Source organism: Schistocerca gregaria, chromosome 6, assembly GCF_023897955.1.
Source record: "Schistocerca gregaria isolate iqSchGreg1 chromosome 6, iqSchGreg1.2, whole genome shotgun sequence".
Taxonomy (NCBI): domain Eukaryota; kingdom Metazoa; phylum Arthropoda; class Insecta; order Orthoptera; family Acrididae; genus Schistocerca; species Schistocerca gregaria.
Window position 1 is genome coordinate 256,897,505 of NC_064925.1, and position 144,179 is coordinate 257,041,683.

A 144,179-nucleotide genomic window follows, 5' to 3' on the forward strand; every position below is an offset into this window, starting at 1 on the left:
TAATACGAGCACTTCGTTCTTGGTCTTTTACTCTCATTATTCCCTCTTAATACTGGCACGTGTTGTATATTTCCATTTCTTCCTCTAGCTTACCCCTGTTTTCCTCAGAATATCAAAAATCTTGCACCGTTTTATATTGCTGAAAGCTTCACCCAGGCTGACAATTTCTATGAACGTGTCTCGATTTTCCTGCAGGCTTCCTGCCATCATCAGATTCAATGTGCTATATTGTGATTTCCTAAAGAAAAACTGATCGTCATCTAACTCATCCATAGATGCGTTCAAAGTTCTCTTTCCGCCTATCCTCACTCTCCTCTGCATCTAGCAGTCCTAATTCCATGGCATTCTAATGTTTTCCATTCTTGCTTTTAATTTCACCAAAGGTTGTTTCGACTTTTCTGTGTGCTGAGTCTTCCTGACAGTCATTTTTTCACATTTCTGCCTTAGCTTCAGTGCATTTCCAACTTATATCATTCGTAAGAGACTTGGTTTTCTGTATTACTGAAACTCCCTGAAAATTTTTGTACTTCCTTCTTCTTTCGTCGACCAAGTGAAGTAATTATTTTGTACCCATTGTTTCTACGCAGCTTCCTTTCTACTGCATAGGTTTCTGTTTCCGACTTCTGTGACTCCCCTTTGTCTTCGACTACATACTAAGCCATAGATTATCGCAATATGTACAGCCTCAAAAACTTCAGACGAATCTCTTCGTTCCTTAGTACTTCTGTAAACCACTTCTTTGCACGTTGACTGTTCTTGAGTACACTTCTAAACATCAGCCTGTTATTCATCGTTACTAAATTGTTATCTAAGTCTATATGAAGTCTTGGGTAAGCTTTAAAATCCAAAACCTTATTTTGGAATCTCTACCTGACCATGATGTAATCCAACCGAAATCTTCGCACACATCCTCGACTTTTCCAAGTATACCTTTTCCTTTTGTGATTCTCGACGGGAGTATTCGCTATTAGTAACTGATTCATTGCAGAACTCAATTAGTCTTCCCGCTTTCTCATTCCTGCTGCCGAGCCCATATTCTCTCCTACTCCTACAACCGCATTCCATTCCCCCGTGTGTATTACATTTTCGTCTCCCTTTACACATAGAATTACCCGTTCAATATCCTCATTTACTTTGCCTACCTCTTCATCATCTGCTTGCAATGTGGGCATATACCTGAAACACTGTTGCCGGTGTTTCTTTGTTGATAGTCACTCAAGTCCTGCCCTACCTTATTCATAACGAATCCTACTCCCTTTACGCCACTAGATTAGATTAGATTAGATTACATTACATTAATACTTGTTCCATAGATCATGAATACGACACTTCGTAATGATTTGGGACGTGTCAGGTTAATAAAAGATGTCTGTACAAGATATTGCATTACACAAAATATTGCATGACACTAATGTTTAAGCTAGTTTTTTTTCATCCCTTAATTTATATCTAAAAATTCAGCCAGTGAGTAGAAGGAGTTGTCATCTAGAAATTCTTTTAATTTGTTTTAAAATGTTGATTGACTATCTGCCAGGATTTTGACGCTGTTTGGTAGGTGACCAAAGACTTTTGTGGCAGCATAATTTACCCCTTTCTGTGCCAAAGTCAGCTGCAGCTGATATTACCATTTCGTCATCTCTTCTTTCCATTTCACTTCACTGACCCGCACTATATTGATCTTCATCACTAGTGACTTCACCATTAGAATTTGTCTTTTCAGTTTCTCGGCTTCCCTAGGACGTTCAAGTTTCTGACATTTCATGACCCAACTCGTAGAACGTTATTCTTTAGTTGTTTATTCAGTTCTCCTTCTTATAGTCACCTAACCCTTGGCAGTCACCTCCAGGAAATCCGAATGGAGGACTAGTCCGGATAGTTTTACCAGCGGAGGGAACATCACAATAGTCTTCAATTACAGATCACATGTCATGTGGATACACATTATGTGTTTGTAATGCAGTTGATTCCACTGCCTTCTCCATTCTCGTGTCGTAAATCATAGCTGATTCTTCCGCCTATTACAGCCAATCTCACACCAAGGCCAAGAAACTACTCTGAACCTCTGCCCTGTCTTCCGACGCCTGTCATGGCCGATGTCAGAATGAGGGTGACTTATGATGTGGGAAGCCTTCGTTCGCCCTTGCTGAAGTCTTCGAATTGTGGAGACATAGAGTGACGTCCGTTGCCTGTAGCAAGCAACTCTGGAATATCTTGAAAGAAAAGTTATAATTGCAAGGCTTGAATGATGCTAAGTGTCGTCGTAGCGTGCATGGAAACAACGATCACATGTGTCCCAGTAGGGTCCAGCAAAATCCAAACGCAAACGGTGCCAAGGCACTTGAGGCTATCTGGTGTCCCGGACAAGACAACAAAGCAATCAAGCATTCATCAGCTCTATTTGCGAGTCTATGCCAAACCATGCACAATATTGGCGAGCTAGTCGTTCGGTGTGAACATTCTCCGCTGACACTGATGAAGCAAAGTAAGAACATATCTGGAGAACCTTTGGAATCACCATACGCAGTTGTTCAAATTCAATGCGTAGCAACAGCACTTCTCGTAGCACAGAAACACGCAAAGTGCAAAGTGCGGGCTAACAGTTTGTTCCAAAGTGCGAGCCCAGCCAGTTCGGACGTAGCGCAATAGAGTCTACAAGGCCACATTTGCTGGTGTGGCCTGGGCGATGTTCCGGTGATTTAATGGAAACAGATCCAGCGCGTCTGAATCCTGTGCGGCAACAAGATGCTTCTGATGCGTTGAAATCTTCATCCGGTCCCAAGGGAGGACGCGAAAGTATGCGTAAAAATGCTTGGTTATGGGCTTGTTCATTATATCTTATTAGTAGTGCGATGAGAGCCCAACCTTGTAGTTTCTGCTCAGTGAGTAGCAAATGAGTTTGGCCGGGTTTAAAAGTGAATGCGAAGACTTCTGCTCGGTGGCCAAGTAAAGCTTTCTTCCATACAACGTAGTTGAAATTTAGTTACTCTATAAATAATAGCCAGAGCCCACTTCTCCGTTTACAAACAGTTGCTCTGAGCTTTCTCGAGAAATTTGGAGGCGAAGGTCAGCAGACCAATTCTGTATGGCAGTGGAGCACCAATGCCTTACGAAGAGGCATTCAACTCCATACCTAGGAATTACAGTTAGGAGGAACTTAAATTGGAAAGAACACATAGGAAATGTTATGTGGAAGGCGACCCAAAGACTTCCTTTTGTTGGCAGAAATGGCAACACGTACACTATGACTGCCTACACTACGCTTGTCCGTCCTCTTTTTGAGTGCTGCTGCGGGGTGTGGGGTCCTTACCAGCTAGGGTTAACAGAGTACAACGAAGAAGTTCAGAGAATAACAGAACGTTTTGTGTTTTCGAGAAATAGGTGAGAGTGTCAGGGACTTGACACAGGATACCCTAACTAAAAGAAAGGCATTTCAGGTTGTGGAGAGAACTTCTCACGAAATTTTAATCTACAGGGTGGTCCATTGATCGTAACTGGGCCAAATATCTAACGAAGTAAGGGTCAAGCGAAAAAACTACAAAGAATGAAACTTGTCTAGCTTGGAGGGGGAAACCAGATGGTGCTATGGTTGTCCCGCTAGATGGCGCTGCCATATGTCAAACGGATATTAACTGTGTTTTTTTTTAAATAGGAGCATCATTTTTTTACATATTCGTGTAGTACGTAAAGAAATACGAATGTTTTAGTTGGACCACTTTTTTCGCTTTGTGACAGATGATGCTGTAATAGTCACAAACATATGGCTCACAATTTTAGACCTAGAATTGGTAACAGTTAGGTTTTTTAAATTGAAATACAGAGCGTAGGTACGTTTGAACATTTTATTTTGGTTGTCCCAATGTGATACATGTACCTTTGTGAACTTAGCAGTTCTGAGAACGCATGTTGTTACAGCGTGATTACCTGTACATACTACATTACTGCAATAAATACTCAAAATGATGTCCGCCAACCTCAATGCATTTGGCAATACGTGTAACGACATTCCTCTCAACAGCGAGTGGTCCACCATCCGTAATGTTCGCACATTGATTGATAATGCGCTGACGCATGTTGTCAGGCGTTGTCGGTGGACGATAGGAAATATCCTTCAACTTTCCCCACAGAAAGAAATCTGGGGATGTCAGATCCGGTGAACATGCGGGCCATGGTATGATGCTTTGACGACCAATCCACCTGTCATGAATTATGCTATACAATACTGCTTCAACCGCACGCGAGTTATGTGCCGGACATCCATCATGTTGGAAGTACATCGCCAGTTTGTCATGCAGTGAAACATCTTACAGTAACACCGGTAGAACATTACGTAGGAAATCAGCAACCATTGCACCACTTAGATTGCCATCGATAAAAATGGGGCCAATTATCCTTCCTCCCATAACGCCGCACCATATATTACCCGGCCAATGTCGCTAATGTTCCACTTGTCGCAGCCATCGTGGATGTTCGGTGGCTCAAAAGTGCTTATTATACCGGTTTACGTTACCGCTGGTGGTGAATGACGCTTCGTCGCTAAATAGAACACGTGCAAGAAATCTGTTATCGTTCCGTAATTTCTATTGTGCCCAGTGGCAGAACTGTACACGACGTTCAAAGTCGTCCCCATGGAATCCCTAGTGCATGGCGGATGCGGATTAGCCGCGACAACGGCTATAACACCTACTTGGGCATCATCATTTGTTACAGGTCGTGGCTGGCGCTTCACATTGGGCTGAAAACTTCCTGTTTCGTTAAATAACGTAACTATCTGGTGAACGGTGCGGACGCTTGGATGATGTCGTCCAGGATACCGAGCAGCATACATAGCACACGTCCGTTGGGCATTTTGATCGCAATAGCCATACATCAACACGATATCGACCTTTTCCGCAGTTGGTAAACGGTCCATTTTAACACGGGTAATGTATCACGAAGCAAATACCGTCTATACTGGAGGAATGCTACGTTATATCACGTACTTATACGTTTGTGACTATTACAGCGCCATCTACCACAAAGCGAAAAAAGTGGTGCAACAAAAACATTCATATTTCTTTACGTACTACACGAATATGTAACAAAAATGGAGGTTCCTATTTAAACAAACGCAGTTGACGTGTAGCAGCGCCATCTAGCGGGCCAACCATAGCGCCATATGGTCTCCCACTTCAGGCTAGACGAGTTTCGTTCTTTGTAGTTTTTTCATTTGAAGTTTATTTCGTGAGATATTTGTCTCGGTCACTATCCATGGACCATCCTATATATAAAATATTTTGTTCACGCCGGTCTACATAGGGAGAAACGATCATCATAAAATTAGGGAAACCAGAGCTCGTACGGAAGATGAAAGAGTTCGTTTCCTCTGCGCACCTTTCGACCTTTCGAGAATGGAATAGTAGAAAATTATTGTGAAGGTGCCTCGATGAACCCTATGACAAGTACTAACGTGTGATTTGCAGAGTATCCATGTAGCTGTAGTTGTAGAAGAAGCATCCACCGGCAGGATGACCGGTTTGGGAGGATCAACATGAACTAGCTAACGATCGTTTACAAAAGAGTCTTTGACTAGTTCAAAAGCATTGTCACATTCCTATGTACTTTATTGCGGCAAAAGCTGTTCAACTGTGACGCGTTTGCAATGTGGCGCATGTAATAAGTCAGCATTCGTCGCACTGGCTGTAAGCTACTAATATCCTCGGTGGTCTGACTTAACGAATGACCTGCAAGTGCGACTGCGTCGGATAAACACCGTGGAAACTAATCACGTGCCCCAAATACTCCATCTCAGTTTGAAAGAACAGACGTCTCTGTTACATTTAAGGCCCGCATCTGATAACCCTTGCAACAAGGTGAGCAAATTAACAAGGTTTCTTCTTCTTCCGTATCCGGATGCACCAATTATATCTTCCCTTCCCAGTAATTAGCAACGTAGTTCTTCGGAAAGTGTTTTGTCATCTTGGTTTTGGTCGTCCGGTGTTTGCAGGATTGGCCGACCAGGGGACGCCCGATTGCTTGTTGTTCGAGTGGTAAACGCAATCTTCGTAGAGGCTCCTGCAAGTGTCCCCACCAAGGTGATCGTCTGCTACCCGACCTGCTACCACTATTTCAACTAAATTAATACAAGAAGGCACAGATGCAGTTAATTTTTCCAAATAGCGCTGGAAAATTGCTTGTGTGAATGGTTTACCAAAGAACAAATGAAGAAATTAGACGATTCCTCGTGTGTATTATTAACTTCTCAACTAAAGGGATCTGGAGGTATGCATCAGGTAAATCTTTTGGAAGTAACGACCATTTTCCAAATGCTCCGTAAGTTTATTAGGTCGAGGGAAAGGATCAAATGTATTGGGGGTTCACTGTGACTTTAAAGTTTGCACAAGTACACTATTAGCCCAAAGGCATCTTGACGACTACTAGCAGAGGGGCCCTCTAACTGGCCGCAATTTGTGCAATAACGCCACTGTCCTGCCACCTTGAATGTTCTTGTTCAGCCTGATCACGGAGCACGTGTTGTGCAGTATGAGCCTTGAAAAATCAAAGCTGTACATCGTCTTCCATAGTCACAAGCGTAAAAAGAATTAGAATCTATACCTTATCCATCACCAAATAAGTTTCTGAATTCAGCACACAACCGAGGAACGCCGTCCTTTGAATCAAAAACTAACAACACGTTGTCCACCACCCATAACCAAAACTAATCAGACAAACCAAGGCCAGATACATTTGCACTGTTCTGCGAACACAGAATGTGAAATGTCAAAGCCTTTTGAAATTTTTTATATACAGCAATAAGGCTGCAAGAAGAGAGCACTGGAATGTCTTGTCTGTTATAAGCTGTGAACGTAGTGTGAAGTTTCTGCGTCTCGGGCTTGCCAAGAATGTAAGTATTGAGACTGAGCAAAGAAACTGAGGCACCCGTATCTAACTGCAACTAAACGTTTGGCCTCCTATCACAAGATCCACAAGGAGTTCGTTAGAGTGGCGTTGCAGCGAAGAATAGGCCACTGATTTCTTGAATTGCGAACTACCACACGTCTGTTCTATACTAGAAACTGTTTGGTTCAGAATGCACAACATGCAGCGCAAAGTTTGATATCCGCGGGCGTATGTTAACTCACGTCGGTACCCTGCTGGCGTGTCTGTTTACGTAGCTGGGCTACGGTGAGGCCGAGGCGGCCGCAGTGCGGTCTGTTTACGCGACCACGCAGTGCTATTGTTAGGCGCTACAGCACAAATGTTGACCGACTGGGAGGAACTGTCTACTGCAGTATCACAAGAGTGTTGATAGTCAATAATGTGCAAAACTTCCTGCAAGGTAAGATCGGAATTCCTGGTTAATGGCGTCACATATACTGAAATCACTTTAAAACTCGTACTTGCCGCTCTCACACATAAACTTGTGACTAGTAAACTTTTATTTTATTGGGAAGGAGCGCTTGGTCCCCGGCACGAATCCTTCCCGGCGGACTTGCGTCAACGTCGATGAGCCGTCCAGTCTGTGGATAGCTTTTAGGCGGTTTTTCATCTGCCTCGGCGAATGCGGGTGGTTTCCCTTATTCCGCCTCAGCTAGACTATGTCCGCGATTGCTGCGCATACATGTTCTCCACGTACGCCTACGCCACCATTACTCTAACACGCAAGCATAGGGGTTACACTCGTCTGGTGTGAGACGCCAAAAAAATAAAAAATACAAAAAAAAAATAGTTCAACTGGCTCTGAGCACTATGGGACTCAACTTCTGAGGTCATCAGTCCCCTAGAACTCAGAACTACTTAAACCTAACTAACCTAAGGATATCACACACATCCATGCCCGAGGCAGGATTCGAACCTGCGACCGTAGCGATAGCGTGGTTCCAGACTGCAGCGACTAGTACCGCTCTGTCACACCGGCCGGCGGTGTGAGACATTCCTTTGGAGGGTCTACCGGGAAGGGGAAGGGGGGGGGGGGTGATCCGCACAATAACCCTGAAAGAGTGGTTCGGTGTGCGGTGGCGGAGGGGTGAAGTGGACTGCGGTAGTCGTCGTGGCGTTGTGGATCACTGCAGCTACGGTGGGGACGGAGCCTCTCGGTCGTTTCTAGTAACGTTTATTGTAATGGCCGGCTTGATAATACAAACTTTTACACTTCACTATTGCCGGTTTCGGCTACTGCCGTCTTCAGAACTGTTACAAATAAAAACAGGGTGAAAACAACTAAGCTCAGCGTGCTGACGCAAAATAGATGAAAGGCCTGGTTCTACATAAAGAAGATAAAATGTGTTCACAATATTAGCAGCCATCTATACCAGTCATACATACCATAAAATTTTCTGATGTAGTAACAACGTCAAACTAAACGTGCAGATGTATAGTAAGTACTGGTGATGATCAGAAAGCGTCTCATATTTATACAACAAAACTGTGGCCACCAGAGGGCACTATAGCTAGGGTACATGATTCATCAACATCGCAAAAATAATGGTTAAAATGTGGTAGCCGTAGTCATTATTTAAAATTACTTCACGTGACAAAACCAGTGTCTACAATACAACACGTACTGACATACCATAAATGGAATTAGATCTGTACTAAAAATCCATATATGAAGTGCAAATATTAGTAAAGTGACTCACCTAGCGTGGCAAATTAAAACATACTACTGTGTACTAAAAACAGTACAGAAACTTTAAGAATAAAATAACATCAATAAAACCAAATCGTGCAGCTTGAGAAAACATTCACCGTAACTTTATGTCTTCAATTCATAAATTTTGTCAAGAATTAGTTAAAACTGACCCTTAAAACAAAAATGCGCATTATGAAAGATACAATGAAATTAGAGTTTAATAAATTCTATATGGAGATGGGGATTATTATTAAATATGTTAATGTCAGCATTAATTATCATTCTGCAGGAGCAGTAGGCGTTAAACGCAAAAGTGAAATGTTATGCAAAAGGACTGATATCAGGGAAGGATTCAAGAATAAAGAAAAATACAGTTTCGAAGCACTCGGAATTCAGTTGCTTTTCGGCACGTTGCTCTCGCCATTACGCTTCTCATATGTTTTCAAAGGTTTTAATAACGTGGTGGACAATGAACAGATAAAGATCGCAATGAGACATAGAAAACCCCCAATTTACAGACGATGTTCAATGTAAGAGTAGATGAAAAGCTGGAAAGCAAACATCAATTTACGGGCAGTGTGGTGAATCTCATGATCATAAAAAATGATGGATAATGAATTGGATCTTCTGAATGAGAGTTTAGATTTTAGTATTACTCGGAATTTAGCCCAGGTATAATTAAGAATACTATTCCAGAAGTAAAAGTTGTTTGTGACGTGGATAAACTCAATAAATTTGATCAAATGGACATAGAAGTTAAAACTAACAAACGTATATCCAACGTAGGTCACTACGAACGTAATAATGCAAAGTACTTAGAAGCACTTAAAAGCCTAAATAAAAATAACAAATTGAATGGGCTTTAGTTACATGGACTGCCAAAGGAAATTAGGATGTTGTAATTTAGATAGACACTACATCCAAAAAAGTAAAATTTCTTGCTGATAATAACATAGTAGAAGTCAAGAGAAATCCTGTGAACAAATGTCAGTCAGATATAAGATTTGATTCCATATGAGAAAGAAAAACGTAGTTTATAAATTAAGAACCCGTCCATTCCTGCGCTTCGTTCGCAAATTAAATTACACAAGAAGGGAGAACCGATTGGGCCGGTTATAAGCAACGTGTCATGTCCCAATTACAAAGTGAACCGGGAATGAAACAAAAAAACTGAAAGCAGCGTACCCTTATAGGAAGACAATAAATGTCAAGAATAGTTACGAATTTGGAATGATGTTAATGCTGGCTAATCCCAGTTGGAGCGACATTGGCTTCATTTGATATTCTCAACCTGTGTCCCAACGTCTCAGTAAACGATACTTCGGAGATAAGGAACAACTCGCTAAGATACTAGTCAAGGCGAAATAGTATAACTCTTGAAAATTTCAGAACTTATGTTACTTAATTATTTTAAGTTTAACGATATTTTTTTAATCAAGAGGATGGACTCGCAAAGGACAACAGTTTGGTTCTTTTGCTAAGATTTTTGTACATGAATAGAAAATAAGTTTCTCAACAAAATCCTCACATCTTCGAGAAAGTTCTCTATTACAGACGTTATGTAGATCTCATACTACTTTACAAAGGTGATGAAAGTGAAATACGCGGGGTAGCAGAAAGAATGCATGGGATGCTCGAACAAATTAAGGTCACAGTGGGATTATAAGATCGGTAATAGGTTAACTAAAAGGCATTTAACGCATTAGATTACCATATTTACGGAAATGACAGTTACGGACACGATCATACATGTGAAATCCTGTCGCCCTAAGAAGCGTAAATGTATGTACTTCAGAGCAATGATCAACAGGATGCAGAAACTACCACTCACCCTTAATGATGAGGTGGAAGAATTAAACGTGGTCAGACAATCAGCCGAGGCAAATGGATAGAAAGACCGTGATGTATTGAACCTTTATAATAAACTAGAGTCAATACTATGTGACAAGGAGACAACAGAACCACAGTGCACGAAGTTTTTTACTATGTTTTACAGTCTTGCATTCTCCGACAGAATGACAGAGGCCTTCAGAACAACGAAAGTAAATACTGGGTTTCAAACGAAAGCTACAATTGGTTTTAGGCCAGGATACAAAGGTGGAAACAACAGCAAGAAATGTTGGAATCATGTATCTATGTGATCAGCGGTCAAGACTATGACAAGTTTTATACCGGTTAGACAGGGAGAATTTTCAAGAGTCGTGTTAGGGAGGATAGGTGTAACCGGAATAAGGGCGCTTTCGGTACTCAGGTGGACGGAGAAAAACATTCGGCAGGCAAGGTAGAGAATAATATGAAAGTGTTGCATTGCGCGTCAAAAAGCCAGTTACTGGACGTACTTGAGGAACTGGAGATTTATATACACAGGACACGGCAACCGGAGTTACTGTTGAACGAACAGAATTAGTTCAACCTGTATGCTTACTTTGGTGCACTCAGAAACCTGCTAGTTCGAGCAATGGCGAGAGCACCAGCGGCTTGGCGTGCGGTTGTGTGCCGGCTGTCAGCGACGGAGAGACTAGGCCTCATTACGGAAATTCCCCGGCAGGAAAAGGAGGACATCATACAGAGAGGCCACGAGCGGCGGCCATTGACAACTCCGCTCCGGATGTATTATCGACTATGGGTTTCTTATTTTCTGATTAATAGTCACTGCTTCGTTAATTGCCTTACACTTGGTGTTACGGTAATTGTTTTGTCATGCAGCAAGGTTTCGTTTTATAGATGTGATTTTATTCTTAAACATTTTATACTGGTTTTTACACAATTGTATATATTACTTTGCCAGACTAGGAGCTTCACATTATTAGTATTTGCCCTTATTTATGTGGATCTTAGTTATGGATCTAATTACACGTATAGTATGCCAGTACATGTTTTGTTGTTAGATGCTCGTTTTGCCATGTGCAGTAATTTTAATTAAAGACTACGCATACCCGATTTTAACGATTACATTTCCGATATTGGTTAGTCATGTACCCTAGCTATCTTTGACTCTGACTCTCTGACCTAGCTAGCCCTCTGCTGGCCACTGTTCTTTTGTATAAAACCACACGCATTGTGATCATCGCCAGCACGTGCTGTGTACCTACATGTTCAGTTGGCTTTGATATTTATTACATCAGAATATTTTATTGCTGGTATGAATGGCTGATAATCATCACTTTTGATCTTTCTTATGTAGCACCATGATTATTACAGCATTTGAACTAACTATGGTCTGCTAAGGATGTGGCCTTATTGAATATGCTGAAGCATTATATAACCTGCGAGTAAGATAAAAGAAACAGTGATTGCAGTCTTTCTTGATTGTTCGGACGGCACACCGTTCAAACAGTTACAGCAGAGTAACTGAATCAGAACTCACGTAGACAATTGGATCAGTCACTACAACAGCTGCACCGCAGAGAAGATAATTCACAAATATCACATATGCAGAACAAAAGCGATCAGGTATTTGTGACCTCTCCGCTTTACAATTGCAGTTGCCGCTGCCCTGACGAAACTGAACGCAGTTGGTTTCATCCTGTTTTTTTTTTTTTGCAAAAGATCTGAAAATAGCATTAGCGGAAACCGGTAATAGAACTATGGAAGTTTATGTGATCAAGACGGATCTGCAAAATAAAGTGCCAAAATATGATCACGGACGCATTTTCATGTCTTATTGATAATAAACCCTTTTAAGTCTGTCACCAGTGTTTATATGTCAGTCCTGACTGCTTTTTTAGTCTGAAAATTACCCTCTCGCGTCTTAGTCTCATATGTTATTCTGAACTGCTCCCATCGACAAGTCTCATTCTTGTCCGATACAATCGAACAATTTTCAAACTATGTAATGGTAGAAAAATCTCGTTTTCGACCAAAACGTGACGTTCTGGCACCAATGTCCTCGACTGTAGGCGAGCCAAAGAAAATGTCCCTGAGAGAAGGACCGCATTTCGAGCTGAAATTTGTCACAAGATCTACTCAAGATTCATATTACGTCTGCCAGTGCGTATGCTGAGTTCTCGGCCTCGGCCGCAAGTGTTTGTCTTTAATTGCAGACTGGTGGGACGACGATCTTCCCTAATTAACTGTCTGGGACACTCTCTCTGGTAGGGGCATTGAGCATGCATGAGCCACAAGAATCGGTGCTCGATAACATGTGGCTAATAGCTTTGCAGTGCTGGGTCTCTGTGATTTAGACAGCCAAGCTATTCCGCCTCTCTTGCCACCAATGGTTGCCCTTCGTGCCGAAAGCGTAATATCTTATCACATGATATCAGAATCATTGAAATGAGTTTCTATTGGATTCATGCTTAATGCTCTTTCGCTCAAAGATATCCCGACTTGCCTACGTGAGTTCTGATTCGGTTACTCTGCTGTAACTGTTTGAACTCTGTGCCGGGTGAACACTCTAGGAAGACTGCAATAACTGTTATCTTACTCGCAGGTTATATAACGCTTCAGCATATTCAATAAGGCCGCATCCTAACCACCTTCATGTGCGTTCATCTAATAGAAGCCAATAGTCTGTTCTCTGGTTTAAATATACTACTACTACTTCGTCAGTTTAACGTAGTTTTTATGTTACTTATAACTTGCTATTTTTCGGACTTCAAATATCGTTGGGTAAGAGATCGGAGACTGTGACATAATTCCTATTTCCTGAGCTAAAGGTAGTTTTCCAGAAGTCTTTATAATCTCTTCCTGTGCAGTACCGTTAGTTTTATAGACTGATTTCGTCAGGACAGTGGCAACTGCAATTCTAAAGCTTTGGGGTCACAAATACCTGATCGCTTCTGTTCTTCATAAGTGATACTTGTGAATTATGTAATCTGCTGTGCAGCTTTTGTACTGCCTGATGCAGTGACGGTACACGTGCATTTCTAGGGATGAAATCGATGAATCTGTTTCGCTCAATGGCTTGTCATAACCACTCTCAATTTGGTGTGTCATATCACTGAACCTTTGCATGGCCAAATTTTGGCAGTGGTTTCGCTATTACAGGTCGCGTCCCAAGGCATGTGTATCCAACTCCGCACAGCGTAAAGTACGAGTATTTAAAGTTAAAATGAATTCTGTCCACTAAAACTAGGCTCTCCAGTATTCCTATATAACGTTTATTTCAATGTCCAAGGTTTATGATCAGTTGACAAAAGCCTTACGAGGCTACCATTTGTGTACAAGAGATAAAATTCTGAAGTACTTTCTTCGCCCTCGATGGAGGGCCAGTTTTTCCCGGAAATAATCCAGTTTACAGAAAAGCTTACTGTGGATAATTCTTGGCGCTATTTCGCTTCTCACAGGAACAGTGCTGCCAGTCGCCACAGGTTTCTCCTGAGTGTGCTTGACGGTGAAATTTGCTTCTCTGACCATACATCCAAGACGAGCCTCTTATGGGCAGTTCCTTGGCCCGAGAAAGTTCGTTGCTTCCCTCTAAAATTACGGACTGTACAATTGAATCACTGATTGCAGAAACAGCATTATTTCATGCATGTTGATTTTGAGAAAAACGTAAATATAAGTGTTTTTTACAGCTCTATTTTACTTTGAACGGCCTAGTTTCTGGTGATGTCCAGACACTATTTTCAATGATGTAATGATTAGATTATATAATGATGTAAATATGCGAAGTTCCTGGACATATGCTGTTTATGAAATCAACTGGTGGCCAGAAATATACGTCTTTGTTATTCAGCAGTTTATTTGTAAATTTATTGTGTTCAGTACAAATATTGTTATTATTAGGCTACATAACAGTTTCTGAAGATTAGCTATATTATTTGTCATTACCAAAATTCTTAATTTATGTGTACATAACAGATTGTGAACAACTACTTTTAACTACAAATTACAATCAGGTAAATAGGAAATTTTGTGAAATATTGCTTGCACCCATGTCTATTTTTCACTGTCAGGCCCTCTGATGTCTCCTGAAGGCCATTTGTAGAGAGCTCTGTAAAAGAATAGGTGCTCTTTAGGGATATACGGCTCCAATTTCTTGAGTTCAGCTATTTTCTTCTCACGTAGTGATACACATTATTCGTATGCTGCAGCCGTCGGTAGAGTTACTGTTGTTTTTTAAATCAAGCATAAACGAAAAGTGTGCATCACCAGGCTTCCAATGTGTGGTTTTGCAATGACGTTCCCACTACACTCACTGTTGTATTCAAATCCCATGAATTCTGAAACGGTGAAGGATTCTTTCTCATTCCTTGTGAGCACTCTGCTCTTCATTGTTTCCAAAGACAAGGCATTGCGTTTATAAAATTTAGGCCACCATTGTTTGAAAGCCAGTGGAAACTCTGTTGAAACAACTTTAACCTGGTATTTGTTAAAGGTACTTGCCGCAAAAATAAGTTCTACAATCTGCATGATGCTATAAATCCTATCGGCAGTTCGAGTTTTCCTCTTAATCACTGCAAAGTCCCTGTCACAGGTAAGAATGAATGGCCTCTGACCGGGAAATAATGATAAATTCTGAGTAAACGCTGATATGCTGCAACTGCCATGAGGAACCTGACCATAGTATTATTCTTATTCTTCCCTGGGAAGCCATCTGAAAATATATGCAGGTATTTTATGTTTGGTGGCAACTAGTTTCGTATGTAATCCAGCAGAAACGTGCAGACTTCAATGGCACCCTTCTATCCTACACCTTCGTGATAAATGTAGAATGTTGCATATCTTGTCTTCAGGTTGTGGATATTGAATGCATTAACACTGAGTTGCTGAAGGTAGAAAACTTCATGAACTGGAATGCTAGAAAGGGACAGATTTTGCATAAAATCTATGGCAATACCTGCAACATCCTCGTCTTCTTGACACAATACTTGTACTTTACGAATACGAGCAGAAAACTTTGCAGCCCTCCGTTCATGAACCATCATTTCTGCAGCGGCAAACGTCTTAGCCTTTTCATTCAGTGTTTTGTTTCGTAATTTATTTTATAGTGCTTCACAAGTACCAGATGTGTCAACTTCTGGTCTACCAAATGTAAGTGAAAAACGTTCTTTGAATATTTTAAAATAAAATTCGTACTAAATATTACTTGCTTGGGAATGTCGTAATCTGAACTGCTCATGCATGATTTTGACAATAAGTTGACTTTTTAAATAACGATGTTCTCTTGTGCCATAGTGAGTAATTTTTGGGGGATAGGAATTTATGTGATCTGTTATCAAACTTATCTATGCACCACCGATTTGATTTCCCAATGCGTTTTTACCATTCTGGTCACTAGGCGACTTTCCACAAGCAAGCAGATTGCTTATCCCCCTTAACCTTTGGTTTGTGACACCATGGATACTTAAGAAAGCTTACTTGCATACCTCTGATCGTCCAGTGCTGGAATTAATAAAATACTGAAAATTGTTGCATCTTGGTTTGCAGTTGCCTCGTTCTGAAAATATTACCTACAGCAATCAGCCCTTGGAGATAAGAGTCTTGTGCGACCTTTGATGTCATGTTGTAGAAAAGTGAAAATACTTCATTTCTTTCCTCTTCAGGAATTCTTCCAAAGCAGTTTCTACAACATCTACCAAATTACACAGATATATCAGTCACGCAATAAATCATTAGTTGACTATTTTACTGACGTATAGCCTCCCGTATTAGTACATTACTTACTTGCAGTCCACACCAATGCTTTTCTTTGAAACTAACTTTCCACTGTAGTTTTTGTACTCTAAACCTTTAATTCGCGACCTTTTTATGATTTCCCGCCAATACTCAACATTACTTACACCTTTTTCCTCTTTCTGCTTTCACCACCATCATGTACATCCATATCTTCCCTGTTTAACATTGCTGTGCTTCACAAAGAAAAGCCGTGTGAATACAGAGATGATATTACACAACAGGATAGCCAACGTTGGCTACAGAAATAGCACTAGTCATGTGTTCTTTCTCCTCTCACTCATAACGTCGGGATTTTGTTTGTACCATCAAGAATGATGGACAAATGTTGTTTCTGCATTCATTCGATAGAGGGGGCGCCATAACATGGAAATCAGCTCTAAACATAATGTAACCAAAAAGTGGACAAGTGTTGTTTCTGCAATCAGCAATTCAATTAAAGTTAACGCTCCTGACACCAGAGACGGTTTGGTCGGTTCTGGTAAACGGAGAGAGACTGCTGGAAAGGTGAACCGACTTAATGAATAGTAATGATGCTTTTTGGACGGCTTCAATGGGGAATTTCTGCTGCTTTCCCCTATCTTTATTTAGAAAAGTCAACATATTCGCTTCTCATATTGGCAGCAGCATTCGATCTCCCCTCTTTGGAACTGCGGCGAGTTAAGAGAAAAAATGGATTGCATGGGTTTCGCTTCCAAGCACTCGTCTGCTGCTGTCGCCCTCTCGCTGCACTTGAAGACTGTATTGTCGCTCAGGCAAAAACATTGTTCATCTTCTGAACATTCACATTCCAGGCGATCAATTCCAAAAAAGAACATGTCCATGTTAAGTGAAATAGAGATAAGCGAAAAAACCGAACTAGGTTACTTCATGTTGAAATTAGAAATATATAAACAATTAATTAAACGCAGAAAATTATTTCAAACAAATGTATCCTCCTTCTTTAAAATACATTGTCATTTTTCATAAAATGGCGAATGTTTAATGGAAATGTTGACTTTTGCAAAATACAAGAGGACTTGATTCGTTTTGGAACCAGCAAACAAGGATATAATGTTTTGGAGCGGATGAAATACGAAGGTTTCAGGAAATCTCGAAATATTAATAAGAAAACTGAGACGCAGTCACATTATCAATATAATTATAAAGTAGTGGTGTGAAGAAATTAATTGTCATTTACATTATACATGTTGTATAATCATTTGCATTTTAATGCACAAAAAATAGAAACTGCGTCTCTGAGTAAAATTAGGAAATGGTTAAAATTTAAGGTACTCAAATGAAATATTTTGCATTATGGGAGCATATAGTTCACAAATGTGTTCGACCTTGTGATTCTCAGTGTGGTATACTTTGTGCTACTGATGTGGCTCCATTAAACACAAACATTGTCTACCGCTGAAATTAACTTAAAGGTAACGATTTATACGGCACAAAACATTACTTCATAGAACGGGATGAAGCGGCATCTTTGTCAGTTATTGTTATCATCACTTTTCCTCCATTTGTTGTTGTCTTCAACTAAACTAGCGAGACTCCAGCAGTTTTTGGAAAAGTTGACCTCTGGATTAGTGTCCCACTCATTGCCAAAGTGCTTATTTACCAGGCTCAAAACACCTTTGATTTTCGAAAATTTAGGTGCAAGAGATAAAGGTTGTGGTTCAGTAACCGTATGTTTGACGATACTGTCTTTCCTGAAAACATTCCTTGGCACTGCAAGATCTGTAAGGTAGCTTGTTTCACCTTGGATTATTGTTACTTTTCTTCTCCGGATAGCATTTCTGTGGAGGCAAATGTGAAGTGCCAGGTTTCATTACAACAAACACTACATTTTTACAATTACAGAGTCCATCCAGATCGATGACAGTTCCAATTTCCTCAAATATATGTAAGTAGTCTTGTGTTGGAATTACTTTTCGTCGTCGAATATCTTTCTCGAAACGACCAAGAACTCGATCTGGTAGTAGATATGAGATGCTAGGCACTGGAGAAATCACCATTACTGTTGTAATTTGATTGGTTCTTCAGTTGCACACGCACCATGATTTTGTTTTGACACCCGCTTCGATCGGAAAAAAGGCGTATGGTGTACACCATTTGAGGGAACAATGTATTTCATAATTTATGACACTCAGAAAAATCTGTTTCATTGGAACTTTTGAAACCCTCATTTTCTGTGCACCAATACATTTACATTTTCCTTAGACTGCTTTGTCTACGAAGTTCCTTTCGCAAAGTGAGAAGATAACATATAAAGTTAAAGGCTGTAACATGTTACCTAATCCGGTGGTTTGGATATAAGAGATTCTTCTTACAGTCAAAAGAGATACTTATTTCTAGTTCATTCGGAATTTTCTGCAGTTTAAAAAATGCCTACGTACGCAGTTTATGATAAACAACTTCACTGCGGAACGTACCGTTTAATGCAACATTCCCTAGTATTTTGGTTCTTTAAATGCGTTCTTGCAACTCAGTACATTTTGAGCGTTTGCCTAAGAACTGTATTTGACTCTCACTCCAAGATTTTGTGCTGTTTTGTACATCCTCCACAACTTTTTAATAGACAGTTCACTTGGCAAGTATTGGATCTTTGAATAATCACGGCAGTAATGTGACTCAGTCGCTGTCAAAGACTGAATGAATTTCTTTAAGTAATCTCTTTTTTTCACATAGAGTTTTGAACGGGTATCGCCCTCTGTTTTTCCTTGCGGTAATAGCCCTGCCCTTAATCGATCTTTACGAAGAGTTTGAAAACTAAATTTCAAAATTCCCAAAAGAGAAACAAACATATTTTTCACACACTTCCAATAATTCTCTATTTCCAGAAATGAATTGATGTATGTAGTAAGTTAATGTGACAACTGTGCTTTTATTTATTTCACTCATTCTTGGCCTTCTACAGTGTGGACATTCTTGCGTCGCCTACAGAAGAACAAATGAATATCTTACATTTAGACCCAAACGTCACTGGTGATACCTTGCATTCCAAGATCATTGCATTTACAGCCAAACCATTGAGCGCGGTTACAATTTTGTTTCTTTGGAACAGACCTCAATGAGTCTCTGAAATACTGAAAAAAATTATGTGTAATTTTTGACTATTGAATGGGATTGACGATATGTACTTATAGGTTAAGAACTCAAAGAGCAGCAACGATAATAAGATTCGGTCAAGGTTAATACATATAATCATGAAGATCCCTGATTTAATTCGGAAAATCGGTGATTAGGAATACGTCACAGGTAATCTTTGATGGAATAAAATAATAAATGTTTCAGAATCGTTCTTGCCTTGCTCGTTTTTCATGAGCTTTCAGTCATGTGGAGACATCTCGATTCCTTTCCATATTGCGTCCTAATTTCGTGGCAGTAGTAATACTTCGATGAACTATAACACTGACTCTTACCATTTTGCTCAGCATTTTTACTATTACTGTGCCCAATAATGTTGCATGTTGTCAATTGGGCAAAACCCACTGCAGAAGTACGTAGTTGTTCATGTGCTTGAATTATTTGGTGATTGTTTGCAGATAATAATGTTTGTTATGCGTTTATAAATAACATAAACATACCGCAGAATAATGGTAAATGGAAGCAGCTCCTTTTCAGTCTTATCAGAGTTATAAAAAGTGATGAATCATTTAGCTGTGTGTAATACGACTGTGTGTGAGTATTTTTTTAATACAGTATAGCAAACCTAAACGATAAACATTTCATTTAGAAACTTTCAAATTCACGTTGGACATACAAAGTTTCGGAACTCAAGAGACAGTGGACATACAAACTTCTGGAACAGAATGAATATTTCAATGCTTAGTATCCATGGGACGTAGAAAATTACTGACATAACTCTTCCACCATACTACAATGACTGCTACAAAGGTTCTGGAATGTGTGGTATCTCGATTTGAATTGACGACCTCATTTAATTAATTTGGTTTTGCATCTTGAATTTTCCTCAATACGAAATAATGATCTCATTTATCTTGCTTTTACGACCTTATTCAGTTTCGATTCCCGTTGTCTTCCAGTTAAATGCGAGTACCACGGAGTTTAGAGTGACTTCATTTTAATGACATTTTCGTGGATTGCTAATTAGATAAGACATCAGCAGTAAAATTTTGTAGTGTCTGGACCAGGACTCGAAACTGGATTTCCCTCTTAACGCGAGCGATCACCTTAACAACTTTTTGTTGTTGATCACATTGTGTTTGTAATTGATCGTTGTATTTGTTCGATGCGGACGTCCTACGACACTTATTCATCATTGATCCATTATCTCAGTTTTTTTTAATTACATAGGTCACCTAACCCTGTTACCGAACACGCTGAGTTACCGTGCCGGCAAAGCCACGACTTCGGCTATTTTTTCATGCTTCCTGGACTGACCTAGACCTCCGTATGCCACCTCGTGTCTACGTCCTGCACTCATTCACTTGCTGTGGATTCCGCACAGGGAGATACTGTTTTATTAATCTCGCGGGATAGCTAGGTTTATACCAGGGGCGTTCAATAAATAGCACTACACATTTCTTTGTGAAAGCAGGTTCGTTTTATTTTGGATTGCAATACACCATATTATTTCCCACGTTTATGGGTAAAACTCTCTGCTTTTAAAGGTAATCTCCGTTCAGTGCGACGGCTTTACGCCACCTTACAAGGAGGGCCTGAGTGTCCAAGTGGTATCGCTCTTCTAGTCGACGTCAGTCAACGTCTTGCTTCATCATCCACAGACTCGGCCAGATAGATGGAAGTCGAAAAGGTGCGAGATCCTGTATGTAGAGTGGATAAGGAAGAACAGTTCACGGAAGTTTTATGAGGTCTAGCGTTGTCATGGTGAGGGAAAGCACAATACACCTCGGAGTGGACTGTTGCACCGTGACGGAGGACATTAAACAGAATGTCCCCTTCAGTCTCAAAGTAGACAGTCGTCTTGAATCTACCAGCTGAGGATGCGGCTCTGAACTGTTTCTTCGGAGGAGAGGTGACATGTCGCCACTTCATGGATTGCCACTGTTTTTCCGCTTGGAAATGATGAAGCGATGTTTCGTCCCCTGTGACTGCGTTTGACGAGATATTGTCACGATCGACTTCGTAACGCGGAAGCAATTCCGCACAAATGATCCAGGTATATCTGAAGGACATCGCAAATTACATCGTAAAATGCGGACTCACCAAAATGGTATCATTTTACTTAAGTTTTTTACGATTCCCTCAGTACCAATCATTGCCATTTGTTTACTTTATTAGATCAAATAACAGTTTCCTGCTCGCAGTGTGACATTTTGAGACAGATAACGTCCTACAAATTCCATATGATTAGGCAACCCTTGAATAATAAATATAGCCAGCTGCAGTTCTAGGACGTTTGCTTCATCGTGACGAGTTTCCGTTGTGTGCAGTAGTCAAGCACTAGTTTTAAAGATATAAGAGATGGATCTTGGGAACGGGACTGCCAAAGTGATGATGACCATGAGAAAAAGACTGAGTAATCAAACGAATGATAACGTTCTACGGGTCGGGCCGTGGAATATCTCAAGTTAGAACGGGGTAGGGAAGCTAGAAAATTTGAAAGAGGAATACTAAGTCTCAATTTAGAATAAAGAGGATCACTAAATTGTAAAGGAGGGAAGACCAGGATATCTTATCGGATGGGTATAGGATAATATCAACAGCAGCAGGCAATGGTGTTACGGAAGTAGGGTTCTTTATGAATAGTAAGGTAAGGCAGAGAGTTTTACTGTTTACTGTTCAGTGTTAGGGTTATTCCCATCAGAATCGACAGCAAACCAACAACGACAATGATAGTTACACATGCCAACGTCGGAAGTAGGAGATGAAGATGTAGAGTAAATACATTGGCATTAGAATATTAAAACCGGACTCGGTATGTAAGGCGAGATGAAAATCTAATAGTCAAGAAGAACTGGAATGAGGTAGTAGGGAAGAAGTTGATGACAGGGTTGCGGGAGAGAGGAGAAAGACTATGTTTTCCAATAAATTTCAGCTGCTAATACCAAATACTCTATTCAAGAATTACAAGAGGAGGAGATATACACTACTGGCCATTAAAATTGCTACATCAAGAAGAAATGCAGATGATAAACGGGTATTCATTCGACAAATATATTATACTATAACTGACATGTGATTACATTTTCACGCAATTTGGGTCGATAGATCCTGAGAAATCAGTACCCAGAACCACCATCTCTGGCCGTAGTAACGGCCTTGATATGCCTAGGCATTGAGTCAAAGCTTGGATGGCGTGTACAGGTGCCGCTGCCCATGCAGCTTCAACACGATACCACAGTACATCAAGAGTAGGGACTGGCGTATTATGACGAGCCAGTTGCTCGGCCACCATTGACCAGACGTTTTCAATTGGTGAGAGATCTGTGGAACGTGCTGGTCAGGGCAGCAGTCGAACATTTTCTGTATCCAGAAAGGCCCGTACAGGACCTGCAACATGCGGTCGTGCATTATCCTGCTGCAACGTAGGGTTTCGCAGGGATCGAGTGAATGATAGAGCCACGGGTCGTAACACATCTGAAATGTAACGTCCACTGTTCAAAGTGCCATCAATGCGAACAAGAGGTGACCGAGACGTGTAACCAATGGCACCCTATACCATCACGCCGGGTGATACGCCAGTATGGCGATGACGAATACGCGCTTCAAACGTGCGTTCATCGCGATGTCGCCAAACACGGATGCGACCATCGTGATGGTGTAAACAGAACCAGGCTTCATCCGAAAAAATCACGTTTTGCCATTCGTGCACCCAGGTTCGTCGTTGAGTACATCATCGCAGGCGTTCCTGTCTGTAATGCAGCGTGAAGGGTAGCCGCAGCCATCGTCTCCGAGCAGATAGTGCATGCTGCTGCAAACGTCGTCGAACTGTTCGTTCAGATGGTTGTTGTGTTGAAAACGTCCCCCTCTGTTGACTCGGGGATCGAGACTTAGCTGCACGTTCCGTTACAGCCATGCGGATAAGATGCCTATCATCTCGACTGCTAGTGATACGAGGCCGTTGGGATCCAGCACGGCTTTCCGTATTAACCTCCTGAACCCACCGATTCCACATTCAGCTAACAGTTATTGGATCTCGACCAACGCGAGCAGCAATGTCGCGATACGATAAACCGCAATCGTGACAGGCTGCAAACCGACCTTTATCAAAGTCGGAAACGTGATGGTACGCATTTCTCCTCCTTACACGAGTCATCGCAACAACGTTTCACTAGGCAACGCCGGTCAACTGCTGTTTGTGTATGAGAAATCAATTGGCAACTTTCCTCATGTCAGAATGTTTTATGTGTCGCCACCGGTGCGTGAATGCTTTTAAAAGCTAGTCATTTGCATATCACAGCATCTTCTTTGGTCTCAGATTCTCTTCTAGCTTACATATCGCAGGCAGCGCGTGAGCAATACATGGAAATTACATCAGCTGGAGTGCGCTAGAAACAAATTCTTTAATTATGGACCTCTTACAAAGTGGGATATGAAAGTACAAAGGAATGAAGAGGTACGCATGAAGTTCTCTGAGTCTATAAAATTGGTGAACATTATTAAAAATGACAAACTGTAGGGACGGATTCCTGATTGAAAATAAAGGGAAAATGGTTCTGTGAACATGTGTTCGGAAATGGATCGTTGCTATGGTAGAGGGCGATGAACGAAATTTCATCTGTCAACGTATCGTGTGTTCCTTGTGTGTTGCAGGCTGTGTGATTGACACAGTGTACGGTAAGAAGCAGAATGGCTCTGTATTCATGTCAGGAAGAAGTCGAGATGAGCTTTATGAATGGCCAAGCAGATGGAAAAGTCGTAAAGCAGCACGGTCCTCCACATGTGATTTACAAACCATTCATCGACTCCCTGCATATTCGTCTGTTCGAGAAAACCCATGAACACAGAAACGCCCAAAAATGGCTTGAAATATTATGTGATGCGGTTAGTGTCTGTCAGGGTACTAGATTGGTACAGCTGTGCTGCCTGTCGACCGTTTCCATCTCCTTGGGCATATGCAAATACTATCTCGGCTTCTTCCCGCTATGAATAACGGATCATTACGCTACCTACAGTACGTTGCGTCAATCACATAAACTTTAACATACAAGAAACACACAGCACGTGGTCAGAGGAACTTTCATTCGTCAGCGCCCTCTAACGTGGCCACGATGCATTTCCAGTCACATGTTCGTAGAACCGTTTCTCCTTCATTTTCAGTCAGGTGTCCACCCATGCAGTTCGTCGCCTTTATTAATGTTCACCGTGTATACTGCGGTAAGTAATATCTCAGTAGACAGTTCAATTGAGGAGGAATTGACATCTCCAGATGGTACAGTGACAGAACGTGGAAAGAAAGAGAGGTACGAAGTAGGTAACTAAGAAGAAACAGTAGGTAACAGAAACACTTCTGATAATCGATGAAAGAAGGAACTGAAAAAATGTTCAGGAAAATTCAGGATCCCAGATAAGGATAGAAATAAAATGGAAATGCATGGAAAGTAAAGGCGAAATGGCTACATGATAAATCTGGGGAAATCTAAAAATCAATGCTTGTCGAAAGGACTGACTGTCACATAGAAAACAGTCTTCGATGAAATGAAAAGCAAAGGTAGTAACACTAAGGGTGCAATGGGAAATCCACTGTTAAATGCAGAGGAGAGAGTAGAAAGGTAGAAAGATTACATTGAAGGCGTCTACATGGGTGAAGACTTGTCTTATATGATAGAAGAAGAAAATGTAGAAAAGATGCAGAATGCAGCATTAGAATCAGAATGGAAAACAGCTTTGAAAGCCTTAACATCGAATAAGGCAGAAGTCGTACGTAACAGAATTTCTAGACTCATTGGGGAAAGTGGCTACGAAACTTACATTCACGTTGTTGTGTAGAATGAGACTAGCAATACGTGATCAGACTTTCGGAAAAACATCATCCACAGAATTCCGAAGATTGTAACGGCTAACAAATGCGAGAATTATCGCATAATCAGCTTAACCGCACAGACATTTAATTTTCTGACAAAAATAATATACAGAAGAATGAAGAGGAAAGCTGAAGATGTGGTAGATGAGGTTCATTCGGGCTTTAGGAAAGGAAAAGGCACCAGATTGGCAGTTCTGGCGGTGCTGATGATAATGGAAGAAAGACTAAATAAATACACATTTATTGGATTTGTCGACCTGGACAAAGTGGTTGACAATGTCATATGGAGCGAGATGTTCGAAATCAATAGGTGTAAGCCGTTTGAAAAGATGGGTAATACGCAGTATGTACAAGAGCCAATAGGGAAAAATAAGGGTGCAAAATCGAGAACGAAGGGCCCGTATTAAGATGAGTTTAAGACAGGAATGCAGTCTTCTGCGCCTATTGGCTTGTTCATCGAAGAGGGAGTAACAAAAATAAAATAAAAGTTCAAGAGTGGAATTAAAATTTGCGGTGAAAGAATATGAATGATGAGATTCGTTGACGTTGAACATGAATAATGGTTACAGGATAAGATGAGTCGAATGAATATTCTAATGTGTACAGAATAATGATTGACAGTAAATCGATGAAAGACTAAAGTAATGAGAAATATCAGAAGTGGGATCACCGAGAAACTGAACATATGGATAGGTGATCATAAAGTAGGTGAAGGTAAGAAATCTTGCTATCTACGCATCAAAATAACCCATGGCGGACGGAGCAAGGAGGACACAGAAACCACACTTGCGCTGGCAAAAAGGGCATTCCTGGCCAAGAAAAGTCTACTAGTAAGTAAAATGTGCCTTAATGTGAGGAAGATAATTATGAAAGTGTACTTTCGGAGAACAGCACTATATGGTAGAAAAACGCGGATTGTGGGAAGGCATAAAAGAAGAGAGTCGAAGATTTTTAAATGTGGTGCTATAGAAGAATCTTAGTTGGACTTAGAAGGTTAGGAATGAGGAAGTTCTTTGGAAAATAGGCCCGAAAAGTAATATATTGGAATCAGTGGCAAGAGGAAGGGACGGGATGGTAGGACATCCGCTAAGACATCACAGAATGACTTCAGTGGCACTAGAGGGAGCTGTAGTAGAAGACCAGAATTGGAGCAGATCCAGCAAACAATAGAGGACGTAGGTTGAAAGTAGTACTCTGAGATGAAGTGGTTAGCACATGAGAGGAATTCGTGGCGGGTTTCATCAAACCAGTCAGAAGACTAATGACTCAAGAAAAGAAAAACCGAGTTGTATACGGAAAAAACTCATGTGACGCCCACCGCATCGGCACGCAGCGCACCTTGAGTTATTTTGGATGTACTGCGATCGCCGGATATCGGCTGCAAAGAACAGGGGGCAGACAGGAGTACATTTAAATGTATCCATGTGGAATGTGCAGATGATTCTACTCTGACACAGTAACACTGTAACAGAAACGCATTTTTAGGCTTTTGCTTCGATTGAGAAATCCGTACCTTTAGAATTGTAACTGAGAAGATGTAGAATTATCGTGGAATATGATGCTGCAATGCAAGATGAAAATCATCTGGTTTCGAAACATTAGACAGGGAGTTTTCGTAGAGCTGTTGGGAATACGTATTTGGGAACTCCATGGTAAAGAGAGGAATGCATCTTATCGGTATTAACTTAGACAAGAACAAAGTAACTAGTCTAATAAAAGATGAGACTCTTCATTTTGGAATCGGTGTTTGTATTTCGCAGCAAATATCTTATATTTCACTTCAATAAAAATTTACGAGGTGTTTGATGCCAGTTTACATTTGTTATTAACATCTAATTTCCTTTGACAGATTCTCTGACGACTGATAATCCGCCGTACTGATTAATATCAACGAAAATCTTTTTCGAAAACAAATATTAAACTAGCGAACTGAGAATTATTCGATAATAAATGTGTGAACACACGAAGCATGTGTAATGCAACTTAACAGGCAAACTTACGTACTATTTGCAGTGAACTCGATTACAGAAGACTAATCCACCCATTTGCATATCGTACGTCATTTCACGGTTCATCTTACGTCACTGCATTTTAAAATCAATAGTACAGAATCCAGCCAGGCTGCTGACTCGTGACGTTCGCGGCTGGTTGAGCATGTGGTCGAGAATTATCGCCTCCGACTACACAGGCTGTTCCTTGCCTGGAAGCCCACCAAAGTAATATCGTGTGTCGTAATGTCGATGAACATCTAATTTAATTTCAAAACAAACTTCAACTCGCCCATGGGCTAAGCCTAAAGAATGAATTCCAGCACTGCGTCACTGAGTGATTCCAGAGGCAACAGTTTGTTTTCTTAATACACATAGTGAAAGACAGCACTCAGTCCACCTTCCACGTGATTTTGTCATTTTATTAAGTTGTGCAGAGTGTCTTTTCTCTGCTCTGTTTCTCAGATTTTGTCTCATGTCAGTGGTAAGGTCACTCTCGGAATCGACCTGATTGACCTCTATTCTAATCTTTATTGCAGCTGATATTCAGTATCCCATGTAGCTACATCCGTCTTCCCTAAACATGGATGATTGATTAATTAAATGAGTAAGGGTGTAATTGCAACCAAATGCACACTGTTAAACTCAGGAGGGCTTCCTTAGTTTTGCCACATTGCAGAGCCTGCAAACGGCCGTCTCCGATGCTAGCTTGCGGCAACAGTTTGGGAAGGCTTCCGGTTGCTAGTTCTTTCTTAACCCGGAACCTCGCTATTAGTTACTTTAGACCTATGCGCAAGGAAAATCGTTGTTCAATCTCTGGACACTGATTCGGTGAAAAATTCTGATCAATGGATCCAGGCGTTGTCTCTGTTATCTCCTGGCGGGAGGAGACACCTGGCATCACTGTAAATTTCGCTTTGTCGGTTAGTCAGTTCACTACCCCAAGTTTTGTTCTCTCTCGGTCCACGGAATTGCGATATACTGAATTTTGTTGAAAGTCGACGTTAGACGGTTTGGTGCGTACGTCGTGCCACTGCTATTTGCGCTTGCAATATGATTTTAGGTAGAAGCTAGTGTTTTAGTGTTAGAGAGTTTCTACAATCGTTAATTCCTTTGTCAGAAGCATTTTTACGGGGATCTCGCGAGTGATAATTTGCTTGTCTTAACTAGTTTCAGTTAGGGCCGACTTTGTTCCTTATCCTGTCACGATTCACTTCGTGCACTGTGATCCCGCTTTAATTTCGTGGTTTCGTTCCGTTGTGGATCTCAAGGCAATTTTCACAATTCGTACAGCGCAATAGATGCTTAATGTGGCTTTCCGTCATCTATGTGTGCCTGAATTTTCGTAGCAATTGAATATTTGCGTGACAGTTCATGTAGCAATCTTCTCTTAAACGGACAGTAACTAAGATACTGTGCAAGTAAACATAGTGATAGAATTTTGCACGTATTCAGTGTTAACTGAATTTGAGTAACTTTTTCTCCATTTTATGTCTAGCTGTAACTTGGATTCAACTTAGTAAGCTAAGATACTCCCTGAAGTGCATTCCAGCACAGCATCCAATATTATTGAGCTCATTAACTCCAACTGTCGTCTATTGAAAATGCATCAAAAGGCACATGTTTAAATTTGATAATCATATCGACCTTCATGAAGTCTGAAAAATATCCCATTGCACACTTTACAGCAAAACGTAGGGTCAAATTCAATTAATGTTTTGCTTGACTTCATCGGGATTGGCATTCAGTGGGAATTAGGTGACGATAATCATTATTTATGTGAAAAATCAATGCAGAAACGAAACAAGTTATAAATTGTTTCATCAAGATTCATCCTACTTCAGAAGACTGTGCCTTCAACACTCATGAAGATAGTAAACTGAATTTTATCTTACGAGTGGGACTACAAAGTTATTGTTATGAAAACATATTCCCTATTATATATGGTTAGATTTTTCACGCATACTTGGGTGTCCCTTACTTTTCAACTTCAAAATTATTGTGAGTAACCCACTAGTACTGTTTAAATGACGCTGGAACATGTGTGTCCATTATTTTGTAGCGATCATAGCACTCAGCGTGATATTTGACATTGTTCACAGATGTCATGCTGACGTCACCTCAGCTGGTTAGTACGTACATCTACACTGCATTCAGCTATTTATTTGTTATCGAGCTTGTTGCATTATGTTTTGAGAGAAAGGAGGACTTGTCACAAGCTGATAAGAGCTATACAGCTTAGTTAACAATAATTTAGTAACCTACATTCAGAAGGGAGAAAAAAAAGAAACGCTAGAAAGTGTCAAGCTCCGTTTGCTTGCCGTGAAGTTTATAAATAATTTGGACAATTCATTTGATATCGCACGTGCCAATGTTCTACAAAAGACTAAGTTGGGTAAACACGCGATGATTTTACTTCTACAGAGAGAGCTAACCGTAAAGGCAGTTTTGTAAGAGTAGGCTGAGTGCTTTAGGATACAGAAGTAAGCACGAGTGCAAAGAATATTGGAAAAATGCCAGAGAAACTAAGTTGTACCTTATCTACCCCTACATCTACTGCCACACTTCCTTCTTTTTCATCTACAATCTCAGATATAGCAATTTCAAGTTCAAGTGAAGTTGACGTTGGTGATGGTGAGTTACTAGAACTTACGTCTCATGGTAGTTCATTAGAGTATGCTGCAAGGCAAAGAACTACAGATTTTCTTACTTAAAAATTAACGACTGCTTTGTATTCATGACAGAGAAGTGCAAGAAATTCTGTACACATTTTTCAGGCAACAAAGGAGGGACTTCGTCACAATACTGAAGAGCTCTGTGTTAATAAATCATCTCCTGATATCGGCAAGCAGAAGAAGAGACGAGAACGGTCAGAAACCATAAAGCACCTTCAATGAACGATTTCTCACAGTTCTTACTGTTGAATGGGATGGTAAACTGTTACAGCATCACTGTTACGTTTGATTTCAGTGAACAGCACATTGGCTTTGCAAAGTTATAGGATGACTTTGGTGAAGTGCAAGTGAAAGGAGATTGGAATGCATTACACAAATTGGACAGAGAGTTGTTGTATTCACCATGTCATTTTCACATATGTGAACCTATTTTTAAAAAGGTGTACTTGAATGTAAAATATATGGTGTAAGAAGCGGTCCTGTCGTACCAGGTTTTAAACATTTTAGAGAAAACTGGAAAAGTGTCAAACGACATTAATTTGCACACTGTCAAAAAGAGTGTGTATTTGTTTGCATGAGTCAAAAAGTAAGACGTTAATTATCCATGAAAACGAATTAGATAAAGCAAGAGTGAGAAGTAATTATCGTTGACTCATACAACTCTGAGTAATAGTTTTTGAAAGAAACTTAGAAAAAAACGGATGGAGCAATGCATCAAGGAAGATGCATAGCAAGAGCAATTTATTGCTTAAAATATTTTTGATAAGGTCACAGCTTTAACTAATAATTGGAAATAAAAGTGCATTGCAAGATGTATCTCTTTTTATTGTAAATTTTTATCTCAACCCGTGTCTCAGGTGCAGTGGTGCTGTAAAAGTCCTAATTTTAATCTCTTGTTTCTTAAAAGATCTGAAATCGTATGCAAAGTTTGAATCCACGATTTCAAAAGCAGCTGTAAGGAAATTTAGTGATCATTTGTGGTATTTATCAGAACAGTTCTCTCTCCTATTGCACTTTGATAATAAAGAAGAAGTGCAAAGAAAAATCAAAATGGAATTAAATTTGAACACAGTTAATCTAACACAGTCAATCTACAACTACAAAAGTCATACATTCCTTTTGTGGAGAACTGAATGGATTACTATATAATAAGTGTAATTATTCTGATTATCATTTGTAATTGGTTTTAATTCAGAAATTTACATAGCTTTATTTAGTATCACCTTCATTTCAGAGAAAAGATTAGCTGACTTCGTATAAACCAAAAGGATAGATATGGCCTCTTGTTTGAATATTGCGATCTGTACATCGATTAGGTAGCTCTGCGTGGTTGAAAAAAATTACATTTCTGGAATATTTTACAATAGTGCACAAAACCGGATATCCAAAAGATGAGTAAGCCAGCGAATGAGACGGAATCTTACATATAGCTGCTAGGTAAACCTTTACTTTGCCTGTGTAAGTCAGCCTCCAAGCTTAGCTTCTATGTCCATCCTCGTAAAGTCCAATTATCCTTTCGAATCCACCTGTTCAAATCGAACATAACACTCACTGACTACAGACATACAAGGTATTGCACGTAGCAGTACCTCGTGAGGGAGGAGCAGTCGTGGCCGGAATTTTATATCGTTCTCTTAAAGGGCGGAAAAGATATCATTGCACTAATAGTTCCACAGTTTGTGAAACATGCCTCCCAGATATGTACGAGAAGGCGACAATTGTTATCATTATTATATTATTTCATGTAGATTAAATTCACAGCTTCCAATCTTATTGCTGTTTATGCAGTTGTTTGGAGCAGGATATGAGGTAGCTACATATATAAACTTCCAATCCCGCTTGCCGCCCCTTCCCCCCCCCCCCCTACCCCACCCCCTCCCCGCTGCAAAACAACAAAGGAAAAAGATAGTGCTATCGTCATATATCGCCGGCGCGCATGACGACGTGGGCACGCTCAAACTGTGATGGATGTTATGGAGTTGAATAAGTGAGTATGGCAGATGGTACCGTCCAACACCCGTTCCGACGTTTGTCTTGCGTATTTCCAGAAACATCCGTGAAAATCCGAAAGTATGAAGCATACCCACAGCCACAGGATTCCAGTACTGGTGCTAATAACAACTACGGTGACGTGAATGATGGAACGATGTCACTGAAGGATATTGGAAAGGGATGCAGCGGCTTCTGCTGAGACAGCTCCTTCATAGGTGGACACGGGTAGACCGACATGGATGTTGCAGTTCCTTTTGAGGCATGCGACTGGACCGCTACCGTAGCCAGTCGCTCGTACAGGCTGTGGACTAGTTTCTGACAGTGGCTCTGGAAAATGAAGATCTACAGCAGGATCAGTATATTCACACGAGGATGACTTTTTACGTCAGCGCTGTAGCGTGTGCCGCTTTTGCCCTGAATTGAACAGTTTGCTCGGCCGGTCACCTCAACTAGAATTTCTGACTCCCAGATGTGATTATCTGTGGCACTTTGTCACTCTTGTGAAATTTCATCGTTCAGTGTGCCTTCGAAATAGTGTTCTGAGTATGTTGTAATATTCCATTAACGTGAAATAACTAGGGCTATGCATTCAGTCTGCTAGGTATCTGCTTCCAACTAGAATTGTACGATAAGTACTAATAAATAACAATAGCGCAATTCCTCTCTGCGCAGCTTAAAGTTTTGGCTTCTGAGCCTGGAATGTTCTCAAAAAGCGCAAGCCTACGCCGTTCGACTGATGAGAGAAACGAGTCATTAGTGTGCGGAATCCTGTTTTGTCGATAGAATATGTGAAGTTACAAAGACGATAACTTATCTGAAACGATGACTTCATGCAATTCGCCGTATCGTTACAGCACAGTGGTACGTAGGCGATATTCTGCGTCTCGTTCTGTTGCTTTTCATGGTAAGCCATCCTGGGGTTGAATTTCAGCAAGACAATGCCCTTCGGGACAGGACGATAGTATCTAATGCTTGTCTTCGTGCTTACCAAACCCTGTCTTGGCCAGCAAAGTCGCCGGGTCGTAAGCATTTGGAACATTGTGGGCAGATCCCTCCTACCAGCTAGGGCTTCTGACGATCTAACGCACGAATTGGATAGAGTTTGGCACGATATCACTCAAGAGAATATCCAACAATTCTAGCAATCAATGCCAAGCCAAATACCTACATCCATAAGAGCCAGACGTAGAGCTACGTATTACACACTTTTTAATAATAATTTATCTGAGCCGTTTTAGAAGCTTTCGATTATAAATGCTTTGTTTTGCTAACCTTGTGCTATGAAACTGTGCAAATTCATTATGAAGAAGCGTCGATTGCCAGTATTACTTATTTACTAGGATCGAAGTTTGAATAAGCTAGGAATCGTCCAATTTGGGAAATGATTGTCTGTAATCGGTAGTCCACTTGAAAGGAACGCTAATATGCCTTAAGTGATACAATGGTGGCACTATTTGTGCTGCGTTTGCGATAAATCTCGCATAATAACTCATACACCCAAGGACTGCTAATAATTCCTGATTATTTATTGGTCATTTTCGGGTCACCTCTTTATGTTTGGTAGTGCGATGTGTGCCCTGAACATCTCTGTCATGTCCGGAATATTTCCATGTCGATCAAAGATCCTTATAGCAGACTGCATTATTTATCATGGATTGGACAGTACCTGTAAAGTGATTACAAATTACTGAGATGTTACTAGTATTAGGTCCCTGTGGTATCTACGGAATTCGGTGCCTCAGTACCCGTCAGCACTTCATCAACATATTTTATCATCCCATTTGGCCACGTCAACGAGGACCATTCTGAGAATCATAGTGTGTCAGCACTTCCTTATCATTCAAGGAATCGCACCAAGTGTGCTTGTTACATTTGGGTTACATCAGCTTCATTGCATCTCGCAACACGCCAAGGCCTTGTGGGGAGAGGGGAGGGCCTGATTCCAACCCCAGTGTCCCATCACCCCCGTCCTATCTTTCCAAGAATCTTTCGAAGGATGCTTGTTTCATTTTCATGATATTAGCTTCATTACCCCCTATCTCCCTTAATCCCGCCTTTCACATGTTCCCGTACGCCAGCCAATGACGTTCGGTTTTCATATGTATTGTCAGTATGAAGCGTAGCCCGTCCGTAGCGCCCCTGTTCGGTATTACATTACATGAAACTTCAGCTGAGCAAATGTTCGTAATGAGTCCAGTACACGTGAGTCATCATGTGGTGTTCAGCATGAAGCACAATGCTGGCGTAGTTTACATCAGATCAGCAGATCCTTACCGCCATGGCGATGTTATGAATCCAGACGTTCCACTCCCCGCACCTCATGCACCCGCACCCCACACCACCGCATCTCACCCAAGCTCATCAACATCATCGTCAGTGGTTTGGAAATAAAATGATCGCTACTGCTTTCTACCAGTTCTCTATTGTATCTCAGTGCTTGGATATTTGTTATGAAAACAAATTAACTTATGATTTCCTAAAAGTGTTCGAACAATCTGACGATGTCATACACGCTTCACGTATGTGTAATGCAGGCATTTCATTTGCAACACACACAAACACACACACACACACACACACACATACACACACACACACACACGTACACACACGCTCCAGGTATCACATCTATGTCCCTAATTGCTTAGTCCTTGCGTTACTTTTGTTTTTTGTCGTCATTCTTATGACTGGTTTGATGCTGCCCGCCACGAATCCCTCTCCTGGGCTAACCTCTTCATCTCAGAGTGTAAATGGCTCTGAGCACTTATGGGACTTAACATCTGAGGTCATCAGTCCCCTAGACTTAGAACTGCTTAAACCTAACTAATCTAAGGACATGACACACAACAATGCACGAGACAGGATTCGAACCTGCCACCATAGCGATCGCGCGGTTCCAGACTGAAGTGCCTAGAACCGCTCGGCCTCTCCGGCCGGTGATCTCAGAGTAGCACTTGCAATCTACGTCCTCAGTTATTTGCTGGCTGTATTACAATCTCTGTCTTCCTCTACCACTCCATCTAGTACTATGGGAGTCATTCCCTCATGTCTTAACAGATCCTACCCCTTCTCCTTATCAGTGTTTTCCACAAATTCTTTTCCTCTCCGATTCTGCGCAGAACCTCATCACTCCTTATCTTATCACTCCACCTAATTTTCGTCATTAGTCTGTAGCATCATATCTCAGATGCTTCGATTTTCTTCTTTTCTTGTTTTCCTAAATTCCATGTTTCACTACCATAGAATGCTGTACTCATACATTCTCTGAAATTTCATTCTCAAATTAAGGCCAATATTTGACTTTGGTAGACTTCTCTTGGTCAGGAATGCCATTTTTGCTATTGATAGTCAGCGTTTGATGTCCTCCTTGCTCTATCCGTCATTGGTTATTTTACTGCCTAGGTAGCAGAATTCCATAACTTCATCTACTTCGTGACCATTCGTCCTGATGTTAAATTTCTCGCTGTTCTCATTTCTACTACGTCTCATTACCTTCGTCTTTCTTCTATTTAGTGTCAATCCATACTCTGTACTCATTAGACTGTTCTTTCCGTTCAGCAGTTTGTGTAGTTCTTCTTCGCTTTCACTCAGGATAGCAATGTCATCAGCGAATCGTATCATTGATATCCTTTCACCTTGAATTTAAATTCAACCGCTGAATGTTTCCTTTATTTCCATAATTGTTTCCTCGATGTACAGATTGAACATTAGGGGAGAAAGGCTGCATCCTTGTCTTACACTTTTTTTAATACGAGCACTTCGTTCTTGGTTGTTGTACATACTGTATACGACCCGTCTCTGCCTATAGTTTACCCCTCCTTTTTTCAGAATTTTGAACATCTTGCACCATATTATATTGTCGAACGCTTTTTCCAGGTCAATAAACCCTCCGAAAGTGTCTTGATTTTCCTTTAGTCCTGCTTCCTTTCTTAACTACTACGTCAGAATTGCCTCTCTCGTGCCTTCACCTTTCCTAAAGTCAAACTGAGCATCATTTGGCGCATCCTCAATTTTCTTTTCCTTTCTTCTGTGTATTATTCTCGTAAGCAACTTTTTGGATGCAAGAGCTGTTAAGCTGATTGTGCGGTAATCGTCGCACTTGTCAGCTCTTGCCGTCTTCGGGTTTGTGTGGATGATGCTTTTCCGAAAGTCAGATGGTATGTCGCCAGACTCATAGAATCTACACACCAACGTTAATAGTCGTTTTGTTGCCACTTCAACCCCAATCATTTTAGAAATTCTGCCTATTTCATATTAAATCCTCCAAAGCCCTTAAATTCTGATTCTAATAATGGATACCCTACCTCTTCTAAATCTACTCCTGTTTCTTCTTCTATCGCATCAGACAAATCTTACCCCTCATAGAGGCTTCCATTGTATTTTTTCCAACTGTCCGCTCTCTCCTCTGCATTTGAGAGGAATTCCCGTTGCACTCAGAATGTTATCACCCTTGCTTTTAATGTCACCGAAGATTGTTTTGACTTTCCTGTATGCTGAGTCTGTCCGGACAACTATTTCTCTTTCGATGTCTTCACGTTTCGTCTTTGCTCCCCTGCAATTTCTATTTATTTCATTCCTCAGCATCTTGTATTTCTGTGTTACTGAGTTTCCCGGAATATTTTTGTACTTCTTCCTTTCATCGATCAATTGAAATATTTCTTCTGCTATCCGTGGTTTCTTCGCACTTACCATCTTTGTACAAAAGTTTTCTTTCCGAACTTCTGTGATGGCCCTATTTTCATATGTCCATTCCTCTTCAGCTGTACTGACTTCTGAGCTATTTCTTACAGCTGTATCTATAGCCTTAGAGAACTTCAACCATATCTCGTCATTGCTTACTACTTCCGTATGCAACTTCTTTGCGTATTGATTCTTCCTGACTAAGATCTTAAACTTCAGCTTATTCTTCGTTACTACTATAGAGTGATCTGAGTCTGTCTCTACTCCTAGGTACACCGTAAAATCCAGTATCTGATTTCGGAACTTCTGTCTGACCATGATGTAATCCAACTGAAATCTTCCCGTATCAACCGGTCTTTTCCAAGTGTACCTCCTCCTCTTGCGATTCTTGAACAGAGTATTCGCTATTACAAACAGAAATTTGTTACAGAACTCAATTACTCTTTTTGCTCTCTCATTCCTTGTCCCAAGTCCATATTCTCCTGTAACCTTTTCTTCTGCTCATTCCCCTACAATTGCATTCCAGTGTACAATGACCATTACTTTTTCATATCCCATTATATACTGTATTACCCTTCCAATATCCTCATGCACTTTCTCTGTCTCTGAATTTTCAGCTTGCGACTTTGGCATGTATACCTGGACTACCGTTGTCGATGTTCGTTTGCTATCGATTCTGATGAGAACAACCTTATCACGGAAATGTTCACAGTAGCACACTCTCTGCTCCATCTTACTTTTCATAACGAATCCTACTCCTAATACACAATTTTCTGCTGTTGCTGATATTACCATGTACTCATCTGACCAGATATCCTTGTCTTATTTCCACTTCACTTCAGTGACCCATACTAATCTAGATTGAGCCTTTGCGTTTCACTTTTCAGATTTTCTAGTCTCCCTACCACGTTCAGGCTTCAGACATTCCAAGCCCCGACTCGTAGAACGTTACCTTTCCTTTGATAATTCAATCTTTTTCTCAAGGTAACCTTCCCCTTGGCAGTCCGCTCCCGGTGATCCGAATGGGGGACTATTCTAGAATCTTTTGCCAGTAGAGAGATCATCATGATATTTCTTCAATACAGGCCCCACGTCCTGTGGATACACCTTACGTGTCTTTAATGCAGTGGTTTTCATTTCCTTCTGCATTCTCATGCCGTTGATCATTTCTGATTCCTCCGCCTTTACGGGCAGTTTCCCACCCCCAGGATAAGAGAGGCCCCTGAACCTCTGTCCGCTAGTCCTCCCCCTTTGACAAGGTTGTTGGCAGAGTGATGGGTGACTTCTTATGCCGGAAGTGTTCGGCCACCAATGCTGAATCTTGTTATTACAAATTATATTTGCCCGACGTACCTAACCAATCTGACGGCGTTACACGTGTGCTTTGCACACCAGAATAATATAAGATCAACCTCTATAAGTAATACCTGTGATATTTGTTAACTATATGCTGTTGTTCTCCAGTCGAGGGCTCTTACTCTGTAGCGAGAAGCAGAGTAAGATATACTGACAGTATGAAACAATGACATTATAGCATAGCTCGCAAAAAGTATTAGTCTTGTGGCACCAAAATCCTTAATCTAGCAGTATCAGCAGTTTGGTAGGACTTTATATACAGAAAAAGTAGTAAACAGGCTGTAAATGGTTACATTGTAATTGTATTTTCTGTATGTATTTCGAGAAATATGCTCTACATTCTAGCATAGGACTTGAGTATTTGCTATAACGTCAACTTAATTTTACATTACGCATAAAATACATCAAAACGATCTGACGGTATCTCATACAAATCGGTGGCAACGTTCATATATAGTTTAGTACTTAAAGGACCTACAATATTTATCAACCAAGCGCTGCTCGTCTCCATTCAAGACCTCTGCACTCTAGAGGGAAACAGTAGCATAGTCTGACATTACCATGGAATGATATCATACAGGTATGAAAGAAGCCATTATATACATTAAATTACTTAGATCACCGTAAACAGGAGATTTGTTTAGGAATATTTGACAGGGTAAAGAAGGCAAAAATCAATTATTCTTGTACAAAATCACATATACGTTAAACATAGAAAACACTCCTTTCTTTATTTGTGCAGAATGTAGTTGTAACGTATGAGCGTGGTATGGCATGGAAGCAGTAATATCGAAACACTTTTGGGGCATTCTGCAAAGAAGACAGTCACACTGCTGGTGCCACCTCGTGCAACTAACTTTAGTTACTTGTCAGAACTCTGCTTGCAGTTCGCATGCATCGGCATTCAACACCACAGCTTTCAGAATACAAATAGATTGCAATAGAATCCTACAGCTTCGAATAGAGTGAAGCATGTATGGGGCCCTGTTAAGACTCCACAAGTTTATTCATTTACAGTATGAGTTACCCAAGTTCATAACTGTGAGACACAGTGTCAAGGCAAACCTACCGTTCCTCCTACCTCCGAATATTGGAGATCACTTCTCAGAGTAAAAAATGGAAACCCGATGGGTAATAAAATAGAGACAAATCGAGAAATGTTATTAGCATATACTATCACAGGGGACGGCCTCCCACGTGAGATGCTACGCTTAAAGAAAATTGTCTTAAATATCTACATCTACATCCATACTCCGCAAGCCACCTGACGGTGTGTGGCGGAAGGTACCCTGTGTATCTCTATCGGTTCTCCCCTCTATTCCAGTCTCGTATTGCTCGTGGAAAGAAGGACTGTCGGTATGCTTCTGTGTGGGCTCTAATCTCTCTGACTCTATCCTCATGGTCTCTTCGCGAGATATACGTAGGAGGGAGCAATATACTGCTTCACTCTTCGGCGAGGGTGTGTTCTCGAAACTTTAACAAAAGGACGTACCGAGCTACTGAGCGTCTCTCCTGCAGAGTCTTCCACTGGAGTTTATCTATCATCTCCGTAACGCTTTCGCCATTACTAAATGATCCTGTAACGAACCGCGCTGTTCTCCGTTGGATCTTCTCTATCTCTTCTATCAACCCTATCTGGTGAGGATCCCACACTGCTGAGCAGTATTCGAGCAGTGGGCGAACAAGCGCGTTTGAAAAAGGACTCCCTACTTTTAAGAATAAATTCAATGAGGAAATTAATGAAAAATTACATCAGTGAGTTCTTATTATGAAAGAGAATTCCTTCAAGTTTAGTTTAATGTTAGTGGATGTCAGCGTGTGATCCATTTGTTTCTTGGAACATGTCGAGACGATATTCCACTTCTCGCCACGTATTCACCAACATTTCAGGTGTAACTGTCCCAACTGCCGTGAAGATTCTTCCCCGTAAATGGATCAACCATCAGACTCTCATCTTTTCACTGTACACAACTTTTTTATGTGGCCCCAAGAGAAAGAAATCAAATGGGGTTAAGTCTGGGTTTAGTGGTGGCCAAGGCATTGGGCCAGAACTGCTTATCCACCTCCCTGGAAAGCGAGTGTCAAGAGCCGCAGGCACATGGTTACTGTAATGAGGTGGGGCGCTATCTAGGTGGAAAAACACAGTCCCCTTATCCGCCTCAATATCGTCCATTTGCGGAAAGACGTACTCAGTCAACATGTCACAGTAAACACCCCGTTTATTGTTTCTTATACAAAAATGAAAAGACCAACCACGCGATCTTCCATCAAACCAGACGAGACATTAACTTTGAGAGTGTCACATTGATGCTGAATAACTTCATGGGGATGCTCTGCCCCCAAAATTGTCATCATCATCAATTTTGTGTAGCCATGCCTTTCGATTTCATCAGTAGATTTTATTTCATGAAACAGTTGCAATTTGTAGGCAAACAAGCTATGTCTTTTACGTACATCATCATACACAGGACAATTAGGCACTCCTAATTGTGAACTACGTCTGCCCCATGACTTCTTAGGGCTCCGAACACACTAAACACGTATCTGTTCAACAACATCTTCAGAAGTTCTCGGTCTACCTGGTAATTTTGCTTTTAAATACTATCAGATTCCTTGAAAGACTTTAGCCAGTGACAGATAGTTTTCACTGTAGGTGGTTCACCACCATACTGACGTCTAAAATTACGTTGCGCTGTTATAGCTGAATCTGTTTCCACATCCTAAATAACACACTGGGCTTTCTGTTGCGGAGTACACATTGCTGCTAAGTTGCTCTGCACTGCACGCACGCCTGGATTGAACTGGTGCAGATGACCGTTATGTCCGAGTTGTTCTAGGTGCTTCCGTCCGGAACCACGCTGCTGCTACGGTCGCAGGTTCGAATCCTCCCTCGGGCGTGAAAGGGTGTAATATCCTTAGGTTAGTTAGGTTTAAGTAATTCTAAGTCTAAGGGTCTGATGACCTCAGATGTTAAGTCCCATAGTGCTCAGAGCCATTTGAACCATTTGAACCAGTACTGGTGCCATCTCAAGGTCAAACAGATGAGCCAATTGCAGGGGAGCTTAACTTGGGGAGTTGATGAATCAAATACGGCAAACTAGAATAGTGGTTGTCACTTTGTACAGATTCTAGGATACATTAAAACTAGGAAGTAGGAAGTCTGGAAATTCTTAACATAACTGTAACTGTCGTCTCCTAGTGATTATTCCAGGCTAATCAAATTACATCATGCCTTTAATAGAGAACCCTAAGAAAGTAGGTGACAGAATTGTTGAAGTACGTTCCATTGTTAATAACAGAAATAAAAATTATATTAATAATGGAAACTATCCCGTGTGGGGTTGTTGGTACCCCCATCGGGCGCCTCCCCGGGTGGCGGATAGGGGAAAGCATCCTAGATATAGGTGGTACTGGGGAAATGAAATACTCAGGGCGGACCAAAAACCAATAAACCCAGCGGTGCCTGTTCAGCATCTGGCGGCCAGTGGTCAGCGTCTGTTCCTCTAGTTGAGGCGGCTGCACAAAATCTTCTCGAACTCAAATATCGAGTCATATACCTGGGGTCTCAACACAGATCACCACAAAAACTAAAATTCAACTTGAACGCATGATGGAAAAGACGACCACAGAGTCACTACCCCAGGCACCAGTCGATAGACTGGATTCACCTGATCATCGGATTGTGGGGGATCAGGGACACCATGTGGAGAAGAATCGGAGCTTCTCAGAAACTCCTCACACTCTCAAAACCAAAAGTAAAAATTTTATTGGTAAAATTAATGTGAACACCTTTACTAAAACAGGCAACTTACCAACGCAATGGGAAAATTTAACCTGAAAATCACTGCACTGCAAGAGACAAGATTCACATATGAAGGGCACTATAACACAGAGAATTACAGGATCTACAAGGGCAAACCTGCCATAAAAGTAAGAGACAAACTACCACTTTTCGGAACAGGATTCGCCGTACACACTTCCGTACTCGACTCAGTTATTGACTTCACGTCTCCCAATGAAAGAGTCTCCCTGTTATCAGTAAAATCAGCTAATAAAGCATACACTCTGATCAATGTGCACGCCCCCACAAATCACCACAATAAAATCTACCCTGAAACAGTGGACAATTTCTGGGAAACATTAGAAGAAACAACAAATAAAGTACCTAGGCATCATGTGAAAATCTTAGTAGGCGTTTTTAACGCACAACTAGGGAAGGGAAAAAAATTCTGAGAGACCACTGGACCCCTCACCAAACACAAACGTACCAACAAGAATGGTGAAAAACTAATCGAATTCTGCAGAAACTTTGGACTTAAAATAATGAGCACCCAGTTTCAAAAACCTGCACATAAATTAACCACATGGAGATCACCCAGTCTTAGACATGGTAAATACTAAATAGACCATGTCGCAATTTCCAAAGAAAACATAAAAGAAATTCAAAGCATTAGAACCCGCAAAGGTGTCTTTGAATCAGATCATTATCTTCTCCAAATAAAAACAAAATTCCAACCTAACAGAATGCTAAAACGGCCACCCAAAAGTACCAAACCAGATCCGGAATATCTGCAACTCAACAAGGAAAAAATCATCATGAAAATTAATCAAGAAAAATCAACAGACTGGAAGAAAATTCAGGAAGCCCTCAAATTAGGACAACCCCCTCGTAACAGGAAACATCGCTGGTGGAATGCAATCTGTGATGAGGCAGTCGACATCCGAATAACTGCATGTAAAAAATTTAGCAGTCACAAAACTGAAGAAAACTGGGAGAACTTTCTTAAAACCCAAAAACAGACCTAAACAATAATTAGAAAAGAAAAAGGAGATATGACAACAACAGACTCTCTGAAATCCAGCAGGATTTCATCAAAAATAATACAACAAATTTTTATAATACCTTCAGAGAAAACGTACAGGGATACCAAGCGCCTGGCTTGTGCTTCAAGAAACCCGATGGCTCTTTGGTAACCATACGAAAAATAACTGCAAAATCTTAGCTCAATATTTCAGTTCCCTCCTCAACTGCGGACCACCCCAAGAAAAACTTGTCTTCCCTTCTGCAATATCCACATACCCAGACTCACATGCCCCGGATCTTGAAGAAATGATGGAGATAGTCAAGCAGCTGAAAAATAACAAAGCACCAGGAGAAGATGGGATCATTGCTGATTTCTGGAAACTAAACGATCCTATACTTATGCAGAAATTACACCATATAATGTCAGAGATATGGATAACGGAGCAGATACCAGAGGACTGGAAATGCGCTCTAATTCACCCGCTACACAAAAAGGGCGACAAGACAGACGTGAACAATGACAGAGGAATTTCCCTGCTCCGGGTCGCTTACAAAATCCTTTCCAAAGCGCTTTTAAACAGGATAGAATCCCAAGCAGATACACTAATTGGTGAATACCAGCCGGATTCAGAAAAGGACGCTCATGTGCGGAACAGATCTGGTGCTTAAAGACAATATTACAAATGAGGAAATGCAGAAACACAGTAGTTACATTCATCGACTTCAGGAAACCATATGATTCAAATGGTTCAAATGGCTCTGAGCACTATGGGACTTAACATCTATGGTCATCAGCCCCCTAGAACTTAGAACTACTTAAACATAACTCACCTAAGGACATAAGATAACACCCAGCCATCACGAGGCAGAGAAAATCCCTGACCCAGCCGGGAATCGAACCCGGGAACCCGGGCGTGGGAAGCGAGCATATGATTCAGTGGACCGTGGAACCCTGTTTAAAATCATGGAAGAATTTGTAATCAACCGAAAGACACGAAAAATCACAGAACAGACACTTACAGGAACAACGGCCAAAGTGAAATTCATGGGCGAAGTATCAGAACCTTTCGAAATCAAATCTGGAGTCCGACAGGGGGACGGACTATCCCCAATCCTTTTCAATGTTGTTCTAGAAAAGATAATCAGGGAATGGGAACCTCACGTAAAGGGTATCCAAATTGGTATGAAGAAAGAGAACCGAATTGAAGTCAAGTGCCTTGCTTTCGCTGACGATATTGCAATTATCACCAATAACAGAACACAAGCGATTCACGCAGTGGAAAAACTACATGAAATTTCACAAAAAACAGAACTACAGATATCTTATGAAAAAACCCAATATATGGAAAGGCAGCCAGAAAATAAATCCCCTTTAATAACAAAACATGGTAAAATTGCACAAGTCTACCATTTTAAATACCTCGATGAAACTGTACAGTCCTCAGGATTAAACCGAATTGCCAATGAACAAAGAATCACCAAGCTCCAGAAGGCCTACAAGCTAACATGGACGCATTACAACAAGAAGTGCATTTTGACAGACGCAAAATTAAGGTACTATACAACAGTGATTCTTCCAGAAGCAATCTACGCAGCTGAAACAATGGTGATTGATGGTCATTCAAAAAGTAAGGAAATAGAAAAGCAGGAAAGAAAAATTCTCAGGAAGATTTACGGTCCAATCAACAAAAATGGCACTTGGATGAAGAGACCACAAAACGAACTCTATAGAATGATCTACATAGAAACAGATGAAATCAGAAAGCGCCGAGCCAAATTTTATAAACACATCTACAGGATGGAAGACTCCAGAACAGCAAAAAATTATTTAATATTATAACAAGGAGTAAATGTGGCACAGAATGGCTGCAAGAAATCCAGAGGGATTTACAGCAGATCAACATAAAAAATCTCGAAGATCGCACCGAGTGGCGGCATAAAATCACAAGTGTGAAGTTTGGGGAATGAACATCGTGTCAGCCTGGTAAAAAATGGACAGAGGAACGGAAGAAGGAGCATTCTGAGAGGTTGAGGAGGTTTTGGGAAGCTAAGAAGAAAAACATCCGAAGATGAAATTATGAATTTAAGTTCAATCGCTCTCCTAAAGGGGAACAATCGTTATAATAATAATAATAATAATAATGGAAACTATATGTAACCCACCCCTGCGATATCTGATTTTGAAGCGACTAGACGCGATGCGGATGGCAACATGCTCAGCACAGTATCAAATCGCCTCACTCACATAAACACACACGCACACAAACACACTCAGAGGTAACACGCACACACGCTTGGCGGTCAATGGCATACTTACAGCTCTGATAGATTTCGGCCTCTCGCAGTGTGTTCGTAACAGCAGGGGAAGTAGCAGTCAGAACGAGCTGCTTTGACGTACTCCAGTTCTCCTCACATAGTTGCTAATAAGAAAATAATACTAAATTAATTATAATTTTATACATGACACTATTCAAAGACGAATCGACTCCCTACCAACATTAGCAAATGTTCTGATATAAAAGAACGTCAATTACAGGTCAGATGACGAATAGAGACCTGTCACTTAACTGAACTATATTTATTTCGTCACACAGAAAAACGTAATTAGCAGTATTTTGCTAGTTATCCATGGTCACTTTTATTGCCTGGGAATAGCCTCAAATAATGAAACAGCCCATATTATTGTGTCACCACATCATGCAAAACAAAGCACAAAGCAATGCAACAACCCTCAGACGTAATACGTGCACTTATGTCGCAGTGTGTTCATACTGGTCTGATAGTGCACAGCACTTCTGTGCTTCGGAAGCCAGCCTACGACGTGTGAAGAATGTACTTTGTTAACTACTGCCATTCCCCATCTTCCCCATTCCAGTTGTGAACGTTTCAGGGCTACACAGAAAGTAATGCACAGCATCTTTTTCTCAGACGAAAACAACACTACGAATGCGAAACGTTACGTATGTATTATTTGAAGTCTCCTGAGTGGGCATACCAAGTTCCCGTCACCTCCGGCAGATAGCGTAGCTGCAGGACAGTTTCAGAATGGTGTCTGTAGGTGATGTACGTTACAAGCAACGTGCCGTCATTGAATTTCCTCGCTGCAGAAAAAGAAACAGTGTGGAATATCCACGAACGCTGTTGCAAAGTCTATGGTGAATCTGCTGTCGACAGAAGTACAGTTAGGCGCACGGAGGGTGAGGTCATCAGAAGGCGCTTCGGCAGAGCACCACGATTTGCAAACGGTCGGAGAGACCATCCACAGCTGTCACACTTGACATGTTGAGCGAGCTGATGCAGTCATTCGCCATTAAAGGGTGCCGTTCGTGCAGGACATTTTGAGGACTTCGTGACGGTAATTGGTAGACCATGTCCTGAATTCCGTTGATATGTAAAGGGAAGAAAGAATATAAAGAACGAGAAGGGAAGGAAGAAAATGAAAAAAAGGGGAAGGTGGAACAGAGATAGAGTGAAATAAGGCACTTATCTAGAGTGAAGTAAGGTACGTTTAAGTAAAGAAATTAATACAAGTAGAAGCTGTAATTGACGAATACATTTATCCAAAGAGACGATATGTGGTGGAAATGCAGCATTCTGATTTGGTCAGTGTTTGTTAACTGAATTCGTACATTATGAAGAATGGGGTTTCAGTAGCAAGCACAAGAATTCTCTGGATAGTTAACCTGGAAGAGGGAGGAGGTGAAGGAATGACACAAGTTATCCACAGACGAGATAAAGAGCTGATCGATGTGGCAAAACAACGAGATGAGAAGTCGCCAAGTAAAAGACAGCAACCAGTAAGCGAAAGAGGTCGATAAAGTAGGCCCGTGTGCAGCTAAAAGACTATCACGTAAGAGAATATGTTAAGGAGAAAGAATTTTACAGTTTTTTTTAGTTTACACCGTATGTCAGAGTTATGCACCAATAGGACAATGCGCAGGCTGGTTTCTGGATACTGTAGTGCAAAGAAGAAGAAGGAGCCATCCGATTGATTGGCTTTCCTTCCGAAACTGACGCTCTTCTAATAAATGAGACCTAATTACTGGAACCCTTGCACCCTTCTACCCTTTTGCAAAACCTGAGGTAGAGCACGATAAAGAACATCACAAAAGCGTACACTAACTATGATTCTGGTCAGTAACGAGATATTTCACTATCACAGGTTGTATTGAAAATGACCACTGCCACCGGAAATATAGGCTTCCAATAAGGTATGGAATGACTGGTGCACACACACTAGCATTTCAGCGGAAATGTTCGAGAAGGCAACAGTAATATGCCATCGCATATCGTCGAGTATAGCTGGTATGTCTTTGTAGACAGCGTCTTTCGGCTTTCCCTACAGAAAATGTCTACAGGCGTCTGATCCAGAAAATGGACTTGTGAAGGTATGGGTCCTCCCCAATTCAACGTTACGAAAATAATGAGGGCTGAACAGACATTATGTAGGTACTACACGTTTCATCTAGTCTGTAGAGGAACGTATTTCAGTGTCCGTGGAAGGTCTCTTAGGAGGCTGCCATACTTGTGCATGCTCAGTGTTACATGTGTTAATATCGGTCCTGTGAGTTGATGGTTCACTATCCCGCACTACTCGTTTACATTCCATGGACGCTGACGTTCCATCTGACGAACGTAAAGGGAATTTTCTACGATCAATAATGCATGTTTCGACGATTTACCTGTGCACGCTTAGTAAGTACAGCTTCATCACTAAAAATGATGCAGGATGTATCTAGAATATCTTGTCTTAATGCCCATGTTCAAAAGTTAACACGATTCTCATAATCGTTTCCATTCAGTTTTTGGTAGAGAGAGATATGCTGCAGAATGTGTAGGACACTTGCCTGACTCATGCACCTCTGCATGCGATGCGCTGGAGTGCACGTGTGCATCAATTGCATCAGCTGCAAGAACGTCATTTGCTTCGTACTGTTACAATGTCCAGGTGTTACATTATCACATTCACGTAACTGATTGAACAGATTGATAAGCAACTACCGAGATCGTTTACGTCTTTTGGGATATCTTGCTTCCTACACCGCGCAAGTTCGAACAGCATTCTTCTTACAGACTACATACACCGTGAGCATGTTGGCCTTCTTTTCCTTTGGTAAATCCAATCGTCCACACCTGACCTACTGCTTGGATTTCACGCACTAACTGAGTGGGAAGTCACAATGCATTCAAGGAACACAAATGCACGCTCCAAGCAAACCTAACAATATCGTGCCTAGCAACTACACAGCTCTAATGGTATAAACAAGCGTTGGTGTGAAAATATTTCAACTCTGAAACGACTAGTACTAGAATCCTGCTACATACACCAATGGCAATCTAATTAACCCTGAGCTCAGTGTGTTTATGCCAATAAGCATTGTTCCATTTAAAAAGTGTATCTTTCACCAAGAATACCCTTTCTAAGTATTATTAGAATCTGTCCTTTTGCTAACAGTGCTAGCCCCTAACTGCCAACCCATTCTATGATACCTGCACATCAATAACACTTTGCATATCCCCAATATCTGTGATGTGTGCTTTAGGTGACTTACCCTGCATATAGGCTCCTATCCCAAGCAGCACCTTTGTACCCATACAGGGCATATATTCCACACATATCCTCCTCTCTCCCCTCTCTCTGGTCATCTCCACCTCCCCTTCCCCTCTGCCTCCTCCTCACTTTTCTCCATGTCCATCTTCATCTGCCCCCTCTCACCTTGCTGTCAAAGCGAAAGTGCTCCCACTTCCTCTCTCTCTGTCCATTTCCTCTTGCCCCACGTCTCCTTGTCGATATCCTCCTGTCTCTATATCTCTGGATCTCACTGCAGCCCCATCTACCGAACCTCCATTTGTCCTGTCATTCCCCTCCTCTTCAACTCCTCTTTCGACATATCTTTGTACATCTCCTCCCAATCCCTCTCTCCTTGTCGATCTTCTCCTACTCCACTCTCTCTGTCCATAAGTTCCTCCCACTCTCTGTCCTTCCCTCCCTGTCGGCATTTCTCCATCTCCTCCAGGCCTCCTCTCCCTCTCCTTCTTCTACTGTTCTCCCTATTCACATCCTCCTCCTACTCCTCCTACTCCTCCTCCTCCTCCCTTACCTCCTCTTCTTCCTCCACTCCACCTCTCTATCTTCATCCTCTTCTGCCCATGTTCACCATTTTCCACCCCCTCTCTCTCTCATCCATTGCCTCCTGTATCCATTGCATCCTTCGTACATTTGTGCTGACCTGCACATGTAGCTCCTGCAAAAGAGATCTGTAAAGCAGGCCGATTTTACCGACACTAATCATGTAGGGAAGCCGCACATCATCTGTGCAAATAGTGGAATTTTGTAGGCCTAACCAAATCGATGCCGATGTTCATGAAATGTGCTGTTTATGTTCGAAATTGGATTGAATACGATCAAGAGCTTTGGGAGGCGACGCTGGATGGATAATCACACGCCAGCCGGAGTGGCCGAGTGCTTCTAGACGCTTCAGTCTGGAGCTGCGCGACCGCTACGGTCGCAGATTCTTATCGTGGCTCGTGCATGGATGTGTGTGATGTCCTTAGGTTAGTTAGGTTTAACTAGTTCTAAGTTGTAGTGGACTGATGACCTCAGATGTTAAGTCCCATAGTGCTCAGAGCCATATGAACCTTTTTTTTTTGGATAAACACACACTATTTTATGTATGCACTTGTGTCCAAAATAAAGAAATTAATGGAAATTTTGCAATGTCGCATTTATTTTGCTCCAAAACACTATAAACAGTGATAGTAAAAAAGAAAAATATCAAGAATACAGAACGTAAGCAACTGCAACATGCATATGAGTAGACAAAAATGTTCTTACATTTTTCCCATTTAACGGATTTGCACACACATTCCGAGAACTAGTTAATGTGCTCAGTATGGGGTGTGACTACATCTGGCAGCAGTACAGGCCTAACAATGATGGAGCATAATGTAAATGATGTCATCAATCTCATTTTGAGACAATAACGCCCATTCTTCCTGTAGAACTGCTCACGTCCCAGAAATGCTCTATGGGATTCAAATCGGGAGAGTGAGCATGTCACACCACGTGTGCTATAACTTCCGTTTCCAAGAAAACATCAATAACCCATGGTGTATGAGGTCGAGCATTATCGTACATCAATATGACACGTGAGCCCACAGCCCTACGCAACAACTGTGCGACTGATCAGGTGGTATGTTAATGATACCACTCTAGACGCGTAAGAGGTAGACATACAGCATGTCTCTTAAAATAAAGGCCATTCTGTTGAAGCGTCCCGCATATAGTTGGCCATTGTACAACATGTCTAGTGGATGCTGCGAGCTGGCATGCCAGGTTTCGTGTAGTACTAAATCATTAATGTCGTGCTTTTACAGCCAAATAACGGTCCTCTCTTCTGAAGTCTCGTGTGGTCAGCCCATGTCCTAGTCTCCAGGATACAGCTATAGTCTCTATAAACTGTTGGCACATCCAAGAAACAACATAACGATAGTTATTAAGTCATCGGTCGAAATCAGTTTGTGTCTGTCCTGCTTCCTTTCTTTCTATGGCCCTCCACCACATCCACCACAGAGAGTCTGGTTGACATCACCTGTGTGCCATACTCCACCGTCTGTAACTGAGTACTCAGCGATGTGGATGTGGGGCTACCCAGCAAACACGACTCTCGTAGGTGACCTGACATCATCGTTCGCATGGTTGTCTTTTGACCAGAATCCCATCTTCACTCATGCAGACATTTGATACATATTCTTCACCCACCTCAACCAACCGTCTCCCTGTTACCACGTATTCCAGCACATGATTTCTCTACCAATCTCCTGCTTTCCCCTCTTTCTTTCCGTCACTGCCGCCCACCCCCTAGCTGCCTATTTCCCCTGCTCACTTTCTATCTGTTCCTGACCCTTATGAAACGTCCCCTTTTAACAATTATACACGACTGTGCTTAAACTGACACACAATATTTTTGGCGCAACGCAATCTGACTTTCAATAATCCCTACAAGAGAATGGCCCTGACTAAATTAACCTATACATTTCACAAATCACTTACCTCACAAAAATCTTAGTTATTCAAACTACTGCAATACAGCGAGCGCCACTACTGCCAGCTAAATAAAAGATTCAAACTACGGAAGGCACTAACTACTGATAGGCATAGTTAGCGAATGAAAGATTTTAATAGAGAACAAACAATGTATTTATCTTAAGAGTCATAATATATATACACTCCTGGAAATTGAAATAAGAACACCGTGAATTCATTGTCCCAGGAAGGGGAAACTTTATTGACACATTCCTGGGGTCAGATACATCATATGATCACACTGACAGAACCACAGGCACATAGACACAGGCAACAGAGATGTTCAGATGGCTCTGAGCACTATGGGACTTAACATCTCAGGTCATCAGTCCCCTAGAACTTAGAACTATTTAAACCTAACTAACCTAAGGACATCACACACATCCATGCCCGATGCAGGATTCGAACCTGCGACCGTAGTGGTCGCGCGGTTACAGGCAACAGAGCATTCACAATGTCGGCACTAGTACAGTGTATATCCACCTTTCGCAGCAATGCAGGCTGCTATTCTCCCATGGAGACGATCGTAGAGATGCTGGAAGTAGTCCTGTGGAACGGCTTGCCATGCCATTTCCACCTGGCGCCTCAGTTGGACCAGCGTTCGTGCTGGACGTGCAGACCGCGTGAGACGACGCTTCATCCAGTCCCAAACATGCTCAATGGGGGACAGATCCGGAGATCTTGCTGGCCAGGGTAGTTGACTTACACCTTCTAGAGCACGTTGGGGGGCACGGGATACATGCGGATGTGCATTGTCCTGTTGGAACAGCAAGTTCCCTTGCCGGTCTAGGAATGGTAGAACGATGGGTTCGATAACGGTTTGGATGTACCGTGCACTATTCAGTGTCCCCTCGACGATCACCAGAGGTGTACGGCCAGTGTAGGAGATCGCTCCCCACACCATGATGCCGGGTGTCGGCTCTGTGTGCCTCGGTCGTATGCAGTCCTGATTGTGGCGCTCACCTGCAAGGCGCCAAACACGCATACGACCATCGTTGGCACCAAGGCAGAAGACGACATGTCTCCATTCGTCCCTCCATTCAAGACTGTCGCGACACCACTGGAGGCGGGCTGCACGATGTTGGGGCGTGAGCGGAACACGGCCTAACGGTGTGCGGGACCGTAGCCCAGCTTCATGGAGAAGGTAGCGAATGGTCCTCGCCGATACCCCAGGAGCAACAGTGTCCCTAATTTGCTGGGAAGTGGCGGTGCGGTCCCCTACGGCACTGCTTAGGATCCTACGGTCTTGGCGTGCATCCGTGCGTCGCTGCGGTCCGGTGCCAGGTCGACGGGCACGTGCACCTTCCGCCGACCACTGGCAACAACATCGATGTACTGTGGAGACCTCACGCCCCACGTGTTGAGCAATTCGGTGGTACGTCCACCCGGCCTCCCGCATGCCCACTACATGCCCTCGCTCAAAGTCCGTCAACTGCACATACGGTTCACGTCCACACTGTCGCGGTTGTTAAAGACTGCGATGGAGCTCCGTATGCCACGGCAAACTGGCTGACACTGACGGCGGCGGTGCACAAATGCTGCGCAGCTAACGCCATTCGACGGCCAACACCGTGGTTCCTGTTGTGTCCGCTGTGCCGTGCGTGTGATCATTGCTTGTACAGCCCTCTCGCAGTGTCCGGAGCAAGTATGGTGGGTCTGACACACCGGTGTCAATGTGTTCTTTTTTCCATTTCCAGGAGTGTATATATCAGTTCATGACATCCAGTCTTACAAATATCAAAACTCCGCCATCTCTCTCCCCACATCCACCACTGCTGGCGGTTCACCTCCAACTGCGCAACGCTACGCGCTGTTAACATCCAGCCGCCCAACACTACAATGTCGAGTATTACAACAATGCCAACCAGCCTCTGACGGCACACAGCACAGCCAGTGATTTTTCATACAGAGCGCTATGTGGCGTTACCAATAAAAAAACCTAAACAGCCTACTTACACCCTATCTGGCCATATCTCCTTCCTTTCTTTTTACATACTCGCTTCCCTCCCTTCTCTATCCCACTACTCTTGCTTCTCCTTTTTTCGGCCACCTCCTCCCCCTCTTTCTGTCAGTCTCCTTCTCCTCCCTCTATCTATCCGTCTCCTCCTTTCCTCTCAGTGTCTGTACCCTTTTTTTCTCTCTCTACTTTTCATCTCTTTCGATGCAGCTTCTGTTCCCCCATATCTATATCAACCTCCTCCTGCCTGCACCCCTTTGTCACCCATCTCTCAAATTTACCCCAGGTGTGCTTACCTGCTCATGCACAGCCCCTGCAGAACAAGTCGACAAACCAGCCCAATAGTACTCCAAAGTGATACATTTGTTGTGCACGGTAACCTACTAGTCGGGGGCTGGAAAACAGTTTCCTGTCAATGATTTGTAAACTGCCCTTCACCCACTGTAGCAGACTATAAAGCAGGGGGTGAAAAGACACTCTTTTGCCCTTATCTCTTCTCTGACTGGAGCTAGGAGGTTTTAAATACCACAGGCCTGGTACTTGTGATGTTTGTTGTTTGTGTGCATATCTTGTTGGAGTCGATGTAGAGGTCTGGGAGGAGATCCAGGAGATACATACAAACATGCTGCTTATATACACAGGTGTCTCTCATAAACCTGGTACACCTCAAATACCTAGTAACCATCTTTACTCGAACTGCTTGTGTAGTGACAGCGGTGTTTCGAAAACTGACTACACTGCGTTTTTTTGAAAAGTTGACTATAGGTGTGCGTTCGTGCGTCAATTGTTGTGAGAATCACGTATTATTCAATTGTAACAGAAATGGTGCAGTTTACATTGGAACAGTGAATTGATACTGGGAGCAATCCATAAAGACATGCTCCTTGAAGGAATGTAAATAAATGTTTTAAGCGATGTATCATGGCAGGAAACTTGCCACGACCAACACTGTTAAAGATCTATACAAGAAATGGAGGGCTGTAGGTACATTTAGAACGTCCAGAGGAATTGGCGACCGACCATGAGAAGCCCAGAAACTATAGACAGAATTTGTACAGAAGTCTTCACAAGTAAGTAAGGAGGTTATCGCTAATTGTTACTTTAACTAGTTGCCTTACATCTTGTCAGATGAGGCCTGGTTTTGTTTTTCAGGTAGTGAAATCTCCTGGAATTGCAGATAATGGCCCCAGGACAACGCCCATATTCTACATGAAGAACGTATCCACTCAGAGAATATAAGTGTTAGCCCGTGTATTGTGTGACATGCATATTATTGGCCCAATGTTCTTCAATTAGGCCGTAAGCGGTGACAGATATTTAAAGATCCTTGACTATTTCTATGCACAGTTAACATACGCAGAGACGTTCTATGCAGTATTGCAACAAGAAGAAGCAACCACTCACAAATCCAACCAAAGTATGGTCTGCTGTATTTGGCCACTCTTTGCTTACAGGGTGCCTAAAGGATGCTGCATTCTCGTAATGCTACATATAAATTCAAACAAATAACATTAGTAGTTTTATTTCTATAAAGCAGCTTGACAATGCTTAACTTTGGAGTTACATTTGTGTCGGAAGTCTTCGCTATAGTCAAAGTCCTGACAAGGAACTGATAAGGATCGAAATTAGTTGTTATTGTAGCACGTTCCACTAAAGACTGTATACCGGGCCGGTCTGAGCGGCCGAGGCTGACAGAAGCGACGCTTATATTCACTTATTGCATGGGGCACCGCTGGCGCGGCGCGGTCCAATTTCGCGCACCACTGGCCGACGCTCCTTCACTGCCTTCTCTGGTCTTGCGTTCCGCGTCTTCGTTCCGGCTCTTGTGGTAACACCAGATCATGGTCCAAATGATCAACGTGCTCCGTGAAGACAGACTGGTCAGTAGAGGCTTCTGGCCTCCAAGGTTCCCGGGATTAACATGGTGTGACTTTTATTTATGGGTCACACTAAAAAGCACAATAGACGATCTTAAACGAAACATTTCTAGAGAAACTGACAACGTAACACCTGCAGAGTTACAGTGGGCTGCTTGAAATCTCATCACACTAAGTCAGCGATGCCTGGACGAACATTGCAACCACTTCCAACATATAAACAGCTAACTTCATGTAATTTAACGTTAGTATTATCAGTTATTTTTAGTTACTTAATTGGTGTTTGGATATCGGGAGTGAGGCGTACCAGTTTTATACGGGACCCACTTTATCTATGGAATTGGAATCACCTGTGTAACACTGCACCTCACCTATTTCAGAAATAAAGTAAAATGAGAAAAATGAGAAATGAAAACTAGAGGTGCAATTTGTGATGGCAGACTTGGAAAACATTTAAGAAAACATAATTACTTCTTGTAAGTGGTGTTTGTTTACGTTTATGTATTGTACACTCCTGCCCATTATGTGAACCCCTGACATTGGTGCCTCCATGCCAATTTCGGAATTATATGAGGTTGTAGAATAAGGTGGCATACCACACACGTATATATATATATATATATATATATATATATATATATATATATATATATATATATATATATATATACACAGATAGTAAGTAGGCTGTTTAGGTTTTTATATTGGTAACGCCATGTAGCGCTCTGTATGAAAATCACTGGCTGTGCTTTGTGCAGTCTGTGGCTGGTTTGCATTGTTGTCTGCCATTGTAGTGTTGGGCAGCAGCAGCCGGATTCTAACAGCGCGTAGTGTTGCGCAGTGGAGGTGAGTCACCAGCAGTGGTGGATGTGGGAGAGAAATGGCGGACTTCTGAAATTTGTAAGATTGGATGTCGTGAACTGCTATATATATATTATGAATATTAAGGTAAATACATTGTTTGTTCTCTATTAAAATCGTTCATTTGCTAACTATGCCTATCAGTAGTTAGTGCCTTCCGCAGTTTGAATCTTTTATTTAGCTGGCAGTAGTGGCGCTCGCAGTATTGCAGTAGTTCGAGTAACGTAGATTTTTGGTGAGGTAAGAGATTTCTGAAAGATACAGGTTAATGTTAGTCAGGACCATTCTCTTGTAGGGATTATTGAAAGTCAGATTGCGTTGCGCTAAAAATATTGTGTGTCAGTTTATGCACAGTCATATCTCAAAGGTCGGAATCAGATGAACACAAGACTTCCCAAGCATGCCATTAACTTTGTGGACTTATATCTCAGTACAGGTAGATTTTCCAATGCCATAGCAGATTACCGTAACTATGAGTGACTTAAGTCCAAGAGGAAGACGCCCTTTTCATCTGAAAATTACTGAAGACTAAAAGGGTTGAATGGAACGAGACAAACTAAATGACATATCTCAATGAACAAATCGATAAATGACTGAGAATAAATACTATGTAATTTGTTTTGTACATTGTGTGTATGTCTTATTCTACCTTAATGTAAGATTCAAGAACATTAAAAATTACTGAAAGTTTTCTAGTCTCCAGGACTGCTACAATGAGACAATAGGAAAACTACAAATCCAGGTGAATCCATTACTGAGGAACTGTCATACATAGTGCCTCGATATCAATAGGGTCTCTTTCCTGAATCATAGTCTTTAGTTTAAAATCTCCTGTCTATTGACAATGGCTTATTTGACTGTCAAATCACTGTAGTTACCAGTATTTGGAAAACGGTGTATATGTGAATGAGACCACCTAGTATTGTATGATATCTCGCGAACAATGGTATTTAGGTTCAAATATTTCATTGCGTCTCTGCGCTGGCGTTGATACAATAAAACAACTGCCTGCTACGCAGCATTGCAGAAGCGGCCGAGAGCTAAACACAAACAGTGAGCCGGCCGACCGCTCTCCGGAAGATAAACATTTGAAGCAAGCTGTATTGGATACGTGGTCAGTAGTGAACCAGTGGTGAAGTATTGGATGGTCTATGAACAATAGTTGGCTCGAAAACAAGAACAGCTGGAAACACCAACAGAAGGCGCTGAGTACTCGAAGTTGCTGGCATGCGGGGGAACAGCTGTTTGGTGTGACGTAGCAGCTTCTTCTAATTAACTTAGAGGCCTAGCGGTACGAAATGAGTAGTCTCATTTCAAGATGTACCGCGTAGGATACCACAACTTTGCGGGTAGATGCTGCGTGCGAAACTAGTGTCGGCACCATACCTGCGCAGTATGACATTGAAAATTGAACTAAACTTAGGTCATCAGATAACCGACATCGAAAATTGAGTATTATTCGATGTAAGACGCATGGATCATAACCATTAAAAATAAACAATAATTAAGAACTCCGAGTTCACCTGTGGCTGTTCGATATCACAATATTCCACCAACATTACGGTGCGGCACGGTATGGTTTTAAGGGTTTCACGAACGGACGTCACGTCACCTCGGCAGATGTGTACCCGGTCATTGATGATCTGTTGTGAGTCAAATCGTCTCTCATTTAAATGTATGGTATCAGGATCTTAATTCTTATAAAAATGTAATGACTCAGATCAAAGCGTAGGATTCAACAGCCGACGACCGAAAGTCACTTCCACTTCCTTATCTTGATGCTTACCCTGTCAATGTACCTTTTGGTTCATCATCATGTAAAACAAATAATTGACGTTGGCACTGAGAATCTTAAGTGATAGCTCGTAGGCTAGTGGTATATCTCCCTCCACCAATCTTCTCGATGCTAATGGTAACTGAAGTATTTTGGTCGGTATTCCAAGTTTAAACGTCACAAAAATTGCGTATTGTTTCTATACAATTTATTATACTTGTGAAGCGGGTGGACAAAAGTAAGGAAACACCAAAAATACGACATATTACCATGGATACTACAGTGCATGAAAACCGTTGGCATCGAAGGCAGCTTCACCAAATCGTCTCTGTGTGTAATGCGTGCTGTGAACGCATACCCTTCTTCCTTTAAAATACTGTTTAACTTAGGTAATGCTGATGGAGGTGGATAGCGATTATCCCACAATAGGCAAAAAAGTGCCCTCTCGCCTTGATACACAGAATAATCATTGATGATCAAACATTGTAGCACGAAATGGACGCGATCAGCCAAAATTGTCACAGAATCTTTGACTTTGCAAAGTAACCATGAGGCCCTTGGAATGCCACCATGAGGCTGGCGAAATCATCACCGAACTTCCGTCATGTTTCACTCTTCGGACGCGAACTCGGCCACAATTTGAAAGCAGTGTCATATAAGGCTCATCCTTTCTTCAATGGCTCCAAAGGTCAGGTTTCGTGACTTTGGCACCACGTCAGAACGCTACAGGCGTTTGCCTGACTAACGAGTGGTTTTCGAATTCCAGCTTGCCCTGCAATTCCCTATGTTTGGATCTCCCTTCGCGTTGTTATGGTGCTGACAATGTTCACGGCTTCGACGTTTACTTCTGCAGTGGCTTTTGCAGCTGTCTTCCTCGAAAGATTTCACTATCCTCTTCAATGACACCTGTTACGAATATTCAACACACCCCTCCTTCCGACTTGTTACTCAGCGGATGATGTCTTTCCGATTTCCCTGTATGCGGTTTAAATCTTCGATACGGTGCCTCTTGAAAGAACAAACACTCGCTTCCCTTGGTTACGTAATCACCCACCATACGACCAAAAGCAAGTTGTTCACGTTCGGATTCACTTAACTCCGACATAATGCACTCAAAACTACTCAAAACAGTCTTCTGACCACATTTGTAACGTAGTGACGACATAGCACCGGTGTCGTTCGTGGTCAAACACAACAGCGCAAGCAGCAGGCTTAGGTAGCATCTGCATTTATGATCAAATATTGATTTCTCCCAAAGTTTCAATATTTTGATCGACACACGTCAAACTTGCTCGATTATCGGTACTGGAAATAACACGTCGTTTTTATTACCAGCGCAGTAATTCATGACCACACTCTCTGAAAAGCAGTCAGAACAGCCATACGTCTCACAGATAGAGCGTGTTCATCCGGAACCGCAGACGTAAACTTTTTACTCAGATAACACTCATAATTTGCGTCATGTAAGTGACACAGTGGATACATTAATAACAGGCTAACATTAAACGTAAAGTAATTTATTACATTAGTGAGCGGAGCCTCTAACCATAATATCAGTTTCTTAGGCCGGAAAATCATGCCTGCAAATCAATAAAGTCACTGAGTTTTTGACACAAACACACACAAAGCTAATTACTTGTCACACTTAAAAGAGATAAGCATTTTTATTTTACGAGAGGCATTCCGTAAGTGATGGAAAACAGTTTTATTGGCCAATTCCGGTTAAAATAATGCGGAACTTTTTGTGGGGCATCGTGGAGTATTCTCACTTCAGCCTTTCTAGTTTCACGTCTTTCTGATAGGTGGTCGCTCTATTCGTAGCCTTCAGAATTGCTTATGTAACAGAGGTGCGTTCCAAGTAGAGAGTTGTCATTGAGTTTCTTTTGGCGGGAAACGAGAGCATTGACGATATTCATAGCCTCTTCCAGAATGTTTTTTGTGGAGAGCTGGCCCAATGAGCCATAGGACGAGGCGCCTGCCATCATTGTTCTACGGGCATGGATACCTATGCGATCTCCCGCATGGCGGCCGGACTGGAAAAGAAATGACTTCAACGTGTCCGTCGCCACAAAAATGCAATCTTTCCCTTCTTCATTACAACTGAAGACCTCACACAAGCGAGCGCACTCGTGAGGAGCTCACAGAACTTAATCGGACTATTCTTCTTCATCCATCCTACAGCCCGTACCTCCAACCTACCGAAATCATCTGTTGGGCCCAATGAAGGATGCTCTCCACGGGAACCAGTATGTGATGGGCAGGTTCCTTGATGCAGCAAGACGTTGTCTCGAGGTCGACCAGTAATGTTGTACCATTTGGGTATACAAGACCTCCCAATAAGGAGGCTGAAGGCCATTGCATGAAACGAAGGTTATGTTGAAAAATAGGGTTTTGAACCGGCCGTTGTGGCCAAGCGGTTCCAGGCACTTCAGTCCGAAACCGCGCTGCTGCTACGGTCGCAGGTTCCAATCCTGCCTCGGGCATGGATGTGTGTGATGTCCCTAGGTTAGATAGGTTCAAATAGTTCTAATTCTAGGGGACTGATGACCTCACATGTTAAGTCCCATAGTGCTTAGAGCCAGTAGGGTTTTTTAGCCAACAGAATGGGGAATAATGCGGTGTATTGGAAATCTTAAAAAATCAATCCACTTTCAGAAAAAAGTGTTGCGTTACTTATTCAATGCAGCTCGTACGTAATAATGTGATTTTCATGGTTGCAAATATTCGTGTACAACATTTAACACTGCAAAATCATTTACAGTGGAGAGCATTAATGAGAATCACTTTTGATGTCTTAATGTAAGCATATTGTATCACGAGCAGATGCATTCATTGAACATCATCAAGTTATACTGCCAACAGTATTCAGAACAAATTCTGACAGACTGTAGATTAATTTTCTCATGTATTCTGGGTATATATAGCTACAATGCCAACAGTTTGATGAATAAGTACTCACTGACGCTACATTAATTTTCTCATACATTTTGACTATATATGGCTACACTGCCGACAGTATTCTGAATAAATCCCCACAAACTGTTGACAGCGTAGCGGGGATGATGTTCATTGAACGAGACCGCTCGTGACCTTATTATTGTCCGTTAGTAGAGTGGTGGTGGTACATATTAATATTAACAAGAATCAGCTCTGGTGCTCAAGATGATCAAGATTATTTACAGTGGCATCTCGTTTATCTGGTCTAATTGGAACGACCGGTCATCTGAATTACAGGAAATTCATACATCAAAAGATTCAGAAAATAGAAATTGAATGAAACGTGTTAAAAGCCATACTCATACACTATCAGTTTCATACTTTGAAATAATCCTAAGTTTCTTTCATGCCAGCTTCGTATGTCGTTTACGTAGAGCACCATCACTCAGGTATTTCGACAACATTAGTTCAGCTGAAGGTGTTTCCTACTCACGTTTAAAATAAATCACTATTTGGATCGACTGTGTTACTGTCTTCCTATGTAGGACAACATCCTCAAATCAAATTTCAACCCAATCAACAAATTTAACGTGTGTCGTCGTGGATTATTGCTACTATTACTTCAGAACTGGTATGAAATGAACAGTTGTTGAACTTGCAATTTAAATGAGAATACGTATTAATGAGGGCCAGATGAATGAACTACTGGACTTTTCCATGCCAATTTTGTTCAAACAAACGGTTAAAATTTTCAGAGTCCCAGAGTGAAGTGGTGTCGCTTGTATTACGGTGCTGTCGACACGAGGCATAGGAGGAAGAATAACACCACCGAGAGTTGGTCACGGGAAAAGAGGTCGGCGCTTCTGGCGAGTCAGACAGTGGAACCCAGCAGAAATGTATCGGAGCACAGCAGTTGGACAGAATCACGTTACCTTTGTTACGTGATGAAAGATATGGTATTGCTAATGCAGCAAGGTGTGCCAAGAAGTTATACGAACCGGTCCTATGGTGTAACAAACTTTTTCAGTATGCGAGAACAGCTGGTACCTTCATAACATCAAGACATATGTTGTCAGGATGATTGACGTCGGCTAAATGGTAGCCACTACTTCGCTCCAGAACACCTCAGCACTTTAGCTCTTAAGGCAGTCGGTCAGACTGATCGATTGCGTGCACAACGTTCGCACTCGATTCTGTGATTACGGTAAAGTGACGTTTGGTACAAGTCTGTAGTAAATTTTCTGAACGATACTGAGCAACGACGGCCAGCATTCGGGGAGACGGTTACTTCGCCGTAACCACCAGTTGCTTAATGCAACACTACAGTCTGACACTGTCGCAGATGCTCGAACCTGGGGTATACCGCATCGTCCCAGGTTAGGACACCAGCGTTCCTGACATTTCGGCGCACTGATCAGGGCCTATCTGAACGGCAGGCTAGGATCGTTTTGCTGCACGGCTACGCTGCAACCGTCATCGCAGCTTAATTGTTGAAGTAGGGCGGTGGTGAGCGGGAGGGATCAGAACGCCTCCCGAAACGGCGTGCGTAATCTCAATACACACGCCGCCTTTAGAGGGGGAAATAGTGGCCATAGGTGAAATCGCACGTGATTCCTGAGCCGTTGCGATGCCATGTTTATGACACAGGTCTCACTCGATTAGTTTATTCGCAGTGTTTTTCGAAATTAGATTGTTGTTTAGAAAACTTTTGGAAACAATTAGAAGGTAATTGACTAATTTACAGATTTGTTAGGCAATCTATATGTGTTTTCACTTTACTTGGGTAGCATTTTGCACAAAATTTACATGTGCGATATTAATTAAGAAAGTATTTTGTTATGAAATCATTACTGTTTTGAAGTAAGCATGACAGCAGTGGTACAATATCGATTTGAACATCTTTCATTCATTCTGGAGACATTCAGAAACGATGCGAAGTTGCGCTGCTTTCAAATGCAGCAAAACAGGTGAAGGTAGATTTCGTATGCTACTATTTCGCAGAATGAGGAATGAAGAAAGCATTGGAATGTTGCAGTTAACAGGGGTGACGTAAACGACGCAGGAACCTTGTGGAAACAGACGAGCTACTCTTGTCTGTGTGATATAAGTGGTCTTAACTTTCCAGCGGCATTTTACACGAGGTGTAAGATAGATGTTATTGTGAGATGTCATTTGGCCTGTGTACTGACTATATGCAATTTTTTATAGCACACCTAATTCTGATGAGCATAGAATTAAAATGTAGTTATCTAGCAGATAAGGACAGACTTTTCTTTGTGAGATGTGACACTTGCCCTGTGTACTGACCGCGTGCAATTTTTTATAACACACCTAATTCCTATAAGCGTAGAATTAAAATGTAGTTATGAAGCACATGAAGCACATGAGGATAGATCTTCTAAGTCGAAAACAGTTCGTCATTATGTCTCTTTGGGGTATGACTTATTTTTAACAGTGAAAACCTGAATAAATGCTTACACAATAGCCTTTTGGTTTAAACAATAAGTCGTTCCAAAGGACTTGACTATGAGTTTATCAATTTACCATTACTTCTCTTACCTCTACAGGTTTATTCCAGAGTTTGTCTCTGTCTTTCCTCTCTGTACATCTGTGTAAGCCAACGGGCTTGTCGCACTAACAACACCGGGTCCCGTCAGAACACCGAAGTTAAGCGCTGTCGGGCTGGGCTAGCACTTGGATGGGCGACCATCCGATCTGCTGGGCGCTGTCGGCAAGCCAGGTGCACTCAGCCCATGTGAGGCAAACTGAGGAACTACTAGAATGATAAATAGTGGCTCTGATCTCGTGAACTGACGTGCGGCCAGTAGAGCGGTGTGCTGACCACATGTCCTTCCAAACCCGTATCCAGTGGCGCCTGTGGTCTGAGGATGACACGGCGGCCGATCGGTACCGTTGGGACTCCGTGGCCTGTTCGGGCGGCGTTTAGTTTACTTTATATTTGTGTAAACATGTTCAGATATCTATTTATCACGGTTCGTTTTTTGCTTTTTTATTACAGAAATATTTCACTGACGGCCAGTGGGGGAAAGTCAGGGTCGATAGTAAGAAGAAATTCGAAGCTAAAGCTTTCCCAATAGTTTTTTCTGACGTAGTAACAAAGGTTAAGAAAAGGAAAATAAAACTACGCCATCAGCATCGAACTCAAGAAAATTAATGCTGTAGTCCCACAGCAGAGACTGTTGCAGAAACCCAGCAGCAGTGTGATGAAGGTCCCATGTGTAGTGTGCAAAAATGTGACGTAAGTGCACCAGTAGAATGTGAACTTAGCAAAATTACATAAACTAGAAGATTACAATAAACTACAACAGGGAAGGATTTAAGCACTCAAGAAGAATATTACATCGGTTCCCGCCATATCACCGAGGTTAAATGCTGTCGGGCTTGGCTCGTACTTGGACGATTGAGTGTCAGGTCTGCTGATTGCTGCTGTCTAGCAGGGTGCACTCAACCCTTGTGAGGCAAATTGAGGGAATATTTGATTGAGAAAAATGATACCGGCAAGGAGAGCTGTGTGCTAGCCATGCATCGCTCCCTATCCGCATCTAATGTTGCCTGTAAGCTGAGGATGACACGTGGGCGGTCAGTTCCGCTGGGATCTTTCGGGACATGTTCAAACGAAATGTAAGTTAGCATGGTATTATAGGTTTGTACGTAGTCTGACACTTTAAAAACACCTCAAATGTTTGAGAAGTACTTTAAGACGCTATACACCTGAGCAATACTCATGCTTTACTATTTTCATCTTTGTGATGACAAATGATTGGCAATGTGTTATTCATTCTACAGAAAAACCTAACGTGTGAACAGGCTGAGGAATCATCACCAACGATAAAAATTGGGAGTTCCAATCAATTGTAATAGGAAAGGAACCTACCTACATTTAACACACATTTGGATAGTGAACATCTTAGCTCTTACGATTTCTGATAATACAGGGCCACTATTACTTTCTTAATAACACATCTTCATGGATATTTTTGGTACTGCGTGTAACCAAAATTGTTTGCTTCGCGACTTCACTGAAGTAACTCTCAGTTTCCTCGTGAGCACCATCACACCATCACCAATTGTGTCCGAAGCACGTGGTCTCGCGGTCACGTTTTCGCTTCCCGAGCACGGGGTACCGGGTTCGATTCTCAGCGGGGTCAGGGATTTTTCACCTGCCTCGAGATGACTGGCTGTTCGTGTTGTCATCGTCATTCATGAAAGTGGCTAGACAGGGTGGGGGTAGGTTGGCCACTTGTACGGACGCTGATAACAACGTAGTTGAGCGCCCCACAAGCCAAACATCATCATCAACTATTGCAACTTGCTGATTTCTTATGTACTAAATTTATTTAAATTTTAGCGCTTATCACCACCAATTTTTATGAAGATTTTAGCTGCCAGTTCTTACTGACGACCGAAAGCTTCATCAAATGCTTCGCAGTGGTCATGGTCGTCCAAATTTTTGACGTCCATTTCAACTTTATTGCGAAATGGAACACAAGGCGTTGTTTAGGTTTCAATATAATTATCGCCTGCCGTAAAAAAGTATCTGAATACATAATATTCAGCCAGTCCGTACGATATATTTATAAGATACATAAACGAAACATTCGCGAGAATGGATCTGTCTATTGGCGGAAACCTAATCAAAATCCACACATAACTTCCTATGATTAGTTTACACATACAGACGAAACAAAGCTGTGTGGACTTTAATTCATAAAACGTCTACATGCTGGAAACACAGCACTACTGAGTGTTACCGTTTACTGACTTTCCAGTCCCTTTAAATTCCATGGCGAATCCACCTTTCTTGCGTCAATTCGACTACCATCCGTTTAAATTTTCCTACTTAGTGACGATGTGTACTGCAAATTTGTAATTCGTAACACAGTTTACAACGACAGATGCCTCCCTAACCGCACCAATACGGAGTCTTTGAGAAATAAACGAAAATAATTATGGTTCCTGTGTCAACACCAAGTACCACAGCGTGACCTTTTCGGCATACATTTGCTGCCTTTGTACGGACGCAGAAATCTGACTTCCACTTCTTTTGTTCCACTTCTGTTGCATTTCCTACAAACTTACTATTTTGCTGTTTCCCCCGATCATGTGTGGATAATCCTCATGAAGGAAAGTCTCCACTTCCAGAACTGTTTCCTCTGCTCTACAGCTTTCGTCACCAGTGGATATCGCATCACTGTCCATCCACAAGGAACTCTGACACTGAGTCAGCATTATGTGTCTTTCTCATGTCGATGCCTAAAATGGATTTTCCTGGGCTAACATCTAATTTTCACTTTCGCTAGACACTTGTGTTAATTTTCATTCCCTAGCGAACATTCTGCAGAGCGTCTTCAAAGCTCGAAAACCAGGCTTCTAAAAAATATTTTAGAGAATTATCTCCATCAGGCAGTTTTTTGAAGGCTCTTTCAGGAACAAGTGGAATAAATCACACTGAACGGGATGCACTTCTTATATTGTCTTCTTCGGTTTCCGGCACTTTTTTAATCGTTTCCTTCGAAAATTAGGGGAAAGCATGTTTTGATATTGGCACAGGGGAGCGTTTCTTCCTTTGCCTAAGCACTGCTCGCCAAGCAGCTTTGAAAAGTCTAAGAAACCTACATCTAATGGCAGTAAATTATGCGTACTATTTGGTGGTAACAAAATAAAAGAGATTTTATTTTTCTCACATTCTTCATTTACTCGCAGCGAACTGTGACTTGAAAGGTTGTCTCCTGTCATAACTTTCTTCCCCTCCATTGACCTCAGGTAAGGCAGCACAACATTAATACACCAGTCTTCGAATGCAGACACATCAAACCATTCACTTTTATTGTGGTTATAGCGGGTCTCTTTGGGATCTCCTTCTTGCCAGGCTTCCCATAAATGCTCCGATTTTTAGGCCACTTAGGAAGGTAATAGTTTTCTATCCGCAGTAGCCTCCATTATTACTGAAATAGTAATAATGGAATTATCTAAGATCCTTTCAGGATGTTTTGTTGCCCTTCTAACTATTACACGCTTCCTCCCAGGGTCGTCATACAGACTGGTATCGTCATAATAGATTAATTTTTGTAAGATCGTTATTTTCCAGTTTTCAGCAACATTCTGGAAATATGATTTCATTATGACTCACTTCAACACGTTGCCTTTTACTGTTCTCAGATAATCAGACGCTTAATATGGCAGAGTGACGCTATAAGAATGAACCCGACCCCTCAATCCCTGGCCTGTTACAAGGAAAGCGTTTCTACCTTCGTCCACATTTTTTTAAAGGTACCTTTTCTCTATGTTCTAGAGAGTTAAAAGAAAAACCGGAATGCGCAACCCTTAAAATATCACGGAAAAGTATGTTCTCTTAGATGGTACTTAAGACAGAAGGGCTTGCAATAATTAGAGGGTTTGTATTATTAACTTTATTCTCTAACGTTGAACGTGGTATATTAAATTGGCTTCACATCTTTGTGTGCGATAGATTTCCTGATCGTAAAATAGCAACCACCTTTTCAAGATTTTGAGGATCATAATTGTGCCACGGAAGAGCATCAAGCCGCCTTATGTAAGTTTGCGGCATTGACCGATTGTGTGTAGTTACCAGACAATAGCGAAAGTGAGATGTGGACACAAACTGTATTCACATTTCCTTCTTAACATTTAAGTTTCCAAACTATAAGTAAATTAAGCTTACCAATTTTTCCCTTCTCGTACAATGACGAAATTATTCGCATAAAGATAACTAGCAATAATTGTACACTGCACTGTCAGACGCTACACATCACAATTTCAACTTCTAGCTGCAACAACGTGTGTTCGTATATGCTTGACAATACACAAGATATAAATAGCCAAACGCATACGCGAAATAAAATCTTGCATTCAGTGATACCAACGTAAGAACAGAAATGCACTGTTCCCGTCCGAAATCACCGCTGTGTTCGATATTGCCCCATATTACGATAGTGTCCCTTTCGAGGTAACACGAGAGTAACATGGCCTTTCTTTTCCAATAGTAAGTGGAATATCTTGGTCTCACTCTTTAGAAGGAGTCAACATACTGTACGCCTCGAAGTGGGCAGGTGGTGTGGTTTTCCTTTCTCGTTACTGCCCATCATATCATTTAGTTCCCGCTACCCATTCTGTGTTTTTCCGTGATGATAATTAATGAAGTATCTCATAAGCTATAAAAGCCGTGTGGTCAGGTCGTGACATGTTTCATCATTTGAGTGGCATCTGTCGACGAATAGAATTTCATGCAAATTTTTTTTAAAGGAAACTGAGGAATATTCTGTCTCGTTGCTCCACTGCATTCCTATTCCGAGTAATAATCTCACGTCACTATGGTCGTTACTTGTCACTCCGGCAGTCACTGTCGTAGAGAAAATGTGCAGAAATAAGATATTCGCGAGTCCGTTCTATTTGCATAACAGTAGCGGGCATACACGGTCCGAACAGAAATATGGAAATACCGTGATACGACAGTAATTGGATGTCCATCACGGTGCTAGACCACAACGAACATCAAGCTGTCCTAAAGAACGACAAATAAAAATCCTCAGTGTTGTGTAGCGGAATTTAGTAACACGTATTCTACAGAATTTCATAATCTTCAATCCACAAGAGGCACGTGTGATGAGAGAATGCCATTATTAGAAACAGAGCAAAAATCATTTATTACAAGCTATGACTCAGGCTTGAAATAATTATTTCGTCAGAAGATCTTATTTCTAATTTCAAAGTGCATTACAATCCTTCTCTACAGGATTCATATGATACACTTCTGCCTCTATGTTTTTGTGCAACAATACTGAAAACTGTATGCTCTTCTACATCTACATCTACGGTGCTAGACTACAACGAACATCAAGCTGTAATAAAGAACGACAAATAAAAATCCTCAGTGTTGTGTGTCGGAATTTAGTAACATGTATTTTATAGAATTTCATAGTCTTCAATACACAAGAGGCACGTGTGATGAGGGAATGCCATTATTAGAAACAGAGCAAAAATCATTTATTACAAGCTATGACTCAGGCTTGAAATAATTATTTCGTCATAAGATCTTATTTCTAATTTCAGAGTATATTACAAACCTTCTCTACAGAATTCATATGATACACTTCTGCCTCTATGTTTTTGTGCAACAATGCTGAAAACTGTATGCTCTTCTACATCTACATCTGCGTTGATACTGTGCAATTATCTTACGGTACGTGGCATGTGTCACGTGGCGGAGCGTACCCGTACTTACGAATATAAAAAAATTTTGAAACGCACCAAGACAGATTCCTAAGAACCACATGTTATAAATGTAATCTGGTTAGGTTTTTGCACGAAGTGATATAAATTGCTATCAAAGTTATTGACAGAAACATTATTAATATATTTCTTGCAAATTCCGCAAATAACAGTTGTTAGTTGTGAGATATTGCAGTCGCAAATAACTGCTGATACGGTGGAATAAGGAAGAAAGCTCCTGTAGACATGATACATAAGAATTTTGTAGGGCAACACTAATTAGAAGTAGGGACAGAATGGTAGGCTTCAGCGATGAGCTACCATAGTACTAGAGGGAACCGTAAAGAGTATAAATTGCAGAGAAAGGTAGAGATTGGAATATAACAAATATTGGAGGACTTACCGTACAAGTGCTACAGTAGGTCAATCCGTCTGACAGAGGAGAGGTTGCCGTCATGGACTGACATAGCAGCTGGAAGACAGATGACTTACAAAGAAAACAGAACAAAAAAGAGCATTAAAAAGAAACAGAAGCTAATAGCTTGAAAGAGTACAGCTAGTTGAGACCGTGTACTCTCCAGGAGCAAACTGGTTGTTGTGTGATTTTCTGTATTTAAGAACATTGCGGTGAGACTCATTTACCCCTTTAATTTTCACAGACAATAATAATTACCTGGAATACAAAAAAAAAAAAACACGAAATTTCCATTGCAGCTCCTGCCAGTTCTTAATGATTTCACTACACTTATATTACAGTACTAGACAGTTGACTTTAATAAGTTCTCATTTCGTCTATACCACGTGTGTATCATCTTGCAACGCCATTTACTTCACTTTACAGATGTGGTTCGGCTTTTTTAATATGTTTCACTAGAAGTTATCCCATATGACTCTCCCTTATGGCTAGTCAATAGGTAGTTGATGAAGTCCAGTGCTGTCCTGTTGAGTTCAGCTTTAATCGTGCATGAATTCAATTGTTGCGCGAGATTAGGTAAAATTATGCAAATATCTATGACTGTGGAAATAAATTTGAATCGAGATTTAAAATTCCATTCCTATGGGGAAGATAGGAAAGATTATAGCTGTAGATCAATTATGCGTTGTTTGAGAAATAAGAAACTGCAAGTAAGTTTTGTAAATGGTACTTTCTAGACGAATTTACAAGAGTTCCGGAGGCCATGTTCTTCGGTTGCAACACACTAATTTTGTCTGTAAGAGTCTGTATTTTGCAGATTTCAGTTATTGTAATAGGTCAAAGTAAATACCATCAACAGAACAGAAGTATGCACACAACGGACGTTCAATGGACAGACAAGAAATATCGTACATGCAGCTACGTAAAATCGAATTTACTAAATACGTAACAAAATTGCATGAAAAAATAATGATCCTGCAAAAATAGATCCAAAAATCTTTACTTCATTTTGAAGAGGACTGGCCAAAGACTTTCGTGTTTTTCTTCATCAGTACTGGTACGGATAATTGTGACCGTAAGATTAAATGGAGGAATTGACTGACTGATTTTGGAGAACCAGTAAAGTATTTATATATTTACTGCGAACCTACATAGACGGTACCATAAAATATAAATTAGACCCGATCACGCTAACTTTCTGTAAGGACTAGAATCACAAATGCAATGTTTCCAAGACCTAATACTAATAGTTCACTAAATTATTAATAAAGAGTCAGGTTAAGTTAAATTGAAATGAATTTAGCGTTCTGATTAAGACCACGTCAGGATAACCGGCTACAACCCCAAGACATGTGAATGGAATTCCACCGAAAAAAATATTAACAATAGTACATATTATTAATAAAGACAGAGATTGCAAGAGATTTAACTACATTTACATCATAATGAAAGCAACAAGAATTTAGGAAAGTGAGCTGGTACGAGATAACTTCAGAAATATATAGTCTAAAGGATCAAACGTTTACCGCAAATGCCATAACAATTAAGAACGTTAGCTTCCCTTTTTAAAGACAATGGGCATTTTCATAAAAATATACACGTGTACACGAACCTCAGTCTACATCCGCATACGCAAGGTACGAGGAAATTCCAGAGAAACTAACCCTGGAACGAATCCGTGTTATAAACGGAAAACAAACATATCTCGTTTCATCAATAACATTACCTACTTACGATGCACATGACTAGTATGATTAAATCTTTTATCTTAACACAAGAACATATAACTAACTGACAGTCCAACTGATAATAAACAGTTGATACAATAGCTGCATTCTATACAGCAAACATAGCGAAATTTGGGCATCTATCTCACATCATCGGTTTTAACACAGTCTAGCTGTGTGCTCTGTGCAGGCAGTTGCTATATAATGCCACTTTAAGTAAACACCTGATTGCAGTTCCTGTTAACCATATCCTGCAGCTTGGACATGTAATCAAAGTAAGGCACTACATGTATGTGACATGCAAGGAACGCCAACACATTGCAGCCAATATCCACACGCAACATGTTACGGTAGCTGAAGTGTGTTCAGCTCACACTAACTGCCATGCATGAGGGAGACCTAATATAGACACACCCAGTCTCAGTTTGTGGCGAAATTCCTACCGGCTGCCAACGAGCACCATCAAAATTCGTTGCTTAGTTCACACTCCTCTATCTCAGCCCTGTGCTGCTGTAGATATCAGCTCAGTCATTAATTACACTAATTGCAATCCACTGCACTTAATGTTATTTTTATACTTCTTGTAGTCGGTTCTTCTCCCTCAGACATTCTTTTCTTACACGTCAACTCGCCACAGTCCCAACAAATTACTTTAGATGAGACCCTTTCTATATGTTTTGATTTAGTTTTTCTCGGTGTACTTTCCTATTAAAGTCATACTCCTTCTAATTCCCAGCTAAATCCTTACTCTCCAGACCTCTTCCCGATGTGGCCTGGCTGTGCGTCCATAAATCCACAAATTCCGCAGCCTGTTCTTTATGTAAAGATTCATGTAATTGAGTCAACGTTTAGGGACCGTCTGTCTACTCTAAGTGCTTAGCAAATCCAAAATATGAGTTGCTACCTGTTGTTTGGTATGCATCAGTTCCAAGGTAAACACGCGCCTTTTAACTAGTTTTACACAATTTCTTAATCATGAGCCTCTTTCTGTTCACGCCCATATCGGCAACAGATTAACTTTTCTAGCGCTCTGGGAGGAATTATTTGGCAAATTATAATCTGAAATTGTTCCCAAGTGTTATTAACCCTTCGGCCGGAGTATCCGAGTGGTTCTAGGCGCTACAGTCTAGAACCGCGCGACCGCTGTGGTCGCAGGTTCGAATCCTGCCTCGGGCATTGATGTGTGTGACGTCCTTATGTTAATTAGGTTTAAGTAGTTATATATTCTAGGGGACTGATGACCTCAGAAGTTATGTCCCGTAGTGCTCAGAGCCATTTGAACCATTTATTTTTGTTATAACCAGCGTTCCAGGAATAACTCTTCACGAAACCTTGATCTGTACAGGAATTAATGTTAGTGCATTTGAATAACTTACACCACGGTTCGTGTTCTCCGAAACACAGCAATAAAATATAAAAATTCGACTCTATGGTTATCTCAGTTCAAAGATCAATGAGAAAATCCATTCAAAATATCCTGCAATGAGTTCAGCAGTTTTGCACAGTATCAAGAATGATTCGACTAGCCTCACTACTATGGTGATGATGGACTTAACAATCAAAATCATTCCGTTTTTTAATACAGCTCTAGAACAATTCATTAGCTGTGTAACTAAATGTGTCTTAACACTGCTCTCGACTCTGGCCCATACCCACCACATCACTCATTCCATCAACGTAGCCGTCAAAATGCCTGAAATCTCTGTACCTGATTGGTACAACCACCATCTCATTTCATATATTCTAAAATTTCCTTACACACATCACAAATTGCGGCAGTGACCAAACTTGTCTCCCTCGATTCGGTAATCCGCTGAACATCAGGCAACGGACTAGTTTTCGGTAATTCCTTCTCTGTAATTCGTACATTACCTCGCCTCTTCTCCTTTAAATCAGGATCTTTTAAATCGCCAGGTATTCTGAATAATTTAAAACTAGTATAAACCATGTAATTGCGTAGGCTTCCGCGGCGGCCAAAGTCAGTCGACATAAAAGTTTTCTGGCTTTGGTACCGCGTCATAATGTAAAAACTACCATTAGACCCAGAAGAAGGCCGCTGCAATCGTGGCCGAAACGTTGGTTTTTCCATAGCAGCAGTAGCTTTTACATTATGACGCGGTACAAAACCCAGAAAACTTTTATGTAGTACAAACAAAATTGAAAAGTACCTTAATGGAGACAAAAAAACCTCCCTCACCCAGCCAGGTGAACTCGTTCTGCTACCATTTAGTAGGTGCAGTTGTGCTCTTGGAAATAAAGTGTGCCGCCCGGAGTGGCCGAGCGGTTCTAGGCACTATAGTCTGTAACCACGCGATCGCTACGGTCGCAGGTTCGAATCCTGCCTCGGGCATGGATGTGTGTGTTGTGTCTGGGTTAGTTAGGTTTAAGTAAAGTTCTAGGGGACTGATGACCTAAGAAGTTAAGTCCCATAGTGCTCAGAGCCATTCGAACCACACAAAGTGTGAAATCCAGTGACTGAATTTGGGTTACCAGTACAATATTGATACCTTTTTTGATAAGATAAATAAATAGCACAACAAAGATACAGATTTAAGTGGATCAGCACCTACGGCAGTAGCCACCGGATTTACGAGAAGAATTTCCAAGACCAAATATTATTACCACACTAAATTATTTACGAAGACTCAGATGAAGCAAAATTTAAATGATTTATCTTCATAATTAAGACCACATCATAGAAAACCACCAAATTCGTAATCGCGACGCTTTTTAAATAAAATATTAGCAACAGCACAAATTATAAGTAAAAGACTCAATTTAAATGAAATATAACTAAATTAAATCGTAATTAAAACGCTTACGAAATTGAGCTGGTGAAAGAGAACTTTACAAATGTATATACGACTGCATGGTTTGAGGTGCCATGACATGGATTGCATGGCACCACCCACCGGAGGTTCGAGTCCTCCCTCCGGCATGGGTGTGTGTTTGTTGTTTTCAGCATAACTTAATTTAGGTTAGTTTACGTAGTGTGTAAGTATATTGACCCATGACCTCAGCAGTTTGGTCCCTTAGGAATTCCGCACACAAATGTATATAGTCTAAAAGATCGAAAGTTCACCATGAATGACATTTAAGCACATTAGCTTCCCTTCAGAAAAACCGTGGGTGTTTTCTATTTGAAAACTTCCATAAACATGCACTGTCTTCACACCTGCACATACAAGGCACAGAAGCTACCCTAAGACAGCTCAGCATTCGAAATAGAAAACAAACATTTCTTATTTTATTCAGTAATATCAGCTACACATGGCACATACCACCAGTAACATTAATTTTTGATCGAAACATATAAAGATAATTAAAAATTGTCCGATTGCTAACATGAAATCACTATCAAATCTATACGCTTTACACCAATATTAAGACACCTCAGATAGTCACTTACTTACTCTGTGTAGCGATGCACTGTCTGTGGCCAGTTGTTTGATAATGTCGCTTTTAGCAAACATCACGTCACAGTGCTCAATATTACCTTGATCAATGCTATGAGTAAAGTGTTTGTGAGTTTATTAAATTGTTGAGGGAGTAACTGTGTTATCCAATAATTGAGTGACTTCTTAGTAATTGAGAATTTTATTGGAATTTTGTGGCTTGAAAACCGGGAAGATTTTATCCAGTCACGCCACCGTGGAAGACTCCGAAGAGAAATATTTTCAGTTGATAAATTACAAGAAATTCTGCAATTTTTAGCGCATAATTCTGCTTGGAGCAGATAGCTAAATACATATCATTCACGTGGTATAGCTCCGTGTGTCAGACATGCAAGGAATTCCAGCACACTACAAACAACATCTAAAGCGAGAGGTTCAATTCTTTTACATTACAATGTTTGATAACTGCAGCCTATCAGGTGTTTACTATTGAGCATATACTAATGATTGTGGGGCGAAAATTACCAATATTACACCTCGGGAAATTTTCTGGCTATATTTTCATTTTTCTTCAGCCGGTCGCAGAATCTGTACAGTAAGGCCGTTTTGGTTGACGATAAAAGACCAGATTAGTCAATCATCCAGATTGTTGCCCCTACAACTACTGAAAAGGCTAGTGCTCCTGTTCAGGAACCACACATTTATCTGTCTTCTCAGCAGTAGCCATCAGTTGTCGTTGCACCTATGGTACTGCTATCTGTATTGCTGAGGTATGCAAGACTAATCACCTGAACGGTTCCTAAATCGAACCTGCTGACAAAAGAGTGTAAAGAGGAATGGAGAAAAAATCTAAGGAGACTTAGATAACGATTAGTTAGGCTTTATAAAAACTAAAGGCTCTAGACAGAAGGTTTGATGTCGCACATGATACCGGAGTTCCGTTTTTTCTGTGGTCATAAGTCTTCCGACTGGTCTGATGAGACCCGCCACAGCTTCCCATCCTGTGCCAATCTCTTGCATTCTGAGTTGCCCTACCACCCATTAACTTCAATTATTGGTTACATATATTAAAGGCTCTATCATCCCTACAATACTTATCCATCACAGCTCCCTCTATAGCCAGAAAAGCTACTCCTTGTTGTTTTAACAGACGTCCTATCGTCCTGTCCCTTCTTCTTGGCGATGTTTCTCGTATGGTGTTTAAATGAAGGTAGCAGTAACGGCATGCCGGACCAGCTGCGCTTTGTCTGGGAGAAACAGGTAGCTAAGTGATGTTAGCATTCAACAGATGCTACCTAGAGCAGTCGTTACCATTGCCTTGATTTGTCGGCTTCCTGAGCTATGTGCAGAAATAAATATTTCGTCGTTGTGGATGTAAATTATAAATACGGTTGTACAAGGTTCATATTGTAAATGTGTCTTATAAACTGTTGTCAAATTTTGATGGAGGAAATTGTTTGAAACATTTTAGGTTTATGTAACTGCATAGGGAAAGCGTCCAGTGTACAGTTCCATCAGTGAATGTTTGTATCACAGATAAAGACTGGAATTCCATGGCATGAGAGCTTTCTACAGGATACTGCAGAAACACAGAAAAATTGAATGTAAAATTCATTTAATGAGGTCGTTCTGTACGTCGCTGAATGGGAATCTGGAGTCACTGTATAGGTCGAAAATAAATGGGCATGATCTGATAAAAGAATCTGACTAACCAGGATCTTTAATTTAAAAATAGTTTCTGAAATAACTGATCCAAAATCGCTTGTAATTTTGCAGGTACAAAGGTATTTGTGGTATATTAACTCATGCAAAGACGAATGAGACGTATATGAATTGCACTGGGTTTTAGAACTAGATTTCTCTTTCTATGATTTTCATGTGTATAAAAGTTTGTGCTTTCTTTCTAGTGTTGGTCAAATGCAAATGTAGTAAATATTTGGTATGGGGGCCCCGAATTTGATAATTTATCTGTCATGTTCTAGGTGAAGTGAATCACAGCTTACCTGCATGCGTTAAATTGTTCTTATTCGACGTAATTAAAAGAACGGAATCTGTGGTGAAATAACAGAGACCAAAGACAGAGAAAGTTGAACGGCCGGCCGGGGTGGCCGTGCGGTTCTAGGCGCTGCAGTTCGGAAGCGCGGGACTTCTTCGGTCGCAGGTTCGAATCCTGCCTCGGGCATGGATGTGTGTGATGTCCTTAGGTTAGTTAGGTTTAAGTAGTTCTAAGTTCTAGGGGACTGATGACCTAAGATGTTAAGTCCCATAGTGCTCAGAGCCATTCTGAACGAAAGTTGAAAGTGTTTTGTTTTTTTTTGCTAGTACCTGTAATGTGACACATCTAGTCACTGCGTAAGGCATGTCTGAGTGAACAGCGATGACAATGACGAGGAGGTTTAAAACAAAGTTTGTTGCTTTCATCAATACTCGTCCATTTGTTCCACTATACAGTTGCATATTCCAGAACCTATTAGTACTTAAAGGACATCTATAAACTCAGTAGCCAACTTCAAGTTTAGGAACCGTACTGATCATTAACAGTTATCCTACAAACTCTTATTGTACAAATCGTTACATAGTTTTTGTCTTCAAACTAAATGCATATCATGTGCAAAAACATTTTCTTGTTTGTGGACTGTTAGGTCTACGTCTCAACTATGTCGCTAAGTTTCGAGGCTGTGTCAGAAGATTGCTGACCTGCAGAATCGCCAATGATCTATGATACAAGATAATGCAAAACATATGTCCTTACATATTTATTGACCATATTACAACACATAATAATTGATCTAATATGTGCAATCTGTAATTTTCTGTCATTATTGATGGCACTTTTATTCTTAATATGGTTCTAAATTAAGCTCACACTACTTTACATTGCATTTTGAGTGAAATTCAGGCAGAGATTAAAAGTACCACAATGCATAGTATGTAAGTACCCACTTATATACACTCCTGGAAATTGAAATAAGAACACCGTGAATTCATTGTCCCAGGAAGGGGAAACTTTATTGACACATTCCTGGGGTCAGATACATCACATGATCACACTGACAGAACCACAGGCACATAGACAAAGGCAACAGAGCAAGCACAATGTCGGCACTAGTACAGTGTATATCCACCTTTCGCAGCAATGCAGGCTGCTATTCTCCCATGGAGACGATCGTAGAGATGCTGGATGTAGTCCTATGGAACGGCTTGCCATGCCATTTCCACCTGGCGCCTCAGTTGGACCAGCGTTCGTGCTGGACGTGCAGACCGCGTGAGACGACGCTTCATCCAGTCCCAAACATGCTCAATGGGGGACAGATCCGGAGATCTTGCTGGCCAGGGCAGTTGACTTACACCTTCTAGAGCACGTTGGGTGGCACGGGATACATACGGACGTTCATTGTCCTGTTGGAACAGCAAGTTCCCTTGCCGGTCTAGGAATGGTAGAACGATGGGTTCGATGACAGTTTGGATGTACCGTGCATTATTCAGTCCCCTCGACGACACCAGAGGTGTACGGCCAGTGTAGGAGATCGCTCCCCACACCATGATGCCGGGTGTTGGCCCTGTGTGCCTCGGTCGTATGCAGTCCTGATTGTGGCGCTCACCTGCACGGCGCCAAACACGCATATGACCATCATTGGCACCAAAGCAGAAGCGACTCTCATCGTGCAGCGTGAGCGGAAGACGGCCTAACGATGTGCGGGACCGTAGCCCAGCTTCATGGAGACGGTTGCGAATGGTCCTCGCCGATACCCCAGGAGCAACAGTGTCCCTAATTTGCTGGGAAGTGGCGGTGCGGTCCCCTACGGCACCGCTTAGGATCCTACGGTCTTGGCGTGCATCCGTGCGTCGCTGCGGTCCGGTCCCAGGTCGACGGGCACGTGCGCCTTCCGCCGACCACTGGCGACAACATCGATGTACTGTGGAGACCTCACGCCCCACGTGTTGAGCAATTCGGCGGTACGTCCACCCGGCCTCCCGCATGCCCACTACATGCCCTCGCTCAAAGTCCGTCAACTGCACATACGGTTCACGTCCACGCTGTCGCGTCTTGCTACCAGTGTTAAAGACTGCGATGGAGCTCCGTATGCCACGGCAAACTGACTGACACTGACGGCGGCGGTGCACAAATGCTGCGCAGATAGCGCCATTCGACGGCCAACACCGCGGTTCCTGGTGTGTCCGCTGTGCCGTGCGTGTGATCATTGCTTGTACAGCCCTCTCGCAGTGTCCGGAGCACGTATGGTGAGTCTGACACACCGGTGTCAATGTGTTCTTTTTTCCATTTCCAGGAGCGTATATATACTTAATTTTTCACCTAAACAATTACCATTATTAGTTAAGTAAATTTCCTGTAAAAAAGGGAGGGTAGACAAAACACTGATTTTCCTTTCCTCGCCAGTTTTGCAGCTAAACACATTATTGCGAATTTTATTCGTCCAACTAATTTTCGATATTCTTCTATAGCCGCTCTCAAATCCATCGATTCTCTTCTTTCCTGGGTTTCCCATGACTTGCTTCCATATGTGTTCCAAATATTTACTGTCACAACTTTCTTATTTAATTTAAGCCCGATGGTCGATACTGGTCGACTAGTAATCTCCAGGAAAACGCTTTTTGCTTTTTCTATGTCCTTCTTATGCCCTCCTTGCTTTGTCTGTCATGTTTTCTCTCCAAAGAAAGAGATATCTCTCTCTTCATTCAGCTCTTGATCAGTAATTATGAAGATAATTTTTTCGCTAGTATCATTTCTGCTTTTCCTCATTACCTTGTCGTTTTTCACTTTATTCTCTATCCATATTCTGTAGTCATTGGACCGTTCATTCCATTCATCATGTTTTGTAAGCCTTCTTCACTTTTGCCCACATCATCAAGTGGTTAGGGAATCTTATCATTTACATACTTTCACCCTAGATTTTAATTCCACTTCTAGAACCTCCTTTTATTTCCGTTAGTGCTCCTTCCACGTATACACTGAACTGTAGTGGCAAAAGACTGCGTACCTCTCTTACATCGTTTTTAAGCCGAGCACTCCCTCTTGATTTACCATTCTTATGTTTCACTTTTGATTCTTGTACATATTGTACATTACTTGTTATAGCTTATCTCTGAATACACTGCAAGAAATAGTGCAACCAGCCACAAGTTCTCTAAGAAATGATTTTACTGTATCGTTAATAGTTTCGGACCTGAGCCCATATTCACACCGTAGCGTTGATTGTCGGCAAATTTCACATTTCTATCCTAAAATATACGAAAATTTTTTGTGATTACAAAAATTAGTTTACAAAATGATTTATTTTTATATCCTAAAATGTAAAATACATTTATGAGTACATAGTTTACACATGATTTTGCGTTGTATACAAACCTTATATATTGTATTCACTTAATGAAAAGCTTCCCTTTACGTACTATAAGAGAGAGTTTGGACTCTCTTTTTCAGCCTATACTAATACATGAGTTAAACTAAATACAAGATGGCGGATATATTTCTTTACATTGGTTGCTGATCTGATGTGCCAAAGTAGGTGACTTGTGCACAGCAGTCTTCTAGAGAAATTGTCGTGATACTTTGTAGTAGAGATAATTTAATAGCTATACGCAAAATAGCTTGAAGAATAGCTTTTAGTCTTAACCAGTTTGAGAGACTCACAATAGCTAACCACATGTGTCTTAATACGGACTAAGTGACATCCAAAGTACCCTAACTGCGATCTGCACAGAAATCCATGATAAAGAAGAGTTTGATCTATTAAAACATCTTGAAATAATATTGCGCGAATAAAAATCTCTTGATACCATGTTAAATGCATAATCGGGATTTAGCGGCTACAGTTTTTTTCAGTAAAAGTTTGTTTTTTGGTAAGGAAACAAATGTTTCATTTTGCAACCATGTCATAACATACAGCCAATTTGACGTAATCAACAAATATTTGTACTATTTCCATGTATAATTACTAACATAACAGTGTTGTACCTGCTTTTAAGTAATGACACCTATATATTGCTAGGTATACAGCATCTATAGGTTTGAAATTTTTTGACTTGTTTTGACTTGTGTTTACAAATGGGCTGTAGAGTGGAAAGGGCATATATAATCTGAAACAAGTAAAAAGCGATCCATCACTAAAGAATTATCCGAAATCTACAGAAATCGGTAGATGTTATGTACTTTTAAAGACAAACAGATGATTACAGTTTCAGGGAAACTGGAGAATTTATACAAGAGTTTTCTGTTCTAAACTTCGTAAGTGGTGGCTTTCAGTGTCCAAAGATGACTCTGAAGTAAATGTAAATGTCGTGTGACTAGAGCCTCCCGTCGGGTAGACTGTTCACGGGCTGCAAGTCTTTCGATTTGACGCCACTTCAGCGACTTGCGCATCTATGGGGATGAGATGATGATGATTAGGACACCACAACACTCAGTCCGTGAGCGGAGAAAATCTCCGACCCAGCCGGGAATCGAAACCGGGCTATTGGGATTGTCATTCTGTCGCGCTGACCACTCAGCTACCGTGGGCGGACGATTCTGAAGTTGTGATAGAGAACATTTTATTAATTACACAAACTCACGATGACTTCTATCGAAAACAACAACTGAAAGATCCTTCTTAATCTCTTGAGATAATATTCACGAACTTTACTAGCGCCATAACAGATCCGTGGGGGGAGTGGTCCCATATGGCTGTTCGGTGGCGTTCGATGAGGGACTGTGTGACGTGGAGTAGTGTGGCAGCACGATGATGGTGAGAGCCCAAGAGGAGCTTTGAGGCTTGTTTCAGCGATCGCACTGTAGGAAATCGAAGTCGGACTGGAATTACCGTGCTGGAGGCTGTGCCTGGCCTTGAGCCTATGAACACAGCATGCGGAAACATCCCCATGCCCACGTGATGTGCGGACGTTTTTTGTTCTTCGATAGCAGCACCGCCGATTTCCTGTTGTCCGTGCTTCTCGGAAGCGTATCTTGTGCCCCATGTGGAACCAGGAATAAAGCGCGTAAAAGCATACTGTCTGTGTACAGTACTGTGTCGTGATATGTGACGACCGTTTTGATTGCATACACAGTCGCCTCAGAGTCACTTCCGGGCAACTAATAGGCAAATCCACACGATGGAGATGTGGGACTGGCAGCTGACATATGTGACCTACTGTCGATATACGAGGGTTGTCCAGAAAGAAGGTTCCGATCGGTCGCTAAATGGAAACCGCAGTGCAAATCAAAAATATTTTATTTGAAAGAGTTAGCTACCTTTTCCAGATATTTCTCTACATAGTCGCCGCTCGGAGCGTTGTACCAAATTTCCAACACCATCGTCATAGAAGGCAGCCGCCTGTGCTTTCTGATATTCTCTACGCCTGTCTATAGCGCATAGCCTGGGCCCAAGCGTTGTCTTCATATCCAGTTTTTCATGTGAAGAGAGGTGATACTCACGACGAGACAATCAGGCTTGTGTTGTGGGTCATCGAACACTTCCCATGGAAAACGCTGCAGGAGCGTCTTCACTGTCCTTGCAGAGTGCGACTGAGAATTGTTGTGAAGATTGAAGTGCGTGGCAGTTGTGTTAGGTGGGCTGCATTCATGGAGGCGAAGACTCTCAGCGGGCCCTCCTACTTGGTGGGAGACATCGTTGTTCTAGGCACCTGTACTTGCTCACAGTGCACTTACAACTGAACAGAACGTCTTGATACGATCAACGGTCGTACTACAGACGCTACCCAACACATCTGTGCAAAGTTTTGTTGGGTTTTCACTGTGGTTTGCTTTTAGCGACAGATTGGAATTTACTTTCTGGACAACCCTCATACAACAAAGGCAAGGCGATTTTCAAACTGAGCATGTCAATAACGTGTTCGTCCACTTCTGGCTCTTAGGCAGGCAGTTATTCAGCTGGCACTGATTGACAGAACTGCTGGATGTATTCCAGATAGCATATCAAATTCCGTCTAATTGGCGCTTTTAATCACGAAAATCCCTAGCTAGTTAGAGGGCCCTGCCTATAATTCTCCTCACGCTCTCAATTGGGGTGATCTCGTTGCCCAGGGTGGGGTTTAACGGTCACAAAGACAAGCAGTTGAAACTCTCTCCATGTGTATTATGTTCTGAAATGTAATCTCAGGATTGGCTTGTCATTGAAGGCAAGAAAACATAGCTTAGAGTACCACCGACCTACCGCTGTGCTGTAAGGGTGTCGCGCTTGACAACCAAAGGGGTCCCACTGTAAAATAGAACCCCACCCCAAACAATCATTAATGCTTATTGGGCCGTATGGCGGTTGACAGACAAGTTGGTGTCCCACCGATGTCTGGGGAGTTTCCAGGCACATCTCTTCTGGTGATTGCGGCTCAGTTACAAGAGGGTCTCATCACGGAACGCAATTTGCTAGAGTCAATGAGGTTCCAAGCCGAACGTCCGAGACACTACTGCAGGTGGGCTTGTTGCTGTACAGAGGTCTATGATATTCGGCGCAAGGGGTGCCATGAGGCGAGTCCCCATTGTGTGATCGGCCTGCTATTCGTTCTTGCAGTCACTGAATCGCTATTTGCACGTTGCATCGATGATAATGTTGTATCTGGGGCTCCGAGTGTCTGTCTGGTTATTGCTCCTACCTCGCATCCTGTCATCTCTCTAGGTCGACCACTTCGGTCTTGATGCTATGTTCTGCCAGGCTTCAGCGTTGTTGAATAGTAGCATCGCCCCTCTTCAAATGACGAGTGAATCACTGATTATTCCAACCGGCTTCTTTAAGTCCAACTAAAAGTCCTCTCCCAAATGTTGACACTTGCGTATACGGTTCATGCGCCTGTCTGCTAGGCGTAGTTACTGTTTGAGTAGACGGAGTGAAACTCGCAAAGACCTTAGGTCCAGATGGCGACATCTCTCTCTTATAACACTCGCTTGCTATGACACAAACCAATGATACCCTCTGGGAGGATTTTGAGTTTTGACAGCGTGTTCGTCTAATGGATAAATGTTGAATGTATTGCGATTTATAGAAAAACTAAGCAGGCTTTACTTTGGGGATAATGAATGTAGAAACTATAATACGAATGAAACAATAAACGTTCACCAGCCCAAGTAGGCAGATTAATTTGAAATATTATGTTTAAGAAAATAAAATATTAGTTTTGAAGTAACTTTCATTAAGATTCCCATTGAATAGCGCTCTGGATACACACGAAACTGGGCGATCTAAGTTGTGGGTAGCAGTAGTTACCATTAATGCACAAACCTGTGATCATAGAAAGCAAAATTATACCCAACTCATAATAATAACCGTTACAATCACCAACATTACGTGACTCAGTCCTCAGATATTACTGCTGTATATGCACCGAACTAAAGTATGACATGGAGGGGCTTCTGACTTGGCTCACATATAAATATCACAAATAAAATTAAATAATCCTACAATTACACTGTTTATATTCCGATTTATAAATTCGTATCAGATTTCTTTAATAGTTTGTCGTTGTTGTCTTCAGTCCTGAGACTGGTTTGATGCCGCTCTCCATGCTACTCTATCCTGTGCAAGCTCCTCCATCTCCCAGTACTTACTGCAACCAACATCTTTCTGAAACTGCTTAGTGTATTCATCTCTTGGTCTCCCTCTACGATTTTTACCCTCCACGCTGTCCTCCAATGCTAAATTTGTGATCCCTTGAAGCCTCAGAACATTTCCTACCAACCGGTCACTTCTTCTTGTCAAGTTGTGCCACAAACTCCTCTTCTCCCCAATTCTATTCAATACCTCCTCAATAGTTATGTGATCTACCCAATTAGTCTTCAGCATTTCGAGAGCTTCTATTCTCTTCTTGTCCAAACTATTTATCGTCCATGTTTCACTTCCATACATGGCTACACACCATACAAATACTTTCAGAAACAACTTCCTGACATTTAAATCTATACTCGATGTTAACAAATTTCTCTTCTTCAGAAACGCTTTCCTTCCCATTGGCAGTCTACATTTTATATCCTTTCTACTTCGACCATCATCAGTTATTTTGCTCGCCAAATAGCAAAACTCCTTTACTACTTTAAGTGTGTCATTTCCTATTGTAATTCCGACTTAATTTGACTACATTCCATAATCCTCGTTTTGCTTTTGTTGATGTTCATCTTATATCCTCCTTTCAAGACACTGTCCACTCCGTTCATCTGTTCTTCCAAGTCCTTTGATGTCTCTGACAGAATTACAATGTCATCGGCGAACCTCGATGTTTTTATTTCTTCTCCACAAACTTTAATACCTACTCCGATTTTTTCTTTAGTTTCCTTTGCTGCATGCTGAATATACAGATTGAATAACACATGGGAAAGGCTAAAACCCTGTCTCACTCCCTTCCCAACCGCTGCTTCCCTTTCGTGCCCCTCGACTCTTATAACTGCCATCTGGTTTCTGTACAAATTGTAAATAGCCTTTCGCTCCCTGTATTTTACCCCGGCAACCTTTAGAATTTGAAAGAGAGTATTCCAGTCAACATTGTCAAAACTTTTCTCTAAGTCTACAAAAGCTAGAAATGTAGGTTTGCCTTCCTTAGCCTAGTTTCTAAGATAAGTCGTAGGGTCAGTATTGCCTCACGTGATCCAACATTTTTGCGGAATCCAAACTGATCTTCGCCGAGTTCGGTCTCTACCAGTTTTTCCATTCGTCTGAAAAGAATTCGCGTTAGTATTTTGCAGCCGTGAATTATTAAACTGGTAGTTCGGTAATTTTCACATCTGTCAACACCTGCTTTCTTTGGGATTGGAATTATTATATTCTTCTTGAAGTCTGAGATAGTTTCGCATGTCTCATACATCTTGCTCACCAGATGGTAGAGTTTTGTCACGACTGGCTGTCCCAAGGCCATCAGTAGTTCCAATGGAATGTTGTCTACTCCGGGGGCCTTGTTTCAACTTAGGTCTTTCAGTGCTCTGTCAAACTCTTCACGCAGTATCGTATCTCCCACTTCATCTTCATCTACATCCTCTTCCATTTCCATAATATTGTCCTCAAGTACATTGCCCTTTGTATATACCCTCTATATACTCCTTCCACCTTTCTGCTTTCCCTTCTTGGCTTAGAACTGGGTTTCCATCTGAGCTCTTGATATTCATACAAGTGGTTCTCTTTCCTCCAAAGGTCTCTTTAATTTTCCTGTAGGCAGTATCTGTCTTACCCCTAGCGAGATAAGCCTCTAAATCCTTAAATTTGTCCTCTAGTCATCCCTGCTTAGCCATTTTGCGTTTCCTGTCGATCTAATTTTTAAGACGTTTGTATTCCTTTTTGCCTGCTTCATTTACTGCATTTTTATATTTTCTTCTTTCATCAAATGAATTTAATATATCTTCTGTTACCCAATGATTTCTACTAGCCCTCGTCTTTATACCTACTTGATCCTCTGCTGCCATCACTACTTCATCACTCAGATCTACCAATTCTTCTTCTACTGTATTTCTTTCCCCCATTCCTGTGAATTGTTCCCTTATGCTCTCCCTAAAACTCTGTACAACCTCTTCGTTAGTCAGTTTATCCAGGTCCCATCTTCTTAAATCCCCACCTTTTTGCAGTTTGTTCAGTTTTAATCGATATAGGTGTTACACCCTGTTTACCATCCTTTCCAGCTGCGTTTTGGGATTGCGCTGCAGCTTCACACATTCATCCATCGGCTGCCAAACTTTACAGTTTTGCACTTTCCGTCGACACTTGCTTGAATATCAATTTGTGACCAATTTGCATAGTTCCTTCGTCGTGAGTCGTTTTTTATTTGCCTTACAGCGTGTGTACATAAACTTGTCTGTTCATACTGTACTTCTAAACCCTGTATTCTCTACTGGAAACAGTAAGCTCTTTTCTATTTGTCTTAGATTTGTAAACTTATATTCAAAATTTACCAATTTCTAATTCATCATTATAGTCTCATCATGACCAAAATTAATATAAATTTAGAGAAATAAATCCAGAAAGACTGTCAAAGAACCTGGATATCGAAATGGATCTTGCACTGAAATAAAATCACGTATTTTGACTGGATCCGGTTGTTCTTCATTTTTCTTAAGCAGAAATGATTTCAATTCGTTTCTACAATTGTAAGGTGCGCCCAAGAAGTTTCTCTTCGAAGCCCGTACAGTCCTGCATCGATATACCCATCAGGAAATATCCGTGAGTATTGAGGCAATCATCATCCCGCGATGCATCTGGCTGAAAATATCCGTTTGGTAAAACACCATGTCCTTCTGCGTGAAGATGTCTTTAACTGCCTCCTTCACAACCTCATCCCACATGGATCTTCGAGCATTCTAGGCCTTTTTTTATGTACCGACTGGGTGATAATCACATCGGGAGATATCGGCACTATAGTGCGGTTGCGTGTGTCTCGCAGTTGAGGTGTCATAGCTTCTGTTACGAAAGTTTAGATACGTAGATAGGCGGACGTGAGTTGTTGTGAACCAGCAGCAACCTTTGGCGTAGCATTCCACTACGGCGGTTTTCGACCGACATGCTGTCCCATAAAAAACAATATCTCATTGGTTGCATTCGGATGCATTTGGTGAAAACATCGCAGCACATAAGTTTTCGCGTTTAACGCAAGCACATCGGAAAGACACTAACGCCGCACTAATGCTTCTTCTACAAGTCGTTGCTTATATACCAGCATCGGAGTCGTGCTACGTTGCATACGCGCTGCAGCAACGCTGTCAGACAAAAAAATTTTTATCTTACCTTATATCATTATTTGCTAATGGTAGTTTCGTTACTCAGGTGCCTAAGAATCCCTTATCTGGTGTGTTTGTCAGGAGTAAGGTTGAGGGTACTTTCAGACGTGTATCTTTTTGGAACGAAACTATAGTTTGTATCTTCGGGTTAACAGCTGTTACATGAAAGGGTACTTTGTATTTTGGTTTATAGTGTCCACGTCTTCACACACATTGACAATGTGTCAACTGAATTAGCCTACCTCGAAGTTACCTTTCGTCGGAATGGTTGTAGTGGAAGGGATATTAGACGCAATTTGTACCGCCGACCAACCGTTAACAGGAAAAGTTATACAGCTGGCAACAGGATTAGTTGCATTCTGCGGAAATGCGGTATGAAGTGTGCTTTTCTACCATCAGCTAAGATAAGTCTCCTTTTAGGTTTGTGAAGGAAGATGCAGGTTTTCTTCAGGTTAGTACTTACTGCATCCCATGCAGTTTCGGCACTTCGTACCATGATCAGACTAACGGGACGGTTGTCGATCTCTGTATAAACAGGATAAGCGTCGTTCTCAGATACTGCACCCTAACAAATCTGCCATTGCAGTAAACCACATTGGTACATGTCATCCTGCAGATTACAACAACACAGAAATTCTGACGTGCTCTTCTAGCTGTTCCGATAGTGCTGTAAAAGGAGCAGTTTAAACTAGCAAGTGAGCTTGTAAATAGAGGCGGAAGTAGTTTTCTTAAGTTCTGCTTGAAATCCGGCTTTCTTCCTGATCAAACAGCGGATATATGCCGTACACGTCCCTTCCTCACACTTTGGTCGCTAGTGGAGCTAATTCAGACGCCGTATTTCTTTAGGCCCCGCCTGTAGGCTATTTATTTTTGTACGTCGGGAGAAATTCAAATTTCACTTATGAAGTTGTCAGTAGTTTTTCTAATTGTGTAACTTGTTTCCTTCTGTGCATTTAAACGTCCTTTCGTTTGTGATGTTATGTTTATGCATGCTCCCACTAATTTCAGAGCGTTGCCATTTTTACGCACCGAAGTCATTAAAGACTGCGATGTCGTAAGCAGGCCTGATTAAGTAGAAGCTGGTCCCAGTTGCCGGCATGCCTGCGTGGAATGGGCTTCCTCAGACCCCATCTCTGCTCTCGTGGCGGCCCGTGCGGTTCACCTCAGCTTCTGCTGCCTCTAATGCAGGAAGGCGCGGCCCTAATAGCAGCAGCAACCATATATCGCCATTCCCAGAGACTTTACATAAGATAACAGCGCAACTCGAGAGGTCGCAAACCTGGCACCCTTTATTGTGGATGAAGAAAACCTCTTTCACATCCAATTGCGGAAAATGAAATTCAAATTTTATCGAGTAATTTATAGCAGCAAATTGCTTCGTATTGACGTATTGTTGAAGCTGTTGTAAACAAGTATCACTAAGGTGCTACACTACGCAGCTCGTTCGTCGGAGTCACAACTTAGTTACTAAATCTTGCAATATTTTCTAACGTGCTCTCTGACACGAATAGCTGCGGATGGACAGTATTTACTTTCAAAATATTTCATTGACATCAGTGAGATTTAATAATATATGTCTTGGAAATAAATAATATTCTCTTACAATTTTTCATTTTCACTCAGTGACGTTTACTGCTTTTTATTTTAGTTGCTATGGAGTTCGGAACAACTGCGACTTTATCTTTATGCGCTTCTCTATTGCGATCAATGTAATGCTCCACTTCAAGTCCTGTTAACGGCCACCAGAATGCTCTGGTGTGGTAACTGCACGAAGGGCCACCTTTACAGTTTACCTTGGCAAACTTACTAGTAAAACAACCAAGTGCTGCCAGAGGACATGGACAGGAAATAGTTGCTGTGCAGTATGACGTCAATCACAGTGCTAATACACTGGATTCGAAGCTGTAGTTGCTTCGAACTTCATAACAAATGATATAAAGAAACAATAAACGCAGCCAAATAGAGGAAAAAAATATAATACAGAAAATTATGTTTGTAGGCCATTCGCAACTGCCAGGTCTGATTAATAAAATGACGTCCACTCCGGTTGTAATAATGATTTATTCAGTGCACTGGACTGATTAAATCATTATCACAACTGAAGCGGATGTCATTCTATTAATAAGTAAGAGGATTGCTCAGACATCCCTTGGCATGATATAAGCAATGGACCGACTTTAGACGGAAAAATTCGGCAATTATGTTGCAAAATTATTGCACTGTGTGATAAACATGCTCCTCAACGCACTGTCAAGGTTAAGAGAGCTCCCGCTCCGTGGCTCACCATTGCATTACGCCAGTTAATGAATAAACGTGATGCTGCACGTATGACCTTCAAGCGTAGCCCAACTCCCGAGGCGTACGAAGCTTATAGGAAACTCCGAAACAGAACCAAGCAAAGCGTGAGGAATGCCAAAATCAGACATGCCCGCTCTGTCGTATGCGGCAAAAGCTGCGCAGTTTCGGTATAGGGAAGGAGTATAGGGAAGCGAAGATCTGACGCTGTTTATCAAGCGTCTGCAGAAGAATTAAACGATTTCTTCTCAACAGCTGTAAACTGCCACGCAGCGACAAATTACCAGCCCCAAGATATCAATCTCTCGAGAGACAAGTTTTTCCTAAAACATGTCACTACCAGCACAGTACACAAAGCAATTATGAGAATCTCTTCCGAGACAGTAGGAAATGATGGAGTGAGCATTGGCATGATTAAGAACATCGTAGACACTGTTATTCCAGTTATCACAGACATCTTCAACCTGTCTCTTGTCAATAGTACATATCCTACTGAATGGAAGCAAAGTTTAATTCAGCCTATACCCAAGACTGACAACCCTAAGTCGCCAGGTGACTACAGGCCGATCAGCATAGTACCTGCAATATCTAAAGCCCTAGAATTCATCGTCCATGAACAGCTGACGGATTACCTTAAAACTTATAACATCCATGACGAATATCAGTCAGGCTTTCGAAAGCACCATAGTACAGCAACTGCATTAATCAAAGTAACTGATGACATTAAACATGCTATGGACAGACGTGAAGCTACTATCCTAACACTACTTGACTTTAGCCAGGCTTTTGACACAGTTGACTTCGATATATTACTAATTAAAATGAAACAGCTGAATTTCTCAAACAGCGCAATATACTGGTTCGACAGCTACCTCAAAAACAGAAGTCAACAAGTCATTTGTGGGTCGGAAAAGTCATCATGGAAAAGCGTGCGCTCTGGAGTTCCCCAAGGCTCCGTCCTTGGTCCACTACTCTTCTCACTGTACATTAATGATATTTCTTCAGTGATTCACTCCTGCAACTACCATCTTTATGCCGACGACATCGAACTGTACATAAGTGCAAGCCCCAAAAACATTGCTGGTGCAGTAGCGAGTATGAACGCAGATCTTTGCTCTGTTTCTCGATGAGCACAGATCCTAGGTCTGAAACTAAACTCCAAGAAATTCCAGGTCATATTTATATCTCATCCAAAGTTAATCAGCCGGTACTTTCGCGAAACAGTCCCTAAAATACTCCTCAATGGTACCCAACTGCCATACCAAAAAACAGTAAAAGACCTTGGAATAATCTTGAATGAACACCTAAACTGGGAAGAACAAACAGTCTTAGCTTGCCGGAAATCGCTCTCCTCTCTAGATGCAATTCAAAAATTTAGAAAAATATTTCCAACCCATGTTAAACAAAAATTTGTCCAAACACTAGTGTTGCCTAATCTATACTACTGCGATGTAGTTCAACACGGCACAAATAGTGAAAATTCTAGATGCCTCGAGCTAGTGATGAATGCTTGCGTTAGATACGTGTGCAATATTCGGTTGTATGATCACATCAGTCCTTCATACTCCCAGCTAGGTTGGATACGCCCACAAAAGGCACGCGATCTCCACACGATGTGCTTACTTCATCGATTTCTTAGCCATTGGTGCCCCCAATACTTATCTTCTCACTTTAAACACCTATCATCACTCCACAATCACAACACCAGATCGGATACGTCTATCATCTTGGCTGTACCTTTACATAACACAAAATCGTTCTCCGTGTCATTCTCCATCTCAGCTATACGACTATGTAACAAGCTCCCCTTTGATCTGCGTCTTATCCAGAACTACTCAACATTCAAGAGGGAACTCAAAACTTCCATATTAGGGACGGTATATCCACCATTGTTGTGCCCCTCCCATCTCTTTCTTTCTCCTCTCCCTCACAGCTTCGAATTTTACCATTCTATTTCTCTTCCTCTAACCTATCTACCTCTTATATATCTCTTTCACCCCATTCTATCGTCTTATGTCTCTGCTTGATGAGAATAACTCACAAGCTACAAGAACATAACTACAAAATTCCCAACTAACAATGGGACTGACATTCACAAAAGAAAAGTATGTTTACTTTCATATACATAGTCATTATTATTATTATTGTTATTATTATTATTATTCTTATCATTATTCTTGATTGTTATAATTATTTTTATTGTTATAATTATCATTGTACTACTGTTATAATATATATTTTTTTTCTTTAACATCAGTACTGCATAATACGCTATATGTCCTTAATGTTATGTAGAAACTGTAACTCGTTCAATCTGAGTATGCCTGGTTAGGTGTAAGAGAGGGCCTGGAGGCCCTAATCTTGCCAGGTAAAATAAATGCATAAATAAATAAATAAATAGCACTTATTCTCCGTAACATCGTACATAGCTGTCTCCAATCTCCAGAACTATGGTAGCAACAATATTAATCCATCTATGTTTTAGCTATGCTGTAATCTGTGTTTCTACTTGTTTACGAATATTTACGATGTTAATGCTAGGCAGTTCAGTGCAAAGGCTGTTCTAAAGGCATCAGACAGTGTAAAGTGAGCACGGCCCGTACGAATAAAACGGAGGATGTACTTTATACTCGACATTTAGGAAAAGATTCTCTGGTTCGCAGGAATCAATCGAGTCAAAGAATATACTGGTTCACCCGAGAATTTTGTGAGCGTGATCAAAGTAGTGGGTAAGTTGCTCAAAAGAAAGAACATTCCTCGATTTCGTAAGAATAAAACTAGAAGAGCTTATAACAAGCAGAAAACATTCCCCATTTTATGAAGTTAGCTCTGTAGTATACTTCAAAATTAGTAAGTTCTGTTTAACTTAATTTTATCAAGATTTGTTGGAAGGCAAGAAAAGGTATGAAAAGGTATGTGTAGCCGGGAGAAATACTGAAGACAGAGAAACTGCAGAAGTGTGTAGAGATTTAACAATAGAAGCATTATTTGTCGGGCGAACTTCCTTCTCAAAAATCATGAAATAAGAAGGGATGACCTTTCAAACAATTGAAAATCAAATAAATTTTGCGGCTATTTAGCAGACCCAATTTTCTGACTGATGTACGAGAAGACTTACTCAACAAACAACTGTATCACTGACGTTTTCAGACGTCCATTATCATGTTTTTTCACGGCATTAAATCTTATATTTTGTTATGTTAGAAATAAGAAGACGGATCACAAAAATTAATGACTGGTTTATTACAAACGTAGCTAATTGTTTATCGTTACGGGCGACCAGTTACATACTTGACACGTCGGATTAAACCAAAAAATCTCCTGTTAGAAAACCCTGAGAGAGTTCTAGTTTGAAGTAGATGAAAATGTCATGCAATCTTTATATTTCGTTCACCTAATTAGTTCATCTAACTTCAGTGGCAAAAATGTTTCCCGCATGTCGAAAATTCGGTAACACAGGAAGGAAATACATTTTCGTACACTGTCGGTAATCGTCTTGATAATTTGTTGCCACATATAAAGTTAAAATCTGAACGTTGGGCATTTTTTTCCAGAACACACTGATTTTAGTTGCATATTTGTACACTGAGTACTTTGCCTATTTGAGCGAGGTGAATAAAATGTAACTTTATATGTGCGTTCTACGCCTGACACGGCAGACAACGCACACCAACAACCTTCTCAACGAGGAGGGGAGGCAGTGAGAAAGATCTCTCTCTTCAGACAATATACTTCGTATTTTTTATTCACACGAAATTAAGAACTTTCTCAGAGAATGTTCTTTTCTTCTGATATTTTTTTTCGGAGGATTTTCCCTTTTTAATTTATTCGACCCCATATCTTCGGAAACCTGTGTCTTCTCACATTTCACTAATTCAGTTTATTTAAGTGAATCTTTCTTGTACGCAAAAGAATGTTTAAATCCAGCATGGCCTCAGACCCATTTTAAGTAGCAGTTTGACGAGAGAAAGCATCGATAAGGAAAGGAAATTCCTTGGAAGGATATTGTTCTCCTCGGCAAATCGCGTCTAAAGATCTGGAGCAACCGCCGGAAATTGTAGCGTGCGACTCAGAGACGCTAAACTGGGAGCTGGAGATAGAGGCGGGGCCGTCAGTTGTCGCCGAAATCCCGCTCGTTCTCGTAAGCGAGAATGACCAGCAAGGATGGTGCCTGCTAGATCCTCGAATTCCGTGAGCACGGTCTTGATAACGAGGCGACCCAATACTCTTGTCTGGCAATTTGCACCGCACCCTGTACTATGGAGCAGATCTGAACACGATGTCGTATTGCGTATGGATTTTAAGTTATAAATGTACTAGTAAGCAACACGCATGTTGTAGATGTCGTGCTGGTGTGTATGAGCGCGTTCTGGGAGACACACTTCGACACAACGATTCGGACCTGAGGCAATCTAAAGAATTCAGGCCACGCAATTATATGTATGAAACTGCTAAATATTTTCTATAACACTCCAATTTGTTGACTCATTAATGGCGAAATTCTGATAACTCAGAATCTGTCATGTAATAGCGGAAAGGGAAATGGTGAAGTGTTATGAAAGAGTGTGAAATGAAGATTGAAAACAATTTTCTACACGAGGATACGGCTACTGTGGAATCTTATCTACACACTAACATCATGTCATTTGTTGCAGTAGTAAGGAAAATTTCCAATACACCCTCCTGCCTGCCATAGATACACTACTAGTCATTAAAACTGCTACACCACGAAGATGACGTGCTACAGACGCGAAATTTAACCGACAGGAAGAAGATGCTGTGATATGCAAATAATTAGCTTTTCAGAGCATTCACACAAGGTTGGCGCCGGTGGCAACACCTACAACGTGCTGACATGAGAAAAGTTTCCATCCGATTTCTCATACACAAACAGCAGTTGACCGGCGTTGCCCGGTGAAACGTTGTTGTGATGCCTCGTGTAAGGAGGAGAAATGCTTAACATCACGTTGTAGCCTATCGCGATTACGGTTTATCGTATCGCGACACTGCTGCTCGCGTTGGCCGAGATCCAAAGACTGTTAACATAATATGGAATCGGTGGGTTCAGGAGCGTAATACGGAACGCCGTGTTGGATCCCAAAGGTCTCGTATCATTAGCTGTCAAGATGACAGGCATCTTATGCGCAGGGCTGTAACGAATCGTGCAGCCACGTCTCGATCCCTGAGTCAACAGATGGGGTCTTTTGCAAGACAACAACCATCTGCACGAACAGTTCTACTACGTTTGCAGCAGCCTGGACTATCAGCTCGGAGACCATGGCTACGGTTACACTTGACGCTGCATCACAGACAGGAGCGCCTGCGATTGTGTACTCAACGATGAACCTGGGTGCACGAATGCCAAAAAGGTCATTTTTTTCGGATGAATCCAGCTTCTGTTTACAGCATCATGATGGTCGCATTCGTGTTTGGTAACATCGCGGTGAACGCACATTGGAAGCGTGTATTCGTCATCGCCATACTGGCGTATCACCCGGCGTGTTGTTATAGGATGACATTGGTTACACGTCTCGGTCATCTCTTGTTAGTATTAACGTCACTTTGAACAGTGGACGTTACATTTAAGATGTGTTACGACCCGTGACTCTACCCTTCATTCGATCCCTGCGAAACCCTAGATTTCAACAGCATCATGCACGACCGCATGTTGGAGGTCCTGCACGGGCCTTTCTGGATACAAAAAATGTTCGACTGCTACCGTGGCCAGCACATTCTACGTATCTCTCACCAATTGAAAATGTCTGGTCAATGGTGGCCGAGCAACTGGCTCGTCACAATACGCCAGTCACTACTCTTGATGAACTGTGGTATCGTGTTGAAGCTGCATGGGCAGCTATTCCAGTACATTCCATCCAAGCTCTGTTTGACTCAATGCCCAGGCGTATCAAGGCCGTTATTATGGCCAGAGGTGGCTGTTCTGGATACTGATTTCTCAGGATCTCTGCATCCAAATTGCGTGAAAATACAATCTCATGTCAGTTCTAGTATAATACATTTGTCCAGTGGATACCCCTTTATCATCTGCATTTCATCTTGGTGTAGCAATTTTAATGGCCAGTAGTGTATTAATGTTGAATGTTGTGTGTTTGTGTGTGCGTGTGTATGTGTTTGTGTGTGTGTGTATGCGCACGTGGTTTACTTACCGTTGTTTTAAAATCTACTCCACGATTGCCAAATGTTTCCTGTTTCGTGTGTTTAAAGCCTCTCCAAGGCTTTTGAAATAGACGGTGTCATAAAGGTTCTCCCAAACAGAAATTTAAGCCTTTCGTGGAATTAGTTTAGGAATTTATTTTTATTATATTTGTTTGTACTTCTTTCTCTTCACTTAGCTACAGACTTGTTGCAATGTTTTTCCATTCTTTCAAGGGTTAATACGGCTCTCTGAATTCATCGCGCCCTCCGTCAGCATTAAAAATGGGCGTAAACGAAGTCCAAAATTTTGACATATTAAGTATTTAAAAGCTAATTTTGTAAAGTCTGTTACCAAACTGGTTGCGTGAATTTTTTTGTTTCTTTTTATATTGTTGTGGAGAAGATTTTTCACTTTCTTAATCTTCCTGTAACAGATGGCAAGGGATATAGACATAGTCTTTTCGCATGTTCGGTAGCTGTATACCGCAGACGACGGAAATAATCGACAACTTTTCGAGGTGTTCCACTTTGCAGGGTGCTTAGTGTATCAATTACTTCTCGTAAAATCAGTTTGCCATAGATTATACCTAACTGTTCACACTCACCGCTTTGTAATTTAATTTATGTTTGTTGTGATTTCTGAGTAAACGTCCACATTTCACAACAACAGACGAACTTAAAAGTGCAAAAATATAGCTCCACCTCTTGCTAAAGTTTGAAGAAAAAGAGAGTTACCATGCTTTAACTCATTATAGCGAAATGATACGATATTGCAGAGCCTGTATTGTCCAGAAGAACGATGCCATGTTCGTTTCTACATGCATGCATCCCAGAACGAATATTGCATCGTTCTTCTGGACAACACAGGCGCTGCAATATCGTGTTTATCCGCCGGTACCGGGTAGTAACTTTCAATTACAACGTCCTACACTGTATAGGATTTACATAATGGTTGTGACGCAGGAACGACGACATGCGGAAGTTTGGGCGTGACAGTGAATATTGCCGGATAGCCTGCTGTCACGTTAACTCAGCGTGCTAGGTCAGTGTGCTGGATGCCATGTGTACTAGTAATAAAAGTACTGACTCAGGAATTCAACGGTGAAATTCAAGGGGAGTCGTGTGAAGTTCGACAGATCAAATGACGAAAACAATGACAAACAAAACGGAGGTAGAAAAAGAGAGTGAGAGAGGGGTAAGAAGGGGGGTGGGGGAGCAGTCAAGGCGCTCGCGTGAAGCGAGAAATTCGGGTTCAACTCTCGGTCGAGAACGAATTTCCACTGTTGTCCTTCCTATATACAGCTGCTGGTTGTCCATATTTGCAACTGTTAATACGTTTCACGTAAATAGAAATGATTTATGTGAACAATCAAACACCGACTTGTTGTACCAATAGTCGATTAACAATAACTCCCAAAAGAAAAACATTTCAATCAGCGAAGGTAAGATAAGCTAAAAAAGTTGTAACTTGAAATTAGTCTGCTATTTAGTGAAGAAGCTAGCTCTTACGCATTAACAAATTTTCTCTAAGCAAGTTATACTACACAAGGATAAATCCTCTTAATTAAAAGGGAAAGTACATATTCAACAGAAATATTGTACAATTTGGTTTGACAAAATTAATCTCAAACCTTAGTTCATCTGTCCCATATTCAGGATATATTTCGCCACAACTGACTCTGCTCATCTGCTCGGACAATATTTATACAAGAAAACTCGTAAGTTAATATAAATTATGTCATATCCAATGCAAAAGTGTGCAATCTTCGCTTTTCTCTTCTCAACACTATATTACGTACGCGTCTCACAAAGTCAGTTGTCGTCAGATGCATTTACATCTACGCTTCAGATGTAGCCTGACTTAGTGCTCTTATTATCATTAATATTGTCTAATCTACACAATTTCTTTTCTGAATCAATAAAATCCCTGTCTTACTAAAATTTCTTCTACTAGAGACCTCAACCAGAGTTATACAGAAAAACTCGTGAAATAAGTCTCTGAACTTGTCGTTTGAACTCCCCATGTTCACATATTTCTCGAGCTCATCTTCCGATATGGAGGTGGATGCCCTCCATTTCTGAAATCCTTTTACGGAGGGGGGCCATGAAATCTTCGGTTACTTTCGTTCATAACAACCTTATTTAACATTTTCCGCACCTGTTGATGAATTTTTTCTCACCTTCCTTCAGCCAAATCCAATAGTTCTGCAAAAGAAGTGCAACAACGTCACCATGTAATGACCGAGAGAGGTGACGCAGTGGTTAGACACTGGACTCGCATTCAGGAGGACGACGGTTCAATCCCGAATGCGGCCATCCTGATTCAGGTTTTCCGTGATTTCTCTAAATCGCTCCAGGCAAATGCCGGGATGGTTTCTATGAAAGGGCACGGCAGACTTCCTTCCCTAATCAGATGAGAGCGATGACCACACTGTCTGGCCTCCTTCCCAAAACACCACCTGCCCCCACCCCCACACCACCACGTAATGTGTTCATTTAGAATTTTGTATAATAAACAGTTCTGCACTTTCATTTAGCTTGCACACTGTCGCATTACCGGCTATAGCTTGTCGGTGATCTGAAGCTTCAAAATCCATGGCAGGGAAAATTGCAGTGTTGGCCTAATTTCACCTTCCCAGTCGTCCGTGGTCTCCTTGAAAATCTTCAGAAATGCAGTAACGCTTTCCATAGTCGTACTATGATACGACAACATCTAGTTTTTTTTATTCACGCAAAACGGTCTCTATTCGGTATATCCCTGAACGAAATAAGTCTAACATCTTGTATAGACAGTTTCACCAAGTTTCTTACATCCTGGTGTGCAGCTTTCTCCATTGTCGCTACAAAGCCAGATCGTTTCATAAAGCATACCAGTTAACTTGCGGTGGGGATGGAGTCATACACTACAGTAATCTCATCCATTAAGAAAAACCATTGAACATGTGCCTCAGTGCTATCCTCATTCAGTGCATCACAGAAGTGAGACGTTCGAATGCTTCTAGAGCTCTCTTTATGTTAGCCTCCTGATCTGTAGCGAAAGTAACTTTGCTTAGTTTCGTGGAAGTTATCTATAACTTTTCCATTTGTTCATATATTTCCCTGATGACATGTTCACCAGTCTTGGTAACATCAGGAAAACTTGAAGTTAGCGGTAGCCCTCATTGCATTTTAGTTTTGATTTGTCCGTCCACACATCAATACAGCTTGATGTGAAGTCAAGTAATCTGTCTTTCGACACCTGTATGTCCCCAGATCGCTTGTCACTGGGCTCTGGTTCTTAATAATTGCGTCTTTCGCTTCTGGAATAAGATCATTCCTGACTTTATCAGCCAAACCCTTGTCGAGGCACCATTTCGTTATTTTTTATTTTGAAGTAACAATGCCTTTCGCGTGAAACCACCGATGCTATTGCAAGATAGAGACGTCCCGCGGTCGCTGGAGTCACTTCTGCGAAACATTAATTTTTCGCTCACAAACGGCAGTGACGGTATTAAGACAACCACATCGGAAATAAGTCGATATGAAGTTGTTGTAACCTAAAATTGAGATTGTACTACTGCTTTAATGAGTAGTTTCGAATGAAACTGCTGGGAAGTATGAATGTTTACAAATTTTCTAATTGGATTTAAATTTATTGTACTTAAGATTGTTATTTAACACTATAATTTGGTTCATTGAAATTTCGAGATTAGGGACGGCGGTTATCGCTGCAACAACCAGTTCTCGTTTATACTTTTTCTGTTTCTTTTTTTAAATTTTTTATCAACGTCAGTATAATCGGTCTACTGACGCGGCTCGAAATAATATATTTGTGAACAAACCGATTTTCTGTTTTTTGTTCGTGTTATTTTCTGCAATAAGCATAGAAATCGAACAAAGATTGAAAAATCGGTCCATACACCGTTCACTGCTTTTCTCGAAGAGTGATAAGCGGTTGAAACTACAAAAAAAATTCGTTATTCTAAGTTTTTGAAACTATTGTCAAAAATCATGCAGTAATGGGGGATCATACCATTAATTGGACATTACAAATAATTACTGCGGAAGGGTGAAAACTAACATTTAAGTACGCTATTTTTCGGGTTAATTTGTTCGTTTTCATGGGATGCAAGCATGTTATGCAGTCAGAGGCAGCAGATCAACGACTTTCTGTTTCGTATGTAAATATGAATGAACTTAATAGTCTTACGTTTTCTCCTCCTATTATCTCAAAAGTTTGTTGTGATTCACCCCGTTTTTAATCTTTTAAGCCAAATGGAGCATTGTACTTCACTGACACTGTACTTCTCAAGATACTTCCGGTCTAGTGATGGTACCGTTCTGTAATATACACTCCTGGAAATTGAAATAAGAACACCGTGAGTTCATTGTCCCAAGAAGGGGAAACTTTATTGACACATTCCTGGGGTCAGATACATCACATGATCACACTGACAAAACCACAGGCACATAGACACAGGTAACAGAGCATGCACAATGTCGGCACTAGTACAGTGTATATCCACCTTTCGCAGCAATGCAGGCTGCTATTCTCCCATGGAGACGATTGTAGAGATGCTGGATGTAGTCCTGTGGAACGGCTTGCCATGCCATTTCCACCTGGCGCCTCAGTTGGACCAGCGTTCGTGCTGGACGTGCAGACCGCGTGAGACGACGCTTCATCCAGTCCCAAACATGCTCAATGGGGGACAGATCCGGAGATCTTGCTGGCCAGGGTAGTTGACTTACACCTTCTAGAGCACGTTGGGTGGCACGGGATACAATCGGACGTGCATTGTCCTGTTGGAAGAGCAAGTTCCCTTGCCGGTCTAGGAATGGTAGAACGATGGGTTCGATGACGGTTTGGATGTACCGTGCACTATTCAGTGTCCCCTCGACGATCACCAGAGGTGTACGGCCAGTGTAGGAGATCGCTCCCCACACCATGATGCCGGGTGTTGGCCCTATGTGCCTCGGTCTTATGCAGTCCTGATTGTGGCGCTCACCTGCACGGCGCCAAATACGCATACGACCATCATTGGCACCAAGGCAGGAGCGACTCTCATCGCTGAAGACGACACGTCTCCATTCGTCCCTCCATTCACGCCTGTCGCGACACCACTGGAGGCGGGCTACACGATGTTGGGGCGTGAGCGGAAGACGGCCTAACGGTGTGCGGGACCGTAGCCCAGCTTCATGGAGACGGTTGCGAATGGTCCTCGCCGATACCCCAGGAGCAACAGTGTCCCTAATTTGCTGGGAAGTGGTGGTGCAGTCCCCTACGGCACTTCGTAGGATCCTACGGTCTTGGCGTGCATCCGTGCGTCGCTGCGGTCCGGTCCCAGGTCGACGGGCACGTGCACCTTCCGCCGACCACTGGCGACAACATAGATGTACTGTGGAGACCTCACGCCCCACGTGTTGAGAAATTCGGCGGTACGTCCACCCGGCCTCCCGCATGCCCACAATACGCCCTCGCTCAAAGTCCGTCAACTGCACATACGGTTCACGTCCACGCTGTCGCGGCATGCTACCAGTGTTAAAGACTGCGATGGAGCTCCGTATGCCACGGCAAACTGGCTGACACTGACGGCGGCGGTGCACAAATGCTGCGCAGCTAGCGCCATTCGACGGCCAACACCGCGGTTCTTGGTGTGTGATCATTGCTTGTACAGCCCTCTCGCAGTGTCCGGAGCAAGTATGGTGGGTCTGACACAGCGGTGTCAATGTGTTCTTTTTTCCATTTCCAGGAGTGTAATTGATATCCGACGACGACAGTGAGAAAGTGTAATATACACAAGATGGGGGAAATCCTGCACACTGCACGTACGGCGTACCATCTTTAAGGCCACGCCGCATTGTAGCAGGTACATTGTTGTCTCAGATCTACTGTACCAATTTTTATGCCAGTGTTTTTTACTTGTTTCTGTCGGCATTGTTATTAAAATATCACTGGTCGTTTTTGTCATTTTCTGTAATAACACCCTAATAAAAATCAGTAAAATTTTGATTATAAAAATTATCCAGCCTTTAAAAAAGCTTTATTTAAAAACGATAAATTTTATACCGCCGCTAAGGCTAATTGATATTTTTTAAAAACCTGATTATTAACAGAGAATAAAAACACATGTTATAACCGAGACCAAACGAATAACGAGAAATACCTGTTACTTAGAACTAACGTACCGGTATCGGGTTTAATCTGTTCGTGTTTCCCATTCCTATCCGGGATGTTGTACTGCGTCTAGGAAGAATAGGAAATTGTTTTTAAACGTATGACATGGAATGATGGGTAGTGGAAATCTGTATTTTCCACTGCTTCCAAAGTGAAACCACCTCCTTAAAACAACTCACTATTTACTTTTTGCAAATTTATTCTTGCATTCGTTGCATTTGTAAAAAGTTTTGAAGTTATATTTTTTCCTTTTGTTGAGGCTCAGAAGGATAAGAAAATTTTCTAACTAGTTTCATTCTAGTAAATGTAAAGAACAGATTAAAATTGTGTGGTGCAATTAATAATAGAGTTCTACGATACAATTCCTGCCAGAAAGAAATTGAAATCAAAAACTCACAATTAATAGGAATAATTGAAAGTGTATTATTTCAAATAATCGCTTACCGGCGAACGAACGTCAAGGAAAGCTCTGCTCACTCAAGACGAGCTTAGGATCGTCTTGAAGGTAACACAGAGAAGATTTTATGCATGTGTATGAAATACATCCTTAATGTACAAGTTGTAGCAGAACGGAGTTGAAGATAAAGATTCGAGAATTTCAAGAACCAACACTAATGTTTACGTGTCGTAGACCACCTCACTAACATTTCTTTGCAGTCGGAATACGTCATATGGACAAATATTAATAGCATTGCATAAATAAACATTTCAAAATCAACACTGAAAACTTCAAAAACAGAAAGATAAGTTGACGGGTTATACTTGGCTTCCTACGCCATGATTTTTACAGAACGAACGAGTGCAAACAGTTATCACGAAATATCACGATATAATCTGGAGGAAGGGGTGAAAATTTCTGATTACCAGACATTTTGTTAATCTCGTGATTTAATTTCCAACATGTACTCTCTATAGGAGTAGCTTAACAGAGTACCACACAATATCAATTATTGATGTTTAGATGGACACTGTGGAGCAAAGGAACTTTTTTCTGCCTCATACGAGGCATATAAAATCCGTTTAGTTGAGGTTTATGTCACTAGCCACTTCTAGCATTATTCTCATTTTCGAGATTATCGTGTTCTGTACATTCACTCATTCTGTTTCTAAAAAAATAATGTGTGTCTGTACCCGAAACGTCGCCCAAAACTACGATTTATGTCCCACATTGATTTATGCGTTACTGAAAAATGTACTGTGGCAGATTGTTAATGACTGAACGATAAAGAGTACAGAGCACAAAGTTTTCAGATGGTTTTTCGTAAGCTAAGAAACTCCCTTTCCAAGGCGAAAAACAGAAAATTACTATTTCACTTATGACATGTCGTCGTAGACTTTTAATGTGAAAGCCAATCAAAACCTTATGACTGTTCAACGATCCATAGAACAATATATGTTCCGTATTACTATGAGAGACTGAGAAGTAAAGGAATCAGAGTAGATAATGGGAGTAGAAGATATAGCTGTGACAGCACTGACAGTGTAACTAGACGTATATCGAAGCCAGTGGTGGGTAAATGCATCATGATGTAAAGAGTGGGCAAAGCGGCTTAATATATGGTATGGGGATGACATCCGAAAATATGTACGAGCGATATGGGTAGGTGGTGGATGATTATAACTCTTAGAAAAATTTGGAGGAAACATTACAGCAATCGATATCAAAATCCTAATGATCATGAGGATAAGACGTATCCGCGGTGGTTGGCGTTCCTGCCCCTCCATCGTCATTTGGCTGAATTGTGTTTATCCGTAGAGGTTTTAAGAGGTAAATGAACGAATCAGCATTTGTTCCTATATAGAGGAAACGTCTGCAAATGCACGCACGCGCTGATCGATGTATGATATTTGAGGAGGTTGTTCGCACGCATTTTAATTCCGAGCAGGTCAGTTTCCCTTCACTTACTTTTTGGTGTATCACATACCTTCGTTGACATAAAAAAATGAATCTCACCACCGAGCTGCAGAATTCTCAATGACTGGATTGCAAGAGGAGAACGTTTTCGGGAGTTCCTATGACAGAAAATGAAAAGGAAAAAGTAAACTATGTTTCATTTTTGTGCAAACATTAACTCCAGTTTCCATACTATAGCATTTTGCCGTGAGACAATTTGGGCTATAGCCATGTCAGGGAATATCTTTATTTAAAAAATATTACTCAGGAATAAATTATGGTCCTAGTAATGCCCTATTGGCAAATGTGATAGCTGGGCTAAGGACGGAAGGAATGTTAGAATCACAACAGCGAGACCATGAGAAGTGGATATCCAGCTGCACGAGAATGAAAGCAGGTGGGCTACAGCCGCATTCAAGGAAACCTCGCAGTTTCTATTGGACTGTTTTAGAGAAATAGTAGTAAAACCTAAACAGATTTTCATAAACAAAGACTTGCAGCTAGTAATTTTATAACACAAATCCCTACAGTTACTACATGCAAATCATATATTTAACAATTTCAAGAGGAATTAGGTGGGGTTTTGTGCAGTGATCTGAACTACATGCACCAGACATCGCCCAACGGACCTTGGTCGATAGGCAGCCCTCTCATTTTAAGGAGCAAATGAAAGAAGATTGTGTATTTACGTACCATCATCGTCGAAGTTATTAAAATCACTGTCCGAGATTGCACTGTGATTACTGAGAATTTCTTTTAGGAACCACTTACGGATTTCAAGGCAAATATTACACGAAAACCATACACTGAAGAGTCAAAGAAGCTGGTACACCTGCCTAATTTCTTGTAGACCCCCGCGAAAACGCAGAAGTGCTGCAATACGACGTGGCATGAACTCGACTGATGTCAGAAGCAGTGCTGGAGACAACTGACACCATGAATCCTGCAAGGCTACCCATAAATCCTTATAGGTACGATGGAGCGGAGATCTCTTCGAAGGCATCCCACATATGCTCAATAACGTTAATGTCTGGGGATTTTGGTGGCCAGCGGAAGCGTTTAAACTCAGAAGAGTGTTCCTGGAGACATTCTATAGCAATTCTGGACGTGCGGGGTGTCGCATTATCGTGCTGGACCTGCCCAAGTCCGTCGGAATGTAAATTGGGCATGAATCAATACAGATGATCAGACAGGTCGATTACGTATGTGTCACCTGTCAGAGTCGTATCTAGACGTCTCAGGGGTCCCATATCACTCCAGCTGCACACGTCTCACACCATAACACAGCCTTCATCAACTTGAACACCCCCTTACTCACATACAGGGTCCATGGACCCATACCCGTCCTTCCGCGCGACAGTATTTGAAACGGGACTCGTCCGACCAGGCAACATGTTTCTAGTCATCAAGAGTCCAACGTCGGTGTTGACGGGCCCAGACCAAGCGTAAGGCTTTGTGTCGTGCTGTCGCCAATGTTATACAAGAGAGCCTTCGTCTCTCAAAGCCCATATCGGTGATGTTTCGTAGAAAGATTCGCATGCTGACACGTTTTTATGGACCAGAACTGAAATATGCAGCAATTTGGGGAAGGGTTGCACTCCTGTCACGTTGAACGATTCTCTTCAGGAGTCGTTGGTCCCGTTCTTGCACGATCTTTTCCCGACTGCAGCGATGTTTGACATTTGGTGATTTACCGGATTCCTGATATTCACCGCACACAAAAGTAATTGTCGTATGGGAAAATCCCCATCGATCATGCGCCAAGTACGACACCTTGTTCAGATTCGATGAAATTCTTACAACCTGATATTGTAACAGCAGTAACTGATGTAGCAACTGAGCCAAACACATGTTGCCTTACATAGGCCTTTCCGACCGTTTCGCCGTATTCTGCCTGTTTGCATATCTCTGTATCTGATTTCGTATGCCTATACGTTTCTTTGGCGCTTCAATGAAAATGTGTGAGTAGTTCATTTCGTTGGCTGGAGAATTATTTGTAAATCATTTCAAATATTTTTTTGCAGTCGCTCCAAGTGGTGAGGCACCTCGTTTTACCTGTTAGTATTTGTCCAATACCATGGTCATTTCTAGCTATCTTTCAGGGGTAGGTCGACCAGTGCCAGGTGGAATGACAACCGGATGAAAGTCGACAGAGAGTCATATGATGACTGTAGTACCTCGCACAATTAATTGTAATATTCACACTAAGTAACCTTTGGCAAAAGGCGACTGCAATAAACACTCCTTATCGTTTGACTTATTACTCATATGACCGATCTGAAGCAAAAGCTGATTGTCCCTCGCTGCTGAATTCTCTGACAGAGAGAAACATAATTCACAGGAACATTTTTATTCGTTAGTACCAAAGCGCTTCAAGGTGATGGGGAAAATAAAAGACGAATGCAAAGATATTTAGGAGGCCATATCTAAGTGCTTTTGCTGTTCGTCATTTTTGTTGTTGATGACATAAACTGTGGATGGAAGGTAAGCTGGATTTGTCGATTTTAGGAATTTAATGATTTGATGAAAGGGGTTATCTGATAGGAGTGCAGCGTAGGATGTGTTTCAGGAAGGAAGTAGTATGGCATGACAGGCAAGAAGGCTTATAGCCACCCACAGGGAGGGAGAGGAGATCAAGTTAAACCTAGAAATGGGCACAGATCTCGAGGCAGTGTGACACAACGTGGACAGGGTGTCGGTTTAAATTTGGGGTAATGCAATGTAATCAACGATTCAGAGCGAGGTCACTGAAAGAGATGTAGGGGATATAAAATTGACAAATAAAGGAGAGATGAAGATGAAATAGACTTCAGTTGATATATTACTTTATTAAAAGGGCACCGATGTGTTGGATCACATATGCCGGAGATTCATAAACAGTAAATTGTGAATTAAGAACAAATCTACAATCCTAAACATTAAATCAAATTTATTTAATCGAAATTGATCTATTCTGTAGGGACATTTAATCGATCACATCTTTCGTAAATGAAATAAGTTTGTGCGACGAAAAGTTAGAGAGAAGCCTTATTATTTTTGATCAAATGTTGAGTAGGGGGAAAACAAGGCTCCCTAGATATGCTACTAAATTTAGTGTTTGCTGTCTTCAATTGTTGAGTTTCTATTTCCAATTTACATATGGGCTTCACGTCTGAGACAGCTGTGCCTGTACCTACTACTTCTGTGCAAAACCATTATTAGGGACGCCATAAAATGTTACTTGTGGAACATGTGATGTTTGCTTTACTATTTCAAGTGTATTGTAGCTTAATAACGCCCAAGGTAGTACAATTAGCTAGTCACTGTCATATGAAACAAAGTGCTTATATCGAAATGAAACTGCAGCCTGCTCAGGATAACATCTTCCCTCAAGGAGTCCACATTGAAAGTGTACTCGCATACACAAAATACTTAATTGATGGGCTGCGTCTGATTTGGGCCATCTAGTAGCATCACACGGCAGTACTGTGAGGCTCTCAATCAGTACCAGGACAGTAGTCATGTATGTTTGGCAGTCAAGTGAAAAAGAGACACGTGGAAAAAAGGAAGTAAACCAATTATTATTTCAAGAGTAATCGCCATAATGTTAATACATTTATCACAATGGTATACCGTCAACGCCACAATGACAAAGTGTTTGCGCTTGCCTATGGACACATGATTGTCTCCAGGCGTGCACCTCCTTGTCCGAAGCAAATCAACGGTCACGAATTCCTTCCTTCAGAGCTCCGAAAGAACTGAAATATGAGGAGAGAGACCAGGACATTATGGAGAATTCGTAACGCTTTCCCTTCTCAGCTTCTATCCACTCAAATTTACCAAGGTGCTTTCGACAATTCTGCATAAGTATCGCTGGGAAGCACATACGCATCCCCAACGCAGGCCGGATCTCTCTTCAAGCGATTACCGTGTTTTAGGCTCCCTGAAGAAACATGGTAGCAACCGTCGATTTGTATCTGATGTAAAGGTGATGGAATAGGGACAGTCATGGTGACGTAGGTACTCGGAATGATTTTTCCAAGAAGGCATTGACCATCTTTCCTGACAGTGGGGTAAATGTACACTACTGGCCATTAAAAATGCTACACCAAGAAGAAATGCAGATGATAAACCGGTATTCATTGGACAAATACATTATACTAGAACTGACATGTGATTACATTTTCACGAAATTTGGGTTAATAGATCCTGAGAAATCAGTACCCAGAACAACCACGTCTGGCCGTAATAACGCCCTTGTTACGCCTGGGCATTGAGTCAAACAGAGCTTGGATGGCGTGTACAGGTACAGCTGCCCATTCAGCTTCAAAATGATACCAGTTTATCAAGAGTTGTGACTGGCGTATTGTGACGAGCCAGTTGCTCGGCCACCATTGACCAGACGTTTCCAATTGGTGAGGGATATGTAGAATGTGCTGGCCAGGGCAGCAGTCGAACATTTTCTGTGTCCAGAAAGGCCCGTACAGGACCTATAACATGTGGTTGAAATCTAGGGTTTCGCTGGTATCGAAGGAGGTTGTAGAGGCACGGGTCGTAACACACCGGAATTCTAACTTCCACTGTTCAAAGTGCCGTCAATGTTAACAAGAGGTGACCGAGACGTGTAACCAATGGCACACCATACCATAACGTCAAGTGATACGCCAGTATGGCAATGACGAATACATGCTTCCAATGTGCGTTCACCGCGATGTCGCCAAAGACGGATCCGACCATCATGATGCTGTAAACAGAAACTGGATTGATCCGAAAAAATTTTTTTCCATTCGTGCACAAAGGTTCGTCGTTGAGTACCCCTTCGGAGGCGTTCAAATGTTCAAATGTGTGTGAAACCTTATGGGACTTAACTGCTAAGGTCATCAGTCACTAAGCTTATACACTACTTAACCCTAAATTATCCTAAGAACAAATACACACATCCATGCACGAGGGAGGGCTCGAACCTCCGCCGGGAAAAGCCGCACAGTCAATGACTGCTGCCTCTTAGACCGCTTGGCTAATCCAGTTTGGCTTCGCAGGCTTTCCTGTCTGTGATGCAGCGTCAAGGGTAATCGCTGACATGGTCTCCGAGCTGCTGCGAACGTCGTCGAACTGTTCGTGAAGATGGTTGTCGTATTGCAAACGTCCCCATATGTTGACTCAGGGATCGAGACGTGGCTGCACGATCCGTTAGTGCCATGAGGATAAGATGCCTGTCATCTCGACTGCTAGTGATACGAGGCCATTCTGATACAGCACGGCGTTGCGTATTGCCTTCCTGAACCCACCGATTCCATATTCAGCTAACAGTCACTGGATCTCGACCAACGCGAGCACCAATGTCGCAATACGAGAAACCGCAATCGCGATAGGCTACAATCCGACCTTTATCAAAGTCGGAAACGTGATGGTACGCATTTCCCCTCCTTACACGAAGCATCACAACAACGTTTCACCAGGCAACGCCAGTCAACTGCTGTTTGTGTATGAGGAATCGGTTGGAAACTTTCATCATGTCAGCACGTTGTAGGTGTCGCCACCGGCGCCAAACTTGTGTGAATGCTCTGAAAAGCTAATCATTTGCATATCAGAGCATCTTCTTCCTGTCGGTTAAAATTCGCGTCTGTAGCACGTTATCTTCGTGGTGTAGCATTTTTAATGGGCAGTAGTGTATAAACAGTTATGGTAATTAGTTTTCAAATAATTGTTTGGGGCGTCCATTAATTACGTTAGGGGGTGGGGTCTGGAAAAATCTCACCATACCTAATTTGAAGCACTTTTTATTAAGATAATGTGCTTCGTTCTAATAGATAACATTTTCTTTTTTGTAACTAATTCTGAAGACAGACACTGTTTAAGTTCCCAGCAGTGCTTAAGACCATTCTGAATTTAACTGTATGCTTTACGAACGAGCAAGAACGTCAGGCAGAGGAAGAGATTATGAGACTGAAATCACCTAGAAACCGGAGGAGGAACCTAATTGACCTGTGCAAAGTAACAAGATCAGTGAAAACTGTGTAAAGTGCCACAAAACTGTGTTAATAAATACGCGAGTAAAACAAAAATCACTTGTGCTAACTGCGTTTAGCAGATTACAATTACTTGAGTGCAAAGTAATATAAAGTCATCTTTAGAACACAAACGAGAGTAATATGGACGTAATACACTACGTGCGTCCAGAGTGTTTTACAAGTAGTTAATAATTGAAATGCTACGGTTTAGGAAACTTATTTTCACTAACGACAATCCGTTTGTAAGATGTTTTATTTTCAAAATGGTTATAACTATTATTTATCTTGTTAAATAATTATTTAAATTACTTGAGAACCGGATTGGATATAAAAACATTAAAACGAAGTACTTGTCTAAGTAAAATATGGAAGATCCCGATTTTTAAGAAAACGCTCCAAGTAATTAATGAACATCTCATTTACTTACTTTTTCCCATATGTGCCGTTTTCACTTTACTGCCCTTTATATTTGCGAATAAAGAAAAAATAGAAATCCTTTTCTGGCTAATAATTAGAGCTTCAAGATTGATCCTTGTATAATACAGGCAGTGGTCAGCTAAAAGGGGGAATTTATAAATTTATACGGTGGTATATGATAGGCAAATGCAGGAAGCGGTACGGATTATGCACCATTAGAGAAACTCCATGGGAGTGACAGAATTTTGCTGCAATTTGCATGGCGTTGATAGAGGGCAGTATAATTTTGGTCAAGACTTTATAGGTGTGACGATTAGTAGAGAGACGTATTTTGGTAGCTCTACACCGTAAAAGATAGGCCGATAACGTTCCAGACAATGTATACGAGAGGTCTAGAAATTTCTAGTTGTGAAATGTTTGAGTGTAACGATCTGAGATGATTAGTTAGAGCCTGCACATGTGATAAAGATTTCAGGAAGTGGTGCGTACAGGGAACAGTAGCAGCGTGTATAAATAGACTGCTGCCTGGGCTGTCATCCAGAAGCCACCCAGCAATCTACTACCGTCAGGGCTCACGCCGCCACATAAGGGATCCCATCTCAGGCAGGAACATACCGCTGCGGCCGCCTGCTGATATTGCGCGCCCGCTGACGAGTATATACTGCCGCCCGCACACTCCGGCATGCACTGTTACACGCTCAAGGCCCCTCGGCACTGCATCTACGGTTTACTCTTCAGACAACAGAGAGGTTGTCCGACAAGCGTCGTTACAGTCCTCATTTCAAGAGACATCTACAATGTTCACTTCGGCGACCTGAAAACTTTTAGTGTGTTTTGATCCGTGTTGTTCTCGATAAAATGTCCCACAGTAGTTACAGTGAGATTCAAAATTTGCACACATAAAAATAAATGTGTATCTAAACAAGAATGTCCGCGTATTCGTTTTATCAGCCACCACAAAGTAGCTGCATTTCCATTATCTACATTTAACAAAGATACCAAAGAAACGAATACAAGTCACTTAACCATTAAGGATAGAAAGTTTAAATCTGTAGAGGGAGTATATCTAATGCTGCAGGCGCTGTTCATGAAAGCGTATTCCGAAATTCCTACCCTAAGGAGGTGAAATAGGGTATGAATTTTTATTTTTATCTTTTTTGTGAATATGCTGCTACTGATGCAATTTTAAAGCTATACCTACGAAAATTGGTATTTAGTTTCTTGGTAAGAAATAAAAAAAACACTTTTAGCATTTTTGGAAATTTTACCATTACAATATTGACTGTTTTTACAAAATAAATCAATATTAAGGAACTAAAAATGTAAAGCTACAGAGATGAAAATGATTTGATATCTCAGTCACATAACAAAATTCATGCTTCACTGTTTTTGGGAATTCAGACCAATAATGTAGGCAAGATTTTACGAAAATATTTCATTATGAAAGAATTTTTAATGTTAAATCTATGGAAACTTCAATTAGGCTTCTAGGTAAGGAATAAAAAAATGTGTTTCCCTTTTATAGAAATTCAACTCCTATGCGATTGAAATATGGGGTGAAAGTTTTTATGGGGATATTTCATTATGCAAGTATTTTCAAAGCTAAACCTGTGAAAAAACATACTTCGCTTCTCTGTTAGAAATTTAAACAATACGCATTTTACTGTTCTTGGAAATTAATACCTAAAGGAAGTGAAATAATCAGTGAAATGTTTTATTAAAGTATTTTATTGTGTACGCGTTTTTAAGGTTTACTCTTTGAAAGATAGTTATTTTGTTTATCGGTTAGAAATAGAAAAATACATGTTCCACAATTTCTGGAAATTCAGCCACAAGGGGATGAAATAATAGATGAAAAATTTTCTGTACATAAATCACTATTAAAGAACTAACAAATCATTTTTAAGGCTATATCCATGAAAGATATTATTTTACTTCTCGGTTAGAAATTAAAGAAATACGTGTTTCAGTGTTTCTGGAATTCATCCCGTAAGGCAGTGCAATAGGGGATGAAAAGCTTTTTGAAATCATTTCATTACAGAAGCAATTTCAAAGAGAAGTTACTAACATTTTACTTGATTTCCCTATTAGAAAAAAAATGCCTTTCACTCCCTTTGGAAATTCTAACGATGAGGGGCTATAATTGACGATGAAAAGTTTTTGGGAAAATATTTCGTTACCGTAAAAAAATTAAAACTGAACGTATGGAAATTGATGTTGCAGTTCTTGGTTAGATATTTAGAAAAACCTGTTAGTGTTGAAAATTTCTGTGGGCACATCACCACAAGGAAGCAAAAGGCAAGATTAGCAAAATTCTTCAGCTCCCAGAAACACTTTACGGTCAGAAGTACATTCGGAAAAGGCCAGGAATCTTTGTCCGTGAGCAGCTTGAAAGGTTAAGATGATGTTGCAGTTCATGAACGGCTTAGAAATAAGAATTTTTAACATTGTGCAGCCTTGTTAGCAATTGTGATAATTCAACATGTAACACGTCAGCCTCAGTTGAAATTAGAAACCAATATTTACCCAGGTTTCAGCCAAAATAATTTGGCCTTTTTCAGAAGCCAGTGACACCAAACTATTGCATGCAAATGTTTGACCATTTCAAGTATAAAACTGTAGCACCTTAGTAAACAGTCATAAATCTACAGTACTTGGCCTGAAGGGAAACAGCTGGCCCCACTGCGCGGACGCTGTTGTTAGGCCGCAAGAGCTGCACTGGAAAAGTGCTACAGTTTTACACTTGACATGGCCAAACTTTGCACGCAATAGCTTTTGCGTCACTGGCTTCTGAAAAAGGCCAAATTATTTTGGCTCAAACCTGGGTAGATATCGGTTCCTATTAGCAATTGAGACTTACGTGTTATATGAGCTTAAAATACGATTAAAGAAAAACAAAGCAAAAAATTCTGTGTAGACCCTACAGCCTACGTGAAAGAAGCTGCGGATTCTACGTCAACTCAACAATAAGGTGCAACTCAACAACAAGGAGATTAAGCGTCTGATTTCAGGAATTTGTGTCAGTTTCAGTCGGGGAGAGACTTGGGAGATCAGCTATCTCGATGGGGACTAACATGGCTGAAGTGAGGTATGTGACGCAGCGCCCACCACCAGGAAATTTGAGGAGACTAACAGTCAAATTTCACAATTCATGTGGCAGTGTATAGAAAGTACTGAAAAAAGAAAAGCATGGGTTCGGTATTTTTTGTCCACCCCCGTGGAATAGTGGAGCGGGGCCGTGTTTTCTTCGCGGTTGAGCATGAGCATTCGACCTTAGTACATACGAGGGTAGTCAGAACACAGGAATTACATCAACCGAAAGAACAAGTCCGTTTCATGAAACATCTTGATTCTTAGAAAATTATAGAGTAGTGCCCAGTAGACCATAGTCAAACTACATACATAAAAAGAAGCTGAAACGGTACAGTAGTTTCTGCTCCATAGGCAGCATGCTTTACTGCTCGCTCGCACCGGCAAATACAAACAGAGGCGGCTCCACCGCCAATTTTATTACACGACGCCGCCGGCCGCGGGTGCAACAGAACCCATGTGGACGGGTGGAAATAAATGTGTCAGGCTTCATAATACGTATTTACATGTGTCGTATATTGTGCATTTCTTGTAAGTGAATGTGAATCTGCACATGAAATTTCCTAATCGTTCTCACACCTTTTCGTAAAGCGTGCCCAAATCTTAGTTGGGAAGTAGTTCTGTAGTTTAGTAGTACCAACCTCATTCGTGGGTAGGGGATCAGAGAGACAGCACAGGCAGGTAAAAGTAAAAGACATTCCAGTGTCACAAAATTTGTGGTGGAAAGGTTGGTCACGCAAAGTGGTTCGACACCCCCTCCACCGGGGCCCAGGAAGACATCTGGCTCCCGCCATATTCGGAGAGTGTTACAGAAGACGGGTAAGTGAGCTGAAGTGCACTCAGTGCGTCTGTCTCAATGTTCAAGCATGGAAGAGAGGTATTAAAATATTTGTACTAATTCTTTTATTTACAGCTTCGGATTGTGTAAGGAAATGAATGTTCTCGTTTAATTTCGGAAATTCGACCCCCTGTGTTAATGTATCTGGTCCCCAGTTTGCTCGTTACCCTCCTCACGTGGCGGATGTCCTATGTAAATTATTAGGAGACTTGGGTGGTAGACATTTGGCCAACGCAATTCCGTCTTGCCCGTAGAAATGTGCGTGCAGATTAGTATATAGTATACTCGAGCTATAAGTTGTAAAATTTTAAGATCTGTAAACTGGAACATTTGCTGCAATAGCTGTAAAATCGAGTGGTAATGTTTAAAATAAATTGGTAATCAATTGTCATCAATCTTTAACATAACTTAAAAATCAAAAAGAAATCAACTTAAAGGAATTCATTTAAGATAAGAGATATAGAATACAGGAGCCCACTCATCAGCGTGTGAACCCTCCAGCCGCTTGCCTAGTATCGTACAGAATGGGCACGCTCTCTAGGTCGTGCTCTGAAGCTCCCCTCCCCAGTTATCCGGTGCGTAATTTTCATTCAGGGCTTGACGACATCAACTTTCATTTGACGTCCCTAGGCAAGGTGGTTTGACGGTAATCTTTCAAAATTTTGCAACACCCCGGTTTCCAGAACTCCTAATTATAGACGTCGACGGTGGACATTGTTTCACACACACAGTCCGTTTGACTGTTCAGATATGTCACTAAACCCGCCGAAAGATGTAAACAATCATGCATTAGCAGCGCCTATCAGACGAAGGGGGTCCAACAGCTGATCACTTCCAGTCTTTCCACCAGGAAGGAGGTACACTGCTTGTGTTGTCTGCAGTACAACCGTGCATAGACAGGTCAATACCTCGGTTCGATCGCGCCCGCATTGTCACTTCGTGCCAGGAAGGGCTCTCAACAATGTAAGTGTCCAAGCCTCTCGGAGAGAACCAAAGCGATGTTGTTCGGACATGGAGGATATACAGAGAGACAGGAACTGTCGTTGACGTGCCTCGCTCAGGCCGCCCAAGGGCTACTACTGCAGCGAATGACCGCTACCTACGAATTATGGCTCGGAGGAACCTATTCGGCAACGCCGCCATGTTGAATAAAGCTTTTCGGCAGCCACAGGAGGTCGCGTTGCGACTCAAACTGTGCGAAATAGGCTGCATGATGCGGAACTTCACTCCCGACTTCCACGGCGAGGTTCATCTTTGCAACCACGGCACCATGCAGCGCGATTCAGATGGGCCCAACAGCATGCCGACTGGACCGCTTAGGATTGTCTTCACGTTCTCTTCACCGATGAGTTTTGCATATTCCTTCAACCAGACAATCTTGGGAGACGTGTTTGGAGGCAGCCCGGTCAGGCTGAACGCCTTAGTCATATTGTCCATGGAGGGCAGCATGGTGGAAGTTCCCTGCTGTTTCGGGGTGGCATTATCTGGGTCGACGCACTTCGCTGGTGGTAATGGAAGGCACCGTAACGATACGCCTCTTCACCGATGAGTTTTGCATATGCCTTCAACCAGACAATCGTTGGAGACGTTTTTGGAGGCAACCCGGTCAGGCTGAACGCCTTAGTCATACTGTCCATGGAGGGCAGCATGGTGGAAGTTCCCTGCTGTTTCGGGGTGGCATTATCTGGGTCGACGTACTTCGCTGGTGGTAGTGGAAGGCACCGTAGCGATAAGTAAATGCCGTCCTCCGACTATATCGGCAGCACATTGGCGATGCACTCGTCTTCTTGGACGACAACTTGGGCCCCATCTTGCACATGTTGTGAATGACTTCCTTCATCTTCCTTCATGATAACGACAAAGCTCTACTAGAGTGGCCAGCATATTCTCCAGCCATGACCCTATCGAAGATGCTTGGGATATATTCAAAAGGGCTGTTTATGGCCGATGAATCGCCGTTGAGTGGTGGGACAATCTGGACCAACCGTGCCTTGATAAACTTGTCGATAGTATGTCACGATGAATACATGCATGCATCAATGCAATAGAATATGCTGCTTGGTGTTAGAGATACCGGTGTGTACAGTAATCTGGACCGTCACCTCTGAATGTATGGTGGTACAACAGGTGATGTGTGGTTTTCATGAGCAATGAGAAGGGTGGAAATGATGTTTATGTTGATCTCTATTCCAATTTTCTATACAGGTTCTGGTGCTCTCGGAACCGAGGTGACGGAAAATGTCTTTTTGATGTGCGTATTAGCCCTTGTTTCTTCGAAAATGTAGTGCCCATTACTTCGTACCAATACTTCACCACAAAGTTGAGTTCTTGAGACAGATGAATGTTATCGTTTGTTCCAGAGGGTCAGTGCCAGTGACTGGTTTGATGCCGTCCGCCACGAATTCTTCTCGCGCGCTAAGATTCATCACAGAGTAGCACTTGCACCCTATGTCTTCAATTATTAGTTGGATTCATTCCAATGTTTGCCATCCCTTCAGTTTTTGCCATCTACAGCTTCCTCTAGTACCATGGAGATTATTATCTCATGTAAAAGAAGTCCTGTCATCCTGGCGGTCCTTCTTGTCAGTGTTTCCCATACGTTCCTTTCTTCGCAGATTCCCTAGAAAACGTCTTCACTCCTTATCTATCCTCCAATATTTCAACATTCTTCAGTAGCATCACATTCAGCCGGTTCATTTCTCTTCTGATACGGTTGTGCCATAGCCCATGGTTCAAAATCATACAACGTTGTGCACAAACGTATATTCTCAGAGATGGTTTTCCCCAATTTGAGACAAGTGTTTGACACCAGCGGACTTCTCTTGGCCAGTAAACTGTCTTTGCTTATGTTAGGATTGTTTACGTGTCCTCCTTTCTTTATGCGTCATGCGTAATTTAATTTCCTAGGCAGCAGAATTTGCATAGCTTCATCTACTTCGTGATCACCAGTTCTGACGGAAGTGTCTTGGTGTTATAATATCTGCTACGTCTCATTATCAGGTCTCTTTCCGGTTTACTCTCAGTCCACATTATGTACTCATTAGACTCTTCATTCTATCGACCATATCCTGTAATTCTTCTTCATATTTACTTTGGATTACAACATTTTAAGCGAATATTTTGATATCTTTTCACCCTGAATTTTAATCTGAGTATCGATACTTTCATTTACGTTCTTCAGTTCTTCTTCGATATGTAAATTGAAGAACAATTGCAAAAGACTGCATCCCTGTCTTACACCCTCCTTCATCCGATCACTTGTCTTCGAACCTTACTTCTTCCTCTAGGTTCTTGTAGATATAGTGTATTACAAGTCTTTCCCTCTAGCTTACACCCACTTTTCTCAGCATTTTGTAAATCTGGCACCATTTCACGATGTAGAATGTCTTTTGTAGATCGAGAAATTCCTTATTTTCGTAAGTCACAAATCTCATAGGTGCTTGTAATGTCTTTTCTCCCAATGATTTTAAAAATTCCAATGGAATATTATCTGTCACTTCTGCTTTATGTGACGTCCAGTCTATGATGTATTTCGAGCCATCTAATCCCCGCATGCAGAGAAAACGAAGAATTCAGTATAGAACGTATACGGAAATGTTTGATTTGTAAGAACCGTGATATTTGCCGAAAGGTTACTGTTCCTGCAGGTTAACTGACATGACAGAAGATTCACATTCTTGGTCTTTGACATATCGTCCCACAATTAAATTAAATAGTTACTTAAATAAAAACTTTCAAGCAATGCGTTTTTAAAATTTGACTAAAAAGTATAAAATAGTATCTCCCCACCCCACACAGGTCCAAAAAACGCTGAAATGTGTGTGAATTCCTAAGGGACCAAACTGCTCAGATCATCGGTTCCTACACTTAAACACTACTGAAACTAACTTACGCTAAGACCAACACACACACACACACACACACACACACACACACACACACACACATGTCTGAGGGAGGACTCGAACCTTCTGCGGGAGAGTCCACGCAATCCGTGTCATGGCGCCTCAAACTGCGTGGCCACTCCGCGCGGCCACGCAGGTTCCTACCCCCATACAGACGGTCATGAAAATCTGTGAATATGGATTTGTAATAGATATGATGATAGTTATAGAATTTAAAATGTGAAATATGGGTCAAATGCAACAGATAATATTACAGAGGTGAATCATTGATGCATCAATTATGCACTGCCTATGGAGCTCAAAGGCAAGAAAAAAGAGGCAAGGTGAATGGGTCATCTAATGCCATGTTTGATGAGCCATACGTATTTAAATCAGGAACTGACACAAGCGCACTTCACGTGCAGTGAAGTGGTCGGCAAGGCAGCGATGACATGTGATTTCCGTCAGGAGAGGTACCAATACCAAAGATGAGCCAATCAGAAGACATTTGAGTGTCTCTATTGTCGTCTGTATGCTCACCCGATGTTTACATTTCCTGATTCGGGGCCATGGATACCAAGATCTACACGTACAAAAGTAGATGAGGAACGTGTGGATTTTGAGCACATGTGTACCTTAGTTAATGGAGTTTTGAGTTGTTAGTGAATGTTCTTCATATGGCTGTATGAAGGCTGTTGCGAAAGTAACAGTTGCTTCGTCATCATTTGCAACCTGAACACATGCACCTAATTTGGAGCCCGTCGTTTCTAACTTGGAGTACCACTTAAATTCATCGTGTGAAATTTGGATGGGGATGTTGCGGCTGCAAATCCGTAATAACATTAAAGTATATTTATTTTTTAATTTTAATAAATCTGATGACATATACGAAATGACTGATGCAAGGTACTCAGCACTCAAATACTAAAATGAAAAACTTAATTTCTGTCACACAGATTAAGTAATCTGCCCACTGGATTTTACCAGTCTTACAGTAAGAAATGTTTCACCAAAAATAGAAACACAACAGAACATGCAATCACACAAACATTAACCTAAGTTCAATAGCCCAGACTAAAACATACCCAACAAAAAGCTGATACCATTAATAACACTAAACAAGCAATTAACAAGACCGTGAAAATCTTCAGTAGGATACACTACTCCAAGTTACACTCTGCTGGTCAAAATAAATGAAAGCTTCCAAAAAGATAATAGCAGCACAAAGGAGATACTAAAATATCAATGAACACAACAACAATAAAACAAACATTTCCAATGTTAATACACTATGCCCCATTGTGGCCTTGCCAAGGTGGAAATGCTAACTTTTGGTAACTTAAGCCGTGGTCTAGGAGTAGCGTCTTTGATTCATAATCAAAACGTCTTCGGTCCCGGGTTCGATCCCCGCCACTGCCTAAATTTTCATAAATAATCAGCATTGATATCAATGAACACAACAACAATAAAACAAACATTTCCAATGTTAATACACTATGCCCCATTGTGGCCTTGCCAAGGTGGAAATGTGGTCTTTCGGTAACTTAAGCCTTGGTCTAGGGGTAGCGTCTTTGATTCATAATCAAAACGTCTTCGGTCAGAGGTTCGATCACCACCACTCTCTAAATTTTGATAAATAATCAGCATTGGCTCCCGAAGACTTCCGGCATAAGAAGTCAGCCTCATTCTGCCAACGGCCTTCTCAAAGAGGGCGGAGGAGCAGATAGAGGTTCAGGGCACTCTCTTGTCCTAGGGGTGGGAAATTGCCCCTAAAGGCGGAAGAATCAGCAATGATGAACGACATGAGGATGCAGAAGGCAAGGGAAACAACTGCATTAAAGACACGTAACGTGTATCCACAGGACATGTGGCCTGTAGTTGAAGAAGTGTCATGATGATCTCTCCATTGGCAAAAGATTCCGGTATAGTCCCCCATTCAGATCTCCGGGAGGGGACTGCCAAGGGGGAGGTTACCATGAGAAAAAGTTTGAATAATCAACGAAAGTATAATGTTCTACGAGTTGGGGTGTGGAATGTCAGAAGCTTGAACGTGGTAGGGAAACTAGAAAATCTGAAAAGGGAAATGCAAAGGCTCAATCTAGATATAGTAGGGGGTCAGTGAAGAAAGTGGAAGGAAGACAAGGATTTCTGGTCAGATGAGTATCGGGTAATATCAGCAGCAGCAGAAAATGGTATAACAGGTGTAGGATTCGTTATGAATAGGAAGGTACGGCAGAGGGTGTGTTACTGTGAACAGTTCAGTGACTGGGTTGTTCTAATCAGAATCGACAGCAGACCAACACCGACAACGATAGTTCAGGTATACATGCCGACGTCGCAAGCTGAAGATGAACAGATAGAGAAAGTGTATGAGGATATTGAAAGGGTAATGCAGTATGTGAAGGGGGACGAAAATCTAATAGTCATGGGAGACTGGAATGCAGTTGTAGGGGAAGGAGTAGAAGAAAAGGGTACAGGAGAATATAGGCTTGGGACAAGGAATGAAAGTGGAGAAAGACTCATTGAGTTCTGTAACTAGTTTCAGCTAGAAATAGCGAATACCCTGTTCAAGAATCACACAAGGAGGAGTTATACTTGGAAAAGGCCGGGAGATACGGGAAGATTTCAATTAGATCACATCATGGTCAGACAGAGATTCCGAAATCAGATACTGGATTGTAAGGCCTACCCAGGAGCAGATATAGACTCAGATCACAATATAGTAGTGATGAAGAGTTGGCTGAAGTTCAAGACATTAGTCAGGAAGAATAAATACGCTAAGAAGTGAGATACGGAAGTTCTAAGGAATGACGAGATACGTTTGAAGTTCTCTAACGCTCTAGATACAGCAATAAGGAATAGCGCAGTAGGCAACACAGTTGAAGAGGAATGGACGTCTCTAAAAAGGGCCATCACAGAAGTTGGGAAGGAAAACATAGGTACAAAGAAGGCAGCTGCGAAGAAACCATGGGTAACAGAAGAAATACTTCAGTTGATTGACGAAAGGAGGAAGTACAAACATGTTCCGGGAAAATCAGGAATACAGAAATACAAGTCGCTGAGGAATGAAATAAATAGGAAGTGCAGGGAAGCTAAGACGAAATGGCTGCAGGAAAAATGTGAAGACATCGAGAAAGATATGATTGTCGGAAGGACAGACTCAGCATACAGGAAGTCAAAACAACCTTTGGTGACATTAAAAGCAACGGTGGTAACATTGAGAGTGCAACGGGAATTCCACTGTTAAATGCTGAGGAGAGAGCAGATAGTTGGAAAGAATACATTGAAAGCCTCTATGAGGGTGAAGATTTGACTGATGTGATAGAAGAAGAAACATGAGTCGATTTAGAAGAGATAGGGGATCCAGTATTAGAATCGGAATTTAAAAGAGCTTTGGAGGACTTATGGTCAAATAAGGCAGAAGGGATAGATAACATTCCATCAGAATTTCTAAAATCATTCGGTGAAGTGGCAACAAAACGACTATTCACGTCGGTGTGTAGAATATATGAGTCTGGCGACATACCATCTGACTTTCGGCAAAGCATCATCCACCCAGTTCCGAAGACGGCAAGAGTTGGCAAGTGCGAGAATTATCGCACAATCAACTTAACAGCTCATGCATCGAAGCTGCTTACAAGAATAATGTACAGAAGAATGGAAAAGAAAATTGAAAATGCGCTAGGTGACGATCGGTTTGGCTTTAGGAAAAGTAAAGGCACGAGAGAGGCAATTCTGACGTTATGGCTAACAATGGAAGCAAAGCTAAAGAAAAATCATGAGACGTTCATAGGATTTGTCGACCTGGAAAAAGCGTTCGACAATATAAAATGGTGCAAGATTCTGAAAAAAGTAGGGGTAAGCTATAGGGAGAGACCAAGAGGGAATAATAAGAGTGGACGATCAAGAACGAAGTGCTCGTATTAAGAAGGGAGTAAGACAAGAATGGCTCTGAGCACTATGGGACTCAACTGCTGTGGTCATTAGTCCCCTAGAACTTAGAACTACTTAAACCTAACTAACCTAAGGACATCACACACATCCATGCCCGAGGCAGGATTCGAACGTGCGACCGTAGCAGTCGCACGGTTCCGGACTGCGCGCCTAGAACCGCGAGACCACCGCGGCCGGCCGGAGTAAGACAAGGCTGTAGCCTTTCGCCCCTACTCTTCAATCTGTACATTGAGGAAGCAATGATGGAAATAAAAGAAAGGTTCAGGAGTGGAATTAAAATACAAGGTGAAAGGATATCAATGATACGATTCGCTGATGACATTGCTATCCTGAGTGAAAGTGAAGAAGAATTAAATGATCTGCTGAACGGAATGAACAGTGTAATGAGTACACAGTATGGTTTGAGAGTAAATCGGAGAAAGACGAAGGTAATGAGAAGTAGTAGAAACGAGAACAGCGAGAAACTTAACATCAGGATTGATGGTCACGAAGTCAATGAAGTTAAGGAATTCTGCTACCTAGGCAGTAAAATAACCAATGACGGACGGAGCAAGGAGGACATCAAAAGCAGACTCGCTATGGCAAAAAAGGCATTTCTGGCCAAGAGAAGTCTACTAATATCAAATACCGGCCTTAATTTCAGGAAGAAATTTCTGAGGATGTACGTCTGGAGTACAGCATTGTATGGTAGTGAAACATGGACTGTGGGAAAACCGGAACAGGAGAGAATCGAAGCATTTGAGATTTGGTGCTATAGACAAATGTTGAAAATTAGGTGGACTGATAAGGTAAGGAATGAGGAGGTTCTACGCAGAATAGGAGATTAAAGGAATATGTGGAACACATTGATAAGGAGAAGGGACAGGATGATAGGACATCTGCTAAGACATGAGGGAATGACTTCCATGGTATTAGAGGGAGCTGTAGAGGGCAATAACTGTAGAGGAAGACAGAGATTCGAATACGTCAAGCAAATAAGTAAGGACGTAGGTTGCAAGTGCTACTCTGAGATGAAGAGGTTAGCACAGGAAAGGAATTCATGACGGGCCGCATCAAACCAGTCAGTAGATTGATGACAAAAAAAGAAACTTGGCCAGGTCAGCCACACTTGCATGCACTATAAGACAGCTCCGATCAACCGTGATACGATTTCCTTAAAGTGTCGCATCCAAAATAATGCTGCAGATACGAGCGATAGACTGTTGTATAGTAGTGAAACATGGACTGTCGGAAAACTGGGACAGAAGAGAATCAAGGCATTTAATACGTTTTTTTTAATGATTTCTTGAAGCCTTCAGCTGCCATTTACTTTATTTCCTGTACGGTTGTGGAATTTAGGCCTTCGGCGACTTTCAAGTATTTTACGGACGATTTTTTGGTAACAGATAATGTCATATACGTCGTTGTTCCTATGACATCATGTCATGCTCATAAATTAGTTCGAGGTGTTCACGCTATTTTAGGAGCACGTTACTTTCGAGCAGTTGTTGCAGAGATGTTACGATTGAAATAGGCCGCTGATGGAAGGAATGCTATGCCAAAGCATGCCGATGATCGTAGATGGACTGCTTTACCGCAAGAGGATTGGTTCAAATGGCTCTGAGCACTACGCGACTTAACTTCTGAGGTCATCATTCGCGTAGGACTTAGAACTAATTAAACCTAACTAACCTAAGGACATCACACACATCCATGCCCGAGGCAGGATTCGAACCTACGACCGTAGCGGTCGCTCGGCTCCAGACTGTAGCGCCTAGAACCGCACGGCCACTCCGGACGGCTTACCGCAAGAAGATCGGTACGTAATGCCGAAAAGAGACAATCGCTTCTAGGCAGATCACTGTAGACGTTGCAACCGCTAGCGGTACACGTATCTCAGCCAGAACAATTTCTTGGCGATTAAATCAGGCTGGTTTGTACTCTCGAAAGCTTGTTAAATGAACCCCACTTCAACCGCACCGTCATCGAGATAGAATTCGTTGGTGTCAACGACAGTGGTCCAGTGTAACGTTGTCCAACGAATACCGTTTCACTGAGCAATTTAGTGTGTAGAGAGAGGGAAACGCATTAGACACCACAGAGCGATCATGAGCGTCACAGGTGTGGTCCAGACAGTATGGTGTGGGCAGACGATAGGCATAATGGCCGAAGATCATCGCGTATCCGGCAGCTTGCCGTCACAGCACTGTGTAAGATAATTCTGGGTCATGTCCATCTTTTTACGGGTGTTCGGTTTGTGGATGAAAATGCCCGCCCAAATAGAACCGCTAAGATGCGGAACACATTGGAAAATGAAGATTTTGGATGTATGAGATGGCTTGCGTACACACGGAACTAAAGCCCATAGAGCATGCCTAGGATGATCTGGGCAGTGGTATTTTTCAATGAACGCCCACCCCCCGAACCGTGAAAGAACTGGATACCGCCTTGCGAGGAGTGGGACAATATCCCCAAAAAAGCACTCCTCAAATGTTTTGTAGTCAGCATGAATAGCAGGCGCCAAATGTGCGTTGGTGCCCGAGGATGGCGTATTCCTTACTGAGAATCCGATATCGATCTTCATGTTGGTAGTCTGAACTGTGGCAAAGATAAACGTTAGTCACGTCGGTTATTGTGCGTCCCCATGTGGTGAAATCTATACAATTTTTTGTTATAAATGTGTCACCCCACATCTATTACGTATGTACTTGTGTATACTGTCGTCCATGATTACGTGGCATTATTTTTGTCCACCAGTCTCTCCGTTTCTTACTATTGTCAAGCAATACAACACCGTTACATGTGCCAGTGTGTTAAATCTTATTCAGGGTATTCCACAGTCTTTCTATGTATCTTATATTGTGCACTTTCTCAGCACCAATGTTTCCAATAATATCAAATACTATGTACTTGATTTGCTGAACGTAATATCCCCATATCTCTTTGTGTGGCATCCCGTATATGCGTGTTTCTTGTCCATGTATTGTGTGTTCCCATATGAGAGTTGCTGGATCGTTTTCACAGTTATCTCATGAAGCTTATTTACGACTTTGTGTCGTTTCTGTTAATTATTTACCCGATCAATGTGTGTAACCAGTTCCTCAGTGACATGTAAGGAGAGAAAGTGTGCGTTATTGTCAAGTCTGCACTTTCTTTTGTAAAAATACTACCTCACAAACCTGGTATTGCCAGGGTATACATATTGCTAATTTTCTGTTAGGAACGAAAACAAAAAATTTACTGAGGCTCTTTAAAGTAGCGACCAAATTTCATTTACATGTATTCGTGACAACGCCATTGAAACTTTGAAACAGTAGTACAAAGAAATTTGCGTGAGGTACAAGTATGTAAGTATAGTATCCAATTCAGGAAAAATGATTCTGGACATTTTCTATACGCTGGGCGTCGCTGCTTCGCGTGTCTCTAATGCAGCTCCCACTTCATAGCTCTGTTCACGCCTCCTGTTGCCACCCTCAGCCGTTTGCGTTTCGCTTCCAGTTGTCAGGGGTTTCCTTAATTTGATTCTACTGTTCGTGTTTCTAAGTACTAATAACTGAATGAATTACAGTTGATGCAATATACAGCAATCTCTTACGCATGTCAGTGTTTACGAAGTTACATCTCTTGATATATGTGGATACTATCTGCTAAACGTGTTGCGAACAGATTAGTAGAAAAAAAGAAATTCTCATTTCAGATGCTATTAAATTCTGTTTAAAAAAATCATCGATACATTCTGAAAAACTGTAGTTATTTTCACATGTCGATATATAAATACGTCTGAAAAACTGTTGTTACTTTCACATCACGATAGGTAAATTGATTTTTCACTCTTATTATGCGACGAAATACATGAATCTTTACGAGCTGTCATTCGCAAAAAAACACGTTTCCATTTCTCTGACCGTTTACGATATTTGGGGTTGATACAACCACGTGATTTACGACAAGCAGGGCGAAGTATTCGTCTCATCGCAAGCGCGACCACCGCGCGGCCCATCCATCCCAATGTCACTCAATGTCTGAAGAACGGCGGTAGCTATCGGTCTACTCTCAACTTTAAAAACAATTTCGAAATGTTGTCTAAATTTCATATGCAGCAGTATATTACCTAAAATGAACTATAAGCAAAGTTCACACAGTGCGTTTTTACCTCTGCACACTCAATTTCCATTTTTTGCAGATCTCCTTTATCCTTACCATTTAATGGAGGAATAGTAGGAGCAGAAAGATTAGTTGAATTGGGAAATAAATATCGATAGAGGCACTCTGCCCAACATGTTAAGTATGGACATAAGAAATTATAAATGCGTATGGTAATTTGTTTTCTTAAGTTTTCATGAAAGCAAGTGCTCAAAATCCATTAACTAACTTAAAATGGCAGTAGATGCAAACATTATGCCATACTATGAATATGTTGGTTATCATAACTATCTATGATTTACGCCAAATTTGAAGGTGTTATGAACCTTGATTCTTGGACAAGGAAAAACAGACTTCAGTGACATTGATGAAACAAATAAAACAAATATAGAACAATAACCCCCCACATTCACTGTCTTCGAGTGGTAATGATGAGGTAGCAATATCATAAAGCTACAAGGTGGTAGGAGTTCATCACTCATTACTCATGAGAAATACACTAGTTGCTTATAGCAATCTTGATAACGGTCGCCAGTGGCGATACTACATTTACATACACTTATCATTCCTCTCATCAGTAGTAATGAAATGATCTACTTGACTGTACCATAACAGAATCTTTTAAACTTTAATGCATGTAATTTAAGTGAAACATATAGCTGTTACATATAAAATCACTATTAAACAATTTTGAATCACTATGGGACTTGAAACTTAAACTCACTTCCTCCTATTAACGTATTCTCTTTGCTTTCTCACTGTTCCGATAACATGCTTCGCAACTGTACAGAAAATAATAAAAGTGAAACAAGGCAACAGCGGTAGCATCGCGTTAGCCAGGTATTGAGTACACACTGAACACTGTAACCGTGAGAATGTCTTCACACATGAAACACTTGAAAATAATGCATTAAGATCAGTTTCGAAATAACTTTCTTATGTTCACAGCGTCTACTATTGAAGTGTAGAAAATCATTTAATTTACTGCACTGTGCTAAAGCTTCTATAGAAAATCGTTTCGTTTGATGATTGCAAAATTTGACACTCCATTTAAATAAGCATTTTTATTATAGTAACTAGTTTATTGTAGCAATACTAATGTTCAGATCTGAAGATGCGATTCTGATGCACATCTGAAGTGACGTGGGCAAGACAGTGTCTGAACCACATTTTGAAATAACAATTGTTATCTATTGTATGTTAAGCATTCATTGATATCTCCACAAAGTCCAGTTGGTATTTTACGGAAAGGTAATGACATATGGCACGTGGTACAATGTAGACTAAATATAAGTTTCACAAACTCTCTGCACACTTATAGCTGCCGCAAGACACATTCAGTGCACGTAGTACTAGCTATTTTTGTCTATTTAAATACTTATCAGAGTAACATGGAGGTCAGATTCTCTATCGCTTGAAACGTAAGCTGAAAAGAAGCATCCATCTGAGCCTGATCGAGAAACACTGTTGCTTTGCAATAACTCGATAATTTTCACGTCCCATACGAGTTTACAGACTGGTAGTGCAGAATACAACCTTTACTGAATGATAGCTAGCACTCAGCTGTACTGTGGTAGCCATGACTCTACTGTTCTGGATAGGCTTGCACTCTCACTTTCCGTCCTCAACTCTTAGTTTGGCACCACTGCGCCTACATAACATAGAGGTTTACCCATACCATTTATGTCTCCTTTCTCTAACATCACATCACTTATCCGCCTATAAACCGTGTGTACGAGACAGTAAGCTGACATTAGTGTTTATATTAAACTACTATAAACGTACATAATTAATTCACAATAAGCAATTCAAATCATGCTTTCAAAAAATTACACTACAAATTTCAGTTAAGAGAATAACGAAAACATGAACTTCTATATGTCTGTAGGGAAAATGTGGCATATGTGTTATTTGTAAAAAACCCTAAAAAGTTGGCAACATCAGCAGGGAAAAAATGTGTTTCTGTAACTTACTAATGCATCTTTTATGTGTTTCACTTCAGCTTCAGAAATGACTGCCATATATAGCAATGGACATAAAACTGTGGAAGAACAGAGTGCAAAGTTAAGCCTCTACGGCAGATATGGAGCAGAAGAATTCCTCTGAGAAGATCATGTCGCTCTCAAGGTCTGTCACTTTTAGTCACTCATGATTGTCTTAAGTCCCAGTGCTTGTGGTTAGCCACCAGATTGATCGTGTCGTTTTCACTCTTTGACATTTTACAAATGAGTCTCTCGACATCTGCTCAGGAAAAAATACTGTGCTGTTTAAGGGGAGTTGAAACGTCCTATCCCGACAATGTTAAATTTTGTGACTTGGAATCCCTGTATTTCAGGAACCACTGTAGCCATTCACATGTAACTTTTACAGGACATGAAACTGTATGTTCTGAGTCTACTAAACTACAGTAGTAGCATTTCAGCCACTGTTTTCGGAAATACAATTTTTTAATTACGTGGTGAACTTTTTGTGTACGTTTTTTGCCTTATCCTACATAATTTTAACTAGACATAACATTAAGTTCTTATTTTAGTTCTGTAGACTCAGGATGTGTGTGTTATTACTCCCTGAAAATTTTAATACTCTACACGAAATGGTTTCTGAGATTTAGGGAAAAATGCAATAGAAAATGTAAAATTCCAGGAACGACTTCTAAAATTTCAGAAGACGGTAACTCACTTAACAGATGCTTACTTTCTTATTTGTAGTCCCTCAGAAACACCCTGCACAATACTGTATAACATCCTCTTGCTTTGTTTCCAAGTTTTTTTTCATCTGTTCCTTCTGGACTTCTTAGTGGCCAACTGTGCCGTATACTCTGCTATATCAACGCGAACCTTGTCCATCCGCTCCCGGTCAAGTTCTCTGATGCAGTTTGCGCCAGGATTAATTCCCATATGCTGTAGCACGTTCACTCTACGAAAGTTGTCATCATTAAAGGAATAACAGCATTACTGACTCCCCACCTCAGTGTCTTCATTCGAACAAAAACGTTTTTTTAAGCGAGACCAAATATGATTATTGAACGACTCATTGGGATTTTGAGTATGACCATACAAACACTTCTTCAGTAATTCAGGATTTGCCAGGTCTATGTAAATGGTTTTTATGATGTCCATGACTGCTGCTGGGATGGAGTGTTTATGGCTGCATAAACTCTTTGAGTACTCGGAATTGCGGTAATTGCCCAAAGAATCAGGTCCAGGAGGGCAAAGATTGTGTACTGGTTTTTCATTAATTAACAGACAGTTACTGGAAGAAGGAAGCCCATACTCCCTGCTTTATTTTCAACAAATCCTCAGCATTATTTCCAATGGCCATCCCGTAATACTGCTGTAGTTCATCAATCATCTTCTCTGTCAGCCTGAATCTTATGGCTTTACCACCAGAAAGTTTCTTGTCCCTCAGACTTTGTTTCAACTTCCTCAACCTGGTGCCCATTCTATTCTGGACATGACCAATAGGAACACGTAATTTAATCTTTAGAACCTATCACATGTAAAAAATTACCGATTTCATTAGATCTTGAAGTAATGCACGTAAAATTTTTAATATTTTCAACTGGTGTAGACTATATTTAAAAAATCAAATACTTCACATGTGAGTTTGAAAATTGCAAATTTTAAAATAAGATAAAAATCAGACAACGTGAAACAAAAATTTTACGTTCTAACTCGGCAAAAGTGGCGGTATTTGTCTGTGAGCCTGGGCTTCTACATTTAGCGAGTGTTTGACATTGAGAAGCTCCTAAGAGTTTGAATTATTTATGAAGACATAATCTGTAGATAATTAAAGTTATGCTTTCCTTGTATTAATTTTACAATAGTGCTTAGAGACTTTAAAGTCTATGTAGATTGTTAGGCTTTAGTAAAGCTACAGCGCTTTGCGACTTTGCATTTAAGTGCCTCTTAATTAGCTGTTTAAGAGAATTTACTAGTAAATAATCCTACATACACAAAACTCAACAACTGTGCTGGGTGGTCTTATTAATTAGCGCTTCCTTCTAAGTAACGCCACTATTCATCTTTGCAGTAACTCCAGAAATGTGCCATATCTGTGGCATAAGACATTCTTTGGCACATCAAAAGAGCAACCGATGTGAAGAGAAGTATGCGCCGTCTTGCAAGTATTTCAGCAGTTCATTGATCAGCATAGATCATAACAGAAAACCAAACCTCTTTCTTCTGAAATGTAAAGTAGAGCTTTTCACAAATACCTACAATGTATAGAGCATATGTAAGTGTAAAAATATGTGCTCACAAATCTTTGATGTGTTCTGGGACGCAAATGTAAAATCTTCTGTAAAGCATGCAACTATAAAAACTTTATTATATTCACGACACAAATGTAAATCTTGCAAGGAATTCAACGCTACCTTCTGACAATCGGCTCAAGCTCAAAACTAGTAAGGATATAATAAAATGATTAAAAAAAACTTATGGCTGGTTGCAGTATTTCCTACAGCGCAATCCACATCACGCCTCTTGAATCCAGCAACACAGTGTCCAACTTGAGCACAGGGTCACTGCCTATGGCACAACATTTCGAAAGCTCTTTTTCTCTTTTCTTCTGAAGTGTCGAACGTCCAGTTTTCACTTACGTATAAGGCTACAGCCATGAAATATACTTCCAAGGAAGACTTCTTACTACTTTTATATAGGAAATCAACAAAAATCAATTTTTCCGAAATGGTTTATTTGCTATTGCCAGTCAGTGTGTTACGAGAAGACGTCAGAAAGCAAGTGTCACATCATTATGGTAAGTCTATTACATTTCAAAGCGACACAGTTACATGACTTCAAGTTCCAATAAACAGAGGTCGGGACATTCAATTCCTCGACGCCAGAAATCCTATCCTTGGTCAGGGAGCCATTCGAGAACGTTTGTGTGAACGTCCTCGTCGTTGAAAACTTTGAAATTGCTGTTAATCGATTTATCGATTGCTTGTATATTGTCGTTAGTGGCCGATATTGATGGCCTACCTTCCTGATCAACATTATCCATGGCTGTGCGACATTGGACAACTCTTTGACATTTTTTCTATGTCAGAACTTGACAACGCATTTCGTCCTTGACTCCCAGCATTTCACGATGAATCTGTGTACAATTCTGAAGTTTCGTCCTAAAGAACCCTACTGTACTCCATATCTCAACAATCGAATACGATTCCAGTGACCACACCATTTCACCCTAACATTGTAATGAACTCGTTAACCGTATAGCAGCAGAATTGTGTCTGCAGGAAATGTGCTCCTCATCGACACTGTACCACTTTTATTGTGAAACCGGCATAGCTTGAAACAAACCGTCCTCTGTTTTATCTACTTCTGCCATCGTCACTTATTTCGCTGCAGAGATAACAAAATTCTTGTACTAGTTTCCATGTGTCATTTCCTAAACTAATTACATTTCTTGACATGTAATTCGACTACACCCCCATACCCGTCTTTAGATTAGGGATTGAAATCACAACTCCGTTTGAAGACACTATACCGTTTAATTGCTCTTCCTCGCCTTGCTGTGACTGAATTACAAAATGATATCGAAATTTTAATTTGAAAAACGACATATACGACCTCGAGCTACTAGTAAAATTCTTTAGTTATACAACCAGCTTCAGTCGTCTAGCTATCATCTGGTTCCTATATGCCAAACAGAATAATACATAAGTAACATTACCCTCCTACCGTGTCACGAATTTGTTAACTGATAGAAATGTTAACAACACAGACGTATTAAGATGTCAGGTACTAACCTAAAAGAATTAATATCGTCATGCTAGGCGAAATGTAAAATTACAATCGTCAGATAATAAAACCATCATCACTGGAGACAGATATTTATCATAATACGGTGACGTGACTCAGTAAGAAAAAACACGTCTCATTAAAGCGTAACTGGTTTACATTTGCACAGAAGTACCAGTTACCATAACTTACATCACCAGTAAACAAAAACTGTGCTACGGCTGAACAGATGATCACAGCTTACTGGTAGCGCCAAAGATAGTCATAGAGTTGTAGATATATCGATAGTGACTAATATCTGAAACCTATAAACAGCGTGTCGTCTGCTACTTTAAGTCTATGTAACAGTCATAATACATGTTCTGTACGTTGCATGTAAAAGAAATTTACGCGTGTTATAACCGTAGTTGCGGTGACAGAAAACACAATGATTAGAAAAACTGCTTACCTACACTCGTAGGCAATAATGTGAAACGAGTTATAATGACATTCATGTGTGTATTGTTTCCATAGTACAGTAACATCTATAAAACAGACAGTACAGATACTTAAAATGTACACCTAGCCGAATTGTCTCAATATGTAGTAGTATAACAGATGTACACGCTCAATTTCATAGATACCGACATCAGCATCTCACACACAACATTAAAGCGGTAGTTGCGTGTAATGGAATTAAGGATTTTTTCACAGATATAGAGACGTATGTTGTCCTAAAATCATAATGTATGAAGCGTTCAGCGAATATAGGTTTACTAATTGTTCAAACTCTGACATACAGACGTTCTTACGTAGGCAAGCTTGGCGCTAGAATGATCATGTCAACTGAAAATCTGGCACAATAAGCCTCTAAACTTGTACCTAACTCCTGTACAATGAAGTAACATAGCGTGATAGATACAGTTGCTACGTTTGCAGAAGTATGAAAAGAATATAAATAATACTGCAGCTATTTATCAGAGATCAGCACCTATTTACAGACGTTGTAACGTAAGGAAACACACACACACACACACACAAACACACACACACACACACACAGGCCACTGAACATACCGTATGGAAAAATAGTTCGGTAATGTGGTACTAATATATTATTAAGTCCAAACGTATTGATATTTCTATTGCAACAGTTACATGGTCTGGAGTAGATCTAAAAGTTTCCATGAAATTTTCTGTTTTTGCGAACACTTTCGTTACTGATATAGCATAAGTTTATGTAGTTCTTAGAATCTGAAAGTACTATGACCTTCCTTAGATACAAAAGCACTTACGTCTGAACGCACAAAGAGCTTCTGTCTGAGGGTTTGGTGAGAATTGATCTCTAGCCTGTGCTGGTGACAGTGCTACATTTGCCAAGAGACTTCTGTAAGAGGAATGTGCTGAAAACCACTTAATGTGTAATAATTGTCGTGTCGTTGTGAAATGGGCAAACGGTCCTCTTTCATAGGTCAGGGAATCACAGTGCGGCCTGTTGCAGAATGTGAGCGTAAATGAGCACATGGTTGCAGAACAACCAAAGGAACATTCGAAGAAACGGGCACGTGGCACCAATTTTATGTTTGTAACTGAAAACCACTACCTTTACTACCTTTCTAGGGTAAACAATCTTGCATTGTTCTCATTAATCAACATTCTAATTCGTATTAAGTGAAAAATCGGTCAGGTGTGAGTAGGACCCACGCACTGAGGTTCCATACGAACTTCATTATGTGTATATAGATCTTTTCATGACATCGACTCTGATACCGGCAAGATGACGGTCCTAGGGATTCCTAGACTTTCTAGAATGCTTTAATTTCAACTCTGAATTCGGATGATAAACGACAAAATAATATTTCTCCATGTGATATAATTGCAAATTAACCATTTTCGGGTATTTCGCTCAGTCGTACTGTGAAAACTTCCTTCTTGGCAAATTTTCTGATCGTAAGCCAACTGAAAGTACCCTGTAGGCTTTGATGAGTGACTTTGCGACAGTCAAAATATTTCACATAAATGGCCGTATCTTTTGACAGCATCGACATGAAATCTTTACTTTTTACACAGCCAATAGACATCGATCTTAATATGTGGCACAAAATTCTATTTCATACATCTACACGTTCCTGAGAAAAAGTGTCTTGAAAAGTGTGACCGACAGACGGACAGCAAAGTGATCCCAGAAGAGATCCGTTTTTACCAATTGAGGTACGGAACCCTAAAACGAAATATGTCCCATAATAGGATACATAAAATAATGATATCAAAGAACCGAACTAACCTGCTTCTAAATGAGGGACGTGTTCAGTGTCTGGTATGAAAATGGATGCCAGTAGACTGCATGGGTATTCTGGTCCACTTGGGCACATGACTTAGATCCATACACAAAAAGCTAAGCTCTCTTTCGAATCAGACTTACTGCGACATCATAAAAACAAACTCCTCTTGTACGACTGCAGCCGAGTACGTTTGTAATGAGTTGCTTAAGCGGAGAGCATGTAGTGCATTCATAAACAGATTTGCTGTAGAATAATGCGAAACACCAACCTGAACCAAGAACAGATCAAGGGCAAATGGGCTCACATCAACACGCCAGGTTTAAAACGAATTCAGAGTGTCTACGCGTGTATCTCCGTGGATAAGATAGGACAGTACCATTTATACGTATCAATTACACGAATCGAGACTAAAACCAGAACTTTTCTCAGGTGCCTCTCTTATCACCAATAACAGCGTTGAACATTGAAACAAAATTGAGTCATTTATGGGGGGAAGGTGTGTAAAAATCCAATTTTTGGGCCAAATAGTTTTTGTGAAATCGAATGATAAAGTTTGTCAAAGCAGTCGAAACACCATGTGTCTGCACAGGCGAGCAGTGCATGATGACAAAATCGCGCACATCGCGGAATGCGCGGAGCACGTCTCTGTAGCAGCGAAAGGGTTAATGCGGCCGTGGTGGCTTTACTTCATGAACTGTGCTCCCCCCCTAAACGTAAGTTTGCGAACTATACTATGGCGCTGCTTCTCTTGGCGCGTACAACTGGCAACGCACCAATCTCCCGCGTCTGGGCGGGCATGCAGGAGCCACCAAGATAAAAGAATTGAACTACAACATATCGAAAAAGAGAGTAATACAAATATTACAGCAAGAAATTATGTTTATGAATATCTGTATCCTAGGAATGTTGAAGGTAATGACTGAAAGTCTTAGTGAGAGGTGACCTCAATATTTTACAGCTAAAATCTTTGCCCTCATATGGGATTTACATGAGTTAAGTGAAATGTCGTGAGTAATTGGGTGTGCGCACAGAAGCTCAGTCTGAGGACGGAAACCTATTCTCCACGCTATTGAGCAGGGCAAGACTCGCTCTTGAGGCGTCGAGGGAGCCAAATATTTGTCAGGCTGTAACGTCTCCAGTGTCCATCTACGTTCGCCGGCAACGGATGGGCCCAGTTGAGAGCGAGTGCTCGCGAACCAGAGAACTCGGAATTGCGTACGTGAGCAGCAACTGGGAGCGTAGGCTGCGAATGGAGAACACGCCGTGGCCGGCGAACATCCCGAGATGAGATCTCGCGTCCCACCCACAGCCGCTGGAATGCATTATGGGGTACGAGGCCACCAGATGAAGACGCACGACAGTGCCCGAGAGCCTGACGGATCTGGCTCGCCGATCACATACTGCGAAAGTATGAAGTGATTCTCCGAAACCTACTGATTTATGTATAACACGGTACGATCAAATTCAACACGAGAAAATGTTTGCCCTCAGAATGCTCCGTGTAACATGTCAAAAGGATGGACAGACAGTTCACTTCCTGTGTTTCGTTCAGTGTCCTCCCGTTTTCATTACTCTTGTTGAGTATAAAATTGATACAGTTTCACTTATAGTTTCCAGTTTCACCTGCGATACATTCATTAAGGACATATAAATATTAATTTCATTTGGCAATCTTCTCCATACTTAAATGGAATTATTCTGACTGATTTAGTGAATCATAATCGCCCAGTACAAACCGATAAGGTCAGAAACTTGATGTCTGGAGATGGTGTTGACCTATTGGAGGCATCTTTTACGAAGGGACTTTTCGAAATTTTTCCTCTATGAAATACGGCATGAAAAGTTTATTTGATAACATATTACTGTCAACTAGTTCAGAAATAAAAAAAATTATTTTCTCAGCATTTTTGGAAATTTCACATCTCATGGGATGAAATAGTGGGTGAAAGATGATTTATAATAAATCGTTATTAAAGTACTGCTAAAGCGTTTTTTCAATCTACGTCTATGAAAACTAGTATTTGACTTCTCGATCGTAAATAAAATAAATACTTGTTTCAGTGTTATTGTTTAAATCCCCAAGGTGTGAAAAAGACGATGTAAGCATTATGGAAATATCTCATTATGAAAGAATTTTTTAAGTTAAATCAATGAAAATTTGTATTTCTTTTCCCAGTTAGAAATAAAAAAAAGAAATGTTTTTCGTTGCTTTCAACCACTGTTGTTGTTGTTGTCTTCAGTCCTGAGACTGGTTTGATGCAGCTCTGCATGCTACTTTATCCTGTGCAATCTGCTTCATCTCCCAGTACCTACTGCAACCTACATCCTTCTGAATCTGCTTAGTGTATTCATCTCTTGGTCTCCCTCTACGATTTTTACCCTCCACGCTGCCCTCCAATGCTAAATTTGTGATCCCTTGATGCTTCAAAACATGTCCTACCAACCGATCCCTTCTTCTAGTCAAGTTGTGCCACAAACTTCTCCCCAATCCTATTCAATACCTTCTCATTAGTTACGTGATCTACCCATCTAATCTTCAGCATTCTTCTGTAGCACCACATTTCGAAAGCTTCTATTCTCTTCTTGTCCAAACTAGTTATCGTCCATGTTTCACTTCCATACATGGCTACACCCAAAACAAATACTTTCATAAGCGACTTCCTGATACGTAAATCTATATTCGATGTTAACAAATTTCTCTTCTTGAGAAACGCTTTCCTTGCCATTGCCACTCTACATTTTATATCATCTCTACTTCGACCATCATCAGTTATTTTACTTCCTAAATAGCAAAACTCCTTTACTACTTTAATTGTCTCATTTCCTAATCTAATTCCCTCAGCATCACCCGATTTAATTTGACTACATTCCATTATCTTCGTTTTGCTTTTGTTGATGTTCATCTTATATCCTCCTTTCAAGACACTGTCCATTCCATTCAACTGCTCTTCCAAGTCCTTTGCCGTCTCTGACAGAATTACAATGTCATCGGCGAACTTCAAAGTTTTTATTTCTTCTCCATGAATTTTAATACCTACTCCAAATTTTTCTTTTGTTTCCTTTACTGCTTGCTCAATATACAGATTTAATAACATCGGGGAGAGGCTACAACCCTGTCTCACTCCTTTCCCAACCACTGCTTCCCTTTCATGCCCCTCGACTCTTATGACTGCCATCTGGTTTCTGTACAAATTGTAAATAGCTTTCGCTCCCTGTATTTTACCCCTGCCACCTTCAGAATTTGAAAGAGAGTATTCCAGTCAACATTGTCAAAAGCTTTCTCTAAGTCTACAAATGCTAGAAACGTAGGTTTGCTTTTTCTTAATCTTACTTCTAAGATAAGACGTAAGGTCAGTATTGCCTCACGTGTTCCAACATTTCTACGGAATCCAAACTGATCCTCCCCGAGGTCCGCATCTACCAGTTTTTCCATTCGTCTGTAAAGAATTGGCGTTAGTATTTTGCAGCTGTGACTTATTAAACTGATAGTTCGGTAATTTTCACATCTGTCAGCACCTGTTTTCTTTGGGATTGGAATTATTATATTCTTCTTGAAGTCTGAGGGTATTTCACCTGTCTCATACATCTTGCTCACCAGCTGGTAGAGTTTTGTCATGACTGGCTCTCCCAAGGCCGTCAGTAGTTCTAATGGAATGTTGTCTACTCCGGGGGCCTTGTTTCAACTCAGGTCTTTCAGTGCTCTGTCAAACTCTTCACGCAGTATCTTACCTCCCATTTCGTCTTCATCTGCATCCTCTTCCATTTCCATAATATTGTCCTCAAGTAACTCGCCCTTGTATAAACCTTCTATATATTCCTTCCACCTTTCTGCCTTCCCTTCTTTTCTTAGAACTGGATTGCGATTTGAGCTCTTGATATTCATACATGTGGTTCTCTTCTCTCCAAAGGTCTCTTTAATTTTCCTGTAGTCAGTATCTATCTTACCCCTAGTGAGATAAGCTTCTACATCCTTACATTTGTCCTCTATCCATCCCTGCTTAGCCATTTTGCACTTCCTGTCGATCTCATTTTTGAGATGTTTGTATTCCTTTTTGCCTGCTTCATTTACTAAGAAAGTAAAATGGGGGATGACAATTTTTATAAAAGAATTCTGTTATATTAAAACATTGTTATAGCTACATCTATGATAATTAGTGTTTGACTTCTCGGTCACAAATAGGGGTTACATCTGAATGTGAATGGGGTTGGGTTGGGTTGTTTGGGGGAGACCAGACAGCGAGGTCATCGGTCTCATCGGATTAGGGAAGGACGGGGAAGGATGTCGGCCTTGCCCTTTCAAAGGAACCATTCCGGCATTTGCCTGGAGCGATTTAGGGAAATCACGGAAAACCTAAATCAGGATGGCCGGACGTGGGACTGAACCGTCATCCTCCCAAATGTGTATGGCTTGTGGGTTCCTTGTGGCTGTATTCCTGTTTTGAAAATTTTTCTGATTTTTACTCTGGATATGTCCAGTTGCTGTGTATTTTTTTTATTGTTGATTCAGTGGCATAATCTGCGGTGCGCGTCATCCGTTAAAGCTGTTCGCTTTTCTGGGGTACGACGCCTTGGCGGTGGCCAGTTTGAATTGTAACCGAGAGCGCGGTCGCTGTGTTTGTCAGTAGACTGCTGTTCGTCAGCGAGTTTGAGTATCTTATCATTTCTTCCTAGTGGCCTTGAGGCGTCCGTCTTTCCTTCTTCACCGTTGCTTTCAGCTTTCATTCAGGCTCGATCTGAGTTGTAGTTTCTGCGCACCTCTGACACGCCATTACTTGTCACTGAAATTTTGCAATAGCTGAAAGATACCTTTTATTATACTGGGTTTTTAATAACTTATTCAGAAAGAGAAATTGTGAGTTGTTTCTGATGTTGTATCTTAAAAGGCGTCCTGCTTCTCTGAAGGTTCTTCTCAGTAAACCATTTATTGTTTGTATGGTTCTTAAGATTTATGTAAAGAGGGTTTTGAAATTATTAATTGTTTTGGGTGGGCTTTGACACCGGTAAACATTTTCTCTTTAGTAATGTTTCAGATTTTATCGCAATTACGTGTATTATCCAGGGGTAACAGCAGTTTGCTGTTCTCATCCAACTGACAAATAAAATATTTTGGAAATTACAAGCCGGAGCTTGTGTTTGATCGGCAATTATTGCCTTGTCTTTATTGAGTTGAAGTATCCTTGACTGTGTGTCCCACGTCTCATTAAATTTGATAATGTCAGCATTATCACCAGAGGGAGAACCTCTAAGTATTTTTGTTGATCGAACTCATGAACATTATTTACAGGTACGAAGCGATACTTCCACTTCCCGAACAATACATAGTGAGGATAAAAAGGATTGTTACTACTAACAAGTCTGGTGGCTGCACAATGAACACAGTAAATACGTACCGAAACACTTGCTTACATAACTCGTCAGCTACAACACGGAGCCTCGAATTACAAGGCCACACAGGCTGGGCATTCGCCAGAGAGAAGTTCCAACTATCGTCTGTCATGTGTCTACAACCCGTTCTCGTACATTCATTACGTATATTCCTGTGCAGGGTGGAGAGGGCACTTTAATTGAAAGCTGTCGGCGCATAAGTACGGTATTGCACTGCCTGAGTTGTTCAGCAGTACAACGCAAAGTTCATTCGAATGTGCTTGCATATCCGAAGAAACAGGCACTTCGGAAATACATCAAAGGAATTCGCATTTTCGAATATGGTACCATCAGCTGTATAATGGAATGACGAGAATGAAAATTTGTGCCAGATCGGTAAGCGAACCCGGGTTTTCCGTTTATCAAGAGTGGTCGAGAGGTCGCCTTACCGTTACGCTACCCGTATACGCCTCTAGGCCAGATACAAACTGTATGGAATCTTGACGACACACAATGTCTTGACGAATTTCCGTGAACGCTGACGCCAGTAGGGGAGGAAATGTGCGATAAAGCGCAAGTGGAAGCCCATCAAGGCAGGGCGATTTGTTCGTAGAAATCTGCCGTAGTAGCATCACACACTTCGTGACACCAGCTAGCAAATCCATTACTGCATCCCCAGGAACCGAGCTAAAGGAGAGTCGGAAGATCGCCGCAGTGTTGAAGGATTGGTGACGTTGTGCTCATAGCATCCCTATACCAATACGTAATAACATTTTTCGCAAATGGAGTGAGACGTAGAAAAACTTTGAAGAAACTAGTGACTATGAAATGCATAAAGACAGTGTTTTATGAGAACAATTACAAAAATAACAGTTTTAAAAAACACAGCGATGATGACATATTGGGAAAATGTACGGTATCATTTTACTGGTAAGTGTTCATCAGTGGTCTTCAGCCGATTTACATATGCAAAGATTCTGTCTCTTGCCGTCTCCCTATCTGGTTGTCTCCCGAAGCGTTAATGCATATACTGCTTACCCAGGTCTGTAATGTAATTTACTGGGATTACCTCAAATAGATAATAAGTTAAAGATTGAGTTGAGTTTTATTTGTAGAAATATTAAACCTGTGTCATATAATCAAAGTTTTTAGAAGCATGGGATTGTCTGCAGAGGAGAGAAAACAGTATCGCTGGAACCCTGTTGTCCGCCACCATTACACGGCCCGTTTAAAATTAAAATTATTGTTTTACACGAGCTGCATTATCAGCGATGACAATTTAATAAGTTCTCCTCTAGCAAAGCTGTAGACCTGGACGAGGTAGTTATTTGCCAGTCATCTGAAAGTAATTTGTGCAATTAGGCCCTGGCTTTCGTTACAAAAAGTGAACTTAGCACGTTGAAGAGCAAAGTTACAGCTGAAACCATATTTATTTTCTCGAATAATTATCAAGACTTATTTTGCTGTGTTTAAATGTAATTGTAGGGTATCGATCTATGTAGGTTACAATTCCCATAGCTTGACAGATTGTTCTTACTGTTTTGTCAATTGTAGCAATACTGCTCCATAAGTAGATAATTTCACTGAAATAGTAGCATTCTTTAATTAATGTAACAAGCTGAAACATTAAAACAGTTTCAAAGAATAATTTTACCTGAGTATGGGCACGTTAAATGCAAAGCACAGCGTAACATAACGTGCCTGTTGGAAAGACCCTATAGCGCTCTGGGTATCTAAACGTTGTCCATCATCAGTCGTAAGAACATTAATGAAAGTCCTCCAACGGTGGCATCTTCCCACAATTATGTGCAACATAGACGGACACGGCTGTGCTAACCGATCGTGCATGTGCTGCCTGACCAATAGCTCCTTCAAGATAGCATCGACATAGGGCAGTCAGCTTTGCCTTGGGAAGATTCAACGCCGTCTGACGGTCTGCAGAATTCGGCATCGTAGGATATTTCCTAAGAACGACCAATTTGAAATCCTTGGTGCTTAGTCACTTCCGTATCTCATCAATCAAATGTCGACAATCTGCACGTCTAGTTCATTATGCATATTGCCGTACAGGAAAGACGTTGTAATTGAATGTACCTTAACTAGTGTCAGAGGATAAAAATGTTATTATAGAGCCTATGTTGTTCAGAAATTTGATACGAAGTTGCTTCAGACATGCTTATACTCCCGAACGAACAAACACTTCATCAACTACAGGTTTTTTTATAATATATGAACTGTATTCATAGCTGCCAATATTGACAAACGTCAGCATGAATCTTTCTGACGTATCAGATCATGAACCCTGATTACTCACTCACCACCAGTCGTCACCTTACCTTGTTCATTTCACAGGCAGATAGTAACTTCTTTACATCATCAACCATATGTCAGCAACTTCCACTGTGTGTATTCCACTGGGGAGGGAGACATTTTAATTGAAAGTCGATTTTCTGGTGTCGGTGGATAAATATCTGTATTTTTCAGAAGTATGATGCACAGTTCCTTCAGACATGCATGTGTGTTCGAGGGTGGCCTTTCTAGGCGCTTGTGAAGCGTGAAGGGATCTTGAAAGCAACTTGATGAAAATATGATTCTCTACCACCGGTTACTTATGTGGTGCTGAAGCACGTGATACAGATTAAGAATTTAAAAACATTCAGAACAATGAAAATATATGTTATCGCAACACTGGGAGTGCGTTGATTTTTCAGGAGAATATGGATTATGATAGTGCCACATTATGTGTGGGTACCTAAGTCATATGTGCACTTGATGTGATAAGCTTTTATTCAGTGTCAAGTGGTACTTCTCTTAACGATTAAAAAAACAATGCCATAATGTGGGTGACCTATCACGAAAGGAAATTCATTCAAACTGATGAAAATTTATAGCAAACCAACATTTGCAGTACTGTAGTTGTGTCAGGCAAATCCAACACCTTCCATGAAAATCCTGACATGATAAGCAAATCCAGAAGTATGTCACATAGCTCTGAATAAATGGTGACATTAAATTAACCAAAGTAATACTAGTAACGAGAGAGCAAATGGAATACCACAGACTAACACAAGAATTCCTATATGAATGTCATACCTTCCCACCGTGAGACAGACGCGGTTCCGAGGGGAGAAACGAGAACAGAAGCCGAGAGCAGAACCGTGTTAAGCTAGAAGGCCCTATGATAAGGGACGGACTGGACACCCACGTCGCCAGTTAACCACTAGGACAACGCCAGCTGCAAGTTTTAGCATGAGACTTTTTCGCATCTTTGTTACATCAAAGCCCCCCCCCCCCCCCCCAGCCCATGTTAAAAGCTAGAGGCCTCCAGAAAAACAGTATCAATCTTACAATAACACAAAAAGTACCACACCACCCGCAGGTTTTAGCGTGAGACTTTTCCGCGTCTCTGTTACGCCAAGGACCACCCCCCAGCCCATGTTAAAGGCTAGAGCCCTCCAGAAAAACAGTGTAGATCTTACGGTAACGCTAAACGGACCACACCAGCTGCAAGTTTTAGCGTGAGACTTTTTCGCGTCTCTGTTACGTTGCAAACTTTTTAAACATTGCCCAACCACTAAAAGTATAACGTTTCTCATTGGATAGACAGAATTTTTGTATGCGGAGCTGAAGGTTAACATTGAGACCCTGATTGGTCAGATGAAAACACAGCCAGATAGTTTTTTTTACATCTACATCTATATTCATACACTGTAAGCCACCCAACGGTGTGTGGCGGAGAGCACTTTACGTGCCACTGTCATTACCTCCCTTTTCTGTTCCAGTCGCGTATGGTTCGCGGGAAGAACGACTGTCTGAAAGCCTCCATGCGCGCTCGAATATCTCTAATTTTACATTCGCGATCTCCACGGGAGGAATAAGTAGGGGGAAGCCGTATATTCGATACCTCATCCAGAAACGCACCCTCTCGAAACCTGGCGAGCAAGCTACACCGCGATGCAGAGAGCCTCTCTTGCAGAGTCTGCCACTTGAGTTTGCTAAACATCTCCGTAACGCTATCACGGTTACCAAATAACCCTGTGGCGAAACGCGCCGCTCTTCTTTGGATCTTGTCTATCTCCTCCGTCAACCCGATCTGGTACGGATCCCACACTGATGAGCAATACTCAAGTATAGGTCCAACGAGTGTTTTGTAAGCTACCTCCTTTGTTGATGGACTACATTTTCTAAGGACTCTCCCAATGAATCTCAACCTGGTACCAGCATTACTAACAATTAATTTTATATGATCATTCCATTCCAAATCGTCCCGCACGCATACTCCCAGATATTTAACAGAAGTAACTGCTACCAGTGTTTGTTCGGCTATCATATAATCATACAATAAAGGATCCTTCTTTCTATGTATTCGCAATACATTACATTTGTCTATGTTAAGGGTCAGTTACCACTCCCTGCACCAAGGGCCTATCCGCTGCAAACCTTCCTGCATTTCGCTACAATTTTCTAATGCTGCAACTTCTCTGTATACTACAGCATCATCCGCGAAAAGCCGCATGGAACTTCCGACACTATCTACTAGGTCTTTTCTATATATTGTGAAAAGCAATGGTCCCATAACACTCCCCTCTGGCACGCCATAGGTTACTTTAACGTCTGTAGACGTCTCTCCATTGATAACAACATGCTGTGTTCTTTTTGCTAAAAATCTCTTTAATCCAGGCATACAGCTGGTCTGATATTCCGTAGGCTCTTACTTTGTTTATCAGGCGACAGTGCGAAACTTTATCGAACGCCTTCCGGAAGTCTAGGAAAATAGCATATACCTGGGAGCCTGTATCTAATTATTTCTGGGTCTCATGAACAAATAAAGCGAGTTGGGTCTCACACGATCGCTGTTGTCGGATTCCATGTTGATTCCTACAAAGTAGATTCTGGGTTTCCAAAAACGACATAATACTCGAACAAAAAAAACCTACTTCGGTAAATTGTGGTAAGGAGGAGTGAGAGTTGCTTCCGAGATGGCGAGGTGAGCGGAACTGTGCTGCCCGCCGCCGCCCTGACGCTGCCTAAGCACCGACAAGGTAATGAAGCACGCGATGCCGCATTTTTGAGCGCATAAGGCGTCACTCAGAACTGTAGAAGTCTCATCTGTTACACCCCCTTTTTGCGTAATACTAGTGTCGATCGTAAATTAAAGCTCATGGTGTTCACATTTGCCACTTGAAGTAAAAATCTGAAACGCGATGATTTTTCTGTTATATAGTTATTGAGAAGCCACATCAGCCACTGTAATTTACGACAAGTTAGATAAGTAATTAAAGATAATTGAGGGTCACTGTAGACCATTATGATAGTTTGCTCTTTTGTGAAACTTAATTTAAACTTAGATTATAGATGTGATTGGCTTAAGTCATCCTT